Raw genomic sequence first — 144,179 nt, forward strand, 5'->3', positions numbered from 1 at the left:
GAAAGGTATACAAAAAATGTATGAGGACCAAGTACTCGTAAAGTACGATGCGTAAAAATACCATAGCAGGCCTAGAAAACTTAAATTTTTAGTTAACTAGAGCTCGCCCAGGATTTTGCAGTTAAATCACACAAAATTTATCAGAAATGAATAATTTTGGGCTTTTTGAGAAGAGCTTCGTCGGCTTCCAATCGGTAACAAGCGATACGACAAATTATTCATTTTTATCAATGCCGAATTATAATCGTATAGTTATCGGTTTGTTATCGATCGAGCTATCAGTTTGTTACAGATGTTTCATCGAATTTGACGTTTTGAAGATATATATATATATATATATATTTATTTAGTAAAATATTTAAAACTACAGAGTTATCACATATTTTCTTAAGAGATACAGTTTCAATGAACTTTACAACTATAACATAGCGATTACATATTTATAAATTTGGAAATGAATATATTCGTTATACAACAAACCAATGGGCCGTCGGTAGCAAGTTGAAATGAAGATATTCGTTATACAACAAACCAATGGGCCGTCGGTAGCAAGTTGATAAAAGATCGATAACGCAGCAATAACAAATTTGAAAAACTTCAATAAGATGTCAATAACTTTTCAATAACAAACTGGCAGCACCCCGATAACCGCCACCATCAAATCGGTCACTTTTTGATAACACAACGATTTCGGTAAATAATCGGTAACATTTTGATAATAAATCGATAACTTTTCAATAATTTTTCTATAACAAGCTAATAATCTTTCTATAACAAAACGATATTACACCGATAGCAAAATGGTTGCGATAAAAAAAACGATAACTATTCAATAATAAATCGAAATCTTTTGGATAACATTTTAATAACTATTTTATTACAAATCAATAGATATTTGTTCTATAAAAATCGATAACTGTTCGATAACAAATCAATAAATTAAATTTTTCGATAACACGACTTTTAAAAATTTGTAACTCTCCGATAACAAGTCGATGACGTTTGGATAGCTAATTGACTACTTTTTGATAACATATCGATAAATATCCGTCAGGTAATAAGTTTTCAATAATAAATCGGTGACTTTTCGATTGAAATCCAATAACTCGTTGATAAAAGATATATAGCAAATTTATAACACTTCCATCACAAATCAATTCCTCGTCTATACCTTGTCGATAGCAAACCCATAACTGCTCGATAAGAAATGTATAACACGCCCATAACCCGTCGATAAGAAACTTATAATTCGTCGATAACAAAACCGCCAGCATTGATAACAAATTGATAACTGGCCGTCTGCTTTGGGTTCCGGCTTCGGTTTTGTCTTCTGCTCTTTCCTTCAATGTTTTTTCTTTCCTTCCTTTATTTGCCCTTATTTGCTGCCTGGTTTTTCTCTCCCACATACATTGTTCCCACATTACTCTGCAGTGCAGTGACCACGCTTACATTTACATTCTTAAATTTCTCCACTTTAGCATAAAAAATAGCGCTTATGCTAACACCTAACTTACGCTTACATTTTTGATTCCCGCAAACCGCGAGCAGAGATGGTTACATAACAAAGTCATGAGAGTCCTTATAGTTAAAAGCACGGTTATGATTACACTTGCGGGGACATTTGCAGCCACTCTCGAGTTTCGGATACCATAATGCTCAGGGTTGCCGTTACAGTTACTCATGGCTAGGACTATGATTATGTGGCAACAGTTACGTTAATGGTTATGGCAACGGCTCCGGAAGTCTTATGACGAGCGTCATGGCAATGTTTACCGTGATGGTGTTGGGTTGGCTGACTGTAACAGTTATTTTTAGGGTAACTGGTATGGCTACGCTTAAGGGTATGATTGCAGTAACACCTATTATTTAGGTTTTAATTAGGCATGTGCTCTTTCCACGTTTAGGGCGATCTTTGTGGTGCTGGATACAATGAATATGATTATTTTTATAGTTACAGCTAATCTGGCTGTTGCAGTCACAGTAACGGCGACGCTTACTGATGTTATTTAATTTGTAGCTACGGTTTCGATCACAGTTACGGTTATGGTAATGGTTAAAGTCATGGTCAAGACGACGTTTATAATTAATACGGCTACCGTTATGATTTCAACTAGGGTTTAATGTAATGTAAAACCTACCGTTGCGGTTATGGTTACGGTTATCGCTAGGATCACAGGTGCGGTAGCGGTTGCGGTTATAGTTCAGGTTACGGCTTCTGTTACGATTTCGAACGCCATTACGTTAATGGTTACGATTATAGTAACGGTCATGATTGCGGTTATGGTCGCGGCTACGGATTAATTAAATACATAACGTAAAGAATAAGATGCAGACCAAGGTTGAAGGTGGGGAAAAGGAGAAGTAGATGAATATGTACGAGAAGAGGAATAGGAATAGGATACCATTCGTTTGCGATGTTTTTATTTTCCGTGGGCTAAAAGGATCTTTCTAATCAAGATAAGCATGCAACGTGGAAACGTGAAAACTTTTCTTTATAAAAGAAGTATCTGGACTTCGTGTTTAAACGTCGTCGCGTCAAGTTCGTTTCCCCACAGTTCAACCGCGTGCTATAAAGGGACGCGATTCATGCGGTTGACAACAAAATGGCGGACAGTGAGGGAAGCGAATGGACAAAAAATTGAACTTAAAACTAAAAAGTTAGCATACTTGGAGTAAACCATTAAATCAATATTTAGTACTTGGAGTAAACCATTAAATCGAGATATATAATAACATCACAAAATTAAACTGAAGAATTGGCGTTGGCGTTTTAGCTTTCGAGCTGGCCAAATAATTCGAATTTTATTCGATCTTCATCCGGTATTTTATATACACGCAATGAAGTAACTTAAATCACAAAAAAAAAAAAAAAAAGAAGTATCTATTAGATTTACATTATTGGCTCACTTTCTCTTAACTCTATTCCAGTTTACGCTCATTGCTTTTCCTTCTCTTTTCACCTTTTTTAAAGTTTCTCCTAAATTTTGAATACAACTCAGTTGTGATGATCCGCAACAAAACTTTGCGCATGCGCATTTATAATTAAGTACAGCAGTTAGCTAACAAATAACTTGTCGTTAACACAACAACTACGAAAAAAAAACTACCGAGAGTTGAGCTGCAGTTGATCAAATAAGCATATGAATTGAATAAATTTGTGAATAGGAAATGAAAAATTATTATACTCAGCTGAGCAGAGCTCACAGAGTATATTAACTTTGTTCGCAAAACGGTAACCCGTAACGGCATAAACTAATCGAGATTGATATAGATTTCTATATATCAAAATGATCTGGGCGAAAAAAGAAATTAATTTAGCCATGCCCGCCCGTCCGTCCGTCCGTCCGTAAACACGATAACTTGAGTAAATTTTGAGGTATCTTCATAAAATTTAGTATGTAGGTTCCTGGGCCCTCATCTCAGATCGCCATTTAAAATGAACGAAATCGGATCATAACCACTCCCACTTTTTCGATATCGAAAATTTCGAAAAACAGAAAAAGTGCGATAATTCATTACCAAAGACGGCTAAAGCAATGAAACTTGGTAGGTGGGTTGAACTTATGACGCAGAATAGAAAATTAGTAAAATTTTGGACAATGGGCGTGGCACCGCCCACTTTTAAAAGAAGGTAATTTCAAAGTTTTGCAAGCTGTAATTTGGCAGTCGTTGAAGATATCGTAATGAAATTTTGCAGGAATGTTACTCCTGTTACTATATATGTGCTATATAAAAATTAGCAAAAGCGGATGACGAACACGCCCACTTAAAAAAAAAATTTTAAGTCAAATTTTAACAAAAAACTTAATATCTTTACAATATATAAGTAAATTATGTCAAAATTCAACTCCAGTAATGACATGGTGCAACAAAATACAAAAATAAAAGACAATTTCAAAATGGGCGTGGCTCCGCCCTTTTTCATTTAATTCGTCTAGAATACTTTTAATTCCATAAGTGGAACAAAAATTTACCAATCCTTGTGAAATTTGGTAGGGGCATAGATTTTATGATGCTAACTGTTTTCTGTGAAAATGGGCGAAATCGGTTCAAGCCACGCCCAGTTTTTATACACAGTCGTCCGTCTGTCCTTCCGCTCGGCCTTTAACACGATAACTTGAGCAAAAATCGATATATCTTTACTAAACTTAGTTCACGTACTTATCTGAATTCACTTTATCTTGGTACAAAAAATGGCCGAAATCCACGCCCACTTTTTCGATTTCGAAAATTACGAAAAATGAAAAAAATGTCATAATTCTATACCAAATACGAAAAAAGGCATGAAACATAGTAATTGGATTGGTTTATTGGCGCAAGATATAACTTTAGAAAAAACTTTGTAAAATGGGTGTGACACCAACCATATTAAGTAGAAGAATATGAAAAAGTCCTGCAGGGCGAAATCAAACGCCCTTGGAATCTTTGCAGGAATACTGTTCGTGGTATTACATATATAAATAAATTAGCGGTTCCCGAAAGGTAATGTTCTGGGTCACCCTGGTTCACATTTTGATCGATATCTCGAAAAGGCGTCCACCTATAGAACTAAGGCCCACTCCCTTTTAAAATACTCATTAACACCTTTCATTTGATACCCATGCCGTACAAGCACATTCCAGTGTCACCTCTGGTCCACCTTTATGGCGATTTCTCGAAAAGGCGTCCACCTATAGAACTATGGCCCACTCCCTTTCAAAATACTCTTTAATACCTTCCATTTGATACCCATGTCATACAAATACATTCCAGGGTTACCCTAGGTTCATTTTCCTACATGGTGATTTTCCCTTATTTTGTCTCCAAAGCTCTCAGCTGAGTATGTAATGTACGATTACACCCGAACTTAGCCTTCCTTACTTGTTTCTGTATAGAAACTTGGAAGAAAAAATGTTGTGAGTGCTTAAGTAATTTGTTTAATGGTTTGTTTTGAAAACTAAACAAAAAACAATATTTTTGTAATGAGAATACATTGATCAACATGTCAGCCAACATCTTGTTGATTTTGGAAATTGTTGTCACGAAGGTTCCCAAGACGCAGCATATCGGATCTACAGTGGTACATATTCGTTTAAACGCAGCAACTTTATTTTAAAATATTTATTCGTTTATTAAATTTTTATCAATTAATTGGTCCTCTATTTTTACTAATGGCTTCATATATTCGATTGGGTATCGACTTGGCTAAATTTTGCAGGAGCATACTGCCTAAATCTTCCCAAGCTTCTTTAGTATCCAGCTTCAAATCTAATGGAGTCCTGTAGAGGTTTCCTTGAACCTTTTGTCCATAAATTTTGCTCTACAAAGTTCTCCTATCGGCTTCGAATCCGGATTGCATGCAGGCCACTTCATAGGTGGAATGTTGTGTTCTGCAAGCCATTTCAAAGACCCCTTAGAAACATGAATGGCAGCGTTAGCCTGTTGAAAAATGCTGTCTTCATCCATTTGGTCATCTGAAAATCAAACGAGAGCGTCGTCCAAATATTCCTTATAAACTTTAGAACTTATTTTGGGGGGTGCGAGGCAAATTTTTGCATGATGAAATTGCCGCCCACACCATAACGCTGTCACCGCCATAGTGTTTTATTAACAAACGGACGTAATTGTTACGCACAATGGTGGAATATGGGCTAGAATTTGTTGTTATGAATGCATAAACAAAAGAAAGCCAAAGTGGTAAAGTTAAAATTAAGAGTGCGTTTAAACGAATATGTACCACTGTATATCCGGAAATTACCATCAACAACGATAACATTGGCAAAACCTTTGGACAGTTTCTATATCGCTGCAGAGCATCAACAACAACACAATTCGCATGATTATGTGTTTTTTTAAATACATTTTTCCAACTTCTCATGCAACTGAAATTGATTTCAAAATTTATAAGTAGTATTGCTCTTTAGTTAAAGAATTATTAATTTCACAATCAGTTTTTTATTGATTTTGAGATAATGCAAAACAAGTTGCGCAACAACCGTATACAACAAAGTTTCAATTCTTCTTTACATGCAACCCTGCGTTTGTCCAGTTTACTTAAATATCTTTTTCTTAAATTTATTTAAATTTTGTTTTTTTCAGCTTTATCAACTAATTTTCTTAAAAATTTAATCGAAACTGAAATTGATTTCAAAATTGATCAATGTCAAGACGCCTTTAAGAAAAAATTTAAATTAAATTTCTTGAAAAGTTCAGCCAATATTGCTCTGCATGACGAGAATAAAGCAAATTTGCATTTACTTATATGTAAATATAAACATAAATATATTTGTATATGTAAACATTTTGTAAGTGTTTGAGTGTACACTCAAAACCGCTTCCAAGCTACTGAGTTCAAAGCCGAAAACATGTATTTAATGTGTTGAGAAGCTGAAGACTGCTCCTAGTCGTGGCTGGTCTGCGATCGCTGAGTGTGGGTTAGGATTTTAAAAGAAGTGAACAAAAATTTTAACAGAAAACAAAAATAAATAAAAAAGATAATAAAACAGGTATGGCAAAAAGCATATAAAAATTGTGAAAACATTTAAAATAAATAATTTAGATAATAAAAATTAAAAGCAAAACCAAATGTGTGACAAAAATTTTAATGATTAAATTTTAGTGTGGTATATATAAAAAGAAATGAACAAGTAATAATTACATAAAAAAAACATCTGCAAAATACAAAATTTGCCACACATGCAAAACCAAGTTTTTTTTCAATCATAATACCAAACACGTTATTATTTAGAATCAATTGTTCTGTGTTATATTTACGTGCTACAATAAATAAAAATTTTTAAAACAATTGTTAATGTTAATTTAAATTCTACATGTGTTCACAAGCCGAATGAAATGCTTGCAACAAATTGATATTTTACTTGATAAAAAACTTTATTTCAATTTAATTTGTGAAATTTATTTGACATATGTATAGCGATTATGACTTTTTTGTGATGTTTTGAGCAGGGCTGCATACTACCATAAATATCAGAAATAAAGAAAAATGTTTTTTTTGTTTCAATAGTTTTGCGTTTTTGTTTTTCAATAAAAATATTTTTTGCGAAAAATTTTTTTGTTTTCTCTGATTTTTGTTGAAAAAAATCTAAATTCCTTCAATTGCCAAAATCAAAAAAAATTCTTTTTAACTGTTTCTGGTAAAAATTAATTGTTTGCACAAAAGAAATGGTCATTAAATGAAAAAAAAAAAAAATACTTTTAAAATATGTTAAGAAAAGGATATAAAATTTCTTTAATAAAGATTAAAAAAAAAATGTGTAGCCTTTTTTCTGTAAAATAAATCTGCTTAACAAAAATTAAGTATTTTGAAATTAAAAAGTGTTTTTTATTATTTTCTGCTTTTTTTAACTTAACATTTTTTTAAATTCAAATATTTTTTGTTTTATGCTAACGTTGTTTTTATGAGTTTTCTATCAGAAAAGTTTTTTGTTCGATGAAAAACTAAATTGCTTCAATTGCCAAAGCTAAAAAAAAGAAATTTATTTAAAAAAGAAAAAAAATTTTAATTCTATTTCTATTGAAAAATTTATTTGTTTCCAAAAAAAGCTCTTTTGAAATGAAAAAAAGTTTATAAGTACTTTTTCTATAAAAAAATTGATTTGTTCAGCGAAAAGATACATGTTATGAAATAAAATTTTAAGTTAAACATTTGTTTAGTCTTTTTTCTGTAAAAAAATACTACGTTATACTTTTTGTCAAGTCCAACAATTGAAATAACATTTTATTTTTTTTTTTTTTTGTTAAAAGAAAAAAACAAATATTTTTTTTAAATAAACATTTTTAGTTGTTTTTCAACGAATTAAATGATTTATCCAACAACAACAAAAAAAAAATCCATCTGTCAAACGTAAAAAAAAATAAATCTTTGTGTTGAATAACAAAACAGAGAAAAAAATGTTCTCTTAAAAAAATAATTTTTGGCATTTTTATGCAAAAGGTGATTTTTCAACGAAAAAAAATTTTCTACTTACTATTCTAAAAACAAAATACAATTTTTCAAATTTAGAAAAATTAAAAAATAACAATAATTATCATTAGAAAAAATTATTGTTCTGGCCTTGAGCTCGAATCGAACCTTGATAAAAACCGATAAAAACAAAAACAATTGTTAATAAACCATGAGCACTTGGGAATGTCAAACAAAGTAATTGACAATAAACAAAAATCCAGCATTATCAGTGATTTCCACCAGATGGCGCAACACTGAATAAATATAGTTGGTAAAAGGAATAGAAGTAGCAAATTTTCCAGTCAAACAAACCACCGCTGTATAGCTAAATGGTTAGCGCAGCGTGCCTAAAGCGTACTGATGATGAAGGCTTAGCACCCTTCGAAATGGATCTATCTGCGCAGCTATGGCAGGTTGTCTGAAAAATTTCCTACTTACTATTCCAAAAACAAAATACAATTTTTCAAATTTAGATAAATAAAAAAAATTTATATAAAAAAATCTGAGGTACTTACAACTCTGAAGTTGGAAGGAAAATTGTCTGCCAAAAATAAATTGTTCTTTTCTATTTTTATGCAAAAGGTGATTTTTCAACGAAAATAAAAAAAAAAAAAAATTTTTATTAAAAAAGTGTTTAACTACTTACAACACTGAAATACACAACATACAATCCGTGTATGTTATTTGTGCTGATTGGTCAGTTCAGCTAGAATTCATTGAAAACGTATTTAAGGCAATTTTTATTTTCACTTATTTAATGCGTCTCGAGCATTAAAAAAAAAAGAATTAAGTAATATTACCTTTTCGAAATTATTATTTGTTCAAAAAAATATTATTTCTTTCAACAAAATAAATATTTAAACAATTTTATGGAAAAAATTATTTTTTCGTCGAAAACAATACCTTTAATGTCAAAAAGAAATTTTGTATAAAAACTTATTTTATATAAAACAAATATTTTTAATAATATTTTTTTATAAGGAAATTGAACTAAAAAAGCACACTGAAAAATCGAGCAACTGTGTGCAGCTTTAATTTATTTGGTTTAATTAACAAAAAACTATTTTGCTTTTCTTCAAAAAAAAAAAGATACTTGTTCAAAGAAAATAAATTTTTTGTCAGACAAATTTTGAAACTTTTCAATGAAAATAATAATTTGTGCCAAATACCACAAAAAAAAATATGTGTCAAGTACCAAAAAATAAAAATATTTAATAAAAAAAATTAAAGGAAAAATTTTTTTCTTTGGAAAAATAATAGTTTTACGAAAAAACTATAAAGTATGTAATTAAAACTGATTTAAATAAACACGTTTGTCAAATATCAATATTTGTTTATGATTACGACTTTTTCAGGGAAGAAATAATATTTGTCAAATTTTGCGATTTTCCGGTCAATTTATTTATAACATTTACTAATGCTTACTTAGGCTCTTTTGACCATTAGCGTTTGGTGCAAATAAAAACAAACTCATTTCACCATTCCAACCCGACGTTTCGCTAGTCTAACTAGCTTTTTCAAGGGCGATCTGTGTATTTTAAGAACAAAAAGCAATACATTAATATAAAAAGCAGAAAAGGCATAAGTGCGTAACTTTTCAATATTAGTAATCACAGTGTTACATACAAACAAATATCACAAAACAAGAGGCAAAAAACACTTTGAATAATATAACACGATTTACATATATAGAAAACTCACATAATTGAACAATTTAAACAAATTTGGTAGAACTAAAATTATTTTCGGTACCATTCCATAGTGGTATCATTGTCATACTAAAACGAATTAATGTTAGATTAGATTAATGTTTGCTGCTGCCTACACCCTCTGTCGCTAACATTAATTCGTTTTAGTATGACAATGATACCACTATGGAATGGTACCGAAAATAATTTTAGTTCTACCAAATTTGTTTAAATAGTTCAATTATGTAAGTTTTCTATATAAATCGTGTTATATGTGTGTTTTTTGCCTCTTTTTTTGTGATATTTGTTTGTATGTAATACTGTGATTACTAATATTGAAATGTTACGCACTTATGCCTTTTCTGTTTTTTATATTAATGTATTGCTTTTTGTTATTAAAATACACAGATCGCCCTTGAGAAAGCTAGAGAGACTTGCGAAACGTCGGGTTGGAATGGTGAAATAAGTTTGTTTTTATTTGCACCAAACGCTAATCGTCATAAGAGCCTAAGTAAGCTTTAGTAAATATTTGTCAAATTTCAAGAAAAAAGTCATAACAAATTGAATAACAATTGCTTACGGCTCATTAATTTTTAAAAATTTTGAACAAGTTTTTTTATTAAAAAATTATGATTTTTTCTGCAAAAATTTTAGAACTTGTTCGGAAAAATAATTGTTCTACGAAAAAATATTTGTCAAATATCAAAATAAAAGCCAAAATTTTGTATTAAAGAATTTTGTGAAATATCAATATCTTTTAAAACGAATAAAATTTTTTTTTTAATTTTTTTCGTTAAAAAACTTTTTTTTATAATTTTTTATATTTTTTTTTCGGTGAAATTAATTTTCTTTAATAATTTTTTTATTTGTAAAAATTATTTGCCAAATGGTACAAATACATTCCGTAGAATGCATAAATAAAAAAGTGACGGATTTTTTTATTAAACATTTTATTTTTCTACAGAAAAATTATTTGTTCCACGGCAAAATGCTTTTTTAAACCATCCAAAGGTCATAACATTTTTTAATTAGTAAACAAAAATTTATTATAGAAAACATCAAATTACAAAATAAAACTTTTAATAATTGGTTTTAGTTCAAACAAATTTTTTTATACACTTTTCTGTTTAAAACGTTGCATTATGCAGCCCTGATTTTAAATTATTTTAATAAGTGCAATTAATTTAAAAATAAAATTTGTTTTGTGTTTAATCAAATTCTGTTTTCCACATCTCACCTTGCAGCATAATTAAAATGGCGTTTTTAAAAGTTTGCGTGTTCGCCATTGTTGTCGGTAAGTGTAGACATCTACATACGTATGTACACATGTATGTTAATATTAGTGCGTATTTAAGTCAACTAACATTTGTATGCTTTTCATTTGCTATTTAAACCAATTAATTTTCTAATTACTGACCATAAATTGTGAAAATTAGTTTGATTTAGTTATTGACTACCGAAATGGCCAGAGGCTGAGAACAATTACATTTTACATCTGTCTGTATTTATGTGTTTTTATTGAGTGAGTCGTTTGTTTAGATGAGATGTTTGGCTCACTGATTTAAGAAATTTGCGCGGTGATTTTTATGACTATTGTGTTTTTTTAGTTAAAGCTACGATTGTCAAAGTATTAAAGTGAACAATCAAGTGTCATGCATTTTTTTTTTTTTTTGAGATCGATAGTGCTTTGGGCATATTAATGATTTTGGAAGTAATCCAATTGACAGTTTAGTGACACAATGCGAATAATGACTTTTTAATCACAGTGCATATTAGATATATTGCAACACATTTTGGTAGAAATTGTCATTACTGTAAGTAAGATGAATCAAACTGTCATACTGCCTTTTACTCGGAAAAGGAATCTCTCCATGTCAGAATCATTTCTGGGTGGCACCAAAATCAGATTTTCAATGGAAGCAAAAAAGGGGCTACACTGAAAAAATACCTCGTGTGCAATGCTGATATAGATGCTACCTTGAACAAAGCAAGAAGAGCTTTCTTTGCCTGCACTCGACTCTATTGCCAAAAATGGCCACACATGCTTCTTTAGTTTAGTGGCCAATAACCACGCAGAGAACAGTAGTAGCAAATTTAAGCAAACTGCATAGGCTAGTTTGCATTGGTATAACGCACTAATTGCCTTAGTGGGAAAACCTCCCTTCACTTTTCTAATATAGAAAGAACCAACACTTGCAGCACTAAAACTTCAAAATATTTCTGAGCTATAGAGCGGAGACATGACAGGGTATATGAAAATAATAAGAAAATTCATACGAAATCCCGTATTGCAACAACGTGATGCAATAGCCCCCAAGCTAATAATCTCACGTAATTTCGAGGTATCTTTTTGCGCACAGCAGTCTTTGGGAAACAAGAAATCATATACAGACTCTGGCTTAGAGATCTACGTTGGTTTACGGATGGATCGAAATCTGATGATAGAAGACGGAAGCCGAACTTCAAGAAATTGCTACCAATGGGATGCTATCCCACCATGCAATAGTAGTTTGCGCTAGAGAATGTCTACGAAAGAGGCTTATCCTCTAGGAGTATCCTTAGTATGACATGACAACAAGGCAGCCTTACTATGTGCCGTGCAGTCTTACACAATTACTTCTCAGCAACTGGATGAATGCATTGGAGTGCTAAATAATCTGGGAGCAAAAAAAAAAAGTCTTATTCAAATGGGTTTCCGGGCGTCAGGGACATGAAAGTAATGAATACGCAGTCTAACTAGTCAAGCAGGGTGCTTTAGCAGCATTCTATGGTACAGAGCCCTTCTGTTTACTAACAAATGCACACACTAGGGAAACCATTAGTAAATGGAAAACAAAGCAGATCAAACAACACCGCGTTGAATGCCCAGGGCAAAGAAAGGTAAACCAATTTATTCTCCCAGCAATGAAAGGAACAGCCATACTCATTAACCCAAGCAAAGATGACCTACGAACTCTCATTGGGTACTATGCGGTACACTGTAGTCTACGATACACAAATCTGTGGATTTTTTGAGCTGGAGGATCAAACGCCGGTTCATATTATCTACGAAAGCATTGCTCTGGCGAGGCAGAGACCTTGCCATCTAGTTGCAATGGCTCCTTAAACCCTTCGTGACATGAAGTAAAATACCTGAGGAGGTATTTAAATACATTAAAAGTCTCTAAATACAGTAATAGGTTAAAATGTCAAGCACAATAGATCAAAACAATAATAATAATTATATTATTATATTATTATTGTCGTCATTTATTTGGGCTACTTATACTATAATGTATCAAGATATAACTGTTTCCACTACAAACGGTTCTACGTGTCGCAATTACTTGGGTCATACCCAAGAGCAGGTTTTCTGTTTAAAAATGTTCCATACACCAGGTATGGTTTGCTGAACTGCGCCTCTGACACTATCAACGACTCATTACTGGCCGTCATTTTCACGACTTGAAGCGCTCAGATGGACTACCTATAAATAGTGATATCGTAGTCATCACGGTAGCAACTATGAGCCGCCCTTAAGTCTTTGTTTGGATTTGGCGTTCTAATTAGATCTGGATCATCTACATGGATTTGGGTTAATCTTCAGCAAGCCTTTTTAGGGAGCCTTCTAAGAAGTTTGTAGGCGATGTAATGAATAAAAAAAAAAATATTTTTATTTGTGAAATTGTCTCTATTATGCCAAACTCCTCCAACCCAATTTTAGTTTAATCTTCAAGTGAATACCAAATTAACAACATAAGCAAATTATAAAAAGTAAGGACAGAAATGTCTTCGGCTGTACCGAAGACTACATACCTTTCATAAATAGGGTTGAACAATAATCTTATCCCAATCGTAATATCTAAATAATCGGCTGTATAAGAAAGAAATATACATATTGTCAGGCCCGACGAGAGGGGAGGTGGAATGGGGGGATTCCCCTCGGGCCCGGGTTTTCTCAGGGGGCCTGCGATTTAGAGGTACTAAGATATTTTTTTTTAATTCAGGAGAGCCTTTAGTTGTTCCATGTTCAAATTTTAAGCCGAATATTGATCAACGAATATTGATCATGGTTTATTGCCTGGGCCTTGGAACAGTGAGGATACAATAAACACATCAAGCAAAGCTGTTTGTTTACATGAATCCGAAATCGTAAAGTTTTCGTGGTGACATTGATGAAGGTTCATCTTCAAAAAGTCTTCCAACAATACCAACAACTCTGTATCAAAGTCCAGATTATTTAAACGACTTCGATATCAGTACCGTGAATAATGAGTTTTTGCGATCTGAAGAAGTCAACGAAACAACTCGTCGAGGTCATCAAAAGTATCCTATTATTTTTCCACGTGATTTTCATCACGAGGCATTTCCTGCCTCATTGTTAAACAGAATCTTGCCAAATGGAGAGAAGGTGGAGCGTGACTGGTTAGTGTGGAGTGCCAGTAGCAATGCTTTTTATTGCCTACCATATCGTCTGTTAAGCACCAATACTTCAAATCGATCTAAAATTTGTAGTCCTTGCGGCTATTTGAAGTTCCAGTTATGGAAGAAGCTATACGATAAACTGCCATCACACGAAAATACTCAAGATCATATTAAATGTTATATTCAATGGCGATCTTTACAAAATCTAATTTAAACGGAGGCTACAATTGATATACTTATCAATAAACAGTTAACCACTGAAACTCAAAAGTGGAAAGAAATTTTATATAGAATTTTGGACACTATTTTATTTTTGGGTGAAAAAGGTCTAGCTTTCAAAGGCGAAAGTATATAAGTTAGGATTTTACTACATTAAATCCTTAAAAAAATATATTTTTTGTGGACACGAAGTCCGACTTTATTTGTTCACTTTCAAATTAGAACTAACTTTACAATTATTCTTAATTCTACTTTACGGCTAATTCTATATTTATATGTTTGTCAGGTCACGTTGCACTTGCATGTGCTGGGAATATTTGCCGGGTTTGTTGTAGCAGCGTCATCATATTTTGGTAGCGCGTGTGGTGTCGTTTGCCCATGGGAAACAATCAGGTTAAATGTTCGCATTGTCACTTGATATTGCTGTGATGCAATAATTTTGTTATTGCAACGTTTGTTGTGTTAACTTATATCTTGGTGAACGAAACAATGGACATTTTTTGGGCATCTAAGATCTCATAAGCCATTATGATCCGATACTTAGAGATAATTTGGAGAAAGTGAGCACAAATGTTTACAAGTTCAATATCTTTCCCCAGACATTCAGAACGAGTTTATAGGAATATGTGCAAAGCACGTGAGGGAAACTATATTAGATCAAAGCAAGAAAGCCAAGTATTTTGCTATTATCGTTGATGCTATGCCTGAAGCTAGTCACGTTGTCTACGTTCATTTTGCGCTAACTCCACTTCAATTCGAAAGCAACAAATTTTACAATTCAATAACGGGTTTTGGCTTTCGTGAATTGTAACCAAAAAACTGGTTGGAAATTCGCTGATCTAATTTGCCATACTCTAGGTAAACACGAAATCCCATTAAAAGATTGTCGTGCACAAGGGTACGATACCCGCACCAATATGAAAGAAGCTTACAACGGAGCACTACGTAACATTCTAGACAAAAACTCGAATGCTGATTACTCGCCTTGTGCAACCCACAGTCACAGTTTATGTGGTGTTGATGCTGCAGAATGTTATACGGCTGCAACTACTTTCTTCGGTGTTGTACAAAAATATTTTAATCCACAACGATGAGACATCCTCAAAAAAAAAAAAGTGTACCGAGCTCTCTTCATAGTCTTTCAGCCAAAAGCCAAAGTTGACTGCGAAAACATACGGCGATGTTATCGGCATTCTCAAGTACATCAACAAGTTCGAATGTATCTTGCTGTCCTCAATTTGTTTCAAAATACTGACTACCAGAAAGAACGTGGTCCTCCAAGCTAGAGCGAGTTTCAGGACTTGCCACGTTTTGTGTTGAATCCGTTTTGGTAAGACAGTTAAATTTTGATATTATTATAAAAAATTTTGCAGCGAAAAAGCAAAGCCACTCTTTCATATCCGAACTTTCAATATTGAAAAATTTTAATTTATAATCATCATTAAATTTATCAGAAATGCATTAAAATATTACCAAATAACTAGAAAAGATTATTTGAAACAATATGTGTGGTATGAAAGAGAATTTTATTTCTACGTTACAATAAAATAGTATAAATAGTAAATATTCTGTGTTGATTTTATTTTCAGATATTAGTCCAAAAATCATTTAGTTGATGTGGCAAAATTTTTTTTTGATGTAATCCATCAATAATGATTCATGAATGAGAGGTCATTAATTCAAATTAATCAAATGTATTAGTGGATTTTTATAGGGGGCCGTAAATTGTTTAGTCCCGGGCCCAAATTTTCTCTCTACGGCCCTGCATATAGTGAACAGATGTATGTACATACCTAAGCGATTTTTAAGATAAATATAAAATAAAAAATAGGAAGGTACTTTGTGTGAGGATGCAAAGTTTCACGTTTTTTGTGGTATGCATGAAAAAACTAAGACCATGAATCATTTATTTCAACAATATATAACGTAAGCGTAAGTATTTGATGAAATTTTAAGCTTCTAGCTGTTAAAATGGGGCAGAAATTACGAAAAGTTTCTTATCTGAACAATCGGTTATATGGTATATATACTATATGTATATACGACCGATTTCATAAATTTTTTAAAACAACAATATGCGCAATATACAAAAGCACATGGTGGAGTTTGAAGCTTCAATCTGATAAATCGAGGAAGATATGACAAAAATCCTCTTTTCTGAAAAATCGGTTGTATGGCGGATATATGCTATAGTGCTCCGATCTAGCCGATTTCGACAAGTATCTAATCGGACACCTACATATACACGCTCACAAAATTTTATTAATATATCTAAAAAATTGATGGACTAGTTTGCATACAAACAAACAGACGGACATGGCTAAATCAACTCAGCTCGTTATCGTGATCATTTCGGTATACTTATTGGTGGGTCTATCTCATTTCCTTTATGAATATAAAAATTAATATCTAAAAGACTTCTAAAGCATTTGCTAATACACATATGTCATACTTGTGCTACATTAGAAGAAGTTGATTAATGACATCTGACACTTCGCTGTCATTAACAGACAGCTTATCAAACCCTAAAGTGAAAGATGACAAACACTCAACAATTGTTTTTTCACTTCGAAAGTATTGCCATATTATTGTTGTCTCTTGCTGCTTATTAATGAAGCATTTTTTTTTGTTCAATGTACTCGACTATGGCTTCACTTAATGTCACACACAGCGTCTTTATCACAACAGTGACTTACATATGTGTGTAGCAACAACGCATTCCATACATGCAAAGATTAATTAGTTGATACAGAGGTGTCAAATTTAGATGCCTGAAAAGCTCTATCGGTTTAACCTTTCAGCTGCAAATAGTTTGTCAAAACTGAATACCGTTGCCTAGCAGTTAAGTGGTCGGCTGAGTTGTCTTAATTTAATGACAATAATAACTTGTCGCGTGCTGTTTAGCGGTTTGTCGCTTAGGCCTAGTTTTCATTATGGCATATATGTTGTCAAATGTTGTCAAAATAATGAAAACGGGCTGCCAAATAGTGTCAGTTGCGTTTGCAGTCAGGTTTGACAGCTCACTGTCAGACAAAATGGCAACAAAGTGAAAAATACCAATTAGATGCTTGAACCTGTATTTTGTTGTTTACTTTGGTATGTAATCAGATGCCGTAAGGCAACATCTCTGTGGTTGATCTGTTTGTTGAACATGAGATGACCTTAAAAGTGAAAGTATTTGTTTTTATACTCAGCGTGCTTTGCACACAGAGTATATTAACTTTGATTGGATAACGGTTGCCTGTACAGGTATAAAGGAATCGAGATAGATATAGACTTCCATATATCAAAATCATCAGTATCGAAAAAAAATTTGATTGACCCATGTCCGTCCGTCTGTCCGTTAACACGATAACTTAAGTAAATATTGAGATATCTGCACCAAATTTCGTACACGAGCTTATCTGCACCCAGAATAGATTGGTATTGAAAATCCGCGAAATCGGATGATAACCACGCCCACTTTTTATATATATAACATTTTGGAAAACACAAAAAACCTGATTATTTAGTAAATAATACACCTAGAATGCTGAAATTTGACATGTGGACTGATATTGAGGCTCTTGATAAAAATTTGAAAAAAAAAAAATTTTTTTTGAATGGGCGTGGCGCCGCCCACTTGTGATAAAATCAATTTTGCAAATATCATTAATCATAAATGAACGTAACAAAATTCGACAGAGAGGTTGCCTTTGCTATAAGGAATGCTTTGAAGTAAAATTAACGAAATCGGTTAAGGACCACGCAAACTTTTATATAAAATATTTTTAAAAGGGCCGTGGACGAATAAAATAACATATGTCTTTACATAAAAGAGCTTTATAACAATGGTATTTCATTTCTCAAGTGGATTTATAGCAACAAATAGAAAAAACCTTCACATTTTAAAAAATGGGAGTGGCACCGCCCCTTTTATGACTAAACAATTTTCTATGTTTCGGGAGCCATAACTCGAAGAAAAATTAACGGATCTTAATAAAATTGGGCGCACAAATTTTCCCTGTAGCAAGATATATTTCTAAAAAAAATGGACTAGATCGGTTAAAGACCACGCCCACTTTTATATAAAAGATTTTTAAAAGGGTCGTAGACGAAAATAATAAGCTATGTCTTAGCGAATTAGAGCTTTGTATCAATAGAATTTTACTTTCTAAATTGAATCATAACATTGAAAACACTTAAATTTGAAAAAATTGGTTTGCCACCGCCCCTTTTATGTCTAAGCAATTTCCAATGTTTCGAGAGCCATAACTGGAAGATAAATTTACATATATTAACAAAATTGGGTACACATATTTTCCTTATAGCAGAAAATATTTTTTGTTAAAACGGACGGGATCTGTTAAAGACCACGGCAACTTAGATATAAAACAACTTTAAAAGCTTTAAAAGGGTCGTAGACTAGAATAATAACCTATAACTTAGCTAAAAATAGTTTTGAATCGATGATATTTCACTTATCTAGTTTTATTGTAAGAGGAAATGGGGTGACATTTTTTTTTAACGGGCGGTGCCACGTGTTATGTAGAAAAGTAATTTATCTGAAATGAAATGTGCAATTGAAGCTCACGCTGAGTATATAATGTTCGGTTATACCCGAACTTAGACACCTTTACTTGTTGTTGTAAGCTTTAACCGCTTGAGCGGGTTTTCGTGTTAATGACTGTTTTACATATTTTGTTTACTCGACTTGTTCTAAGTCAATATTGATTAACTCACACTTTGACAGTAAATGTTTTAAGCATAACACTTTTATAAACAAGTAAGGAAGGTTAAGTTCGGGTGTAACCGAACATTACATACTCAGTTGAGAGCTATGGTGACAACATAAGGGAAAATAACCATGTAGGAAAATGAACCGAGGGAAACCCTGGAACGTGTTTGTATGACATGTGTATCAAATGAAAGGCATTAAAGAGTATTTTATGAGGGAGTGGGCCATAGTTCTATAGGTGGACGCCATTTAGGGATATAGCCATAAAGGTGGATCAGGGTTGACTCTAGAATGCGTTTGTACGATATGGGTATCAAATGAAAGGTATTAATGAGTATTTTAAAAGGGCGTGGACCTAAGTTCTATAGATGGACGCCTTTTCGAGATATCGCCGTAAAGATGGACCAGGGGTGACTCTAGAATGCGTTTGTACGATATGGGTATCAAATGAAAGGTGTTAATGAGCATTTTAAAAGGGAGTGCTCCTTAGTTCCATAGGTGGACGCCGTTTCGAGATATCGCCATAAAGGTGGACCTGGGGTGACCCTAGAATTTGTTTGCACAATATGGGCATCAAACGAAAGGTGTTAATGAGTATTTTAAAAGGGAGTGGGCCTTAGTTCTATAGGTGGACGCCGTTTCGAGATATCGCCATAAAGGTGGGCCAGGGGTGACTCTAGAATTCGTTTGTGCAATATGGGTATCAAACGAAAGGAGTTAATGAGTATTTTAAGAGGGAGTGGGCTTTAGTTCTATAGGTGGACGCATTTTCGAGGTATCGCAATAAAGGTGGACCAGGGGTGACTCAAGACTTTGTCTGTACGATATGGGTATCAAATGAAAGGTGTTAATGAGTATTTTTAAAAGGGAGTGGGCCTTCGTTTTATAGGTGTTCGCCTTTTCGAGATATCGCCATAAAGGTGGACCAGGGGTGACTTTAGAATTTGTTTGTATGATATGGGTATCAAATGAAAGGTGTTAATGATTATTTTAAAAGGGCGTGGGGCTTAGTTCTATAGGTGGACCCCTTTTCGAGATATCGCCATAAAGGTGGACCAGGGGTGACTCTAGAATTCGTTTGTGCAATATGGGTATCAAACGAAAGGAGTTAATGAGTATTTTAAGAGGGAGTGGGCCTTAGTTCTATAGGTGGACGCCTTTTCGAGATATCGCCATAAAGATGGACCAGGTGTGACTCTAGAATGCGTTTGTACGATATGGGTATCAAATGAAAGGTGTTAATGAGTATTTTAAAAGGGAGTAATCCTTAGTTCCATAGGTGGACGCCGTTTCGAGATATCGCCATAAAGGTGGATCAGGGGTGACCCTAGAATTTCTGGAGGGTGACTCTAGACTTTGTTTGTACGATATGGGTATCAAATGAAAGGTGTTAATGAGTATTTTTAAAAGGGAGTGGGCCTTCGTTCTATAGGTGTTCACCTTTTCGAGATATCGCCATAAAGGTGGACCAGGGGTGACTTTAGAATTTGTTTGTATGATATGGGTATCAAATGAAAGGTGTTAATGATTATTTTAAAAGGGCGTGGGGCTTAGTTCTATAGGTGGACCCCTTTTCGAGATATCGCCATAAAGGTGGACCAGGGGTGACTCTAGAATTCATTTGTGCAATATGGGTATCAAACGAAAGGAGTTAATGAGTATTTTAAGAGGGAGTGGGCCTTAGTTCTATAGGTGGACGCCTTTTCGAGATATCGCCATAAAGATGGACCAGGTGTGACTCTAGAATGCGTTTGTACGATATGGGTATCAAATGAAAGGTGTTAATGAGTATTTTAAAAGGGAGTAATCCTTAGTTCCATAGGTGGACGCCGTTTCGAGATATCGCCATAAAGGTGGATCAGGGGTGACCCTAGAATTTCTGGAGGGTGACTCTAGACTTTGTTTGTACGATATGGGTATCAAATGAAAGGTGTTAATGAGTATTTTTAAAAGGGAGTGGGCCTTCGTTCTATAGGTGTTCGCCTTTTCGAAATATCGCCATAAAGGTGGACCAGGGGTGACTCTAGAATGCGTTTGTACGATATGGGTATCAAATTAAAGGTATTAATGAGAGTTTTAAAAGGGAGTGGTGGTAGTTGTATATGTGAAGGCGTTTTCCAGATATCGACCAAAATGTGGACCAGGGTGACCCAGAACATCATCTGTTGGATACCGCTAATTTATTTATATATGTAATACCTGCCAAGATTTTAAGGGTTTTTTTTATTTCGCCCTGCAGAACTTTTTCATTTTCTTCTACTTAATATGGTAGGTGTCACAACCATTTTATAAAGTTTTTTCTAAAGTTATATTTCGCGTCAATAAAACAATCCAATTACCTTACCATATTTCATCCCTTTTTTCGTATTTGGTATAGAATTATGGCATTTTTTTCATTTTTCGTAATTTTCGATATGGAAAAAGTGGGCGTGGTCATAGTCGGATTTCGTTCATTTTTCATACCAAGATAAAGTGAGTTCAGATAAGTACGTGAACTGAGTTTAGTAAAGATATATCGATTTTTGCTCAAGTTATCGTGTTAACGGCCATGCGGAAGGACAGACGGACGACTGTGTATAAAAACTGGGCGTGGCATCAACCGATTTCGCCCATTTTCACAGAAAACAGTTAACGCCATAAAATCTATGCCCCTACCAAATTTCAAAAGGATTGGTTAATTTTTGTTCGACTTATGGCGTTAAAAGTATCCTAGACAAATTAAATGAAAAAGGGCGGAGCCACGCCCATTTTTAAATTTTCTTTTATTTTTGTATTTTGTTGCACCATATCATTACTGGAGTTGAATCTTGACATAATTTACTTATATACTGTAAAGATATTAAATTTTTTGTTAAAATTTTACTTTTAAAAAAATTTTTTTTTAAAAGTGGGCGTGGTTGTTCTCCGATTTTGCTAATTTTTATTAAGCGTATATATAGTAATAAGAGTAACGTTCCTGCCATATTTCATCATGATATCTTCAACGACTGCCAAATTACAGCTTGCAAAAGTTTTAAATTACCTTCTTTTAAAAGTGGGCGGTGCCACGCCCATTGTCCAAAATTTTACTAATTTTCTATTTTGCGTCATAAGTTCAACTTATCTACCAAGTTTCGTCGCTTTATCTGTCTTTTGTAATGAATTATCGCACTTTTTCGGTTTTTCGAAATTTTCGATATCGAAAAAGTGTGCGTGGTTATAGTCCGATATCGTTCATTTTAAATAGCGATCTGAGATGAGTGCTCAGGAACCTACATACCAAATTTCATCAAGATACCTCAAAATTTACTCAAGTTATCGTGTTAACGGACGGACGGACGGACGGACGGACATGGCTCAATCAAATTTTTTTTCGATCCTGATTATTTTGATATATGGAAGTCTATATCTATCTCGATTCCTTTATATATGTACAACCAACCGTTATCCAATCAAACCTAATATACTCTGTGAGCTCTGCTCAACTGAGTATAAAAATAAATGTAAGGCGCGATAACCTCCGAAGAGATCTAAGGCCGAGCTTCTCTTCCAATTTGCGTCGTGATCCTCTTGAGTTTCCCTACAAATTGGCCGGACGGCACCTACATGTTTTATGCCGACTCCGAACGGCATCTGCAAGGCAGACGAGTTTTCACTGAGAGCTTTTCATGGCAGAAATACACCCGGGGCTTTTGCATAACACTGCCGAGGGGCGACCCCGCTTAGAAAAATTTTGTTCTAATTGAAAAACCTTATTTCTAAAATTTTGATTTTGCTTGGCCCGGGATGTGAACCCAGGGTGTGGTAGGCGGAGCACGCTACCATCACACCACGGTGGCCGCCACTAAATACTTAAACAAAAAAAAATATAAATAGCTCCGACTTTATGCATTACACAGAATAAGGCCCTTAGTCTTTTTTTTTTGCAATGTAGAACTCATGCTTTTTGCATTTACCGGATGCCCAAGCCTCGGCGCTACACTCTGTAGAACCAACATAGAGGTTGTCCAGGCAAATCTGGCCCGAGCTGCACGAAAAGAGATCGCAATCGATCATACTTCTGAATCGTTTCTCTATTAATTAGCCCATTAGTGGGTATTATAACAGGTCACTGACTTATTAGCGCCCATGGAACTAATATTGGCCTGCAACAAATGCCACAACTGCAGAGACGAGGAAGAGATAGACAGCGTAAATCACTATCTATGCCATTATCCCGCCCTGTCGTAGACCAGGTACAGATGTCTCCACAGACACTTCGTTGGGTGCACTGCGGAATTAGAATCCGCAAATATAAACGAATTTCTGCGCTACATTAGGCAAACGCACTGGTTTTAGCTGCATGCGAGTATGAGTCACGTTATACAGAAGGAAAACAATGGCTCCTTCGTGGTATCACAGCGGCCCACAATGGCCTATTCGCTGAACGGTTGCACGTGGTGGTCTTCGTCAGCGGCCTCTGTTTAGTCGGGTGAGAAATATAGCGTGTATTATATATCGTAAGTTGTCTTCATCCATCGCTTCGTTCGGTGGACAAAGTCTCCCAAATATTATTTTGTACCGTTGTTCCCAAGAAGCATGATTCACTTCTTTGCAACGGTTTATTCCAGAAACTATGTTTGCTTTATGGCAGTACCAAACCCCTTTTTGTTCGTTTTTTTACGTTTCTGCCTGCTCTAGAGCGTCGGATCTACTAACTGCGCGGGTTGACAGCCTTCGCATTTTTAGGCAATTTTATTTTTTCACCAATACACTTGTTTTTTGTTACGCCCCAAGTCCCCTTGCGGTGTATTGAGTTTATCGGTATTAATGATGCCTTTTCGGATATAAATCCGGTACGTTCCGTGACAAGCACCATTAAGGTACAAGCCCTACTATCTCGGTAATGATATAATATGACCACATTCGACCTTCTAAGCTATCCCTCCGCCGCCCCCCCTAGTTCCATGGAACTTGCGGTCACCAGAGCCTTGGCTGCTAAAGAAACTGGACTCGTCACGGGTAGGCGAGGTTGACAATTGGACGCGAGAAGCTATGAATTGCGCTGGCAATCCCTTGAAAGGTTTGCGCTGCACAACTTCTTGCATAATTTGGGTATTTTGTTCGCCTCTTACAACAGGCATACCTGCCGCGGGTATATTCTTAGCCTCCTAACCCGCTGGGGTCGTTTCTATCCCATCACTGCGTTATTAAATTGGAAGATTGTGTAATAACTTCGCTCCGGAGTTAGCCTGGGGCATATCTCGCCCAGATAATGTGAAACTGGGGGTTTTCAAGAGTGTATATTTAAAAAGAAAAAAGTAAAAAAAAACCAAATGTCTGCTGGCCTATTTTATTAACTACTCGGATTCCCATAAGCTTACATCCATAGTGTATTTAAGGCAAACCGCCTCGAATTCTCAATTGGCCAGCTTTGAAATAATCTTTTCTAATTTTCTTGTCACATGTTTTTATTATTGGTACATATATATGTTTGATGTATTACGAATGCTTTGTAAATAGCTGTGAATCGAACCCAGCATAAGGCGCGGTGTTACTTTCATGCATGCCTACTAGAGGGTATCAAAAAGAAGGGACTTCGTACACGATCAAGGAAAACAAATACATTAACACTTCAATTTCGATTTAAAACTAAATTTTAATTTCTATGTCCATTTCAATTTCGACTTCGATTTTATTTTAAATTCAAATTTCTATTTCAATTCCAATCTCAACTTCAACTTTAACTTAGATACTCCTTGTTTCAAAACTTTCAAGCTACAACCTTTCTATTAGGATAGTCAAATATCTGAAGGAATTGCATTTGCGAAGTTTAATTTTTATATTATGGTCTAATGTCCAAATACGTGCTTGCACATTGATATATCTATACATTTCTTGGCCGCAACTTATGAGTGCGTGCATCGAATTTTGAGTGCGAAAACCGGCTGGACGATTGCGTGTGCGTCTTCTGTTTATTAAGAAAACTTGCTTGGTTCGACTACTTCAATTGGCCATTAAATATTTCTTGCATGTTTATGACGTCGTTGAAATGCCACTTATCCATGCTCACTGAGTATTTCTTTTGGCTCTGTTTTTCATTCTTTTTGACACTATCGTACGGTTTATTAATCAGTGTTTTTTGTAAGTCGAAGTTTTGTGGGAAGCATATAAAAGAATACGCTGTTAGTTCAACCAAGAAATTCCGTAGCCATATGATGGATAGGAAGTTTTTCTTGCTAAGTATGAATGTATGTTGACAGAAATTATTCTGATATTCGAACGTGTCAGTTAAAATGTAAATATTTGCTAGAAAACAGGCATATTTTCCCACTGTACTTCAGTTGCGAGATGGATTTTAATTTAGGTTAGGCTGTAGTGCTTGCCACAAACTAAGGCTGGATTAAGGTTATGCCCTTCCTCCTTCGAGTATGTAAAAAGTTGCAGCAAACTGTCTAAAGTAGCGCTGAAAGTTCTCTATTTTAGCAGAACTAAGATCTGCTAAACCATTCAATCAAATACTTGTTTCATGCGTGTCCGTGTCGGAGCAGGGCATCTGCAAAAGAAGTATTCAACTTCTTCTACCTCCTCTTAGTCACTACAACTCTATTATAAATCTTTGCGATACTCCCACCAGAGTACTACGTCATTATCACAGCTAACAGAGAAGCGATTAAGACTAACTAGCAACTTCATTCGATTCTAGTTTATGCAAGACCATATAGTTTTAGTTGTTACAGCTGCACAAACAATCGTCAAAGGCTTAACGAGGTGAGGCCCGTATGATCCGGTACTTGCGTTGTTTTTTTGTCGACTCGGACCATCGAATTTTATGTCACTAATATTCTAAGCCCCTTAAATCATAGGCTTGTTTAATTATGTTTGCTCAGAGACTTCCTAAGGTAGATCATGAGCAGCCAAGTTTCCAGGTACACCACTGCGACCTGAGACCCATACCAACGCAACGAAACTTCTCTTTATCTCGAGGAAGATGCCCAATGTGAAGTGCGTGAATTCAATGCATTTCTCAATATTTGCGGTGGTAGCGTGGATGACTGTCTCTGAAAACTTGTCTTTGGTATATGCATACATATGGAAAAATAGAAGGATGATGTATAGTTATGATTGCAAGATGAAGCTTAAAAATATTTGGAGTAAGATTGCGGGCCTCATTAATACCCAGTTCCCCCTGTTTCGTCTCATACAGCTCATCATAAATGTTTCACAAATCCTTACTCTTGAACACTTCAAGAAGCATCTTATCTTCTCTCGCCACTGTCCATGATTCCGAGCCATACATCCGGCAGTTATGATGACCCCCCCCCCCCCCCCCCTCCCCCCTCACAACAATTTTCTTCTAATTGAAAATACTTGTTTCTAAAATTTGATGTTGCTTTTCCCGGGACGTGAACCCGGGATCTTCGGCGTGGTTGGCGGAGCACATCACCATCACATCATGGTGGAAAGCAGAAGTTACGGAGCATTTATTAAGGCCAGTGTTACAGATCCGCTGCTACAATTATCTTCTCCAGCATTAAGTTATAAATGGCAGTAGCCTTGTCTGAACACTCGTTTGATTTCATGGCACTGAATTGAGCATTATCCGTGATGTTAAACAGACTGATTCGCCTTTCTTGTAGCTAGGATAGAGCATGCCTAAATTCCAGGCTAGAGGCATACGTTCGTCCGAAAATAGTTTTGCATAGTAATGCACTTTACCAACACATTTCCTTCGTGCTTGAACAGCTAGGTGTGTGGGCTAGTATTACCCAGCCCATTGTTATTCTTTAGGTATGGGATATTGGCATTCTCAAGTCGTCATAATCGGGTATCGAAACGTCGTGATTGGTGTATGAGGTTCTTTTTCTTCTGCGCTAGCTTGCTATAAGGGAAAGTGCTCATTAAGAACAGTTTGGACGTCAGTCACCAGGTCGCTATTATCCATACCTGCAGAAATCTGCCCTGATCTTGAAAGTTTCCATCATCACCTAGATTTTTCGATCAATTTTTCGAGCATTATTTCTATCGTCCAGCAGAAACTCTTCGCACTCACGCTTCATGTTTTTCCTTATAAATAGGCATATATCTTCCTTCTTCAATTCAATGTATCGAATGTTGCCACGCCCGTACCCAGAATGTCAATATAGGTCTCGTCATTTTTCCGAGGCAGATCGTTATTCCTCATCGTACCAATTGTTTTGCAGTCTCACTGTAAGTCTGTGGTACCAGTAGCGGCTGTACTTAATGAGAGGGAAATATGCTCCCGCTGTGCGTCATGTGGTGGATTGCTCTCGGTGATCAGGTGTAAAAGCTGAATAAAGTAATCATCAGTTGACTGTTACACCGAGGAGTCTATTTTTTTTAACTGTATCACCAAGACTAGGAGTGGACGTGGTAATTGAAGTTAAAGTGGGAGTTGGAGTGAGAGTGTGAAAGTAATTGGGATTGGAGTGCTAGTGGCAGAGTAGTATTGAGATAGGGCGCATGAGATGAAGATTGAGAGAAAGAGGGAGAAGGCTAGAGCAGTGGGAAGAAAAACAACTAGAATGCGAGGAAATGTTATAAGTTGAAAATATATTCGGACAGAACAAAGTCTATCGGGTGCGTACGTTACCAATTACACGCAAACATACCGTACCATCTACAAAGACGGGTACCGGTGACTAAACGTAACATTTATAAGCGTGTAAAAATAGACAAATTTCAACTGCGACCCTGAAATGGATAAACACAAAATTTTGGTTTGAATCCGAAATTATTTAGATGATTCCATTAAATTTTCGTTGAGCATTCGCATTACTTTAACAAACTAATTAAGTCATCATTGGCTGCATTCACTACAAACAAAAGAGATCAGGTAAATGTAATTTCCGAGAAATTGCACGCCATTGAAAGTTAAATATATCCGTATCTATAAATACAATAACAACCTCAACATAGTCAATATACGTAAGATTGTTCAAGGTAAGCTGGTGAGCTGGTAAGCCAGTAAGATGGTAAGAGTACGAATGTAGGAGAGCCTACGCATATACTTACATATTTATAAAGTTAAATACATCCGATTCAATTACTGCATATGGTCGATATTATTGGTGTCAATATCGAGAGCAAAATCAGGTTGTTTAGCTTTAATGGCAACGACTTAGCACATGTCGGTATACATACTAGTTGTTGTTTTTATACTCAGCTGAGCAGAGCTCACAGATAGTTATATTAATTTTGTTCGAATAACGGTACCCCGTAATGGCATAAACTAATCGAGATAGATATAGACTTATATATATTTAGTCATGCCCGTCCGTCCGTCCGTCTGTACGTAGACAAGACAACTTGAGTAAATTTTGAGGTATCTTTATGAAATTTGGTATATAAATTCCTGGGCACACATCTTAGATCGTTATTTAAAATGAACGAAATCGGACTATAACCACGCCCACTTTTTCTATATCGAAAATTTCAAAAAACCGAAAAAGTGCGATAACTCATTATCAAAGACGGATAAAGCGATGTAACTTGGTAGGTGGGTTGACCTTATAACGCAGAATAGAAAATTAGTAAAATTTTGGACAATGGGCGTGGCACCGCCCACTTTGGAGAGAAGGTAACTTAAAAGTTTTGCAAGCTGTAATTTGGCAGCTGAGTATGTAATGTTCGGTTACACCCAAACTTAGCCTTCCTTACTTGTTTGTTTATATGTAAATGTGGCTAGAGTGTAGTACTTGTTATTGGTTGCAGCTTTAAATTTTTATTGAACTGTTTCAATGACATGGTATTTTGTTGATGTGTGCACATTAGGGTGGCCCTTAATTTCCAAAGTATTCTGATTCTCGATCTCACCTTCGCCGAAATATTGAATTAGCCTTTAAATTTGTATGTGTAAAATTTTATGACAATCAATAAATATTTAAAGGTTGCGCAAGGTCCACGCTTATTCATTTATTGTGGGCGGAATACTAAAGTAGCATACTTTAATATTAAATTTAATACAAATTTGCCAACGAAAGTGCTCTGGAAAATTCTTCGCTCTTTTGGAGTCTGTTAAGAAGATAACATTGAATGCAGCCTTGCTCCAAATGTCATGAACTCTTATTTCTTGTGTGGTAATGCAAACAATATTGGAAAGAATAATGTCGATGCAAATAAGAATGATATCGATGACAGAGTCGCTGTAACCTGTGTAGACAAAAGACTGGATATAATTGTCTTTGATTTTACATTGGTCACCAAAAGCGATGTGCTGGATGTTATATTTGCTATTAAGTCGAATGCCGTGGGAATCGACGGTATAAGCATACGATTTATTAAACTTATTTTACCATATGCCACCGCTTCGGTAACAGATATCTTTAATTTCTCAAATATATCTAGTAGGTTTCGCAGTCAATGAAAAATTGCAAAAATTATTCCGTTTCCTAAAACGAGGTCTCCCTGTTCTTACAAAGCATTTAGACCCACTAGTCTGTTACCTGCCTTATATAAGGTCTATGAGAAGCAATGCAAATAACTAACCTTATATATAATAATAATTTGCTTCCCGGGGTCCGTGTTTGTGCAACATACATGCTCAAGATTATTGAAGATATATGTCCGACCTTTTACAATAATGAGCTAATCGTAATCGTACTTTTGGATTTCTCGACCGCTTTTAACATGGTTGATTTTGAAATATGTCCTATTCATAAATTCGACACTAGCTTTAAGTTCAGCCCATATGCCATAAAATTAATGCGAAGCTATCTCTGGAACCGGTTTCAACAGGTAAAATGTGCTGACAAAGTCTCAAATTTAAAATCCATAAGGATTTATCTTAGGCCCACTACTCTTTACGCCTTTTGTTAATGACATAGTGGCCAGTTGCGGCATAGCCTCCATTCATCTTTATGCCGATGATACCCAAATATACATGTCTCGTCCGATTGAGCTTTCCGTAGACCTGTTATTCAGGTTGAATGAAGACTTAACACGCAAATGAGAGTGGGTTAATTTAAATATCGCCAAACAAATTGCATTTTTAATAAAATCTACCTTACTTATTTAAAAAACTAAGTTTGTACCAGTCTACTCGGATAATGAATCTTTTAGTTTCGAATTTAAAGTAATCAGCATCATCCAGAATGTTCTTTGTCAGTTCAATCTGTCTATGGAACTCACTTCCATTTAAGACAAAAGCTATAAGAAAAGCAGGATGTTTCAAAAAAACATTAATAACTTTCCTCAGCTATTAACTTGTCTTAAACGATAGTTCGATCTTTGATTCTCAACCTATATCCCGAATATATTTATATTTTCAAGGGAGGTGCCAAGAGTTCAGTTGCGCGCAAATTTTTCACTTTCTATTATGAATTTTAAGAAATTTTGCGAGCACGCAGGTTTTTAGCTCCTTAAATTTGGCTTTAACGACGTGGCAGTCCCGAAACGATATCGAATTCTGTTTAATTTTGGGAATTTTTGTCGCGACGGCTGTTGGTGGTTTTCTTCTATACAATAAATCAAAAAAAAAAAAAAAAAAAAAAAAAAAAAAACAGTTTTCGTTTATATTACATTTTAGTCTGTAGTTGTGTTATGAAGTGAGCAATTTCTAAATCGTAGCCATTTTAAAAATGCAAGGAATGAAAGTCATAAAAATTCCGTTGAAAAAGAGTAAATTTCAAATTTGTAAAATTCGTTCCATTTCAGGATTTCAAGTTCCTTGCGTAGCCACAAAATCTTTAAAGATTGGCATAAACTTTGTACAAATTCGGGTTTGCTCTATGCCCATTTTTCTACGGGTTGAGATCCAGAATCCAAACACTTCTTTTTTTCTCCATACAATGAAATACCACCCTAGTGCACATATAAGCATTAGTAATTAGTACATGCCATTCATGCAAATATTTGTAGAAGCATACTTAAACGTATTTAAAGTTATAAATGCTGTCAATAACACCAATTGAGTAGAAGAAAATATAAAAAAACAGGGATATCGCCATAAAGGTGGACCAGGGGTGACTCTAGAATTTGTTTGTACGATATGGGCATCAAATGAAAGGTGTTAATGAGGCTTTTAAAAGGGAGTGGTGGTAGTTGTATATGTGAAGGCGTTTTCCAGATATCGACCAAAATGTGGACCAGGGTGACCCAGAACATCATCTGTTGGATACCGCTAATTTATTTATATACATAATACCACGAACAGTATTCCTGCCAAGATTTCAAGGGTTTTCTATTTCGCCCTGCAGAACTTTTTCATTTCATTCTACCTAATATGGTAGGTGTCACACCAATTTTACAAAGTTTTTTTCTAAAGTTATATTTTGCGTCAATAAACCAATCCAAATACCATGCTTCATCCCTTTTTTCGTATTTGGTATAGAATTATGGCATTTTTTTCGTTTTTACTAATTTTCGATATCGAAAAAGTGGGCGTGGTGATAGTCGTATTTCGGCCATTTTTTATACCAATACAAAGTGAGTTCAGATAAGTACGTGAACTGAGATATATCGATTTTTGCTCAAGTTATCGTGTTGAGGGACGAGCGGAAGGACAGACGGTCGACTGTATATAAAAACTGGGAGTGGCTTCAACCGATTTCGCCCTTTTTCACAGAAATAAGTTACTGTCCCAGAATCTAAGCCCCTACCAATTTTCACAGGGATTGGTAAATTTTTTTCGACTTATGGCATTAAAAGTATCCTAGACAAATTAAATTGAAAGGGGCGGAGCCACGCACTTTTTGAAATTTTCTTTTATTTTTGCATTTTGTTGCACCATATCATTACTGGAGTTGAATGTTGACATAATTTACTTATATACTGTAAAGATATTAAATTTTTTTTTAAAATTTGACTTTAAAAAAATTTGTTTAAAGAGGGCGTGGTCGTTCTCCGTTTTTGCTAATTTTTATTAAGCATACATACAGTAATAGGAGTAACGTTCCTGCCAAATTTCATCATGATATCTTCAACGACTGCCAAATTACAGCTTGCAAAATTTTTAAATTACCTTCTTTTAAAATTAGGCGGTGCCACGCCCATTGTCCAAAATTTTACTAATTTTCTATTCTGCGTCATCAGTTCAACTCACCTACCAAGTTTAATCGCTTTATCCGTCTTTGGTAATGAAGTATCGCACTTTTTTTGGTTTTTCGAAATTTTCGATATCGATAAAGTGGGCGTGGTTATAGTCCGATATTGTTTATTTTAAATACCGATCTGAGATGAGTGCTCAGGAACCTACATACCAAATTTCATCAAGATACCTCAAAATTTACTCAAGTTATCGTGTTAACGGACAGACGGACGGACGGACATGGCTCAATCAATTTTTTTTTCGATCCTGATGATTTTGATATATGGAAATCTATATCTATCTCGATTCCTTTATACCTGTACAACCAACCGTTATCCAATCAAAGTTAATATACTCTGTGAGCTCTGCTCTACTGAGTACAAAAACAAGTAAGGAAGTCTAAGTTTGAATAGAACCGAACATTATTTACTCAGCTGTACACTTGAAATGCTGTTGTTGTTTGCTTTGTATTCACTAGCTTAGCGGTATTAATTTTTGAATTATGTCATCTTTTCCATTTTTCAAAATCTTTGATATCGAAAAATATATGTATGGAAGTCTATATCTATGTATCTTGATTATTTTATATATGTACAACCAACCGTTTTCCTGTGTACAAGTACAACTGAGTAAAAAAGCAAGTAAGGAAGTCTAAATTCGGGTAAAACCGTAAGTTTTAAGCTGTGTGCTCGGACATATACATAGGTCATTTAAAGAAGGTGTCATGAACCTGACAGATGCTACTAAAAGAAATGCAAATATCGTTGCGATAAGAGGCTATAAAAAAAGTTGTATCTTAAAAACTATATTTTTACCGAATTTCGTTAGGGCTGCTCGACTTGTGTTAAATCTATTTGGATAACGGCTTTCAAACATTTACAATTTTTCTGTTAAATGTTGGCGGCGCATCGCTTTTTTGCAAAATTTCGATTTTGCGGCGTAAATATTGTTCACCCGCCAAGTTTTACTTTTTTTCAGTATCTGTTAAGGAGCTGCCTATATGCCGCTGTCTGAATTTGGTTTCCACGCAAAATTTATACGGCTGTGCAAAATGACGTTGAGCAACACCATCAGCTCAGTCAGAATTGGGAAGGACCTCTCCGAGCCGTTCGAAACTAAACGAGGTTTCAGATAGGGCGACCCCCTATCGTGCGATTTCTTTAATTTTATGTTAGAGGCAATTATACTAGCTGCAGAACTTAACAGCACTGGAACAATATTCTATAAAAGCGTGCAATTACTGGCATATGCTGATGACATTGATATCATCGGCCTAAACACCCGCGCCGCTAGTTCTGCTTACTTCAAACTGGAAAAAGAAGCGGTAAAGATGGGTTTGATGGTGAATGAGGACAAAACGACGTACCTGGTGTCATCGCGCAAAGAGTCAGCGCATACGCGACTTGGAAACCACGCTACGGTTGGCAGCCATAATTTCGAAATAGTAAAAGACTTCGTTTATTTGGGAACCATCATCAACACTAGCAACAACATTAGCACTGAAATCCAGCCAAGCATCAATCTTGCCAATAAATGGACTAGGTAGGCAATTGAAAAGTAAAGTCCTCTCTCGGCGAACGAAAATCATACTCTACAAGTCACTTATCGTACCCGTCCTGCTATATGGGGCAGAAGCATGGACCATGACAACAGCAGATGAAGCAGCTTTGGGAGTGTTCGAGAGAAAAGTTCTTCGAAAGATTTATGGACCTCTACGCGTTGACGATGGCGAGTACCGAAGAAGATTTAATGATGAGCTGTACGAGCTATACGCAGACATCAACATAGTCCAGCGAATTAAAACGCAGCGGCTGCGCTGGCTAGGCCATGTTATGCGAATGAAAGATGATGCTCCGGCCAAGAAAGTGTTTCTATCGGAACCGGCCTTTGGAAGCAGAGGTAGAGGGCGGCCCCCACTCCGTTGGAAGGACCAGGTGGAAAACGATTTAAACTCCCTTGGTGTGACCAATTGGCGCCGGTTGACGGAGCGAAGGAGCGACTGGCACACCTTGCTGGACGGCCATAACAGTTTAGACGGTTAAGCGCCAATTAAGTAAGTAAAGTTAATGCATTGCGCCAGTTTTTCCATTTTCGAAATTTTCGATTTCGCAAAAGTGGGCGTGGTTATTACATAATTTCGATAATTTTTAAAGCCAATACATTTCCAGTTTAGATAACCTTGTGTACTAAATATGGTGGAGGTATCTCAGTTTTCACTCCAGTTGTCGTGCAAACGGTAGGATGGAAAGAAATACGGATGTAAAAAGTAAGCGTGGTTAATTTTATTATAGAAAAGTTACTTAAAAAAGCGGCGGTGAGGGCACGTCCCCTTTTCTAAAATTGTTTTTTACTCTCTTTTAGTTTACTCCACCATATCACTTCTGTGGTAATATATCCGTAGATTTCAGTTATCGGCCGTAAATATATTCAATTTAAAGTCAACACGTGACCTAAAACAATTTTTTTTGTGGGCTTGGTCATCAACAAATTTTACTAATTTTACCTTAGTATATATACATATTATGACGAATATTAGCATCACTATGCTGTTAGTAAATAATCACAACACAAAAACATTAAAGCACACCATACTTGTGTACATGAACACATCAATCATCATTTACACATATACGTGGAAGGCGACGAGAAGTACATGCACACACATAACCAGCAGCTCGAAGTGAAGAGATATCTCAGACACACACATGTATACATCAGCCGAAGTTCTTACTCACACATATAGATACAATACCAAGCAGGAGATACAATAGTTCTAGAAGGTGTAGAAATATGCGTACGAGGCAACAGAGAGTATAAAAGCAGCGCAAGTTACTTAGTTTCTTTCAAACTCAAACGAATCAGTTTGATTTAAGCACGCCATTAGCTGTGAAGTGAAGTATAATTTTGAAGTACTCCCAAAGTAATATAAATAAAAACCAGTTTGCAATACTGAATATTGGAGTCATTTTTTCGACAATTCAGCAATTCGAACGTTAGCATGTCTTTTATTGATGGCGACTTACGGCTTGAAAAACTTTTTAAGCTTCTTCTACTTAATGTAGGCGGTGTCATGCCCATTTTACAAAATTTCTATTTCTTTTCATAAAATCAACCTTCATTACTTTATTGAATAGGTTTGTGTGGTTATCATTTAACTTCTCCCATTTCCAATAGCCATCTATTCTAGGTCAGGTTAGCCAGTTTCGTCGATATATCTAAAATTTTACTCAAATTATCGTGTTAACGGTGGGAAAGACGGACATGGCTCAATCGAAAACTTTGTCGATGCGGATAATTTTGATATAAGGAAATCTATATCTACTTCTATTTAAGCAAATTTATAATACCCTCTGGGTATAAAACCTGTAATAAGTAATGTAAGAACGAAATATGACACTGAAGATGGCACAGCGCCGAAACTGGTTTCTCTCCAAACCAAAATTGGTGGCGGCCACCGTTGTGTGATGGTAGCGTGCTCCGCCTATCACACCGTATGCCCTGGGTTCAACTCCCGGGCAAAGCAACATCAAAATTTTAGAAATAAGATTTTTCAATTAGAAGAAAATTTTTCTAAGCGGGGTCGCCCCTCGGCAGTGTCTGGCAAGCGCTCCGATTGTATTTCTGCCATGAAAAGCTCTCAGTGAAAACTCATCTGCCTTGCAGATGCCGTTCGGAGTCGGCATAAAACATGTAGGTCCCGTCCGGCCAATTTGTAGGGAAAAATCAAGAGGAGCACGACCCAAATTGGAAGAGAAGCTCGGCCTTAGATCTCTTCGGAGGTTATCGCGCCTTACATTTATTTTTTTTTTTAAATTGGCAAGGTATGACGGGAAATCGTTTCAATTTACATTAATTTAATGAAGCCCAAGTTGGGTTTGAGCCATGCTTACTCTCCTGTCGGTTTTAATAAAGGCTCCCATTTGGTAGTAATTCATCTGGCGGTTTTAATCATGATTCATACTCATTGGTTTCCAATTAACCCGTATACCAAATTTAATGGCGATACCTAATAAGGTATGTAAGGAAGAACGAAAAATGGCACTGAAGATGGTACAGTGCCGAAGCCGGTTCGTCTCCTAACCAAATTTGACAAATCGTTCCAATATACATTAATGTAATGAAGCCTAAGTTGGGTTGGAACCATTCTTATATACTCTACTTTCGGTTTAAATAAAACTCACATTCAGGAACAATTCGTCTGGCGGTTTTAATAATTATTCGTGCTCTTTGCATGCCAACTAACTTGTAAACAAAGCTTCATGGCGATACTTCATTTCTAGCTTAAGTTTTCACCTATTTGCCATATTTCGATCAATCAAATTATTTATCGATGTTCATTTTATGATTTACTTAAGTTTGTTCTAATATAAACATACATATATAAATTTAAAATATTTTATAATTGTGCTATAATGCAACTGGGTATAAACACTGAAACTATAATGAGCAATGTCAACTTCATTATCTAAAAAGTATGCTTTCAGCAAGCCAGTTCAAGAAATTCGAACCAAGCCTTTTTCTAAGGCATCAATTCTAAAAATAACCGTATGAAAGGCAGAAAGAAATAAGGCCATATTATTAAAAAAGTTACTGTTATAAAAATAATAAACAAAAGTGAATGATAATAGTTGCCATAGAAATTAATGTAGAAATATGAGATCATGGGTGGCAAACAAGTGCAAAGCAGCTGTCAGTGGCATGCTATTTAAGTTGAAAACAACTGCTAATGATTTGCACAGTGTGGCATTCTCAAAAACAACTGCATAAAAAAAAGCTTAGAAAGATGTAACACCAAAATGCTGACACGATAGCATAACACAAGGAAGAAGTCTCTCCCAGAAGTGCTCAAGTTACTTATCACATGGGATTATAAACTTTCGGCAGAAAAATACTAAGGGAAATCACAAAGTCTCATAACGCGTGCTATTGTCATAATGTCGTACATAGTCTCCTTCATAAAATCTGTCTAGTAGTGCCTTTGGTAGTTAACCAAATATTTAAATATTTATTTTTTAAAAATATTATGTTATTTATTTTTGAGATTAAATATTTTCCAACTAATTAGAGTTTTCTTTTTTTGAAGCTATTCAAAAATTTTAAGTTAACACGAAAAATTAATAAAAATTATTTTAAAAATTAAAGTAAAGAATACAAAGTAGTTAACACTATAGTGCCAATATGAAATATTTTGTATTTACTTAGCAAAGGAACTTGGAAGGTGTCATGCCTCGTCATATTTCTATAATATAATGTATTTTATAAAGATAAAGATTTATGATAATATGACATGTTCTGGCACTTTGTGAGAACCATAATTAAGTGATAGATTGTTTTTATGATATTTGAACCAAAAAAGCTGTTAAACGCCTCTCTAAGGGAAACAAAGATACTTTTATACTAAATAAGTTGGGCTGCTGGGAGCTGCATCCACTAGTCATATGGTTCAATGATATTTGTCGACTGTGTCGCTAAATTAAAGGTACTGAGGAGTACACCCTACATACCTTGAATACGTGAAGGTGTCATTTCAAACGAATATAAGCCTCAACTTAATCTGTTTGTCATTTCTAGCAAATGCGAGGAGCTTCAGATGCTGGCTAATAGCAACAATGACCGCGGGTGACTGTAGGTTTCAGGACAGGTTATCATTACCGTAGGAATGATAATGATGCACTGAAAACAGAAGGCGCTTAGTGTGCTTGAATTGTGGAGGGAGCACTTCTGTGTGGTGCAAGATAGCGAAGGAAAACACGACCAAAGAATAGCGAGTCGCCGGGTAGCGAGGACAGTTAACACTTGTATTAACCTGTATTATTTATAACATTGAAAACCTATAGATTTTGTTTAGCAAAACCCCCCATCTTCTGGGCATTTCATCACGCATAAACAATTAAACAATAAATGAACCAAAGCAATAAATACACAAAAAAGGCCAAATGACTAAAGTTGCTAACTCCTACCTGCCTCAGCTAACCACACAAATTGGTCGTAAGAAACCAAACCCGTTTCTGAACGAACACACATACACAAACATTAATTTTGACAATACCTTCACAAGTACATACGTAAAACTGCAATTTGTTTGGCAGTTAGCCTATAGAACTCGAGACAGTATGTCCATAATAGTATCCGCAGAAGGATTCCGGGTATGCCTCCGTCATCAGATTATCACACGCCCTCACTAAGTTTTGACAGGTGTCATAAGAATAAATTAGCTCCAAGAGAGGACTGAAGGACGAGGGGGTGTAAAGGAAGGACGCAGTTTCACTCTACACCGAAGATTCCAAAATGGATTGTAGTATGGGAGCGGGTGCCTTCTGTGAACATCTTAAAGAGTCGCTGTCGGTCTATCTACCCAATTTTTCTGTATTCTTCCAAGCGGAAGTTCTGGGTATCAAAAGAGCGTGTACGCTTCGGTCGGAGGTCTTGGTGGGGTAGGCGCGATATGTACCGACTAGCCATACTAAAATAGTAGCAGTTGGTTACAAAAGAAATATGCATAAAAATAGCGCTCCGTGCGCTACTTGGGCGCGGATCCTTGGTGTTCGGGCGGCACTGCAACGCAACCTTCCAACCAACATGCGTTCTTCTAATTAAGATTTCTTAACTGCGACTGCCTACAGGAACTCAGGGAATGAGGCGCATGTAATTGAGTTGTAACTAAATTCCATTTAAGCATTGCAAAAAAAATTAAGTACATTTAAATAAGTACGTAAATATTTACAAACTTGATAATACCAACACCAGCAAACCATAAACTTTGTTAAATAACTGAAATTATTCATTATATAATTGCAATTAAAGCTAAGTGTTACTTAACTCTAAAATATAACCAAAAAATTAGGCAAAACTGTTAGTTGGAATTAGGTTTGAAATTGTTAAAATTGTGGCAAAGACTACCACAACAAAGTACCGTATGAAAACAATTTTTTAGTGATAACAATAAAATATTTCGGTTTGTTTGGGATTTGTAGAGAAATGTTTACGAAATATTTGTTTCAGATTAAACTTAGAATGTGTTAAACACATCGACAAATTTATCATAGAACATTTGGTTATTTTTGGCTCTTTACATTTATATCAATTGAAATAGTATATGCCAAATAGGATGGCCCTTTTAAATCAAATATAAGATTTTTTCCAGTCTCACCCTTTCAGATGGTAAAACCTAAGTCAAAAATATTACGTGTAAGTTTTTGGTCTATATTAGAGGTGTTAAAGTTTGGAGATATCCATAGAGACTGAAGTAACTAATATTGATTGTTGGGTGTCGCACCGTGATTGAAGTTCAGATTTTAATATATTGAGTCTTTATTGGGCCTAATCTGTTTCCAATCAGAACCAAAATTTATATGTACCATGAGTACCAGGAAGACTTTGTTCTGTCTGAAAATTAGTTTGCCTTGAATTTGAAACGCGTGCCTTGCTTTTGCTGCTCACTCTTTATTCGCTTATTTTCTACTTCATCTTCCATTTTTTTACTATTCTTGCCTCACTCCTAAAACCATGCCACTTCTGCTCCCAGTCCAGCTACCACTCCTGCCCCAACTCCGCCTCCAACTCCCCCTCTCACTCTCATTGCCTTACCCAATCTCAAACCCACTCCCACTCTCATTCCAACTCCCATTAAAATTCTCACTTCCACCACAACACCCACTACCGCTCTCTCTCACACTCCCAGTTCTATTAATACTCCCACTTTCACTTCCACTCCACAATATTCCTCCCTGCGAGGTATCTACTCTCCCAGTGAAGCGATGTTTTTATCATATTGGAGCTTCTGAAAAAAAAAAAAAAACTATTGGTGTATCTTCTTGCCTCTCCCTCCTGTTCTCAATGCGTGATCCCTTCAACTTTTCTGTATTTTTCGACTTTCGTTTTACCAATTTTTTCTTGAACTCCCACGTTCCTTCCTCTCCATCAACATCTTTTTATTTATTTTTTAATCTCCGTCCATTCCCTGGCTTCCTCTGCTTCATATAATACCCTCGCACTTTCTCAAGTTGTATCTTCGTTTCCTTTCGCACTCTATTTCCTCTGTCCTACCCTCCCTAAATTTATCTTCCCCTTCTTCTTCTCTTTATCCTGAACGAGATTTATTGCAATGATATATCATCGTCCTAAACACTCCAAACTGGAAAAAGGAAGCCGTAAAGATGGGGATGGTGGTGAATGAGGACACATAGTTTTTCATGTTTCTGATTTTAGTGCATTTGCTGCTCTTTTATTTCTTCTTATTGTAGCCATTAGAATATTCTTCGAGGAGTTTTTGGGTGTTTGCCGATGTTGATGGTCCTTTGCTTACGTTTCGGTAAATAGCACCATTAAGGTAACCGCCCGACCATCTAGACAAGGCTTGATTTGACCACGTTGAACATTCTAGGTCTTCCAAACATCTTCTTACCTGGGGAATTAGGGATGGACAAAGCCATACCTGATGAGGTTGACCATTGGTTTGGAGAAGATATAAATGGTGCTGGTAGTCCTATGATTCACAACCCCTTGAATCTCTCTTCGTTGCTCCTCTCTCCAATGTCAATGTAAAATTCATTGCTGTTCACGCTGAAACACCAAAGAAGCCCGGTGTTGTAATAGGGCACTGTAAAACTTCTGACTGCAAACCAGTCATATGGGCAGCGTGTCGCTTAGTCCCCTATGTAAGCATTTGGCAGCTCCTCGCCCTCTTGAAATTGCTTGGTTACACTTTCAGTAACATGAAAAGACTATAAGATAAAAAATGTCAGGATGAGCATGACGCATGCAACTCAGAAACATGAAGCTTAATATATATCTCTTAAACGCTGGATTGATGTCTGTTATTCTTTTTTATAAGTTATATGATTGTTTTATGGTATCTTACGGTAGTATGCATGTATGTATGAGATTTATTGAAACCATTTCTTTCGCTTTTAAATCCGCTTGACTATCTGAGTAGATGTTCAACTCGCTAACATTTACGACGACTGATATGATCCCATCTACCGCATCCCTTTATAACTGCGAGTCCCGCATGGAATACGCAACAGTGATCGGGCAGCCTAAATTTCCGGCTAACACCGAGGTCATGGGAGAATACTTCATTAACAACCCCCCCCCAGTCTGTAGCTTGTGGGTGGCGTTCAGGGTAATATAGCGACGCTCTGCGGTATGCCAGTTTTTGTTGTTGCTGTCGTTGGTGCCGATATAACCTCTCTTTTTATTTGTTGTTGTAGGAAATACTATACATTCTAGAAAAGTCCCCGCTCAGGACCGCTATCTGGGTCCGAATGAATAGTCGTCCATTAATGGTCCTGTGGTTATCTATGCAAGTAGGAAGACCACACGAATGTTTACATATGCCGCGAAAGTGGATCATTGGCCATCAGCTCAGGTGTCAATTTTATCCAAAGGTCGTCAAATCATTTTCAAACAATCAGCTAGTCCGTCATCGTTGTTTGCCGATTTTGACATTTGAAGCAGTGTGGAATCCAAGAGCTCTGCACATTTGTTCAGCGCTGCGAGTTTTATCGCATTACCTTCTCTATATCCACCATTATCAGTAAAAGTAGGGGCTCCTCTTGCATGATGTGACATCTCATTACTATGATTGGTCTGAGGCTATTATTAGCCTTGACCCTCTTGCTTGGCCAAAAATAAGACACATGGCTGTGAGTGTTTTCCGTTTCGATATCCGATGCTGCTTACAATAGGGTTATAAACAGGTTAGGTCGTTCACGGGTTCAAATCTGTAGCTGACAACTGCGACTTTACTGCCAAACTGCAAATATCTTATTTTATTACGTTTAATCTAAATACTCGCATTAAAGGCTTATCGTAACCTACATTTTGTTTAAATTATCTCTACTATTAATTACAAATTTTCGCGACTGTCATTAGTGACACAAATTTGATACTCTCGCGTACACACACATTCATATAGCGACGCTATGCGATTTGTCTCAACTCAACTGTCAGTGATTGCACTTAACAGTTTACTAAATTACCCATATGAGAATTGTAAGTTATTTAGTAGATACTATTGTAATTCCATTACTCATATATTAGAATACCCTTTGGGGGATATCATTGACATATTATGTATATCTTAATCTATATAACAAGTCATTTATATAACCGTTTGTGCATGTGTGGGAATAACAAATACAAATATGCCAAGTAACTTAAATTGTAATAGCTTTATTGCTCTTGTGACACAGTTATTTTCACACGCACAGACACACTTACTATGCACAAATACTTTAATCTTACATGCATTACAAACATTAATTCCCAAGCATTGCAACCCTGCACAAGCCATTTATGCATCGAACATTTTATATGTACATAACGTCAAACTCAAGTCGAGGGCGACAAGTGCATGCATATTTTGGCGTTTGACATTTTCAAGTTGCACTTAATTAATCCCAAAACGCTAATTTTAACCATAGCAACACGTCGCGCTTGTAAAATACATTACCTTGCATTCTTTAGAAGTTTGTAAGTATGTGTGTTGGTATGTATGTGGGCACGCTACTACTGACAACATCGCCCGCACTCAACAATCCCAATAATGTCTTCTTTTGACGTTGGCTGACAAGTTATTTTTGGCACGCTTAGCAGACGTTTGTTCAACGATACATACAGGGTTTCATTTACTGTAAACTACACCCTTTTGCTTATGACATTATTAACTCTAAACCAATTTCAATGCAGTGTGAAGAGTTAACATTTACTTAGAATAACACTCACGATTTTGATACCATGAGACCCTTTTAATTTCCACCTTCACTTGTGATGTTTAGCTTGAAGTTGTGTATACCAATAACTACTGGTTTGTGTAACGGTGCTATGCTAATACAGAGCATAAGTTTTACTACTGCTAATTATTGCCGAAAGCATGCTAATTTGCATATTTCATTTGGAGGAAGCCAATCGAGTTATGTAGTGTGAAATTCACACCAAGTAACTATTATACTTCAACTTCAACCAAATTAAACTGAAACAGCGAGTGTTTAATATGATAATCGGTTAATTAGTTGAAAAAAGGAGTGAGTACTAATCAGTGCACTTGGGGCAAAGATAAAGAAACGCTCACAAACATTTATAAATAAATTGACCGGCCACTTGTATGCTACGCCTGCCTCAATATGGACCGAACCAAAAGGAAACACACTGGAAGAAACTGCAGACCTGTCAAAACAACGCGCTCAAAACTGTCAAGGGATGTTCTTGTGTCTCCAGAACATCATTTACACAATGAGTCGAAATGGAAAGAAGAGGAATGAAAGGCTAAACAAACAGTTTCTGCTGAATACTCAGAAATCCAACTGACATCTTATTGAAGAGTCCTCGCCTCTCAGGAACTTAAAAAGTTATCTTCATACACGTTACGAAGAAATCCAGCACTTGGGAATACCGCCTTATAAAAAAAGAGAATGCCAAAGCCCTCATAGATATTGACAAAAAGGCGTCGGACTACTATGACAGAGATTACCTGGTGATCCCCCTTCTTTTAAAGGCAAATACCCTAAACTTGCAGTTAAGGCAACTTCTATCCGATTAGATACTGTGTAGGCTAAACTCTTTCCTTTCCCGAATCAACACCGATATTTCCCAATGTACATATCTCCCGCTCGTTATGTGTCCCCGCATAACACCAACCTATTTTAAATTGCAATATTCAACCAACGCCTCAACACCCCTATGTTTTATAGTCCATCCCTGTTTAAAGTGCAAATTACCGCGGACTACCGTTAGAAGTATTGATGACAATTAGTGAGTGGGCGCATCAATTGCTTGGGGCGAAGCACTGCTACAACAGCAACAAAACGTGAGTACCAAGTACTCGTGAAGTTTGTAAATAACAGGGAAACATGAGCTTCATCGCCTTCTTATCGAAAACAACCGATACTTTTATTTTTGGTTTATTATCGAAAGCGAAATTATCGTGAAGTAATCGATTTGTTGTTGGTTTGTCATCGCGTAGTCATCAGCTAACCGATAACTATACAATAATAAATCGATGGAAAATCGATAAACTTTTGATAACACGCCGATAACAAATTGGTACCACTCCGACTACAAATCGACCATGTTTCGATGGTTAATAGTTTACTTTTCGATAGCAAATCGATACCGTTTTGATAAAATATCGGCAACTTTTTGATAACAAACCGATGACACACCGATAAGCAAAGTGGCCTGAAAACAGCTCTGCGGAACGTGAAAATAGAAATGGAAAAATAATGAAGAGCCTTCTGAGGGTAAAGCCGGCAACAAAATACTATGGGGGAGGGCAGTCTCACCGACAGCATTGTTTTCAGAGCGGATCCCTGCCCATGGTTCGGTACTATGACATGATTACTGGAAGTAACTTACAACAGTTTTCTTCGCTTGGATATGCCAGAAATAATCTCTAATACCGACCTTTACATGGCAACAGAAAAAACCGAAATCACCACACTCACGAGCGGTAGAGAAGCACAAAAAAGAAATACGCAGCTCTAAGAAATATTCGGGTATATGGCTAGAGAGGGGGACTAAAGTTGTATGTGATCCAAAGTTATCTGACAATAAACTCTTCGCATCAGCTTTGGATTCTTACAGGGTGCGAAAATTTCTGCTGATGCAAAAGTACCGAACAGGTCGCACCTCTGCCCAAAGTAGAGGCGCGCTGCGAATACATTCAGCATATTCTTCGGATTGTGTAGAATCTGTCCCAGTCGTTGCGGAAACCATATGTATATATCTTTTCGCTAAGAAAATAAAAGGAATATATGACGCCCGCGCAGGCCCGATTACTTCCGTAAGTACGGACACAAAATAGAATATGTGTGAAATCAGAGCGGCTTACATTGCTTAAATACAGATGGCGTACGCTATCTCTTCTTCGAATTCGAACAGTTATTATCATATCCCCGGACAGTTTCATAAATAAGATGGCCTGCGGGAGTAACTGATGGGATACCTCTACAGAGTACGTATAGAGCTCACACAGCGTGCTGCCATGGAAGGTTGTGTTTAAGTTGGCAGCGCTTCAAAAGAGGAAGGTAGTCCTACCTCCGGACGACCTTACTATGTGGCTAACAAATCCTGGTCAGAGTATTAAGAAATCGTACTTTCAGATTTGTCATACATTTCAAAACTTGGAATCATGTTCTTATTGATAGAATTACAAGCAACGTAAGATCGCGTGCTTTGTTACTGGTACTATAGTTACGCCAAGAACTCTACCTAAAAAGTTTCCGACGTGCTGTCAAAGAAAAATATCACGCATTTAAGTTTGACATGAAATCAAAGTTGTATGAAATGAAAAAGTAGGTGGGATAATCTTCCTGTCGGCTGGAGTATACCTTCTTAAGCGTATCATTTCCTGATTCCACTTACTTACAGCGCCTCGCAATTGCTACGTATAACAATCTTAGGTTTTTATATTTATGCCCCACGTTGGGCGCTATCTTATGCGTGCCATGTGCTCAGATGAGACATGGTCTATATTTGCAGAAGGCTGAACCTTGACGTCGCTGGTGTCTCTGGGTCAAAGATAAGTTCATGGTTGGCCAACTACTGCCTAGAAATAAAGAGAAGGGCGGTTATCACGAAACGAAAGCGTCTAGACTAAACACGGGTTTATGAAGGTGCTACTAATAGATCGTACCAGATTCATATTCGAAAAGGAACTGCTATATCCGTAACACTCTACTTAACCTTTGTGTCATATTTTAGCGCTTACAATAACAACAACAATGCACTTAACTTCCAAATATGTATAAAGACGTTTTCTAAAATTAGTAGAGTAAATATTGTTGCAGGAATAATAATATTTATGTATTTACCTTGAAGTTAATTCGTATCTAAAAGCAGATAAGCAGGTAATTTGGTGAATATGTGGGAGTAAACTGCAAAATAGCGAATTGCAAGTACAAACGTAAAAATGACAGCTGCACGTAAACGTACGGCTTGACAGATATCTAAATATGAAATATTGCGAGTAAATACAAAAATTGAGATAAAATACACACAAAAGAGAAAAGTGGCATGTGGGATGTTAAAGAATGCATACTAACAAAACAACATAAAAATATGATAAAGTAGTAAAAATGTAGACTTGAAAATGTGGCAGATTAAATGACAGCTTCCTAAGTGCAAGACTGTTTCAAAAGCATGTTTGGCTATCATATTATGCAAAAGGTTCGCATTTGTCCATATTTTCGATGCCGTTGAGGGTTGATTTCAGATTTGAGACGGAGATATTTGAAAAGTTATGTTGCATGCAACATTGACAATGGCTTTGACAATGAGTGGATAACTTATAGAGATCTCACAAGTTCAAATTTATCCTCCAATCTTGACGAACTTTTCACAGTAGGTACTAGTGGTGTGACAGAGTTGCCCTGGTGTTACCTTTCTGGATAATCTACGCCAGATCGTGGAGAACGACATTACCGACATTAAGGACTCCTTTACAGGATCCTCGAAATAGTTCGAAGAGGAGATATAATGATGTCTTTTTATGATACCACGTCATTTCCTGCTGCAAATATCACAAACATAAAAATTGGACGGGTATATCATCATTAATTAACCGCTTAACCGCCTAAGCTATTTTTATCGTTTCGTAACAGATCACGCCAGCTATCCCTGTTTCGCGGCAACTGATGCCAATTGGGAGAACCAAGGGAGGTCAAGCCTTCCACCTACTACCTCTCCCAAACCAGTAGAGGTCTCCCTTTTCCAATGTTTCCAAACTGCGGTGTCGACATAAATACTTTTTCGGCTTGAACATCTTAGTCCATTTGCACAACATGATCTAGCCGGCTGGCTTTTATTCGCTGCACTGCCATCATATCTGCGTAAAGCTCATCATCATTATACCTCTTCCGATACTCGCTTGTCGGCATCACGGATAGAACCATGAAGTTTCCGAAATTGTCTCTCAAACACTCCAAGAATCATCTCATCTTGTATCAATAGCGTCCATGATTCCAAGGCACACATCAGGTGAGGTATGATGAGTGACTTTTGGAGCGTGATTTTTTTTCGTCGAAAGAGGACTTTACGTTTCAATTGCTTACTCATTTCAAAGCAGCACTTGTTGGCAAGAGTCATTCTCCATTTGATTTCTAAGCTGACATTGTTTGCGCTGTAAATGATAGTTCTCCAAATTACATCCGTCAACAGTGAAGTGGCTGAAAAGGCACAAACGCGCTGACTCTTTCTTGGATGATAGGTAGAGGGATAGCGAAAATTTGAGTGAAATAATTATTTAAGTGGGAGTGAGTTTGGGAATGGGAGTGGGATTTAGATTGTAAATATTGTAACGAATTTACTTGAAAATCCTCTTATTTGCCCTTTTACTAAGTTCGTATCGCTAAACTGTTGAATAAATAACTCCAATATTTAATAATGCAAAATGGCCTTTATTAAAGTACTTCACAATAACACTTAAACTTTGCAACGAATAGCTTGCTTAATAACCAAACTGATTGATAGCTCAAATGAAACTCTACTATCAAAATAATACTCCTATTGCTCGCTAGATAGCGTCTGAATCGAAACTCAAATCAAACTGAATTACTTTTTTGTTGTTGTAGCAATGCTCGCCCCACCTAATAGCCGCGACCGATCACAAATTGTCATCAATATCCTCTAACGGGAGTCCAAGGAAACTTGCCGTTTCAACAGGGGTGGACCATAAGGAAAGGGGTGTTAGAGGCGTTGGTTCCACATTACAATTGAAGAGATGGTTGGTGTCATGTGGGGACACATTGCAAGAGGGGCATACATTTTGTATGTCGGGGTTGATTCTGGATAGGTAAGAGTTTAACCTGTTACAGTATCCAGAACGAAGTTGAGCAAGAGTGACATGCGTTTCCCTGGGGAGTATGCGTTCCTCTTCCGCGAGTTTTGGATAATTTTCGTTAAGTACTGGATTCACCGGGCAATTCCCGGCATAAAGGTCCGACGCCTGTTTATGGAGTTCACCAAGGACCTGCTTGTGTTTTTCCACTTCATACGGCTGGGTTCTCAGGTGCCGTATTTCCTCAAAATGCTTACGGGATGACTGCTTAAGCCCCTAGGCGGTGCTGGTTCATCAATCAGATGTCTGTTGGGATGCCCAGGTTTCTGGTTATTCAACAGGAACTGTTTGGTCAGCATCTCATTTCTCTCCCTGATGGGGAGTATTCTCGCCTCATTATGCAGATGGTGTTCTGGGGGCATAAGAAGACAGCCCGTGGCGATTCTGAGAGCAGTATTTTGGCAGGCCTGTAGTTTCTTCCAGTGGGTGATTTTTAGGCTTGGGGACCATATGGGTGACGCGTAGCACGTAATCGGCTGGCTAATTGCTTTGTATGTAGTCATGAGCGTTTCTTTATCTTTTCCCCAAGTACTGCCAGCGAAGGATTTGAGGATTTTTTTACGGCTCTGAATTCTCGGAACAATTGCGGCTGCGTGGTCACCAAAATGTAGATCCTGATCAAACGTCACACCCAAGATTTTGGGGTGTAGGGCAGTCGGTAGCGTAGTGCCATCGACGTGGATGTTCAAAATGGTCGACATTTGGGACGTCCATGTTGTAAATAAGGTCGCGGAAGATTTAGTCGGTGATAATGCCAGGTTTCGCGAGGCGAAAAAACTGGAGAGATCAAGGAGGTAGCCGTTTATTTTATTGCATAGCGCATCGGGGGCCTGGGCCTGTGGCCATTATTGTGAAGTCATCGGCGTAGGAAACGACTGTGACTCCTTCCGGTGGTGAAGGTGGCTTAGATATGTAGAAATTAAACAGAAGTGGGGATAGGACACCACCCTATGGCACCCCTTGTTTAATTCTCCTTGGTTTTGATGTTTCGTTTCTAAATTTCACCGATGCCTGACGACCACCCAGATAATTTGCGGTCCACCTTTTTAGACATGGGGGAAGGGTAAACCCTTCCAGGTCCTGCAGTAACGAGCCATGGTTGACCGTATCAAAAGCTTTTGATAGGTCTAGCGCTACGAGTAATATTCTATGGTGGGGGTATTAATTTAAACCGCAATTTATCTGGGTGCTAATGGCATTTAGCGCGGTGGTAGTGCTATGGAGTTTTCTGAAGCCATGCTGATGAGAGGCTAGCTGCAAATTTGCTTGGAAATAAGGAAGCAAAATGGCTTCAAGCGTCTTTGCCACTGGCGATAGGAGAGATGTAGGACGATACGACTCACCTATGTTCGCTGGTTTCCCAGGCTTTAGTAGCGGGACCACTTTGGCCATTTTCCATTTCTCAGGTATGACAAAGGTGGAAAGAGACAGGTTGAAGACATGCGCTAAATATTTGAAACCCTCTTTCCCTAGGCTTTTAAGCATCGGCATGGCTATTCCGTCTGGGCCCACTGCTTTGGACGGTTTAGCACGACCAATGGCGTCCTCAACCTCTTTAGCGGTGATGGTGATTGGTGACGCGCTGAATTTGTGTTTATGTGCGTGTCTATTGGCTCTCCGTCTATCTTTGTCGACCGTAGGATGCATTATATATTGTCGGCAGAGAGCGCTCGTGCATTTTTTCGCGTCCGACAGCACTTTGTCGCCAAAGGCGATGGAAACTTTGTCTTTGTGCTTAGTCGGATTCGATAGGGACCTTACGGTGGACCAAAGTTTACCAACACCGGTAGAGAGGTTACAACCTCTTAGGTGCTTCTCCCATTTCAGCCGCTTGTGTTCATCCACAAGCAATCTGATGCGTTGGTTTATATCCCTTATTTGGGGGTCGCCTGGATCAAGCTGTCTTATAAGGTCACGTTATCTCGCTAAGTTTGCGGCCTCCGCCGGGAAGTGGGGCCGGATTTCGGGAATTCTTCCGGCGGGAATGAAATGTGCCGAGGCGGATTTAATGACCTTACGGAAGGCACGCTCCCTTGGCGGGCATCAGTCGGGATAGAGAGGGCAGCAAAGCGGCTGTCTGTAAAGGATTTATATTCTTCCCAACTTTCCTTTTTTGAAGTTTATGAAAGTGCGTTTTTCAGTGACGATGAAGTCGGCGGTACGCTCAAGCGAAATAAGTATGGGCAGGTGGTCGGATGCCAATGTTACCATCGGCTGCCAGTTGACGCAGTTTACGAGTTCTGTGCTCACGATTGAGATATCTGGCGAGCTGTGACAGATTCGTCTCAGTTTATTGTGCAGAACGTCGTTTCTTCTATTTGATCCGCCAACATCTCACCCCTACTGTCCGCCCGCAAGTTTGAATGCCATAGATCATGATGGGCATTGAAATCACCTAAGATAATGCGATTGTTGCCAGTGAGTAAGGCCCTGATATTAGGGCGGTATCCACTGGGTCAACAGGTGGCAGGAGGGATGTAGATGTTGATGATTTCTTGGTTTGCATAGCCTGACCGGACAGATAGGCCTTGACGTTCTAAGACATTGTCCCTGCGGTCGATGCCAGGATCAAATATATAATATTGCACAGAGTGGTGTATAATAAACGGGAGGCCGCCTCCATTTCCGCTCTCGCGGTCTTTCCTCTGGACATTATACCCAGAGCAGGTCTGCAATGCAGATCTTGCTGTGAGTTTAGTCTCTTGAATCGCAGCAATGCGGATGTTGTGCCGCTTCATGAAATCGACTATCTCCGTAATCTTCCCAGTTAGTCCATTACAGTTTAACTGCAGAATTCTAAAGTGCGTAGGGGGAGACGTCGCCACTCTGGGGGTAAGTGACGGGTGACTGCGCCTGGGTTGAGGAAGGCTAGGGCGCAATTGCTGTTGTGGCCCTGGGACTGGGCGTCCTTGGGCAAGCATTGGGGTACCCGGATGATTTGGGTTTGCGACCTGGCAACATGGCGCGATGAAACCCGTCGGGGGGTTGCCGTCGCGGAGACCAGAACATCTAGGAAAGTGGCACCACCCAAGGCAGGAGCTGCATTGGGCGGATGTCGCAAACCTATATATTCTGTGCTGGCAGACGGTGCAAACGGAGGTAGGGACTAAGAGTCTGTTTCCCTGATCTGCACGATTGCTGCCGGAAAAGAGGGGGGGAGAAGACGGGGGCAGGGGCTGATGCTCAGCATTGCAACCAACTCTACTACGAAGGTAGTAGTTATGAGTGGTATCAGCTCTTTGAGTTGTTGGCGCCGTGGGGCGCGAGCAGTAGCGGGTACTTGTTGTGACTTGCTGAGCAGCAGGGCTGCTGGAAGGTAGTGGGGGGGGGGGCGCTTAGGCGTAGACTACGGGACGCCCTTGGGCGTGAACAGCAAGGAGCCACAAAAGATTTATAAAAGTTACGTGGACGTAGGGTTTTGGGATCAAGCCCAGAACAACCTGTCCGATGCAACCATCTCTTGCACGAGACACACTGAACAGAGTATGACCGTCCTAAAAAGATTCTTTTCCGGCAGATGCAGCAAAACTATTTCTCAGGACCGGGGTCAGGAGACGGACCCGGATTGGATTCGATGCCTTCCCGGAGTAAGAGAATATGGAGCAGTCCTGCTGCAAGGAGCTGCTGGGAGGATGACAATTTGTAGGAAGGGACGAAACAGATTAGATGGGGTCACACCGAAATGACAGTCCTTGGTCGGGAAAAGTCCCGAGTCGCTCCGGTACATAGAACCGACTGCCTTGGGAAGCGAACTGAATTACTTCTTACTCTTCTTACAATTAAGTAACTGAATTACTTCTTACTCGCTTGCGCCGCTTTTGTAGTTTACGCTGCATACATCTAGGGTTTTCTATTTCCAGAACTTACCAACTATATTAGTGTGTTTATAGTTCTCATATAGTTTCTACTTGTTTACAATTGCCTACTTTTTAGCGTCTCTCAGATGTATGTGAGTTTGTAGTTTACAGTCTCTCGCACACACATAGGCGTATAAGTAAATGCATCTGTGTTTGACATCTCTCGGCTGCCTTATATATGTGTATACATGATTTGATTATTGACGTAAATACCGCTTAGCATGGCCTTAGCATCGCCTTAGTGATGGTATAGCTTAGTGATGCTAATATCCGTGACATTGCCCTCCACCTAAGTCTGATCGTCCCGATCAGACAAATCTCTCGATCTAACCGCTACTAGCCTCTCCAAATGAACCACCTTTCTATTTCGTGGTTTCCCAATTGTTTGTATGCGGTAGATCGCTTCACTGATCCTTTTTAAAACTTTGTACGGGCCTTCCCAACTGCATCAAAATTTGGAAGGAACACTTTTCCGCCGGTGAGGGTTGTACAACAGTACCAAATCTCCCTCCAAGAAACCTTCCGAATTATTGTTGTCGTCGTACCTGTATTCCATCTTACTCATCAACCTGGTTCGTTGCCTCGCACTTTGTTGCATTGTCACTGAGCTACTTCGAAGAGTTTGCGCTTGCCGGATTGGCTTTGCATAATGAAAATCGCGCTCTTGCTTGAAACTACCCTTCCATTCTTCCTCGGAAATTCTTTCCTTTATTTCCTTGCGTCCATCAGGGTTTGTCCATGCAAGTGTTTTTCTCGCAGGTACCTTCGGTTTTAATTTGTTTGGCCCATGCGTTCCACATGTCTTTGCCCGATCTCTTGCCTTTGACTTTGATGGTCTTTGTCGAATCGCCTCCACCAGCACTCACTTACTGCTGAACCCTTTCTCCAAACTGAAATTGAGTGGTACATCCTGTTTCTTATAGCGCATATTCCTTCTTTGCATGTCGATCCTGACGTCATGGTCAATTAAGAAGTCCACTCCCAATATGACTTCATCAAAGATCTCCGCCACAACGAACTTGTGTAGAACCATGACCTTTCCAATTACTTCTCCCTGGACTTGGTTATACTCGCCAGTGACCGTACGCAACCTTGCTCCAGGTAACCGCTTTACTCTCCTGTTGACCAAATCTGATAGGATTAAGGAATAAGATGCGCCCGTATCTACAGTTAGTACACTCTCATTGCCATCCACATTTCCTGTGATGGTGACACTGCTCGATTTCCTTCCGATTTGTGATACAGATATCACGGGACATTCAATATGTGGAGCAAGTTTCCGATCTTTACATCTGGCTCGCTCTTGCTCATCTCCTCCAGCTTTGCGTTTAAGATCACCCACGCTATCGAAACCACTAGGAACAACATCGCAATGACGTGCAATGTGACCTTACTTCGCACACTTGAAGCAAAGCATTTGATAACCCTTTCGCTCCGCTGTTTCCATCCTTTCAGTGTCTCTAATATTGTGTTCACCCAGTCTGGCCTTTCTACTTCCACACGATGAGCTTTGTATGCGGGCTTGCTCAAAAGTGACGCTGCTTCTTGAGCCAGTGCATGGGATACTGTTTCAGCAAATGTTGGCTTTGGATTCGCATATGCAGCCCGCTTCGTTTCGACGTCCCGTATGCCATTTATGAAGCTCTGGATTTTTACCCTCTCGGTGTATTCCAAGGGCGCGTCCGCATTTGCCTTTTAACATCCGAAGCAAACTCTTGCAAAGTTTCATTAGCTTTTTGGTAGCGATTTTGCAACTTTGTTTGGTATATCTGCTTTCTGTGTTCGCTTCCATACCGTCGTTCTACAGCAGCCATCAATGCATCATAACTGTTCCGCTCTCCTTCGGGAATCGTCTGTAGGATTTCCGCTGCTGGCCCCTTCAGTGCCACGAATAGTGCGGCAACTTTATCTTCCGCATTCCAGTTGTTCACTGCTGCGGTCTTCTCAAACTGTAGCTTGAAGACCTGGAAAGGAACAGAACCGTCAAAAGATGAAGTTTTTACCTTCGTATTACTTGCTGAAGCAGCCGGCCGATTAAGTTGCAATTCCTGTATACGACCTCTCAAAGCATCCACCTCTGCCTCGAATTTTTCTTTAAACTGCGTTATTTTCTCGTCCATACGCGCTTCGAGTTTTGACGATATACGCGCCTCTTGCTTTTTCAGTTGTGTTTTCATCTTTGATGTAATCCGTGTCGACATTTCTGAAATACGTGTCTCATGTAATTCCAGCTGAGATGCCATATATGTCTTCTGCTCTTCCAGTTGAGATGACATTTGCGATGACATTTCTGAAATACGTGCCTCCTGTGTTTCCATCTTAGATGTTATGCGTGTCTCTTGCGATTCCAGTTGGGATGCCATATTTGTGGATATTTGTGATGACATTTCTGTTATGCGTTTTTCCTGGGTTTCCATTTTTGCCAATATCTGTGATAACAAAGCCAATATCGCATTATTCTCGCTGCTTGCGACTGGACTCGGACTTCCGTTCTTCTCTTCAATTTTTGTTGTTGTCTCGTCCCCATCAGGATAAAAGACATATTCGTCCACATCAATTCCTTGCGACTCCATTACCCTTATTGCCGGTTGTATTCAATCCACGGCTCTCCAAGTCCTTCTTCAGTTGCTGGATCCTCAACTCACTCAATTTTGCCATGTCCAAGTTGTCCTCTGGAATTTATTCAACAATTCCTCTTCTGACACCAATTGTAACGAATTTACTTGCAAATCCTCTTATTTGCCCTTTTGCTAAGTTTTTATCGCTAAACTGTTGAATAAATAACTCCAATATTTAATAATGCAAAATGGCCTTTATTAAAGTACTTCACAATAACACTTAAACTTTGCAACGAATAGCTTGCTTAATAACCCAACTGATTGATAGCTCAAATGAAACTCTACTATCAAAATAATACTGCTATTGCTCGCTAGATATCGTCCGAATCGAAACTCAAATCAAACTGAATTACTTACTCGCTTGCGGCCCTTTTATAGTTTACGCTGCATACATCTATGCTCTTGTATTTCCAGAACTTACCAACTATATTCGTGTGTTTATAGTTCTCATATAGTTTCTACTTGTTTACAATTGCCTACTTTTCAGCGTCTCTCAGATGTATGTGAGTTTGTAGTTTACAGTCTCTCGCACACACATAGGCGTATAAGTAAATGCATCTGTCTGTGAAATCTCTCGGCTGTCTTATATATGTGTATAGATGATTTGATTATTGACGTAAATACCGCTTAACATGGCCTTAGCATCGCCTTAGCGATGGTATAGCTTAGTGATGCTAATATCCGTGACAATATGTTTGGACGAGGGAATGGGAGGGAGAATAATAAAAAGTTTATGGAGATAAAGGGAACAAGGGAAGAGAAGTAATAACAAAGAGAAATAGAAGATAGTACAGATGAGAATGAAATATAAAGTGAAAGCAAAAAGGGAGGACCACATTTTTAAATGTAGGCAAGCCAATTTTAGGGTGTGAAAACTTCCGCCGAGTTTGCTAATGTATTATAAAATTATTCAACCTACCCAATTTTTGTTTAAAAATAAGTTTAATTGTCATCCCAAATATTGAACTACTTTTCCTTTTTCTTCTAGGCACTACCTATGCTCAACGTAGCAACTTCCGCGCTGGCGTCGGTCATCCAACTTCGCAGCGTCATAAGCCAGTACGTGCCACAGATCCACCTCCATCCGAAGAGGGTTATGTGACAACTGATGAATGTCCCGAAGCGAACGGATTCTATCCTGATCTACATCAGTGTGATAAATATTATTCATGCTAGTAAGTTTTGTTAGATAAACTAAAAAAATTCAAGCGCTTCAGACTTGGTCCGAATAATGAACTCCTGCGTACTTAATATCAATCGACTTTTCGTTTCCTTTAAAATTGTTGGATCGCCTGATTAATCTGTACATACCGGTAGGATTTCATCGTGGAACGTCTATTATAAAGACCACTTCTTCCACTCGATTCGAAAAGAAATAGAGGAATTCCAAGAATTTTTAAGAAATTGGTCTAGACATCTAACCGTATCAGAAGGGTCGTTTTATTAAAAGTATACGAATCATATTGAAGAAGCAGATTGCGGAGAAGAGTGTGCAAAAGCAAACCACAAGGGGGTCATCAATGTATCTATTCTTGTTTGTGGTTGGTAACACGGCGAGTTTCTAGTAGACCTCGAAAAGAGTGAATGCAGAGTGGCTGCCTATTCATGCGGCCGGGAAATTCTGGTACGGGAAAAACTTCTCGGCAATCTGTGCACAGTTTTGAAGGTTTCTTTCATCACGATGATTGGATCTAGCAAAACAGAACTCGTTGTTTCATCTGAGTAGACGTAATATCCATGCTTCAAAACTATGCTAGGATCGCTTTCAGATATTTTGTAGTATCATTCAAGTCAGGAAATGTAAAATTTTATCGACCAGCTAAGCAGCAATTAGTACCCTGAGCTCAAAATGGTGCTATCGAGTGTAATATATAATGTCTTAGATCCTCTTTTGATGGTCTGGAACTACCATTTGAGTCCTGGGGTTGACAACAGCAAATCTCTTATCAGTACAGAAACCTGTGCACAGGCCGTGAAAGGCGGTATTTTTCCGAGCCATCTGCCGAAAATATGGGATGGTTCTATCTCTTACAGCGAAATGGTTCAGGCCGAAGGTGGATGAATACGATTTTTCGAACTCATTTTGTTCCCTAAGGTTCATTTTGCTTTGGTAGTTAGTGATATGGAGGAACACCATACCGAGATACTGCAAAGCCTTTTCTGCTGTAGCTGCGTTTAGGATTAAGTAGTCGGTACATCGAACCAGTTCGTGCTGGGTTGTTCAACTTTTGAAAGAACTAGGAAAAACTATATCAGTTACAGCTTATTCGTTGCAGTTGTCGGTACCAATTGTTTTTATATAAATTAGTCACTAGGTATAGCTTTTCACAGGAACCTGTCTTTTGTCTGCCTAAACTTTGAAATCTGTCACCACTTTCTTTTTTTTCTCCCCTACTCTCCTCGCTTCTCTTAAACTCCTCCCCTCGGAATTACAGTTTTAACCTTTTAACCAACTTTTTAAATGTATATTCTGAACTCTTTCGCAGCGGTTCTGAACTCACAGTGTTTCTTGAACTAATTTATTTCCAGTATATTTAAATATACAAGCCTCACATACAGTTACCACAACACAATTGTTACTTCACCACCCAGACATGAAATATTTTCAATTCACAAAACTTAAAACATTAAAATAATTTTTACACAATCCAGTTAATCCCTAAAATAATACACCAAATACATTAAGCACAGCTCATTAAGTAATACTATTTTTAATAAAATACAGCACCGAACATGAAAATAGCAGTGGCAATTTTCATAAAAAATTTTCAATTGAATTCTTTTTTTTTTCAAATTTCCGATTATTCGAAAACGTTTTTCAAAAATTTTAAACCTATCTTTTCAATTTTCCTGACATTTTTTGTATATGCAAAAACGTTTCAGAAAAAATCCGAAAATTCAAGAAAGTTTCAAAGAAGAACTTCTTACATAGCTTTCGGATGTTTTTTGATTATGCAGTTTTATAGCCCAATACGCTTTTTTTTTAGAATTTTTTAAATTTTTTTAAGTAAAAAACTCCACAAATCATCTTATTTAAAATTTTTTTGATTTTTTTTAATATGCTAAAAAGTTTTCGAAAAAATACGAAAATTCCATAAAGTTTTACTAAAATTTCCAACTCCTTATATAGTTTTCGGATTTTTTTTTTAGTATAAGTTTTGTAGCCCAATGAATTCTAATCTAACAAAGTATAAGTTATGGGTCTCACAAAGTTATACCTTCGAAGGCTTTTACAGATTTTCTTCCAGATAAAAAATAAAGCAAAGATATGGAAGAAAATATAAAGCAGTCTGAGGAGAAACAATTTTTTTAAAATCAATGTGAAGTTTGAGAGACTTATAATTTGTATTATGTGAGGCTTTATTCATACTGTAAAATATTTAGAAACCTCTAAATAAAATTAGCAAAACTTTTGGGTTTTTTTTTCAAAAACCTTTTTGAGATTGGTTAGCATACCTTCAGTAACAAAGTTTAAGGTTTTCGTAAAATAATTTGCATAGTTTCAGTTGCAAAAGTTCGAAATTTTCATAAATTTTTCTCAACATTTCGAATTTTTCGTAAAAATCTTTGAGACTGATTTGCACAGTTTCAGTTACAAAAGTTCGAAATTGTCATACAATTTTCGAAAATGTTTTTGAAATTTGTTTGCATACTTCGGTTATACCCTCACTAGGGTAGGCACCTTGTCGTTGGTGTGAGGGCTTAGCCGAACTCCATAGCGCCCGACTATGAGGCGGAGCTGTTTAGGACTGACATCTACGCCGTTTCGCCTCATAGGAGGGCGGCGGGATGTCGATGACCAAGAACTGCCAACCCCCTAATCCAGGGTGTTATGCGGACCGTGCCTATTGGACGATTTGCAGCCAGGGGATAAATTCGGCTGTATTCGAACGGAGCCTTCCCGATACCGGGCCATCTCGGGAAGTATTTATGGCCTTACCGCAGTAAGGGGCGCTGCTGTGGCGGACGGTTCTTTCCTCGTATATAATACTGGACCGCTGAGCCCGCCTTGTCGGGCAGGTGGTCGTACGACCAAGATGAACAACTCATTACCTGAATGTAATAAGGAGGATGTAAAGAGGAGGACTGAGTCGCAATCCAAGGACGACAAATACGAGTTAAGCGATGCGTCGGACTCGGGGAGCGAGAGTAGTGCTGATTCAATGAACTCCGTGTTGGAGAAGCACACAAATGAAAACGGAGTAGAAGAGTGGAGAAGGGTACGGAGCAGAGGAAGTAAAAGAGCTCTCTCGCAGTACCGTGCAGCACTAAGAATTGTACAACGCTTGGGAGCAGTGGTCGACCCAACAGAAGTGGAGATCGAGCGCTTGGAATGGGCCCATGAAGCGGTAGAAGTAGGTCGAAGGCAGTTCAAAAGGTTTGCTGCGAGAAACCCTCGGTTCTGCAACCGGTACGAGGAGGAAGAAGCGTCGAATGGCAGAATGAAGAGGCAACGTTCGGCAGAAGGCGACAAGCCTGCTTTCAAGAGGCAGAAAGGACCCAGTCCTAGAGGTGCGAGGCAGGGCAGTCGCATAGACAAGACAAGTAGGCCCAAAGCTGTAAGACAGATGGGTTCCAATAGCGAGGTAGCAACTACCTCGAAAGCTGCCAGTCAGAGGGAAGTTCCAACTACGGAAGTAGGAGATAAGCCAAAGGGAGATAACGCTAAGACTCCGGCTTTCTCGGAGGCGCTAAAGGGAGTTAACGCGAAGACTCCGGTGTTCTCGGAGGTTCCAAAGGGAGATAACACTAAGACTCCTGCTTTTCCCGAGAAGATGAGTGATGTGGCAAAGCAGTCACTGACTGTGGCGCTGGTTGATCGTAGCAGTCCGTTCGGACAAATGACTACTGAAAGGTGGAGATCTGTGGAAAGGGAGCTTATTAGCATAATGCTTAAGATGATGCGGGAACAACCAAGTAAGCCCCTTCCAACCTTGGATTTGGGGGGATGGTATAATGGTGTGAAGATGATAGCGTGCGACAACATCGCGAGCTTGCGGTGGCTGGAGGAAGTCGTTCCAAACCTCCAAAGGCAAGGCACGAACGCGCGGTTTGAGGTGGTGGATAAAGCGCAAATCCCCACGGTACCAAAAGTTAAGGTATGGATACCATGCGTGATGAAGTCAGAGGATACACTGCGACTTCTGCAGAATCAGAATCCGAACATACCGACACAGGATTGGAAGGTACTTACTGTATCTCGGCCTACCGAGGATGGTCAGTTCTACATCTTCCAAATAAACAAGCAGGCGGAGGATATTTTGTACACGCAGCTTGGCAAAATGTCCTTTGGCACTGGCAAAATTTACATGCGACTCAGGAAAAGAAGTACCGAGGATAAAAATCCTAACACGCTGGAAGTGGGCGATGTCGAAAAGGACCTCAGAAGCCTAAGGGAAAAAATACAGGTGGAGGTCTCCGACGTCACCACGAACGTGCTAGAAGAGGGCCAACCGCTAAATGGTGCTGTGACTCGCACAGAGGAACACACGGCACAACATTCACGAGGGGCTGAAGGGGGCCTCGAATACTCTAAACCAAAAGGGCAAGAGGAGGACGACGACGTCAAGACGAAGGTGCTGGAGGGGGACAAACAGCCCAATGGTGCTGCGAGTCCTACAGATAAACCTCCAACACAGTAAAGTGGCGTCGAGCGAACTCCTCCTAACCCTTGAGGAGGGTTCGTTTGACGTGGCGCTGATCCAGGAGCCGTGGCTCTCATCGGGAGGAAAGGTTTCTGGACTTAGCGCGCGCGGGTTTGGCGTTTACTACGCACAAACGGAAGGACGGGTGCGAGCTGTAGTAATGGTAAGGAAACAGCTGCATTCATATATGCTGCCTAATTACACCACCGAGGATCTCGTAGCGGTGGCCGTTGAGCAAAATAATAAGCAGGCATTTATCCTGGCGTCCTACTGCATGGCCCATGCTGCGGAGGTTCCACCGATGGAGTGCAAAAGGCTAGTACAGGAGGAAGGGCGCAAAGGGCGGTTGGTCATAGGCGCAGATGCAAATGCGCACCACAATGCGTGGGGAGGAGCAGATAAGAACGAGAGAGGCGAATCTCTATTTTGTTACATCCTGCAAACCAATTTGCAGATAGCCAACAGGGGAAATGTTCCTACATACATTGGTCCAACATCCAGCAATGTTCTGGATATTACATTGAGCTCCGAGCGTGATATATCAAGGTATGATTGGATGGTTCTCGATAGACCATCCTTCTCCGACCATGCGTATATAAGCTTCAGCATCCCACTAAAGAGGGTAGAGAAGGGAGGAACCTTTAGAAACCCTAGGGCAACGAATTGGACTAAATTCCAGAAACATGTAGAAACGAAACTGGGACAACCCAAAGAGGTTGCTAATGTAGAGGAACTGGAGGAGTCGAATGAATTCCTAACAAGGACGCTTATGACTGCGTATAACAAAGCTTGCCCTCTAAGAAGATTCAGAGGAAAAGCAAAGCCGCCATGGTGGAGCAATGAGCTGAGTCTTCTAAGAAGACAGGTAAAAGAAATGTTTAAGCTCGCAAAGACCGCGGAAAGCGAAGCGTGTCGGGACGAGTACAGGGATCTACTGTGGATCTACAAGCGTGAAATTACCAGGGCGAAGAGAAACTCATGGAAAAGTTTCTGTACGGACATAGAGTGCTCCAGCGAAACAGCACGGTTGAAAAAAGTCCTAGCAAAGGGAAACATAGTCCAGGGACTAATAAAGAAAGAGAAAGGGGAATGGTCACGTGATAGTGAGGAATCCCTTGAGGTGCTTCTCGATACACATTTCCCATCGGGAGACGGTTTAGAAGAACCAGCAGACATCACTTACACTTCGATCACGGAGCTAGTGGTGCCGGGCTTGGCGACCGATACCAAGATCGAGTGGGCAGTGAAGACGTTTTCTAAGTTTAAATCGCCGGGCCCAGATGGTATATTCCCGGCCATGCTACAAGTCTCAAGTAGGGCGGTCGTGGAATGGCTTAAAATAATATTCGATGGGTGCATGTACCGCACTCTTGGAGAACTGCTCGTGTAGCTTTTCTACCAAAGGCGGGGAAGATCGGTCACGTGTATCCCAAAGACTATAGACCCATTAGCTTAACATCATTTTTGCTCAAAACCTTTGAGAGGCTGATAGATGTGTACATAAAGTCCAACGTGGATGAAAAGCTGCTCTCCACAACACAGCATGCGTACACCAAAGGCAAGTCGGTAGACACCGCATTGCATAGGGTGGTAATAAGCATAGAGAAATCCCTGGAATATAAGGAGTATGCTCTAGGAGTCTTCTTGGACATTGCCGGGGCTTTCAATAATGTTGCAAAATGGGCGATTATGGATGGTCTTAATTACATTAAAGTACATCCTGCCTTAAGCAGATGGATCGGCTGCATGTTAAATTGCAGAAAGATTACATCACAATGGGGATTGTACGAGGCCACGAAATCAGTGGACAGGGGCACGCCGCAGGGAGGGGTGCTATCACCTCTGCTGTGGACACTGGTCATCAACCAACTGCTCAGGCAACTCGATGAGGGACCCGTAAAACTTACGGCTTACGCAGATGACGTTGCAATTGTCATAAGTGGAAAATGCCTTCCAAACGATTAGTTCTTTGATGGATCGGGCGCTTCGGGATATTCATACCTGGGCATCTAATGTCGGGCTGAAAGTCAATGCGGAGAAGACGGATATGGTCTTGCTTACAAAGAGGTACAAGGTCCCAAATTGGACCAGGCCTAAGTTAGGAGCGGTGACCTTACAGGAGAAACCTTGCACAAAATATCTAGGAATCATCCTAGACAGTAAGCTGTCATGGAAGCTCAACGTGGAGGAGAGGGTCAAGAAAGCCTCAACGGCACTCTATGCATGTAAAAGAATGCTGGGGTGTACGTGGGGCCTATCGCCCTCTCTTTCTCATTGGGTTTTTACAGCGATTGTAAGCCCTATTCTATACTATGGAGCTCTTGTTTGGTGGAAAGCCACACAAAAAACACAACATACCTCAAAAAATTAGAGGGGGTATGCAGACTATCGATGCTTTGCATTACGGGAGCCCTGAAAACAACCCCAACGGCTGCACTGTATGCCATTCTGCACATTCCACCTGTAGACCTGGTAGCAATGAACAAAATGTTAACGACCGCAACCAGGCTCGATGCTTCGGGGCAGCTTGAACGCCGACCATATGGCCATAGTAGTATAGCGTCCTCAGTCGCAAGACGAACAGACTACATGATTCCCTACCTGCACTTTGAGGGAGATCTTAAGGCCACAATAGAGGTGGACGGTTGGCGCAAGGGTGCGCAAATGGCGGACGAGGCGATACATGTGTACACCGATGGTTCCAAAATAGTGGAAGGAGTAGGGTCTGCGGTATACTGCGCTGATCTGGAATTAAGCAGATCCTACAGGCTGCCGGATTACTGTAGCGTTTTCCAAGCGGAAATATTAGCCGTAACCAAAGCAGTAGAAACCCTGGAAGAGAATAGCTTAAGCTGCAACCGTGTTAACTTTTATATTGACAGTCAAGCAGCAATTAAGGCAATAATCTCGCATAGCACAGCATCTAAATGCGTGTTAGAGTGTAAGCAGTCTCTGGAGAGAATCGGGACAGGGAGAAGCATACATCTATATTGGGTCCCAGGGCATATGGGAATGAAAAAGCGGACGAATTAGCTAAAAAGGGCGCATCCCTTGAAGCTTGCTCCGTAGACGTCCCAATTAGATTGGGCGAGATTAAGCGAAGGCGAGAGGTGCACATGATCGACCAAGCAGAAAAGGCGTGGGTTCAAGCGCGGGGCTGTAAAGTGTCGAAGATTATGTGTAGGTCTTACAACCTTAGACTAACACAGTTGCTTCTATCATTAAAAAGAGAGGACTGTAGACTCATGACGGGTATTCTGACTGGACTCTGCCTTCTGGCGTCACATGCCTTTAAATTAGGCTTGGTCAGTGATAGCAGGTGTAGGAAGTGCGGGTTGGAGGAGGAAACGATCGAGCACGTTCTGTGCTCGTGCCCTGCACTTGCGAGGCTAAGACTCCAGCTATTAGGAGTGATACAGCTGTCAGATCTAGAAGCAGCAAGTGGCTTAAGTCCTAGGAAGCTTCTAGTATTTGCCAAGAGGACGGAGTTATTTTATAACATAGGTCCTGGTTTTTGATAGGGTTTTTCAGTTTGGTCGTTAAAACAAACTTCTGCTAACACTACGGACTCAATCAGTCTATGTGAGGTCCTCATGGACCGACCAGTTCAACCTACCTACCTACTTCGGTTATAAAAGTTAGAAATTTGCGTAAAATAGTTTGCATAGTTTCAGTGGGAAAATTTTGAAATTTTCTCGAAACGGTGTGTGTAGTTTCAGTTGAAAAGGATCGAAATTTTCTCAAGATTTCGAGTTTGTTCGTAAATTTTTTGGAAATTGATTTGCAGAGCTTCAGTTGTGAAATTAGTAGAAGTTTGATTGAAAGTTACCACTGCTATTGTGGTGCTCGCTGCTGTATATATTTATATTTGAGCAAACATCTACGTCACATCCCTTTCCACTTTAATATTTGTGTTAACCGTGTTAAATTTCCAACACTTTCACATTTGCAACTTTCTCGTCCATAACATAAAAGTACACATATACATACATATCCATATAAATCATTTTTTGCCTCGTGGCAATATTTGCAATCAATATTTCCTATCTAAAAAAAATACTAAATCAAGAACAGATACAAACATACATAAATACATAGAGAATATTTTTTTTTTACTCCAATCATTCTTTGGTTACTCCTTCCTTTAATTATGCATATCTTCTTTGTTCAATATAAATATTTTTATGTTAATTACAGTGAGGGTACACCGACGGAGCGTCTATGTGCCGATGGTATGGTCTTCAATGATTACAGTCCCCGTGAGGAGAAATGCGACCTGCCATATAATATTGATTGTAGCAAACGTTCCAAATTACGTGAGTAGATTATTTATTTTTAAGTATTTCAGTATTTACTTAATAGGCAGATATGCGTATGTATATATTCTAAGCATATATCACTTAGGGAATTTATTGAAGTCTATATTAGGGTTGTATTTGGTGCGAGATATGTATGAAGTATGACTTAAAAGTTAGTTGGTTGGAAGGCATACAAATATGGCGCTTTAGAAGTTGTTACGCTTCTTTATTCTCTTTAGCAAAACTTATTGTTTCAGGTGGGGGTATTTGCGTGAATGAATTAATTATTATGTCGCATGAAATGAGATCTAAGCTTCCTGTGTAATTTGAGTTATAAGCTCAGTGGCTTGGAAAGTTATGCCACGTTTGGTGACGAGTTATTTATGTTGTCAAGGAAGAAGTAGTTCTAAAATTATGTTGTTATGACCGTTTTTCACCTTATGCTTGTTACGTTGATTTTAACTCTACATATAATGTCCAGTGAACTTTGTTTTTCATTGGTTACGTGTCCAATGGTGCGGTTTGATGGTTGGTCTTTACTTTAGTTGAACTAAGAGTTAAGGTCAAATAATTTAACAAAATTTACTTAACTTGGAATGGGAAAGAATTCCACTAGTTAGCATGACTATCTTTTGATTTTAAGAAAAAAGTTCTTTAATGGTTAGGGTATGTGACGTCACTTCACATGAGCAAACATTTTTCTAAACTTGATCAGGAGTAGATACCCATTTTGAGGCTCACTAGTTGCGGATATATCCGGAAACTCTTAAGATACACTAACGTTTTTATTACCTTCGCACAAAGAGCAATGCATCGGCTGAAGGTCGCTCCTTATCAGGTGTTGTCTCAGCAATAGAAAAAATAGCCTCCCTGTAATATCAAATCTTTCAATAAATTGTATGCATTTGTAGCGACCATAACGCAATAAAACCAGGTGAAGTCAGTAGTACAGCAACAAAAATTTTACAGCCCTCATAATCCGCTCGTAGTATGAAGGAGCATTTTTTGGTACTATTTTGCTTTAATGCAATGTGTGGAAAACGCCAAATCCTATATATCATCACATTGGAAACGGGAACATGAAAGAAAAGAGAAGAGAAAACAGAAGAAATGGGAAGATAAAGTAGAGGAAGTTGGAGGTAACTCGGAAAAGTAAAAAGAACAAGAGGAAGATGGAAAGTGGGAGTGAAAGTAATAATAAGGGTTATGGTTTGAAACAAAATAGAAAAAAATAAAGACGTTATTAGGAAGATTAAGGACAAAGTTGAGAGCAATAATAAGAATTAGACTTGCATAAGAGTAAGAGCGGGAAGAGAAGAATGAAAGGGATAGGGATATTGAATGAGCTGATTAAAATAAACTAGAAAATGCAGAGGGGATACTACACAAGAGATGAAGAGAGTTAGACAGCAGAGAGGCTGTTGTAAAACCTCTGCCGCCACATATACATTTACACTAGCTATCTCTCTCTGCTCAATGAGCCTACCACAACGCTTGGTTTACATAAGTCAAGTTTGGGTCTTGCGACCGCATACCGTCAATGCCGAATTTTCGCACTACAAGCCTCCCAAGACTCGAAACTATTTAAGAAGTACCCGCCAAAAGTTTTAAGTCATACCTCAAATTCCAATCCCTGATTTCGTTAGAATCTTGCGCTAAAGCATACAAATAGCGCAGGTAGTGCTTATAGGATTTTTTGTAGTCCTTCTCATTGCGAGTCCTTGTAACTGAATAGCATCTCTAGGGTGCTGGTAAGCAAGTGTCTGAAAATCTGGCAGTAATTTTGAAGATTTCTTTCCTTCAGGAGTACCAGTTACAAATTGAGGGCGAGTGAGTCATCTTTATCTCAATAGTGACCGACAATGCCTATGGCGTCGCAAGTTCGCATATCTTCTCGTTGCTCTTAACGCTTCTGATACCAGAAACCAACCATCTACTGAACGAGGTCATAAGCACTATCGCTCCCTGTCACTATGTTTGATGATAAGAACCCAATGTTTGTTTTTTTATATCCGGCAGTTACGGAAGAAAAATACTGGCGAGTCAAATAAGCATACTGAAAACGAAACATTCAATATTACAGAAAAAGCTTGGTCCGTCTACAACTATGCCGACTCTGAACGGCTTCTGTAAGACAGATGAGTTTTCACTGAGAAGCTTTTCATGTGGTAACCTAACCTAGTATGGATGTAATGACACCCGTCTTAGGTAACTTCAGGAGCTTGGATTTTATGCAACAATTTCGGACGCCTACTTTCTACATGACAAGTCAGCTATGTTGACTTTTTATGCTCTCCTCCAATGTTAACGTTTTCCAGCTTAACTTAATGTTTATCTCGACTCCGAAGTATTTATCTCTCATAGACGGCCGTGAGAGGGAGGTTAGGTTAGGTTGAACTGGCCGGTACAGAAAAACCCTATCAAAAACTAGGACCTATGTTATAAAATAACTCCGTCCTTTTGGCAAATACTAGAAGCTTCCTAGGACTCAAGCCACTTGCTGCTTCTAGATCTGACAGCTGTATCACTCCTAATAGCTGGAGTCTTAGCCTGGCAAGCGCAGGGCACGAGTACAGAACGTGCTCGATCCTTTCCTCCTCCAGCCCGCACTTCACACATCTGCTATCACTGACGCTAGACGCCAGAAGACAGTGTTCAGTTAGAATACGCGCCATGAGTCTACAGCCCTCTCTTTTTAATGATAGAAACAACTTTGTTAATCTAAGGTTGTAAGACCTACACATAATCTTCGACACTTTACAGCCCCGCGCTTGAACCCACGCGTTTCCTTGGTCGATCATGCGCACCTCTCGCCTTCGCTTAATCTCGCCCAGTCCAATTGGGATGTCTTCGGAGCAATCTTCTAGGCATGTGCCCTTTTTAGCCAGTTCATCCACTTTTCCCCCTATTCCCATATGCCATGGGACCCAATCCCTGTCCTGATTCTCTCTAGGGACTGCTTACTCTCCAACACGCATTTAGATGCTGTGCTATGCGAGATTATTGCCTTAAGTGCTGCTTGACTGTCAATATAAAAGCTAACACAATTGCAGCTTGGTCTATTTTCTTCCAGGGTTTTTACTGCTTTGGTTGCGGCTACTATTTCCGCTTGGAAAACGCTACAATAATCCTGCAGCCTGTAGGATCTGTTTATTTTCGGATCAGCACAGTATACCGCAGACCCTACTCCCTCCACTTCTTTGGTACCATCTGTGTACACATGTATCGCCTCGTCCGCCATTTGAGCACCCTTGCGCCAACCTTCCACCTCTATTGTGCCCTTAAGATTGACCTCGAAGCGCAGATAGGGAATTAGGTGTTCTGTTCGGCTTGTGATTGATGACGCTATACTACTATGGCCATATGGTCGGCGCTCAAGCTGCACCGAGGCACCTAGCCTGGTTGCAGTTGTTAATGCTATGTTCTGTGCTACCAGGTCTACAGGTGGAATGTGCAGAATGGCATACAGTGCAGCCATCGGGGTTGTTTTCAGGGCTTCCATAATGCTTAGCATCGATAGTCTGCATATCGCCTCTAATTTGAGGTATTTTGTTTTTTGTGCGGCTTTCCACTAAACAAGAACTCCATAGTATTGGATAGGGCTTACAATTTCTGTAAAACCCCAATGAGAAGGAGAGGCCGATAAGCCCCACGTTCACCCCAGCATTCTTGTACATGCATAGAGTGCCGTTGGGGCCTTCTTCACCCTCTCCTCCACGTTGAGCTTCCATGACAGCTTACTGTCTAGGATGATTTCTAGATATTTTGTGCAAGATTTCTGCTGTAGGTTCACCCCTCCTAAATTAGGCCTGGTCCAATTTGGGACCTTGTACCTCTTTGTAAACAAGACCATATCCGTCTCCTCCGCGTTGGCTTTCAACCGACATTAAATGCCCAGGTATGAAGCGTCCGATCCATCCTTCCACTTATGACAATTGCAACGTCATCTGCATAAGCCGTAAGTTTTATGGGTCCCTCATCGAATCGCCTGAGCATTTGTTTGATGACCAGCGTCCACAGCAGAGGTGATAGCACCCTTCCCTGCGGCGTGCCCCTGTCTAGTGATTTCGTGGCCTCGTACAATCCCCATTGTGATGTAATCTTCCTGCAATTTAACATGAAGCCGATCCATCTGGTTAAGGCTGGATGTACTTTAATGTAATTAAGACCATCCACAATCGCCCATTTAGAAACATTATTGAAAGCCCCGACAATGTCCAAGAAGACTCCTAGAGAATATTCCTTATATTCCAGTGATTTCTCTATGCTTATTACCACCCTATGCAATGCGGTATCTACCGACTTGCCTTTGGTGTACGCATGTTGTGTTGTGGAGAGCAGCTTTTCATCCACGTTGGACTTTATGTACACATCTATCAGCCTCTCTAAGTTTTTGAGTAGAAATGATGTTAATCTAATGGGTCTATAGTCTTTGGGATACACGTGACTGATCTTTCCCGCCTTTGGTAGGAAAGCTACACGAGCAGTTAGTTCTCCAAGAGTGCGGTACATGATTCATTCTTATGCTCCCATCGAATATTATTTTAAGCCATTCCACGACCGCCCTACTTGAAACTTGTAGCATGGCCGGTAATATGCCATCTGGGCCCGGCGATTTAAACTTAGAAAACGTCTTCACTGCCCATTCGATCTTGATATCGGTCACCAAGCCCGGCACTACCCGCTTCGTGATCGAAGTGAGAGTGCTGTCTGCTGGCTCTTCTCTTCTTCTTCCAATGGGAAATGTGCATCGAGAAGTACCTCAAGGGATTCCTTACTATTACGTGACCATTCCCCGTTCTCTTCCTTTATTAGTCCCTGGACTATGTTTCCTCTTGCTAGGACTTTTCTCAACCGTGCTGTTTCGCTGGAGTACGCTATGTCCGTACAAAAACTTTTCCATGAAATTCCCTTCGCCATGTAAATTTCACGCTTGTAGATCCTCAGTAGATCCCTGTACTCGTCCCTTCACGGTTCGCTTTCCGCGGTCTTTGCTAGCTTAAACATTTCTTTTACCTGTCTTCTTAGAAGGCTCAGCTGATTGCTACACCATGGCGGCTTTGATTTTCCTCTTGTGACCAATCAGTTCTCCTTTACTGTCACTATTTTTAATGTTATTTCGTAATTTTATATTTTATAAGATCCACTGTGTAAAATTTTTCCGGGCATATCATCGCATTAAATTCAATTACTTCGCCGTATTACATTTGGCTTGGATTAAGGCGCGGTCAACCGCCGACCAATAGTCAATAGTCTTGCACAAACAACAAAGAAGAAAAAAAGAAATTATCATTATGTAGTTACATAGTTTTACAGTCATATTTAAGTAGTACTTAGCGAGGAGGCAAAAGCTGACACGATAGGGAAAAAGTCGTGCTTAAGTGTAACTAATGATAATTGCTATTGACACAAGTTTGCACAAGAAACTTACAAAATCGCTTAAGTGGCTGATTCGCTATTTCCGCCCTTATTCATTATTTGAAACTGCAGAAAAATTCAAAGGTTAAGCTTAAACTTTTATTTTTGTAACTGCAATTGTACCAAGTTTAAGTAACTCGTGTGAATCTATGTATGTATGAACTTCTAAAAGCATTCTTTGCAGACGCGCTATAATATTCTGTATTATGAACCAATTTCGAACAGCTGTAAAATCACTTATCACATTTACTTACACTTGTAGATATAATGGGGCTATACTTATACTTATATACTTATGTACATGAGTTTGTACGACTTCCAATGCAGCAAACGTACTGTTGAACTCCTATTAAAGATTATCTGTTAATATTCTTGATAATAACGGTGCGCTGATTATTGATATTACAACAACAACAACAACAAAAAATGGAGTACTCAGGTGTATTATGTGTTTGCACTTAAATATTAATATAAAAACTCAAGCGCGTTTTCTCATTTTAAACATTTAAATTTTTTATTGCAAAATCGTATACCAGAATCGTACCTTAGAAGAAGCGATTATGATTGACTGCGACCCAGTCTGCACGACGAAAATACAACATAAAATTATTGCGATATAGACCTGCTATAAATGTGGAGCCCAATACCCGTTAAATATTTTTTTCGAGCGATTTAAATGGTTTACAACACCTTCAGCTGTAAATGAGAAAGCGTCATATGGAAATGAGAATAACGAAGTGTAAATACGAAAGCGCACTTCGATATGTGAATATGCACTTGTAAATAAGAAAGCATCAAATGAAATTTCGAAAACGTCTACTGCAATTGAGAATAGTCAGTTGTAAATGAGAATAGTCAATTTTAAATGCGAAATCGTCATATGAAAATGAGATTAGTCAATTGTTAATAAGAAATCGTCATATGGAAATGAGAATAGTCACTTGTAAAGGAAAAAGGGAGATATTCAAGCCATCCAGTTTTAAGTAAGCAAAACTGCCTTTGAGGGAAATATCGCACGGCTCGCTATAAAGGGATTATAGATCTTATAAAAGTTACTCAAGAATTTTGAGAGGTGATCTACAGATTCAAAACATTGTATACCCAAAAGCCGTATGCATAAACTTTGTAATACGATAGAATCAGTTCCCACTTTGTGGTATGCTTAGCTATTTTCAGACCAAGGCCAAAATTTTCGAGTTCACTATGACCAGAACATACTCATATTAATACCATTAAATGAAAGGTTACGATAATCTTCCTAAAAACTTTCGGCTGCGTGGAGGTGTTGTGTCCGATATGATGATGCAAACGATCTGCGGTTGTTTATACTCGTTCCAAGTATAACTCAGAAATTATCGGATTTTTCACGCAATAGAAACAAAGACTCAGTACTTAAAGTATCGATAGCAATTTCAAAAGCTTTTAGCTACTACCAAACTAGTCAGGCTCCCATCGCATATAGAAGGTGAATACGAAGCCGTTCTCGGCCTAAAATAGGTCATACCGATTGATTTTGTAAAAGGTTGTGACCGGTCATACCCCTCTTGGCCAGTTTGTGAGCTCTACTGTTGAGTTATACTAAATTGTCAGTTGATAGATCTGTGTTATTCACTGACTGATTTCCTGTCATATAGTCCAAGACCCTTAGGGCTGCATGGCTTTTAAGGCACCGTGGATGGGATACAATTACACTTGGTTGACGGTGCAATGCTCGAAAAGGCATGGTGAGGCCTTTAGTCACAGGTCCCGTAAAAATTTATCTCCTTTCAACTATTCCATTGAGCTTAAAGCCATCACTAAAAATATTGATGGCTCTCTTAATAGTGTGTTGCATTTTGGCGTATTCATACATGTGGAACCCGTAAAATATTGCAATCAATGCTGCATTACATAACGTTTTAATTGTTTTTGATTGCAATCTGTTTGCAATCATGTTCTCCATACAATCGCCGATTGCAAACCATTGATTATATACAAATCACAGTCGACAATCATTTGTATGTATGTGATTGCAATCACGCTTCTATTGATTGCAACCATGTCCCGGTTACAATCGTTTATTGCAAGTAAGGTAACACTCATTGACTGTACAAAAATTGTTCTTACAATCACTCGATTTTCATTTTCGTTTCTTGGAAAATTTTATTTCAATGACACCGTACGGAAAAAAGCAATCACATTTGATTGTAATTTTTGCAATCACAAAAATCATTGTAAATTGATTGTTTTTTGTAAATGTTAAAATCAGAAAAAACACTCAATTTTGGTTTGCCCTATTTCATTGTAAATTGATTGTTGATTGTAAATTTTACAATCTTAAAAAAGTAATGAAATTTGATCACAATCCAATAAGCAGGGCAATCTTTGATTTTAAATCAAATGATTGTAAATATTTACAGCTCAGATAAAAATTATACAAAGACAATTTTGTTTCCATCAAACTCAGTTCGCTACAAGTAAACGAGTTACCCTCTCATTGAACCTACAGCTAAACAAATAGTAACAAACAAAAACTTTTTTTTTTAATAAAATTTTTTAATTACTTTCAATTTGTACCCAAATAACAAAACTTAGGCCTAATTGCCATATGCACGTACGACAGTGAATAGTTCAAACCAATAGTAGTCTTATTATCCCATACGATGCCAATATGTTTTGGTATTTCCCATTTTGTAGGCGCATAGATGCCATTTAGTTTACTATGAAGAAGAAGAGGAGGAATATCCAAACGCATATCAATTAAAGACAAAAAGTGAAATCGAATCCATTTACCTTATCGCACAACCCTCCTTCCACCAACCGCCATACTTTTCCTTGCCAATACAATAACCGGTACGATCTTTTGTACGAAATTTATATCCCCTTAATTGTGATAGCTCATCAACAGCATTACCGCTAAATTGACCTAATACATTCAACGAATACTGCATGCTCTCATCGCCAATAGCAAAATGATCATAATGAGCAATCTCTTCCGCACTATCCTCCTTTAAACGCATAACAATTTGCAACTCATGCGGTGAATCGCTTGTTAGCCAATACAAAGCTTCCATGCCTAAGAAATAACTATTATGGGGATCACCGAATCCCGATTTATAATTAGCCCAATTCAAATTGAAATCGGTATCTTTATCTTGACGCCTTTGCACAACCGTCCATGGACAACCACCAGCCGTGTCAGATAAACAATAAACATTGATCGGCATATAACCGGAAATGTGTAAGCTATAGACACCATCACGATCACGTACGTTGGGTGGTAGAATGTCAGCGCAACTTTTGGGAAAACGTTGTAGTAGACGTGTGGTGAAGGAGTCGCTTAGGGAGCGTACACTGGTTAGAGATTTGAATGAATTATTTAAATTTAATTGGCGAAATCAAAAAAATTACTTTTCACTTACGTCTTCTCCATTAAGTCGGTTAACTGTTGCACTGTTATAGGCTGCTCTTGCTGATCGCACACTGATGCACTGAAAAAATTGTGTTTTCAAAATAGAGAATTTTTTTTCAGCTTTTGAAAAAAACATTTTTTTTTAATTATAAAAAAGAAATTTTTTTTTTGCTTTTTTTTTTTTTTTTTTGAGAAAAATAAATTTTCAATTTTAAATTTTTTTCTATTCTCTTTACCTATTATTTTCTTCATAAGTTATACTTTGGTTGCATTGCTTTAATAAATTACGCATTGTTTCATCCACAATTATTGTCAAATATTCTGCATCACTCACACTTTTTCTCTCTCGATATTCAGAGCTAATCGTTTTTATTAATAAAATTGCAAACATCAATCGAAATAAGATTAGCTTCCGGAATTGTAGCATCTTAGACATTTATGATTAGACTGAGTGCATTGCATATGCAAATATTCTATATGCATGTCAAATTATGAGATTAACATAATTTCAAAATCTTATCAGCTTTACTTATATTATGTCATACATTTTTTTGTTGTTATATTTTCAATGTTAGTGTTAAATTTCATAAATTTTTTCATTGATATAGCAGTGACGTGAGAGCTAAATCTTTGGTATTTCAAATGCACTCATTAGCGATGTGCGGCTTCGGTTATTTGAGAAACCGGTTTAGTAGAGATCTCGAATCGAACTAAGTCGGGTATTTAGATCGGCTCGACTCTAGCAAATAAATTAGCCTTAGAGGTGTTTTAACACTATCTATTAAAAGCACCTTCACTCAGGTGATAGCTTACTCCATGGTTGATCAAATTAACACCTTCGTTTCCAAGAAGACAGAAACCAGAACAGAAAATGGAACAGATATCGGAACAAAAACCAGAATGAAAACCATGAAAACACTGAAACCGTAGCCAAAACACAACCGAAGCCAACCCTACAACAAAGATTACAACCGTGTGGAAAACGGGACCATTACCGAAATCGAAGTTCGAAAACGAAACCTAATTTGAAACCCAAAAGAGAAAAGGAACGGAACTTGGGCCGCAACGTGAAAATGAAATGAGAACAACTGTCGAAATGGAAAATGAAACACGGTTCAAATCAGAGACTGAAACTGGAAAGTTAAACAGGAACCGAATCTGGAATCGAAACTGCAAAATAAAACAGGAACTAAGTAGGAAACAATAGTTAAAAAAGAAGCCGAAACCGAATATAGAACCAAAGCTGGAAAATGAAACCGGAATCGGATCTGGAACTGAGACTTGAAAATGAAACCGGAACTGAATCTGGGACTGAAACTAGAAATTGAAACAGGAACCGAATATAGTATCGAAACTGGAAAATGAAACCGGAATCCATACTGGAAGAAAAACTGGAAAGACCGGAACCAAACCCAGAAATGAAAAAAATAACCCGAAAACTGGACTAGAAACTAATCTGAAATTAAACTGCAAGAAAAACCAGCTCGAAATCAGAAACCGAATCTGAAATCGAAACCGCAACAAAAACCAGGTTGAAACCAAAATTGAAACTGGAAAATTAATTCAACACCAAACCAGGAACTAAAAAAAAGAAGGGGGGAACTAAACCAGAAACTAATATTAAACCGACACCGCAACAAATTTGAATTCGAAACTGGAACAAAAACCAGAAAGGAATTCAAAGCTCAAGCCTAATCTTAAACCCCGGCCTGTAAGAGGAATCCAAACAAGGCCGTAGCCGTACTGAAACGGAAAACGATACTGCAACCGCAAGCAATCGAGGGTTCGAAATCTAAGCCCCATAGGAAACGGTACAAACACATGAAACCTGCACCGACACCAGAACAGAAATAAGAGCAAAGCCAAAATCAGGGGCCCTGTCTGCATTTCAATTTGGAATAAAATGCGATTCGGAATCTGTCAAACTGGAGATATTTCTTCTAAAATTCTAAAGAAACCCGAACCGAATCTGAAACCTGGACCGTACCCGACGCTGAAACAATAACAACCCCGGAAATGAAGGCAGAACCGAGCTTAAGCCTGGCCCGCATCTTGAATAGGGACAGTGAAACTGAAACAATTCCGTATCGATCGAACCAACGCTAGAACCAAAAAAAAAATTAGCAGCCGCAACAGAACCCATAACAGGAGTCGAGCCCAAAGCTGAAGCAAAACCAGTTACTGGATCTAGAACCAAATAAGAACCCCACAATTAGAATCATATCTGTAAACGAAAACAAGCACGTATCTAAAACTAGAAACTAAAAAAGGAACCCAAACTAGAGACTAGAACCGAAATTATGAAATAAGAGGTGACATATTGTAACGAATTTCGGGAAATCCCGCTTATTCCAAATCTTCTGCTAACGTTCGAGTCACTAAACTGTTGAATAAATAACTCCAATATTCAGTAATGCAAAAATGGTCTTTATTAGACTACTTGAAAGTACTTCACAACCAATAGCGTGATTAAATCAAACTGAATTCTGATTGCCCAGCTTGCGTTCTTTTATACTCTTCGCATTCCTCTTTCGCATACTTCTAGGCGTTTCTTCTTCTAGAATTTACTACTTAGTTACCAGCTATGAAATTACCAGCTATAAACTACAGATGCACGTTTATAGCTTCTCGCATAGCAATATGTGCGTGTTTATGTGAGTAATGATTGCATACTTTTGTGAGTTATGTCAGATATATGCATGTGTTTGTGCATATCTCTCCGCTTCTTGTATGTACACATGTGTAGACATAATGATTGATTTGTTTATGTAGATACAAGTGACTGCTTAGTGTCGGCTTAGATATGATAGTATGCCTTAGTGTTGCTAATATTCCTCACAATATTAACAGAAGGAAGAAAATAACCCATAACCAAAAGCAGGAGGAAAACTACCAGATCCGTAATGGGAGCCGCAGCCGGAACCGAAACCAAAACCAAGCCTGACGCCATAATTTCCCCTTGAAAGGAGTTTGGCAAACTATAAAAATGTATTTTTGCATTACAATCAGCGGATGCAGATGTCGTTCGAAGTCGGTCAAAACATATAGGATGTGTTGGCATACTTCTTCATATTAGGATGTAGTTATGCTCTGGGTTTGAGTTCTGAATCTTGGAGGGTCCCCGATATATTGTGAAAGGTAGACCATAAAATACCGTCCCCTTGCTGGTACAACAAATTTTCCACAAAGATCCCAGAGAGGAGCTAGCAAATTCCTTGGAACCGGGAAGTCAAGATGAACAACAGAGTTGGGAGTGGAATATTCTCAAAGAAGCTCAAAATAAATAAGAGACTATGCTTACCTGACGAACGCCAAAAAAGATTTAATGATGAGTACAAGCTATACGCAGATAGCAACATAGAGCAGCGAAAGAAAACGCACCGGCTACGTTTTTTTTTTTGTTTATGGAAACAGAGGAACCGGGTGGCCCCAACTCTGCTGTAAAGACCAGGTGAACAACGATTTTAACTCGCTTGGTGTGACTAATTGGCGCCAGTTGGCGGAGCGAAAAACTTACTGATAAGCTTTTTGGACGGCCATAACCATTTAAACGGTTAAGCGCAGTTAAGTAAGTATACAAGAGTATAAAAACCTTGACAGATGCTTGCGACTTTCAACTGTAGTGGAACGTTCGCCGCTAAGGTGAGCTTAGTGTCTATCTTTTCACATGTAGCTGTTGGTCCCCTACCGTGATATTAATGCTAGTGGAGATCGCCATCTCGTGAGTATTAGTCATCCAAGAACTGTAGTGCTCTGTTGGGTTTAGAAACTAAGAACTTTTCAGAGAACGGGGCTTAACATGGAACTCTGGTATATATAGAAGAAGGTGCAAAATAATACACAAACTTGGTTTTTCAAATTTAAGTGATCAGCTTAAGAGTTCAAGCCCACCTAATTTATCAGCAGAAAGATCGTAACGTAAAAGCTTTATTAAGAAGTGCGTATATCAGTTATTCTGCTAAAATTAACGAAATCAGTGATAAAGTCATATCTCAAATGTTGCTATGTGAAGCAATTCATTTTATATAAAGCTGAGGAACACAAATTTGAAAACGACAAGAAAACGCTTACACAGTTAACACAAACATACATCCATAAGCAAGAACCTTCATATAGACCTTCTACTAAGTACTCAATTAAAATTGCATGCAACAATTCTATGAGCATTGACAGGTTGTAAGTGGACGAACTTACTCGTATGTGCAATGGTGTCTCAAATAGCATACGTATTTACATACAAACAAACATAAATATTTGCACTTCGAGATACAAGTTTATGTGTGTGAATGTTTGGAACTATAATGACTTTGTTTGCACAAAACTTTATTAATGTACACACACACATACATACATACATATGCGCCTATATTATGCACCTACACTTGTACTTTTGAAGCGTCAGATGCATGCACGCATACATACATATTTACATGTACATCCTTGTGCATCTTAATCATCTGTTTATATTGAGTCATTTTCAGTTCGTTTTATATGCAGCAGCAGCAGTCGCTCCTCAATGTATAAATGTTCCGTATGTCAAATTGTGGTCACTTGCAGTTTTTTGTTCTTCACAACCAATGACAGTAAAATAGCAGGCAAACAAATAAACAAAAACAGCACTGACAACAATTTTTCTCAGGCGAAAATTTCTGACGATGTGATATAACCTCATGTGGAAATTCAAATTGTATTTTGTAATAATATTTATTCTAGGATATTTAGAAATTTTTGCATTTGTTAAAAATCTACATAAAATAGTCTTAATGTTGATACATACATACTCATCATCATGTATTGGCGCTTAATAGCCTAGTCCTAGATAGTTACGTTAGTCGTTCCTGCTTTCCGCGCACGGACGCCAATTCGGGTCACCAATGGAGATCTAATCTTACTCCACTTGCTTCAATTAACTTAGTTGTGGTCTTCTCTTCTGCTGACAAGCTCAAAGTTACTCTCTCTTTGAAAAGTGCGGCGCTGAATACTTCTAGGACCATTTCGCCTTCGTTGAACACGTTTAATGAAGCCGATCTATACATTAGGATAGGTATGATGAGGGGCTTATGGATAGTAATTTTTGTTTTAAACTGGGTGCCGCCATGGTGTTTTTGTTGCTGTTGTTTTCATTGTTGTAGCAGTGCTTCGCCACATCCAATAGGCGCGACAGATCACAAACTATGTATTATCAATATTCTCTAACGGGAGTTCAAAGAAATTGGCAGTTTCAACAGTGGTTGACACCTCGTTAGGGGCGTTGCTTCCACATTGCAAATAAAGAGATGGCTGGTGTCTTGTGGCGCGTGTTTCCCTCTGCGAGTTCTGGGTATTTTTTTTTAAGAACTGGGTTTGCTGTACAATTCCTGGTATAGAGGTCCGACGATTTTTTGTGGATATCACTGAATTTGCATAAAACATGTATGCCTAGTCCTGTCAATTTGTCAATTAAAAAGGAGCACGACGAATATTGGAAGAGTAGTTTTTTTGTCAAAGCGCAATAGATAAAATTTAGGGTAGCACTGCATCATTGGTCTAGTAATAATATTTTACCTAAGTGCTTGAATAGATCGGCCGGCATTCGGTTTCCAGTATTGTGCTTTATTTTATACGAGATATTGTTATTCTAGAATCTTCCAACCAGCAAAAACATGAAGCTCTCTATAATCCTTTTTCACAAATAATGCTCAAGTTCGCCGCGGGCAGCACAGCATATGAAACGTACTGCTACTTCTCGGTGACATCGTCAGGTTTAATATTGCTAAGTAAGTAAGCAGTTGTGAGAGTCTAGTGGAGAATTCATTAGATATATGATTCATTCAGGGTTCATTGGTAGCAAACTTTCATCATATCACAGCAAACTTTGCTGCAGGGAGGCATCTGCATATCTTGGCTTTCAAAAAATCAAAGAGCCGCATTCATATTTGGACTTCCTATAGTACACACTGCGAACGCCCTAGACACTGGTGATATGCTTGTCATCGACCACGATTGGAAGAGATTATATCGTAGAAGCTGGATTTTGCGACTGTAGGAACACAGACCCTTTTCATGCCCCCTATGGAGTTAAAGTCGTCAGTTTTAACTTGAAGTCTTAACTGTTTCCGATACAAAGAGCCGTTATCTAAGTCGATGGCATCACCTATTGGCTCGTAAGTGTAGGATAGTGCAATATTAGCCGTGTTTATTTCACATGATAATGTTTAGGATACCCATCTAGCGACAATTATTAAAGACTCGCGGCATTGGTAAATAATAAGCTACAAAACGGGTTGCTCTGAATAGCGGAGACATACACCTCTCTTGGTCGGCTCAGTCAGTTGGGGTGAATAGTGGACTCACACCATTTTCGGCTACGGAAATGGAGAATAGTGTCGAGAAAATTGGAAAGACCCATCCAGTTTCAAATGAGTATAATGCATACTGAAATTTGGCAGTACTAGTGTCCTGCGCAATAATTTCATAAGTGTAGATAAAGTTACATACTTAGCAGTCCATATAAAGTTTAAGTGCATATGTATATACATGTAAAAAAACACCACCTATTGTTAAAGCCTCTTTTTGCTCCCGACTGCGGTGAGACGCTCGTTCACAGCCGTGAACTACACTACTTGGCGTTTTAATCACCTTCCCACTACGAAATCAATTCAATGGCTACGTTATGTTGCAAGGACCTATTGTCCTCCTGGTTTTCTTTGTCCATCGGACTGTACAGCGGTGACGTCCGAATTTGCCTTTACTCGAATATCTATTAATCGGGCTGTATTATTGTGCACGAGTCCGGTTATTCCAGGTACATGCGCTCAAATTTTTCCATGCTCGTGAGGTTGACAGTTGCGCTGCGGAAGCTATGAATTGCGCTTATCAACCCTTTGACTGCAATCATCGGAGGCTTCTCGCAATTAAAGTTGTTTTAAGGGGTGGCCAAAAGTCGAGCCAAGTCAAAGTACAGGTACAGTAAATTGGGCTCGTAAATAGTTGCACATTTTTATAGTGGTGCAGCATATCCAGGCCTGGACCCTGCCATGTACCAGCCATGTAGTAAAATATTGCATACTTTTAGGCGCTGAAGACCTTTTCTACGACTACAGTCCACTCATCGAAAACCATGTTGCGAAAATAAGCAGATGATCGGTGTTAAAGTAGTTTCATACATTTTTGGTATCTTCCTTAAACACGATAAACTAAAAATTCCGCCATCTTCAATATTTTTTTAATTGCTAGAGCCAAACCTTTCTTGCTCACAAATATAATAATGCATAATATTAGACAAATAAAAGTTTTGAAAATAAAATAAGCCAATAGAGGACATAAATGTCCGAAAATTGCTGCTGCGGCAGAAGACAATAAGGTCAATTGTAATTTAGGCGTTGACATATGGACAGCCATTTTTAGCGAACGGAAGATAAGGCACTAAACTTTCCCTCTGTGTATGCAACACTTCATCCGGGGTCAATATACATAAACAATTTTGAAGGAAACTAAAAAAAAAACAACTCAAGCTTACTAAACCATCAAGCAGTACATTTAATTTGGCCACGTTTTTCAAACTATACGTTTTAGTTATGCAAACTAACAAGTGGTTGTGGAAAGCAATAAAGCACTGCATACTTCTAGGCGCATAATGGAATTATAGGGTATGCTTAGCGCTACACATGCATAAATTATGATATACGAGTATATATATATGATCCTATATATATGTATTGTAACGAATTTACTGCAAATCCTCTTATTTGCCCTTTTGCTAAGTTCGTAGCACTAAACTGTTGAATAAATAACTCCAATATTGAATAATGGAAAAATGGCCTTTATTAAAGTACTTCACAATAACACTTATACTTTGCAACTAGCTTGCTTAACAACCAAACTGATTGATAGTTCAAATGAAACTCTACTATTGCCTGCCAGATTGCGTGCTTAATCAATAACTGCTTGATAGCTCAACTCAAACTGAACTCCAGCGCCTCTACATTTACTGCGTTATATACTCTCTGATTTCAACGTTCGCATCTTCTAGGTGCTTCCAGAATCTACTAGTTGCCATCAGCTCTCAAACTTCTCAGCTGTAACTACAATTGCAGGATTTTATAGCTTTTCTTATTGCATACTTTCAGGAGTATCTCAGATATATGCATGCGTTTGTGCATTGATTCTCCGCTGCTCGTATACGTACATGGTACATATGTGTAGACGCAATTATTGTTTCGTTTATGTAGATACATAATGATTGAATTATTGATGTGAATTCACGTCACTGCTTAGCATCGGCTTAGAGATAGCAGCACCCCTTAGTTTTGATAATATTCGTAACAGTATTTATGCATTTTTTAATAAGCGCATGGCCGAATAAATTAGCCTAAACAAAAAATTACAACAAAAAAGCACTAGGAGTATATACGAAAGCAGTGCGCATCGACCATATTCGAACACTTGGTCAAAGCAAAAAAGAGAAGGCAACAAATTAACAATAACCAGTTTCGCGGCCACCGTGGTGTGATGGTAGCGTGCTCCGCCTATCACACCGTACGCCCTGTGTTCAACTCCCGGGCAAGGCAACATCAAAATTTTAGAAATAAGGTTTTTCAATTAGAAGAAATTTTTCCAAGCGGGGTCGCCCCTCGGCAGTGACTGGCAAGCGCTCCGAGTATATTTCTGCCATGAAAAGCTCTCAGTGAAAACTCATCTGCCTTGCAGATGCCGTTCGGAGTCGGCATAAAACATGTAGGTCCCGTCCGGCCAATTTGTATGGAAAATCAAGAGGAGCACGACGCAAATTGGAAGAGAAGCTCGGCCTTAGATCTCTTCGGAGGTTATAGCGCCTTACATTTATTTATTTTTTTAGTTTCGTTCCAAAATGTCATTTGAAAAACCTATCCAGTATAGAAATCAGCGTCATAAAGCATACAAGTTAAAAAAAAAACAACAAAAATATTGTTTCGCTGTAACGTTTATATGGCCACCCATTGATGCAGCATTTTTGGCCATTCAAATTATGCGCTACTCATATAGGATATTGCAGTTAAAAAAGATATAAGCGAATAAAGATACTGTAATATAGTATTCAACAGTAGGTTAGCGGAGTTTATGTCATCGGTAATAAAAGTTTTGCGAAATATATGCCAAAAGGTTAATAGAATATACTTTTAGCCGCATTTTTCAACATATAATCTTGTTGTTGTTGTTGTCGCTATAAAGACGCTCCATGACAGCTTTGGAGAGTCTGATTCATGTTGATGGTCCTTTGCTGAGATCCTTTACGTGGCGGTAACAAGCACCATTAGGTACAAGACCATCTCAGAAAGGATTTGATATGACCACATGGAACTTTATAGGTCATACCGCCTTGTTGTTGTTGTGCTTCGCCTCAACCAATAGGTGCGAACGAGCACAAATTGTCATCAAAGTCCTCTAACGGGAGTCCATGGAAACTTGCTGTTTCAACAGGGGCGGACCATATTGGGAGGGGTGTTAGAGGCGTTGTTTCCACATTATAATTTAAGAGATTTTTGGTGTCATGTGGGAACACATTGCAAGCAGGACATACATTTTGTATGTCGGGGTTGATTCTGGATAGGTAAGAGTTTAACCTGTTACAGTACGTAGATCGAAGTTGAGCTAGAGTGACGCGCGTTTCTCTAGGCAGAGTGCGTTCCTCTCCTGCTAGTTCCGGTTATATTTCTTTAAGTACTGGATTCGCCGGGCAATTCATAGCATAGAGGTTCGACGCCTGTTTTTGGATATCACTGAGGATCTGGTTGTGTTGTTTTGCTTCATACGGCTGTGTTCTCAGGTGCCGTTTTCCTCATAATGCTCATCAATCAGGTGTTTGTTGGGATGCCCAGGTTTCTGGGTATTCAACAGAAGCTGTTTGTTCAGCATTTTAGTTCTCTCCCTAATGGGGAGTACTCTCGCCTCATAGTGTAGGTGGTGTTCTGGGGACATAAGAAGAAAGCCCGTAGCGGTTCTGATGGCAGTATTTTGGCAGGCCTGTATTTTCTTCCAGTGAGTAACGTTTACGCTTGGCGACCATATCAGGGACGCGTAGCAAGCAATTGGCCGCCCAATTACTTTGTAAGTAGTAATGATCGTTTCTTTGTATTTACCCCAAGTGCTGCCGGCAAGAGGTTTGGGGATTTTATTAGGGCTCTGGATTTTAGCAACAGTTACGGCTGCGGTTGTTCATACCACCTCCTCTCACCACCTAGTTACATGAAGATCTTGGTGTCGCTAGAACCTCGCCTGCTAAAGAAACAGGATTGGTTACATGTGGGTTAGGTTCACAATTGGGTTGAAGGTCGGGGAATCTATCAATGGCGCTGACAACCCCTTGAAAGGTTTGCACTACACAACTACTTGAATAATTTCGCTATTTTGGTCGCCTCTTATAACAGACGTACTTGCCGCGGGTATATTCCAAGCTTCTTTAGCCGCTGTGGCTCTACATATAATCCTAACTCTAGATATTATTTTAGACTTACGATTTTATGGATCAATCAAAATAAAACATTTCAAATCATTACTTCAAACTAAACTTGCTCTTTTTTTATAACCCACAGAAACCCCTCAACCTTCGCTGCATTGCCCGCGCAAAAATGGCTACTTCGGTCACGAAGCTGAAGGTATCTGCGATAAATTTTACTACTGTGTTGATGGACAATTCAATATGATCACTTGCCCAGCGGGTTTGGTGTTCAATCCCAAAACTGGAATTTGCACATGGCCCGATGAAGTGGGTGTGAAAGGTTGCAAATCGCAGGATATCTTCGAATTCCAATGTCCCAAAGTAAATGAGTCAGTTGCTGTGACACATCCGCGCTATGCCGATCCAGATGATTGTCAATTTTTCTATGTATGCGTAAATGGCGAGATACCACGACGTAATGGTTGCAAGCTGGGACAAGTATTTGATGATGATAAGAAACATTGCGATTGGTCAAGAAATGTGCCAGAGTGGTAAGAAAATTGTGTTTGAGCGAGGCTATGATATGACAGAAAAATAACATCAATTTTTTTGCTTATAGCGCCGATTGGTATAAAGATCGTTTGACTGATGCTGAGTTAGAGGAATTGGAAAATCCCAAACCAAAAAGCAAGAAACCTCAACGCGTGCGTGGTTCAAATCGTAAAAAGCCAGCTAAGGCACCTGTTGAAGAAGAGGAAGAGTAGAAGGCACTTTTGGTTGCTACGTAGTTAGCTTTGATTAAGTGATTTTTTTCGTGTTTTTTTTCTCAAATAAATTGTGAAAGAATTAGATTTTTTATTTAAACTGAAATGCGGTTTTTTTATCCTGCAGAAATTTTCTGAGATAGGCTAACAAGGCGAGACTTTCGCACTACAAATTTAATGACAAACTTCGAATTGCTGCTTATTGGATGCCGGGTGGTGTAGTTAGCGACTACATCAGAACCGCCTAAGACTGAACCAGTGAAAAACGTATTCAAAAGTAATGAAAAGTGAGCAATGGCCATTTCTTAGGGCTCCACAGTTTTAGTTAGTGTTAGTTGAAAGTACTGCGATCTTGAGCTAGTACCGTTTGCTGATGTGATAGTTCTGCGCTATTTCGGTACTTGTGCGATTCGCTAAAGCTTTGTAGTGTATATCGGTGAAGTGCCTTGCGGCCGATCGCCAATTTAACGTTATTGAATGAACGTTGAAGAAAAGTCTGCCAGGGCATTCTCTTTGTTCTTCACAGATGCTGCAAGTTAATAGGTGCTTTAAGAACACAACTTAAACAAAAATTTATCCAGGCTTTGGATATAAAGCCATATTGTAGGCATCTTTAAATCTCCTAAATCTCTAGGCATCCTAATCCTTATTGTAACTGAAGCCAACGATAGGAGATTGTGATATGTGAGCTGTCCACAAACGAGGAAGATATCAATGTTTAGAAACTTCGACTTGTTGACCGCTAAAAGCATGTACAACTGCTACGCGGCTAAGACCTACTTAAAAAACGGCAAGTTAACTGTTTAGCCCAGAGTCAACCTGAGAGTAGGGTTAAACACATACATTTTAACAAATTTTTTAAATTACCTTTGAGCTAAAAAAATAACTTGCCGTTCAACAAGTGGACCTGAAATAATAAATTGAATTTTTCAAAAAAGGCAGTTTCTGCGTTTGTTCACTATCAATCATGTGATCAAACATGCTTTCAGCGAGAGCATTCCAGCACATATGCATACGACAGTGTTCATACATTATGAAGTACTTGGGACACAATGGTTCAAGGGAACGATCTATGCGAAAGCGTACTACTTGTGGTGCATTTTTTTTTGTAATTCAACACGTTAATATTTTTCATCCCTTTTTTAGGAAGCGGATTGCTAGAAATTTGGATATAGAAAACGAGAGAAAGGAAAGTGTGTAGAGGAGAGAAACAGGCTCCGAGGCTGTGCCGAAGACTTCATACCTTTCATGAATGGGGCTGAACAATAATCTTGTCCCGTTCGTAATCTCCGAATAATCGGATGTATAAGATAAGAAATATATAGTGAACAGATCTACATACCTTAACGATTTTTAAGATAAATATAAAATAAAAAACAGGTAGGTACTTTGTGTGAGGATGCAAAGTTTCAGGTTTTTTGTGGTCTGCGTGTAAAAACTATGACTACGAATCACGTATTTCAACAATATATGACGTAAGCGTAACTATTTGATGAAATTTGATGAATTTTGAAGCTTCTAGCCGTAAAAAAGGGGTCAAAATGTCAGTTTATATGAAGTATATAATATATATACCGCCGATCTCTATGATTTTTTCAGACAACAATATATGCTATATACGTAAGCACTCGTTGAAATTTGAAGCCTCTAGCTCTTAAAATAGGGCAGTAATTACGAAAAGTTCCTTATCTGAACAATATGTGCAACATACGAAAGTATATGGTGAAGTTTGAAGCTTCAATCTGTTAAATTGGGTAAGATATTACAAAAATCCTCTTTTTCTGAAAAATCGGTTGTATGGAGGATATATGCTATAGTGGTCCGATCCGGTCGGTTCCGACAAATGTCTAATCGGACACCCAAATACACCCGCTCACCAAATTTTATCAAGATATCTCAAAAATTGAGGGACTAGTTTGCATACAAACAGACAGACGGACAGACGGACATGGCTAAATCAACTCAGCTCTTCAACCTGATTATTTCGGTATACTTAATGGTGGGTCTATCTATTTTCCTTTAAGGACTTACAATTTTCGGTTTCGTGACGAAATTAATATACCATTTCATTTTCATGAAAGGTATAAAAAGAGGGAGCAGGAAAGGAAAAAGGGGTGGGAGCTCGAGAGAAAATCGGATGCAGATAGAGAAAAAGGTTAGGAGAGAAAATACGGAGAGTTAGAGGGAGACGGAGAGCGAGCGAGGGAGAGGGAGGAACGAATAAAATGAAAGGGAAAAGGGAATGCCAGCAAGCAATAGAAAATGTACTAAATGGAATTGGACGTTCGTTAAGCAAGCTAAAGGATAAGCGTCCGGAAACAGAACGCTTCTCAGCCTTTTCCTCAGTCTTTTCCTCAGAGCATATTCGCGATACGGCATCCTTCTATTCAAACTTCGAAACTGTGCTTTGTTATTGCGATAAGCAAAACCTTATGAAAATAAGCCAAGGCAAGGCAAGGAAAGAGCAGGGGAGGAAAACAGAGAAGTAGGGGAGAGTGAAGCTAAGATTATAAGTCTAAACCAAAGCCGCAACTGAAACCGGACAGTGTGTTTTTACAGTTTCTTATCGAAGTATAAACGGTTTGTTGTCGATGAGTTATCGGATTGTTATATGTATGTGTTTTATCGGTATGGGGATGGGTTTTGGATTTCTTATCAAAATGTAGTAAAATTGCTATCAATAAAAGCTCATCAATGAGTTATTGAAGTTGTCGTTATGTTACGAAAAAGTTATCGACACGTTTTCGAACAGTTATTAAAAAGTTATCGACATGTTAGTGAAAATTTATCGATTTCTTATCGAAAAGTTATCGTTTATTTCCCAACAGTTATCAAAAAGTTATTTGTATTTATTATAAATTTGATATCGACCACTTATCGATTTTTTATCGTGGTGTAATCAATTTCTTATCGATGACTCACTCAATAAGAAGCGGATGGGTAGCCGTTAAATAACCGATAGCAAACCGATGAGGCGGCAATAATATTTCGCTGTCGATATGAAGCCAATATTAAAATAATAACTTGTTGGTATCGATTGTTACCGATAACAAGCCGACAAAGCTTTTCTGAAGTAGCACGAAATTATTTGCTGTTCTAAAGTTGTCTCTTTTGTAGTTGAATTTCAACCCCTGTGCGAGATCTACATAGTGGACTGACACGATATTTGAGGTATACGTTTACGCATTGAACTTAAGTGCTACCTTTACTCACTAGGGATCCAAGGGGTTGATTAGCGCTACAAAAAGCTTTATAGCTTTAAAAATTTCGCAACCCAATTGTCAACCTCACCTATGCGAGGCGAATCCTGTAACAAATATGAATGTATTGTAACGAATTCTGGGAATTTCTGATAATTATGCAATTTCTGCTAACGTTCGAATCGCTGAACTGTCGAATAAATAACTCCAATATTCAGTATTGCAAAATCGTATTTATTTAGACTACTTTGGGAGTAGTACAATTATACTTCAATATCACGTATTTTACAAAAGCGTGTTTAAAATAAACTGATTATTTATTCAGCAGCTTGCGCTGCTTTTATGCACTCAGTTGCCTCGTTCGCATATTTCTCCCAAAGTCTAGACCTTTCACGAACATGGAACAGTTGTGTCGCATTCTTGGTTATTTAGCTATGTGCGTGTGTATGTATGAGTAACAACTTCTGCTCTTAGCGTGTGTGTGTATGTGAGATATCCCTTCACTTCGAGCTGCTGGTTATGTATGTGGAATATTCTTCGTCGCCTTGTGCATAAGTGTGGCTGTATGCTTTAGTGTGTACATGTACATACGTGTGGCTGGTTGCTGTTTTTGTTGTTGTGATTATTTACTAACAGCATAGTGATGCCAACATTCGCCACAGTGTCATACACATATTCAGCAGGCGAGGTCATGGCGAATACAAGTTTCTAATGGAACTAGGGGTGGGGCGGTATGTCCTCAAAGGTTTAATGAGGTCATGTTAAAAGTTTCCGAAATGGATGGGCTAGTAACTTAATATTGCTTTGCTACCGAAACGTACGGGATCTATGTCCGGCAAAGGACCATCAACATCGATGACACTCCCCAAAACCTTCGGGAAGTGCCTTTTTCGTTAATACAACATCACAGCTTTCTTTGTAATTTTAACGCATTGGATTTTTTCGATCACCCTGTAATCCTCGTAGACTTGTTGAACGAGCGCCAAATGAAAGCTTTCAAATGAACAATGTAAAAATGACACAATTTGTAAGAAATTTTCGTAAAAGTATGTCGATAGCGTTTTCGTTTGTAATATAATTGAAAAAATTTTAAATACTGAAGTTTAAAAAATCTAAAAAACCTGAAAAATGTTTGATGAAGGCGTGGGCGATTATTTTAGTACAAATTACGATTGCAGACCGCCGTTATACGATCATTGGGGTTGTCGTTATGGATACACACAACCATGGCATTGTCATCATCGCCCATACAATAATTGGATGTGGAATTACGGTTATAATAATTACGACTTTGAACGGGAGGCAGGTTGTTTTACCTACCCCAGTAACAACGCAAGCACTGAAACTGAGCAAAAGAATCATTATAGAACCTACGAACGTAATTTGGGAGGCAGCAATTCACCGCACAATGTTAGCGAGCGATCTTCGGCAGGTGATGCGCTATGGAAAACAATAAAAATCGATTGTTTCTCTGCGCATATGGATATGAGTCGTACACATTCTGAGTTGACAAATACGAGTTCTGCAACAACAATTGGTAGAGTGAGAGCAACATTGCCACGTAGAAATCGTAAACATAAATTAAGTAGGGAAACACGTAGTTTTACAAATATGAGACAACAGCTGAACAAACTGGACAAAAAAGTTGCGCTCAATGAAAGCATCTTGGCATTTGTGCTATTAAAATTGAATTCGAAAAAGGATGATGAACAAAGATGCGCAGGTGGCGGTGCAGATACGCCTTACGCCTACTATTCAAGCGAAAAGATGCAAAATTTGGAAAATGAAATATTGGAAAAATTGAAACATCAAGTTGAAAGTAGTGAGTCTGGCACAGCAGCGCTTTCAGTGGATAAGAAATTCATAAAAGATTGGCATAAATTGTATAATGATTTGGGTGGCGGTTTGAGATACGACACGCAACCCAAATGCACCCGTAAGCCATTAGTTGAAGATATACAAAAAGAATTTGCCCATAAGAAATCTAAAGGAAATGTTGAAAAGCAGGAGAAGCATGCAAAACATACGAATTTGAAAAACAATAACAACAACAAACCAGTTGTAGCAAAAGTAACAAAAACTAAAGCAAAAGTCCCTAGCAAAGCAAAAGAAGCGAAAGTAGACGAACCTGCAAAGAAGACAAAAGAATTGGGTAAAGAAAATAAAAATAAAAGCAACCAAAATTCAAAACCCACAAACACTGTGAAGGTAAAAGCACCAAGTGCACCATTGCACAAAATACCACTGTTTTCAAATATCGCCAACAAATCGTCGAAGAAATTTTTGCCGCAAGAGGTAGCGAGATCCAGTATAAAGAGAACTAAAAATTTTATGCCGTCGTCACACAGAAAATATAAAATTTATTTAGATAAATGTGTATATAGTGTGGATCCGAAGCGCCTATAAGTATGCCCTTTCAAATTTACGATATTTATGCAAATTTTTTCGTGAATATTTCATCATAGATTTTGTGATTTTGAAATGATTATTGGATTTAAAATTAGAAGTAAAATTCAATAATCATTTTTAGGTTTGTAAAAGTTATGCTGTAATTAATTATTGCTTCACACGAGTAAGGATATACAAAGTCAAGCTTTTGCAACGCTTAAACTCCATCGCTTGAAATCTCTAAAATATTATCAAGTGCACACAAAAGTATGCAACATTTAGTACTAAATGGTCACTAGCAATACCAGTCTAACTCCTACACTGTTACATAGGACTTAGGCGGTTATTGCTTGTGACCGCATGCATGTTACTAAATTACTTGTTACTTGATATTTTTACAGGGATTTTAGGCGATGAAGTTTTAGCGTAGCGGAAGCTGGAATTTGGGGGCAGTTGCCATCAGAAAATCGACTCGTGTAAAGTAGTCTTATGCCTTATATAAATCGATTGTGAACTTTTCTTGGCGTAATATGTAGCTATAAAGCTAAAATAAAATAAAATTAATAAAAATATATACTTTTAGATAAAGACTCTACTTTTAAGCGAGTAAAGCTAAATTTAAAATCCATTGAAGGCATACAAATTAAATCTTGTGTAGGAAATCCACTGACAGTTAACCTACGCCCAAAATTAAACTATAACAAAGCAGCTTGAGAAACAGGACAGACGGGCATCGCCTTTGGCGATAAAACTCTGTGGGACTCGAAGAAATGCATGGGCACTGAAGTTCTTTTTCCTGAGCAGTGGAAAATAGCAAGGATAATTTCACTACTAAAGCCTGGAACGTATCGATCGATATCATTATTTGCCGATGCTCCCTCATTTCACTGCTTTTTAGCCACCCATCAGTTTGGCTCCCACATTATTGTGCTCGTGGCACATAGAAGGTTAAACTGGTCATATTAACTGGTTCTCGAGATGGTAGGGCTTGTACCTCAATGATGCTTTCTACCAGAAATATGGATGGTCGGCAAGCGTCGCTTAAATTTAGGAAGGAAACCTCAAAACCTAGGAGCATTAAACAGAGTGTGCCACAGGGTGGGGTCCTATCCCCACTATTGTTTAATTTCTAAGTTTCAAAGCTGTCTTCCCACCAGCAGGAGTTGCTCTCGTTTCCTACGCAAACGACTGAACCTCCAATAGACGAATTAGTTTCTACAATAAACAGTCATCCCCCAGTCTTGCTGGTTTCTTCAGCTCATGCGACCTGGTACTATGCTCGACCAAATCAACGACCACTCTGCTTACGACGTGGAAGGAATAGTCTACGCAAACATTGGAAGTTCACGTCGATGGAGTTACGCCACCTACATAAGTCACCCAAAGATCTTAGGGGTATCGTTCGAAACTCCTCTCACCTTCAGGGTGCATGCCTCCGAAATTGTATCCAAAGTGGAAAGTCGCAACAAAGTCCTTGAGTAGCTTGCCGGCAGCACTTGGTAAAATATAAAGAAACGCTACTAACCACTTAAAAAGCAATTCAGCGGCCATTCTTATGCTACGCGTCGCCAGTCTGGGTGCCTGGTATTAACAACATACACTGGAAAAGGCTGCACAACGAACTGCCACGATTTGTCTTCTTACGACACCGGAACATCATCTACATAGTGAGGCCAAAGCGACAAACATTAAAGAGCATAACGACATGCTGAACAGACAGCGCTGATAGCGATTTACTCTTCTCCGGCTTTCGACTCCATCGCCTTTTCGTTCTCATCCAATTTATTATCGTTGAAGTTTTTGGGTTTATCCTTCCAAACAAGGCAAGCTCAACGGTGTTATATTAAATGTGGAAATAAAAACCTTCCACCACAGTAGTGCACGTTACTATGGTAAGACCATCATTACTCCCAGAGATGGCCGGGTGTTGGTAGGGCTCCCTTCAAATACAGCCGAATTTAACTGGCTGCAAATCGCTTAATAGGCACGGTCCGCATAGCACTAGGGTATTGGCAGTTCTTGGTTCACCGACATTCTGCCGCTTTCCTATGTAGCGCAACGGCGTAAATTCAGGCCCCCAAACCCATAGTACAGGTTTACAAGTATGATATGTATGAGAAGGAAACAATTCCTTTCTCTTTCTAACACACTGCACTTTGACACTTCGGTCAGTGTCAAACTATTGTGGAACTCAGTGGAACCTGCGTGGAACTTGCGTTTGACACTGAACGAAGTGTCAAAATTACCGGGGTTGCTGTCGTGGAAAGCGACACAGGGAAACAAAAAATGGAGGGGAATAGCACATATATATTACAATATAACAATAAAAATTTTAAGCAGTTTTCGATAGCAGCTACTAAACTTTTTTTGGTCCTAAGAAGTACAATAGTGCCAAATAGCATCCACAAAAAAAACGAACAAGAACAAGCATTTTATCAGGTGAGCGTGGCTGTATATGTGCGTGCTGCTACATATCCTACTTGTAGACCTGTACTATGTCCAAACTGCTCAGCTCTATCGCTATGGAGTTCTGCTAAGCCCTGACACCAACGACAAGGTGCCTGCTATATTGCTTTAGAACATTTTCCTACAAGTAATATATGTATATATTTTTTTTTTTCATTTTACATTTACATTGACATTTTAACAGAAAATTTTGGTAAAAACATGGTTCAAAATAAAAATTAAAATTTAATTGGAATTATCAAAATTTTCTTTCTGGCTATGGTTTGTAAATAAAAATTCGCGAATTTTTGGCAAAACTTCAAAAATAAATTTTTTGGCTACACAACAATATACAGTACAATAAAAAAAAATTACAAAAATGCAAAAAATGTGTCCCAGCGCTTGTTTTTATTCATGGAACAATCAGTGCAGCCTCTACAACAGTTGTTGTTGCAACCAGCGAAGGCTGCCACGCAGTTGCACTAGCTGCATAATAGCCAGCCTGCGAAAAGACGACGAATGGAAATTGTACAATCGCTGCTTGACAGGATTTTATACAAAAAATGTGCAAAGTCAATTTACGACGCCACTTTGGTGTAGAGCAGAACGCCAACGTGCGAAAGCGGCTTCCACGACAGATCTCGCATACCATAACAAGAGTGCGAAAAAAGGTTGTAAGCGAATTGCGAGACCAGCCGAAATTGTAATTGAGAGGAATGCGGAGAAAGCTTTTGTTGGCGATCTCTTAAATCCGTCAGCCAGCAAACCCACATACATCGATCAATGTTTGGCACAATTGCTAATGCAACGTAAGCTATACGAGAAATCCAATTGCGATCCATATGAATCGGTGCCCGATGTGCCACTAGCTTTCTATCCGAAATTGGCAAGCACCACAGATACGTATGTTCAAGCACCGAATCAATTGTGGAATAATGCAACTTGGAATGGGGGTAGACGTTGTTCGAAGTGCAATGAGGGCATAAGTAAGGCGTTTCTCAAAAGCATAAATAAATTGTATGCAAATGTAGGTGGTGGTGGCAGTGATGGGCAATCAGTACACAAAATTTATAATCATCGTAAACGTAGACGTTCTGAGATGGAAAAAGAATTTAAAGGATTTTTCGCTGAACCGGCGAATACAAGTAAAACTGACAAAGATTCTTTGCGCTCTTATAAAAGCACGATGATGGGTGTGGATAATTTCAATGCATATGCTTATGAATTTGCTATGGATAATCTTTTAAAAAAGAGTCGTAGCGCATTCCAAGTACGCAAATCAGAGAAATTCAATCCTTACAGAAAAAAATTTATCTATCCAACCAGCATACCCGAAGAGAAAAGAGGTCAGATGAGTTTTGATGCAAAAGCAGTTAAAAAATATTTAAATAAACAAATTAAAAGTAGCCATTCTATGAAACAAATTTCTTTCAAACAATTACTTTAGTAGTTCAAAACTACACTGTGCCCCAAACGCTGGATTACCATTTTATATGCGCATTTGTATTTTTGTTATTTTTTGCATTGTATAGTATTTTGATGTTTTTAAATAGATATTTTAAATTGCAAGAATTGCTTAAATGAGTCTTTGCATTTTCTGCTGCGCTGCAGAGTAGCAGTAGCAACGAAAATTATGCTGTGCTACTGCTCCGGCTCCGAACATGAGCAGAGCATAGAGCAGAGCCGTAGCATGAAGAATAGAGCTGGATTGGATTCGATGTAATCGATTAAACAGATTGCTACTACCATTTAATAAAACTCGCCAGTATCGTACTAGATTCGTTAGCTGAGACTATTTGGCAGCATCAACGGGTGCCATATAGTGCTTCACTTGGTTCTTCCATTAGAGTGAGATTATTAGGGTATTCGATACTGAAATATGATGCTTATGAATATAAAACAACAATTTTCATATTCGTTTATATTAGAGGAACCGATCTCGGTTACCAAGGAGCATATAGAGTTTTTTTTTTTTTGAGATATTTTAGTTTTGTGGGCAGAAAAAAAAAGAAAAGCTCTGCCTTCGTCAATGTTAGCTTAGAAATTAAAACTACTACAACTTACTATTATCAATAACCCTCTATAACTCTCTTTAACTCTCTCATCATAGCTGCTCTGATGTATGGGTCGGAAGGATGGACCGTGTCAATATTCGTTGGGATGGCCCTTTGGAGTGTTCGAGAGAAAAGTTCTGCCAACGATTTATGGTTCTCACAGTGCTATATCATGTTACGAGAATGCATGAAGACGTTCCAGCACAGAAAGTATTTCTATCGGCACCCGTGTTTAGAAAAAGACGAAGAAATATATATATTTTCTGCCTCTTCTAAACAAAAATCAATTCTTCATTCCTCAAAAAAGGAACTGTTGCATTCTATTCGATATAAAATGACATTTAAAAAATTTTTCAGTTGAAAAAATTGTTTAAAAGGCATTATTGGCTCGAATAGGGCATAGCAGTTTTGAGTGCTCTGGAAAATATTTGTAAATATAGTGTACAGGATATTTCGAATTCAAAACATTTTTTAAATACAATAAGGTATTTTGTAAATTGTTGTCTACTATCGTTAGGCCAGTTCGTTTACAGCTTATTGCTACTAAACTTTCGAAATAATATTTTCTGATTTTTTAACAAACAATTCGCTGTATGTATTTGTTAGAAAACATCGGTGCAAAAGTTTCGAATAGCCACTTCCCAAAATAATCATAACGACAGTTTCAATGTTGCTGGGAATCCCATTATTAATTGTGGAGCTCTGTTTGAAGGTTTCTGGAAAAAAACGGAAGGTAAGCACCAAGCTTTTAGTCAAATTTGGCTTAGTGAAAAGGAGACTCGAAGCAGTCTGCCTTGATTTTGAACAGGTTAAATATCAACACCATAATTTTTGAAAAAAAGTATATTCGATTACAAGAAGTTATATAAATATATAAATATATATACATATATAGTTTAAATGGCACGGGAAAATGGTTTTGGTTCTCTTCTCTTTTATAGGAAACTAGAAGACCCGGCAGACGTTGTCCTGCCCTAAATTTGGCCTATCTGCATACATTTTAATAAGCTTTTTCCGTCTGACTCTGCACACCCCCCCTCTTCACTTTTTCCTAATTCCTTTTATTCACTCCTTCCTCCGTCTTTTTCGCTTCATCTATCTCCATCTTCGTCTCATTCTATCTCTTTCTCCTTCTCTCTTTTCTCTTCTCTCAATTTCTTCTCATTCTTCTGCATCCCTTATTACCTGTCCAAGAGGGTGGTATGTATTGTGATGTGCTATACTTGATATCATTCGCTATGATATTTTTTATTGATAAGCAGGTTGTTTAATTAAACACCAAGCAATTACGCGGAAGTATATCCGCACCACCTGAAAATATGAGTGCCACTGCGTATACGTAACATTTTATTATTACGTATAAACAAATAAAAAAAATTGCAATAAAATAATATTGCGACTATAAACTGAGATATAACCTATACTATCTCTCAAGTTAGATCAAACTACACACGGGGTGCAAAACAAAATCAACATCTGTTCAGTAGTTTAGGAGTCCATCGCGGCCGAAAATGTGACACGTTTTTTTATATATTAAGATTTACTTGGTTACAAGTTAAATGAAATAATTGTTGCCACGTTTAGAAAGCAGAGGGAAATGGTGACAGTGGTTTTTAAAATAATTGGTTTCGTAAAGAAAGCGATTAAGCTTTATTTTTTTTTAGACTTTCTTGACTGAAAGTCAAAAGGTATAAAAACTCAAGACATTTTTTTCGGACGCATAGTTTTGAGTGCACTGGAACACTTGTCAGTAGGAACAGGTAATTTTAAATTGGCAGTGAGTTTGCTAGCAATTTTTGACAAATCTGCAAACTCTCTCTTACGTTTTGAACGAACTCTGATAGCTCGTCCTCTTGGAACTGTTGAGCAACAACAGCGAAACTAGGCGAAGTGTCCGCAAGGTACCTTCATAGGACGAAGAAATCTCTGCTGTTGTGTTAACAGTGCTTCGCCACATTCAATAGGTACGACCACTAACAAATCGTCATCTCAGTCCAAGGAAACTAGCGGTTTCAACAGGTGTGGACCATAGGGAATTTGGTGTTGAAGGCATAAATATTACATTACCATTGAATAAATGTTTGGTGTCATTTGGGGACATGTCGCATGTCGGGGCTGAATCTGGATAGGTACGAGTTTAACCTGCTACAGTATACAGAACGAAGTTGAGTCAGGATGACTCGTTTCTCCCTTGGTAGTTTACTTCCTTCTTCTGCAAGGGTTGGATAGTGTATATTGATAACGTGGTTCACTGGGCGCGATTTAGCAAAGGTGTTTACCAATACTTTGTGGATAAGACTTAGGGCCTCCTTGCGCTTATCTGGATCAAGCGGTTGCGTTGGTGGGTACCATATTTCATCATAGTGTTTATCCCTCTTAGGGGCGGACCTAGAGCACGCAATTGTTTGTTCGGGTGTCCCAGTTTGTGACAATTTACCAAAAACTGTCTGTTCAGCATTTCGTTATGCTATTTTATGTTTAGGTATTTTTCCCACTGTTTAAATGATGTTCAGGGGTTATAAGAAGGTAAACCCAATGCAGTTCTGAGTGAAGAATTTTGACAGGCCTGCAGTCTTTTGCAGTGTGCGTTTTTAGACCAGTCGACGAGACTGATGACGCGTAGCTGCCGGCAAGCAATTTGATAATTTCGTTGCTGCTTTGTACTTTGGATATAATTTCGGAGGCATACGCCTTGAAAGTGGTAGTGCTATCCAACGATAGTCCTGGCATCTTTGTGAGACTGACAGTCGGATGTGTATCACCATCAACGTGAACGTCCAATATTTGCAATATCTGTTTTTTCACGTAGTGAATAGAGTGGCCTTGGATTTTGTCGGTGATAGTATAAGGTTTTTCGAGGTGAAGAAACCAGAAATACTGAGGAGAAAGCTGTTCAATCTAGAAACTAATGCGTCTATTGGAGGACCAGGGCCTGTTGACATGATAGTGCAGTCGTTGATGTAGGAAATGATAGCAACTCCTTCTGGTGAGGAAGGCAGCTTTGATATTTAGAAACTAAGCAGCAGTGGGAATAGAACACCACTCTGTGGCATTTCCTGTTAAATTCTATTTGGTTTTGAGTTTTTGTTTCTAAATTAAACCGACGCTAGCCAACCATTCAGAAAATGAACGGTCCATCTTTCTACATACAAGTGCAAACGGGTGAACATTCGTTGTCTTGGAGTAGTCTACCCTGGTTGACTGTGTCAAAAGCTTTTGACAGTTCGTTTAGCGTGTTGGTCGTGCTATGCAATTTGCGGAAGCCATGTTAATGGGTGGCTAAGCGGAGATTCGCTGCATAATGAGGGAACAGGACGGTCTCCAATATCTTCTCTACATGCGAGATCAGTTATATTGGGCTATATGACGAATCCCTTCAAGTAGTTCAAGGAATATTTTTATTAAGCAGATTGTTTGGTAGGACGCTAGCCATGTTATTTATTTAGAGCTCTAGTCGTGATATGCGTACAGATTAGTTTGAACTATATGTGCCGCTGGCCGCTATCTTTCTTGATAAGGCTGCGACGCGATGTGTGTGATCTTCGCCATATTCACCAAGTTTTACTCTGGGAACAAGGCGAATCCATACCAGGTGGTGGCAAAGCGAATTCCACCAATTCGCCGTGCAGAAGAATGTAAAGAAAAAAGAAAATTCTAATTGCTTTCGGTTAACTGACATACTAAAGTACAAGGCTATGTATGGAAAATATTCAAGAAGAAGCAATCAGCTGTTGGGATAACAACACCTGGTACTGAATTCGCCTTGAATTCAACAAAATTAACTATTTCGATAATTTTATTTCCTAAATTGTTATCGACAACGAAAATTTACAGAAATGTGTAAAGGCTTTTTAAACAACTGTCACTGTTGTTCGAATTCCCGAAATTAAAGTACTAACAAATTTTCTTTCCAACAAAATTAACATTTTTAAAATGTGTGACCACTGCCACCGGAGTTGCTGTTGCTGTAAACCATCTTATCCGCGACGTTGCGTAAGTTGCATAGCTTATTGCCGATGCGAGCCATGCAGCTCAAGCAACGCTTGCTGTCATTGTTGTTGGACAACACGCCCATGCTATTGTAGACGCACATGCCGCAGCCATTCCGTGGGTGGAGTACCATTTAAGAAAAACTCTGACGATAATGAAATATGTGTAAGACAATTATCTGGATATTATTTAAATATGCAAGATACAAGTTTAGCGGATCTATACACAAAAACTACACAAACGCCAAGATCAAGCCGCAGTCGTGCAAGGAGGGAGCAAAACAGCGAAGAGGAGCATAATCGAAATCGATGTAAGAGCATAAATCCGTGCATGACAGAGTTGGTGCAAGCATTACAAGCATGCGCAGCAGATGAGGCCTGCGATAACTATGAAGATTTCGAAGGTGTGCCGTTTACTTATTATCCTCAACATATTCTGTACGGCTATCAAGAGTTCACATACAAGAAATCGTGTCATGACAAATATATGGATGCATTAAAACGACGCCTTTTGAGTCGCAAAAGTGTTGAGGGATATGCGCGACGTGATTTATTAAATCAACATCTGCTGAAAGATTTGAACAAGTTGTATGCAACAGTTGGAGGTGGCATGGAGCAAACGCCAATAGGTACTCTAAAGTCAGTACAATCATTAAATCAATCACATACAATGCCACATCATGCCAGCGCTGAATATCGTTCCTTTTTTGGTGGACGTCGAAGCTCACGTAGCCATCGCAGATCATCTACACCGCGTAGATTAAGTGCATATCGCAGAAGACCTAGAACATACCGAAAGACAGTGGAGAGTCCTATGAAACTTCCAGCTTTTATACCAAAGAAACCGCTGCAATATGATTATGCTGAACTCACTGGCTTTATGCCTCAATATCCTTATGATGAGGATAAGTCTTCGCATGCTAAATCCAAATTGGTAATAAACTATCCAACACATTTAAATCTCAAAGAAAGGGCTCGTCTTAGTATGAGCTGGGCAGATCGCGCCAAATTATTTGGTTCACGTCTTTCGAAACAAATTGATACTGATCATTTACATTGGTTTGAAAAGCGTCATACTATCGATTTGGGTCGCACGTCCAATTTGAGATCGTCGAAAGCATGATTATGAAATTTATTCATCTATTGGAGTTCAGACAAATCTTTCTACCTCCTCTTTAAGCTCTGGCAATTTTTTAATACAAAAAATTTTAGAAACTGCTTTAGTTCGTTTGAATGAAACAAATATGTGTAAGAGACCACACAACACCAACAACTGGCCATACTCTCTCCATCATAGCGAATTATTTTAGTGCGCTCTATATAAGAAACCTTTTTTTTTTGCTCAGATAGAAGTTTTTGAACTTACAGCCGAGCTAGTGTGATCTTCCGCTCAGCTTATGCTATGTATTGACCGAATTTTTATAGCCATCAGACCATCAGTCTTACTTATGGAACTCTCTCAGAAATGCTGACTAAACAATTAAGTCCATAAAATGAGCAAAATGTGCTCGAAAGCTCAACGTAATAAGAAGTTGGCTGCTATGATGAACGAGGCAGGTATTCTTTATCCAATGGTTTGAGATCAGGAGAGCTCTAAGGACAACGCCCACCTTAGCCTGGAAGGTTTAATTGAACATACGAGTGATGGATATTACGAGCAAGATGGTAACCCAGCGCAATATATAGATTCTCCAACCTTCTCCAACTTCTTGTCAACCTCACCTACACGTGGTCAATCCTGCTTCTTCAAAAGCCGAAGCTCTGCCGACCCCAAGTTCCTTGTAGAGGGTGGGAGGGCGGTATGGCCTAGAAGGTTTGTTACCGGATCGTACCAGATCTGCATCCGGCAAAGGACCATCAACATCGGAAACACTGCCCAAGGCCTTCGGGAAGTGTCCTTATTGCTACAACAACAACAGCGAGCAAGATGATTGCGGCCTGATAAGTCTTCGTGATATGGATATGGGCTCTCTGACCTCGTTCACTTTAGTTTCTTACCAACTACCAATTTATCGTTGCCAGGATAATTTTGTGCTCAATAGTGTCCCTGTGACCGTTTCAGCGCTCTCATTACCTGCAGAGAAAAATGGAGAGAAAAAATTAGCTAACTGAGGCAGTGGATTAATGAAATAGTCCACGGATGTTGCGAAGTTGGAAGACATGATTGGTGAGGAGTTTTCTGCCTTTGAGTTTGGTTTAAGCCGCAAGTTCTCGCTACCTTATCACTGTAGTATCTTGCAATGCTGACAGTGCTATATTGTCTGAGAATTCAGCATCAACTGTGCTAAATTTGATTTAGAATAATTTCAGAACTTAACTGCGTAGCGATGGCGAAGGTGAGTGGGTGGGAACATAATGCCGCTTCATGGTTGACTGTCCGGATTATGCCAGAACTGGCAGAAGTTTATGTAAGGCTTAGATTTACTTATTCGAAGCTATATTACCGCCAGGTAGCAGCTCACTTAGTAACCACAGCTTTTCACCATTGAAAAACTAAACAAAATACAATTAACAGCCTGCGCATGGATAACAGGAGCCCTTACGTTGTGCCCAGCAGACGGGTTAAGTGCTTAATCAGGTGCCACTGAAATTCAGAAATTATTTTAAGGAAGTGTGGTATCTGGAATGGGAATCACAGTGGTGTCCTAAGAAGGCTTCTCATTGTGGATACGAGAATAGACTGGCTCTCACGGGTTGAATATGGAAGGCAGTACAGGCGCAGGAGTCATCCGAACAGTTAGAAGTCGCTCTATCCATCGGTCTGCCAAACTTAGCTAGTACCTTCCGGCCAGAGCTGCTAGGAATACAAAGGGTCTGATGTTTCCTGTTGGAGAATCCTGTAAGTGATCGAAAGGTATGAATAAACTTAGACAGCCTCATGGTCTTGGATTCACAATTCATGTACTCCAAGGTCGTTGAAAAAGGTAGAAAGGAAGTGCGACACAGCAAACTTAACCCTTATTACACTAACATAGATAACTGGTCACAAACATATGGACGGAATTGATAAAGCGGATGAAGAAGTAAAGGCATATTCATCGCTAGACATCACTGAGGCAGTCACGTACTGTTGTTGGGCCACCAAACAAATCGTGGCTGATTACGACCAGAAAAGAACATAGCATAAATTAAAAGGTCTAGAAAAGAAATACATGCGGAAATAATAAGAATCGTCTTCAATGACAAGAATAGGAGCTGGAGTTAGGAAGGTTGCAATGGGTAACCAACCATTTCCTCTGCAAGTGACTAGTCCTAGCGAATATCAAAATTTAATCAGTTTTATGCTGTCCGATCTAAGATCGGTATCAAAATGCTCCAAGGAAGCTCAAGGTACTACAATCTTAACAAATAATTGGTTTTAAGAGAAAGTGCTACTTGGGCTCGGTCTTACTAGCTGGGCAGCACAAGAACCAACCATACCTTTTACTAACCTTATTTTATGTGGTATCAATGAACTTTTGTAGAGTAAATCGACTTCTTCTAACTCAATCTAACTAGGCATATTTTTCAAGTAACTGATATTCTCGACGGAGCTACGTTCGAAATGAGCGGCCGATGAATTTCCTTGTATAATTTTCTAGCAAGTTTTTCTCAAATTTAAGGCGAGTGTTAGTTCTATTTTATTCTAAATTTGGTTATGCAATAGAGAACGTTTTTGAATTGCATGTCTACTGCTGAGTGGAATATCAGCCTATCTCGACTGCAGTTTCAAATATGCCATAACTCAGTAAACGTATGAATAATGCTCTTTTCCAGAATTTGTTTTAAAAATGACCTCTCTCAAAATTGGATTACAGAGCGCCCTATTTCAAAAGTTGTTCAAGAAAGTCTAATCTGAGCTCGAATTTAATACATTTTGAAAATAGCTGGAGCGTTTACGAAAACAAATGTTGAGATAGGGCGCTTTTGAAACTGCAGCCGAGATAGGGTGATATTATACTTAGCATTCGATATACAGTTTGTCTTAAATCTTAATCTAATAAAGGCCCGGTTTTTCAGTAGTTGGTTAAGCTAAGCTTAAATTAAGTTTGCTTAAAATCTAGTCAAATTCAAACATCAGTTAAACTACTAGGCAGTTTTTCAGTCACAGGTTAAGACCGCCTTTGGGGTACGCTTTCTTGTACGGCAACATTGCTTTTTTATTATCAGCTGTTTGTTGTGAGAAATAAACACCTAGTTGATAGTAGTAATGAAGCGTAATTAATCAAGAGAAATTATATATTTTTTATTTATTTTTTTGAAAATACTGCAATATGAAATCTTTCATATGAGTAAAGTTAGAGAACCACAAGTTGGGAAATAAATTTTTTCAACTTAAGTAATAGCATGTTTGGCTTTACAAATAATTCCCTCTTTTATAGAGTACGCTGTGATTCTCCAGTTGAGCCACTGTTTCGAAAGAACTCTTGAGATTTTAGAAGTATGCCTAGTTATGAACATGACAGTGTAACGATAAACTAACCTTCACATCCGTTAAAATAATATAAGCTATGTGCATGCAGCTACGGCTCACGTCACTGACAGAAAATGAATACACATAATAAATTTTCACTTAACCCGGACGGACGTGTGCAAAGAAAAAGTTTTTGTTTAATTGTTTTTGGGAGTCGGAACTTTTTATCGTGATCGCCGTGTGACCACGTTTCTATTGAGAATTCTCATTTCGATACCTTTGAGGACGTAATTGTTGAAACAACCGAAAAATTGGCTGAGTGGTATAACACAGCGACGATTTGGAGGCGGCGCCCTCCCAGGTGGATATTTTGGGTAAGCAGCAAGGAGATAACCTATTGGGTTATCTCACGTGGCGACCGTGAAACTGGAGCCCGGTCTTTCTTTTTTCATTTTGGCATCGGGCTGAACCGGACGTTTTTTCTTGGCAGAGTGGTGAGTGGAAACATTTTTTACTGGTGTGTGAAGTAAAGTGCGTGGTGTTCTACATGAAATATAATAAAATCAATAAAATAAACAAATTTAAAAAAAAATTCCTAAATCTACGATTCTTAAAACAAATTTAATAATTTTCTAAATAAAATTCAATAAAAGTACAATTTTCTAAATAAATTTCTACTAAACTACGATATAATTTCCTACATTAAAATTTAACAAACTTACAACACAACTTTCTAATTAAAATTTAACAAATTAACATATTTTCTTAAATAAAAATTCAACAAAATTACTCAAAATTTAACAAATTCCGCAAAACCAACGGGCCTGTACATAACGGCACTCGCACCACGCCACGCATAACGGCACCAAACATATACATACACACACGTAATTTTCCACCACCACCAACTTTAACACGTAAAGCAACAACATCGGCAGCAGTAATATTGATGACATCAACGCCAACCATCTTATAGCAGCAGTAACCATAAGAAGAAAAAAAAAAAATAATAAGTATACATATATGTATTTAAGATGTTGCCTACGGGTATTTTTCTTACGCTTTATGCATGTATATTAAAACATTTATAAAACTTTTTAAAATTCTGTGCTTTCGCATTTAAATCAAAAATTTTAAATTTCAAAAATTAAAGGAAAAATTAAGTTCGCATTTCGTACAAATTTTGGATTTTGATATTACGGTGGTTTTCGAAAAAACCAATTAATCTTTTTTATGCGGTGGTTTCGTTAAAAACCAAGCAATTTTTTTTTTTTTGACAATATGCGGTGGTTCCGTGAAAAACCAAAGTGAGATTTTTTTGAATAAAGCGGTGCGTCCGTGAATATATTTTGAGAATTTTACCAATTAATACACATACTTTTGAGCCATTTTAAAATCAATTACTTTTATAGATTTCTCATACAAGTTTACTGCAGTTTTAATTAATTCTTCCGATACATGGTTAAATACCCCCTTAGTGACTATTCACCTGCAAATCATTTCTCTTATACAAAATTTCCTTTTTACTTTTCTCAACAATTCAACTTCAAATATAAATTAAGACATTCAAATAAGTACTTCATTAATTTCACAGTTTGAACTGAATTATCTGTGCTATTCTGATAACTACATATGTACCTTAGAAGTGGTAAGCAAGTGCAAAAAACTTCAGATTCAGAATCCGATTCCGATAAATCAGCCTCAAGCTACGAAAGTTTAAATTCATCTTCGACCGAAAAACCAAAAAATAGATTACCTTTGTCAACAGATTTCACAGTCTTCGAAGATTCTTCTAGCAAAAATTTAACTTCTAATTTAGATTCAAATCTTAACGATTCAAATAACGCAAAACTAATTTTAACTTCTTTTACTTCAAAATCAGATCTTCACGATCCAAATAGTACAAACGTGGCCTCCCCTTCTGCTAATTCAGCTCCAGATTTTAACTATCAAATCATGGCAACACTTGAGGAAAAGAAAATTTTCATTAACACATGTGCTAATTCTATTAGAGAAAACTACAGTGGTGAACCTCTAGCACTTGATTCTTTTATAAACAAAATTGCATTATTGGAACAATTCGCTACTGCAGATTTAAATGATAATTTTATAGCGTTCTTAAAATCAAAATTAGAGGGTAAAGCCCGTGAAGCAATACCAAGACAAGTAACTTCAGTCAAGGATATTAAAACAGCTCTACGTAATAGGATCAAACCAGACAACTCGAAATTTGTAGCAGGGAAAATTGCAGCGTTGCACGTTAACAATAACAATTATACAGATTTTGCCAAAAAAGTTGAAGATTTAGCTGACTCACTTGAGCGGTCTCTTATTATTGAAGGGATCACTTAAGCGAAAGCTCATGAAGTGGCAGTCGAACAAACTGTTAACGTGTGTCGTTTAAATGCAAAATCAAATTTAGTAAAAACCGTTTTAGCCTCAACAGCATTTACTGATCCGAAAGACGTAGTAGCAAAATTAATTGTAGAACAAAACAACGAAGTAACTGAACGTCAGGTTCTAGCTTTTCGGTCACGTGGTAACAGTACATTCAGAAATCCACGTGGTAGTTATCGAGGTTTTTACCCAAACCGCGGCTATACTGGTTATAGAAACAATAATTCATTTGCATACAACAGCAACTATAACGGAAATAATAATCAAAGATATAGGAATTATAACGGAAATAGATACCAGAATAACAACAGTAATAATACGCGTCCAAATACAAATTCAAATTCAAATACAAATAATAGTAACAATAGAAGCAACAATTCAAGATCTTCAAACGGTAGAGGTCGAAACGCAAACGTTCGCGCTTTAACCGCCAGCGCCCCTCAGGAGCGAATACTGAGGAAGGACGAATTAAGCGAGTAAGCGAACTTCCCTCACCAATAGCCATCTATTGTTTAAATTTAAATTACTCAGATTTCATAGAATTACAACTTAACGAGTCACAAAAATTTTGTTCTTTCCTAGTAGATACACAAGCGGACATTTCTTTAATAAAGATATCATGTGTAGACAGAAATATTTCCTTAAATACGAACGAAATTATTAACATTACCGGTGTCACTTCAAATTCAGTTTCGACTTTAGGTAAAATTACCGTAAATTTAAATTTTTCAAACTTTTCTATTAAACATATTTTACATGTAATAAATGAAGATTTTAATATTCCATCCGATGGCATACTGGGTAAAGATTTTCTGAAAATTAACAAATGCATTATTAACTATGAAAGAAATAGTATTTCCTTTTGGGTAGGTAATGAAATATTTGCGATACCAATCCTGCACGGAACAGAAAGCGACAGTTGTATCATTCCATCAAGATGTGAAATATTCAGACTTTTTGATTTAGGAGATTCACCCGAACCACTTTTCGTGGACTCGCAGGAAATTGAAAAAGGTGTTTTCACAGCTAGGTGCATTGTTAATTCCAGTAACCCAATAATTAAAGTCATAAATACTACGGATGATATAAATTATGTGAAAAGAAAAAGTATTCGGACAGAAAAACTTTCAAATTATAATGTTTATACAATTAACAAGACAGAAACAGAAGACAAACGTACGAAAAAACTAACTTCGATTTTAAAAAATCAAATACCTCAACATGCTCCAAGTAAATTACTTGACCTTTGCATAGATTGTTCCGACATTTTCGCTCTTGACATGGACAAAATGACTTTAAATAACTTCTACGAACAAAAATTAAGATTGACAGACAACGAACCGGTATATGTTAAAAACTATAGATTGCCATACTCTCAACGCGAAGAAATAAATCGCCAAGTAAATAAATTATTAGACAATGATTTGATTGAACCCAGTTATTCCAATTACAATAGTCCTTTGATTGTAGTCCCAAAGAAAGATACTAATGGTCAAAAAGCTTATCGTATGTGCGTAGATTTTCGCGCAGTAAACAAAAAACTCATTGCTGATAAATTCCCACTAGCTAGAGTTGACGATATCTTAGAAAATCTCGGTAGAGCAAAGTATTTTTCCACTTTAGATCTTTTTTCAGGATTTCATCAAATCCCCTTGCATCCTGACTCACGTGACATTACGTTTTTCAGCACTGACCGTGGCGCATTTAGATGGAAAGTGCTTCCATTCGGTTTAAATATAGCACCAAATTCATTCTCACGAATGATGACAATAGCTTTTTCGGGTATACCACCCAATGTCGCATTTTTATACGTCGAAGATATTATCGTCATAGATTGTAGCGAAGCACACCATATTAAAAATCTTTCAAAAGTTTTCGATACTTGTAGGTCTTTTAATCTCAAACTTAACCCAAATAAATGCAACTTTTTACGACCAGAAGTTACATTTTTAGGTCACAAATGTTCAGCCAAAGGTTTGTTGCCAGACGACTCTAAAATAAATAAAGTTAAAAAGTAAATACAGTTAAGACGCGGTACGACGAGTCGTCGCGTTTGCAAACTATTACAGACGGTTCATACCTAATTTTGCGTCTCTGGAAGCGCCTCTAAATCGATTAAGCAGAAAGGGAGTTGAATTTGTATGGGATGTAGAGTGCGAAAAAGCATTTTTATCTTTGAAAGTAGCGTTACTTTCACCAAAATTACTTCAATATCCAGATTTTACTAAACAATTCATTAATACAGTTGATGCTTCCACAACTGGATGTGGCGCTATTTTAAGTCAAGAACAGCAAAGTAGTGATTTACCAATTTGTTTCGCTTCTAAAGCATTTAATAAAGCCGAACAGAAAAAACCCATTATAGAATTAGAGCTTTTAGCTATTTACTTTGCAATAAAGCAATTTCGACCATACGTTTATGGCACCCATTTCATTGTAAAATCAGACCATGGACCTCTAGTATACTTATTCAACATGAAAGACCCATCTTCAAAACTTTCAAGAATAAGACTGGAACTATCTGAATATAACTTTACCATTGTATATATAAAGGGTAAATCAAACGTTTGTGCTGATGCACTATCGCGTATCACAATGGATGAGATTAAAGAAGCTAACAAACAAATTTTAGCAGTACAGACAAGATCAATGACAAAAGGGCAAAACGACAATAAACTTCCCAGGAAAACAGACAAAAACGACGGAAAACAAATTACTTTACATGTCTACGACAAATTTTCATTTAATTTTTCGAAAAAAGTTCCAAGAATAAGATCTGCAATTACGTACGATAAAAATAATAAAACAACAAATTTAAGAATTTTTGCGCATATTAAACATAATTAACTCGAGTTACTTAGTTTTGAGCTTGTTAACGAAATAATGACTTTAGAGAAATTACTTTCGAGGCTTGAATCAGAAGCCGGCAAACGCAAAATTAAGAAGATTGAATGGCCTAAAAACGATATTACGTTCGAACATTATACTATTACAAATTTCAAAAATATTGGAAATAAAATTTTAAAATCATTAGAAATTATACTAACAGATCCAGTGGAGACAGTAACAGATGAAAATACAAAATTAAAGTTAATGAAAATTTACCATAATGATCCCATTTCTGGTGGACATTGCGGAATGAAAAGACTTTACGCAAAACTACGAACAAAGTTTTATTGGAAAGATATGACTCCTGATATATCGAAATATAGCAAAAATTGTAAAGATTTTCTTTTAAACAAGGTTAAACCTAAAACAAAAGAAAAACTTGTTTTAATACCAACTCCATGTAAACCATTCGATATACTAGTAATTGACACAATAGGGCCCTTACCTAATGAATATGGTAACAAGTTCGCACTTACCATAATTTGCGACGTGACTCAGTACATGGTAACAGTCGCTGTGCCAGACAAATCGGCAAAAACAATCGCTTCAGCTATTTTTGAAGGATTCATTTGAACTTACGGCACAATGAATGCCATAAAATCAGATTTAGGTACTGAATTTAAAAATTAACAAAGCTTTTAAATATTCAACATAATTTTTCAACTGCATACCCTCATGAAACTGTTGGCACGATTGAACGTAATCATAGAGTTTTAAATGAATACTTACGTGCATATTTAAAAGATACTTTTTCTGATTGGGATGTTTATTTAAAATACTTTACTTTCCTACATAATACTACGAGTAACACAGTTTTCGACAATCAAATTTCACCTTACGAGTTAGTCTTTGGGAAAAACGCAACTTTGCCTAATGAATTAACCTTCATGTGCCCGGTAGCCTACATTTGTAGCAATTTGGGGAAAAAAGTCAAACAAAACAAAAAGTTCCGAAACTACAATGGCCGATGTTTTCAGTAGCTTCCTAATTATCAATTCTGAGTCGATTAAGAGCATAATATCACTGGAACTATTATTTGCCTGACCCCCAGGCCCTATTTGAAAAAAACATCATCTTGCAGCCGGTAGTCTACATTTGTAGTCACTATATAAAATGTATGCAAAATATTATATGAATCGTTCTATCCACTCAAAAGTAAGATATATATGGGAAAGAACTCAAATACTAATCGAGCAACCAACGTAGGAGAAGGTGTTGTGCAAAGGTTTGTATGCCATTGGGAGAACACAGGAAGGACTATAATTTGTGACAATTTTTTCTTATCGCTAAACTTGGACAAGTATTCAATGTCCATAGGCCTTGTTCTTCTTTGTACTGTTCGCCAAAATAAGAATTTTGTACCAAATGAAATGAAGGCTGACCGCAATCGAGCAGAAGAGCCTAACATGTTCGGGTTTCTCGATGGAAAGTTTTCCTTGGTATCTTACGTCCCAAAAAAAGGCAGAGCATCCATAATATTTTCCAATACACCTTTGACAGATTCAATTGTAGTTGAAAAGAAAAACAAGCCCACAATATATCCTTGATTACAATACAAACAAAGGAGGCGTCGACGGAATGGATAAAATGCTTTCTGCATATTCAACGAAATGCGAAACTTTGCATTGCCCTTGGCCATGTTTTATAACATGCTAGATATGTATAAGTCAACTTGCACCATTCATCATTTACTCGGAAAATAATCCATATGACCATCGTACAGACGCGCGATGAAAGTTCTTGCGGAGCTCGGCCAAGCAGCTTTTTATGCCAGTAATGGAACAACTCTCTAAAGTTCCGCGGGTGGTGGGACACATCCAAACACGTAAAGCTATCGAAATGGCACTAGATGGTCCTTTGCTGCCACTTCTGAAGGTGATTTATCCATTTTGTCTGATATTTCCAACGATAAACAACCAGCATATCCCTGTTTTCAACACTGTGAAATCGTAAAAGTACACGCAAAATCTGTAGTTGGTATAAAAAGTAGTGTGCGATGGTCATGCCGAAACATATACTTTGCGAAAATGCTGTTCAGTTCCTGAAAACTAATACATTTTTTGGCATGAAACTATTACCTGAATTCAATGTTTTTATATAAAATCGTTGGTGCACACGTACACGTCAAATAATCACCATACAAGTATTTTTATCTAAACATTATCGTGGTTTTACATGCAGTTACATACTTGCTACAAATGTAGACTTCCGACCGTGTACGTAAGTTTTATATCCCGGGCACATGAAGGTTAAGTAAAGAAAAAATTGGCCCGATCTATAATGTCGAAAACTATGCCAAAGAAGTTAAGTTTAGGATGCAGAAAACGCACAAAATGGCACAAAATCTAATAAATAAAAATAAGTTTCAAAGTAAAAATTTGTACGATAAAACGGCACCACCTTTAATTGGAAAAACCGGAGATAAAGTACTTCTACAGAAAGAACCGCATCATAAGCAAGAAAATATTTATCAAGGTCCGTTTATTATAACGAAAATTAACGAACCTGACGTAACTATTTTCGATGAAGTTACAAAAAAAGAAAAAGAAGTACACAAAAATCTACTTATAAAAGTAGAGTAACATTTTATACCAACGTAGAAAAATCCAAAATTTTCTAATATTTTTATTGCTAACATAAATAGCGAGAATTTTTAAATAGCCAAGAAGGCATAAAAACTATTAAAAAAAAAAAAACAACAAGCACTAATGCAATGTAACGTTAATGACAATAAATGTATAGAATAATGTCTATGCATTCCAGTAAATTGATTTATGTACAAAAGAAAAAAAGAAACATGCATACAGCCAATAATAAGGCAGAACAAAAATCTATATTTAAAACCATTTTTTACCATGTACTTTATTTTTTCAATATAAATTTAAGAAAATGAAAATTCATAAACAAACTGTATTATATATAAAGAAAACAGACAAAAAACAAAAAAATGTAATGTTAGATACTAAAAGAAAGTTTATTTAGCCATAAAATTGGTCAGAACTAACGAATTACAAAAACGAAGGTGCACCCTAATATTCGTTCGTTCGAAACAATTGATATCATAAAAAGATGAATGTGACAAATGAAATATGATCGATCCATTTGCCAAATTCACTCTTTTTTTTAAGGTAGGATGGTGTAAGGATAAACTAACTTTCACATCTGTTAAAATAATATAAGCTATGTGCATGCAGCTTTAGTTGCATTTGACAGGCGCAGGCAGTTGGCAACGCGAATGTCAAATGCAGCTAACGCTCACGTCACTGAGATAAAAAATTATATTCATTCCAATATTCGCATACTTTAACTTCGGTTGTGTTTTTGCTAATCGTTAAGATTGTGGTAATAAAGAAAATTAAAACAAGTTGTGTCTTCCGAATTTAATTTATACGTCGACGAAAACGTCCGACACGTTAACCCTGTTTAGAGCAACCAAGTTGGCGAAGATTTGGAGGCGGCGCCCTCCAAGACGCTCAATGCTATAGAGGATTTAACAGGTGGGAAAAACTGGACATAACCTACTAGCATTGAGTTTATAAGAGTACTCAAGTTCAAATGCTTGTTGGGTATATTCGACGCCATTTCGAACGAACGGAAATCACCAATAGGTTAACTAGAGTTTAACCCTGCCAGATCGGCCGCTTAAGCTCAGCTTAAACTTCAGTTAAAGTAGACTGAAAAACAGCAGAATAAACTTGAGCGTAGTTTAACTGACAAATTGATTTGAGCTTGTACTGAAAATCGGACCTTAGTGAGTAAGGAAGGCTAACAATAAAAAATAAAAAGATGATAAAAAAATTTTAAGGACTACCTTCATATAAATGGGCCAAAAAATAGAAGGTAATTTTTCCTTTAATACAGACATAGTCTTGTTGAATTTTGACTAAAAAACTTTAACAATAGCTCTTGTAAAAGAATTTTGGGATTTAAAGCGGCTTTGGGAGTGTTCGAGAGAAAAGTTCTTTGAAAGATTTATGGACCTCTACGCGTTGGCGATGGCGAGTACCGAAGAAGATTTAGTAATGAGCTGTACGAGCTATACGCAGACATCAACATAGTCCAGCGAATTAAAACACAGCGGCTGCGCTGGCTAGGCCATGTTATGCGAATGAATGATGATGCTCCGGCCAAGAAAGTGTTTCTATCGGAACCCGCCTATGGAAGCAGAGGTAGAGGGCGGCCCCCACTCCGTTGGAAGGACCAGGTGGAAAGCGATTTAAACTCCCTTGGTGTGACCAATTGGCGCCGGTTGGCGGAGCGAAGGAGCGACTGGCGCGCCTTGTTGGACGGCCATAACCGTTTAAACGATTAAGCGCCAATTAAGTAAGTAAGTAATATCTCGATCCATGCGCCAGTTAGCGAATTTTTTTTGATCAAATATTGCACTGTCAGCGGGTTCTGACTCACGGCCCAAGTTGCAAGTCTCTAGCTCACCGGAAAGTTATTAAAAAATCGATCGCAAGATTTCCTGCGTTTTTTCAGGGATCTTAAGGGATTTTCGTTTATCTAGATTCGTCTGCCACCTGGCGGCATTTTGTTTTCCACGAATTGTAGTGCCACTGACTCGCAAACTATATGCTAAATTTCAAGTCTATGGATTACCGAGAAATTAGTTAACAGTCGATCGCAACATTTCCATTTTCAAATTAATTTTCTGTATATCTCGATCCGTGCGCCACCTAGCGGACTTTTTCACTTGCATTGTAACGTCTTCAGATCTGAACTATGTTCTAAGTATCAAGGGTCTAGCTCAACGGGAAGTTACCGAAAAAAACTTTTCCGTGGGTCAAAAATTCGTATGGAAATGAGGGGACAAACAGGAAATTGTGACTCCGATTGAAAACACTAAGTCAAGCACTCAACTTTAGATTTGATGTTTGCTGCGCTAGATTCCGAACACGAAACTGGTCATGTATGGGATATAAGAAATTTTTTGATTAGCCACTAAGAACCATCCAAGTTCTTTGGATTGAAAATGTCAGTTTGTTGACTCCTTGGACCTCTTGTCTTTACTAGTTTCAAACTGATCTACTGGTAGTCGACAAGACTGAAGTTTTGCTCTGCAAGCTACTGACATGCGAGTACATCGGTGCACACTTGGTAAAACATTTTTATGTATGTTTTTGTTATGTACTTACGCATTATTTGATTAAGTCCTTTTTGCCTTATTCTCATATAAAAAAATAAATGTAAGGCGCGATAACCTCCGAAGAGATCTAAGGCCGAGCTTCTCTTCCAATTTGCGTCGTGCTCCTCTTGATTTTCCCTACAAATTGGCCGGAGGGGACCTACATGTTTTATGCCGACTCCGAACGGCATCTGCAAGGCAGATGAGTTTTCACTGAGAGCTTTTCATGGCAGAAATACACCCGGAGCGCTTGCCAAACACTGCCGAGGGGCGACCCCGCTTAGAAAAATTTTCTTCTAATGGAAAAACCTTATTTCTAAAATTTTGATGTTGCTTTGCCCGGGAGTTGAACCCAGGGCATACGGTGTGATAGGCGGAGCACGCTACCATCACACCACGGTGGCCTTATTCTCATATACAGCTATCTAAATTTGTATGTACATAAAGTATGTACTTGCTTCATGTGCCAAATGTATTCACTCGCTCTATGCCAATTCAATTAGCTGACATCAGTACCATTTTTCTCATTTATGCCAATGCAAGCAAAAATTTCTATAAATGCATAAATGTGCTTAGTTAATACATGTACGTACATGTATGCATGTACATACATATGTGTGCACTCTGGTTTTTGTAAACATTTTGCCCCCTTCATTCGTTTTACAGACAAAGCCATCAGCAATAGTTTAAGAGTAATTGAAGCGTGTGTAGTTTTCAAAATCAGGACAGAAAATGTATGTAAAGCTATGAATATATGCAAATTAGTTGTGAATCATATGCAACTCATACATACACATACACAAGTGTACATACACACACATAAAAGTGTATATGTATGAGCTGAAAGAGAGCAAAGGTCCTTCAAAGTGATAATGATTGAATGTTTGAGAGAATATTTTCTACTTTCTTTGTAACTCAATTTGATATGTAAAGTTTAAGTGATTATATTAAAGGGTAGTCTCAACTTAAGTTTTATGAATAAAAGAGGATGTAATGTGAAAATATTTGAATTTATTTTTTTAGTTAACATTGTTGTGATAAGCATTTAATGACTAAATTTTAGCTGGTTAACTTAGTTTAGGAATGTTAGCTGATTGAAACCCTTAAAGCTGTTGCATTGATAAATTCATCTATCGACGTAAGCGAAAATACAACGTAGAGAAGAGGGGATACCTTTTGAACTATATTTAGCATGTCTACTTTAAAGGAAGACTAATATGAAATGTGGGCAAAGTGGGCGGTGCCACGCCTCTTTCGAGAAAAGCGTAAATCATTATATCTCCTGCAATACTTTTAAGTCGAAGTCAAGTATTGGATTTTCCTATATTGATCCTAATATGACAAATATAAGTGTAAAGGATTGGGCGAAATGGAGACGGAATGGAAAAGATGAGATAGCGAGGTAAGGCGAGAAGAAAGTAAAGACAAATATGGAAAAAGAAAGGTAAATAAATAGAAAAAAGCAGCAGGGAAGATAGCGGAGAGCTCGATAGTGGAGAGATAGTGACGTACGGCAAAGTGGAGACCAAGAAAAGGAAGAGATAGAGAAGTGGAAACGGAATGGGTTAGGAACGAAAAGTACGGCTGAAAAGAAAAGCGATGTAAGACTAAAAGGATACAAAGAAGGATGTCAGCGGCTTAGGGGTCTTAGAATATACCCGTGGTAGGTAAGTCTGTCGTAAGTGGCGACTTAAATATCAAATTGATTCAAGGGGTTGTGTAGCGCAGTCCTTTAAAGTGGTTGCCAGCGCAATATATAGTTCCCCAACCCGATTGTCAACCTCACCTACCCGTGGCGAATCCTGTTTCCTTAACAATCGAGGCTCTCGCGAACCTGAGTTCCTCATGGATCTAGGGATGGCCTTAAAGGTTTCATATACCGGAATGTACCGGATCTGCATCCGGCAAAGGACTATTAACCTCGACAACACTCCCCAAGGCCGCCGGGGAGTGTCCTTTTCGTTACAACAACAAGGACGGGATGAAATACGGAAAGGGAATAGGCTGAGGACAACGAAGGGGAGAGAGAGAAAGAGGTCAAGTAAGACTATAATTAAGATAAAGGGCGGCAGAAGGGGGAAAGAATAAGATGTGAGTTTGGAAAAGTGAGTAGTCGCATCGTCTGCTTCCACCGAACACCTTTCTCTTCTTTAACAGTGTTTAAAAATCTCAATAAAATATTGTAACGAATTTACTTCAATTCCCATTATTTGCAATTTTCTGCCAACGTTCGTATCGCTAAACTGTTGAATAAATAACTCCAATATTTAATAATGGAAAAATGGACTTTATTAAAGTACTTCACAATAACACTTATACTTTGCAACGAATAGCTTGCTTAATAACCTCTCTGATTTCAACGTTCGCATCTTCTAGGCGCTTCCATTTGCAGAATCTACTAGTTGCCATCAGCTCTCAAACTTCTCAGCTGTAACTACAATTGCACGATTTTATAGCTTCCCTCATTGCATACTTTCAGGAGTATCTCAGATATATGCATGTGGTTGTGCATTGATTCTCCGCTGCTCATATACGTACATGGTACATATGTGTAGACGCAATTATTGTTTCGTTTATGTAGATACATAATGATTGAATTATTGATGTGAATTCACGTCACTGCTTAGCTTCAACTTAGAGATAGCAGCACCCCTTAGTTTTGCTAATATTCGTAACAATATAATATTTGGTGGTAAGAAATCGAGGTCAAAGAAATTTTGTAAAATCAGCCAGAGATACCCCCCCCCCCCCTTCTCCTTCTCGGGAAAAGTATTTTAAACTGTTCTCCCGCTGCCTGTGTTTGTCCTATACCAATAATATTTGGTATCTGGGTCATTTGAGTAGAGTTCTACGCAATGGGGAGCTGAAAACAATATCCAAAGGCTAGATTTTTCTGTAGTATTCTCCTAGAGTATGTAGGTTTTAGAGACTTGCGTTCCACATTACAGTTAAAAACATGGTTGGTCATGTAAGGACACATCATATTACATTTCTCGCGTGCGTCGGAGATAATTCTAGATAGTCTAGAGTTTGTCCTATTACAGTATCTAGATCAAAGTTGTGCCAGAGTGACGCGCGTCTTCGTGGGAAGTCGACTTTTCTGTACTGAGAGTTTCAGGTATAAAACTCTGAGAGCGGTAATCGCCAGGCATTTATCAGCATAAGACTCCTTCTAGATGAGGCTGATGGCTTCTGCATTCTCATCTGTTTTAAAGGACTGAATTCTTGTGCATCGGTGCTTATATCTTTGGGACACGTGGCCTCAACAACCAGCGGTTTGTGAGACAGAACACTATGGACACATTCAGTCTTATTGACTGGTCAGTTTGTAAGTATTTAGTAGGAAATGTTTGTCCATCATTTCGTTCCTCTCCTTTATGGGGAGAATTCCCGCCATATTGTGTACGAGATGTGCTGCTCTCAAAATAAGACATCGCGTGGTTTTTCTGAGCCCGCACCTTTCTCCAATCTGTTTTTTTTACGCTCGGCGACCATTTCGGAGACTCCTTGCACTAATTGCTTTACATGCAGCTATAAGCGTTTCTTTGTCTTTTCCTCAACTGCTGCCATCGAGGGACCTGAATATTTCATTACGGCTCCGAACTTTAGCTGCAATTTCCATTGAATGCTTGCCGAAAAATAGTTCATTACCGAACGTCACTCCCAGTATTTTTTTTTTTTTTGCAGGACAGTCGGCAGCGTAATGCAATCTATGTGGTTGTGCCGGAATTTGCCACGTCATAAACAACTTAGCCAACGACTTGGTTACAAGGAAGGGAGGTGAAAAAACAAAAAATACTGGGGAGATAATTTTCAATTTCCCAGTATAGCTCTTCTATGGCAGGGCGGGGAAGGAAATCTGGTATCTTTTTAATTCTTCTTGGCGATGTTGCATTTCTAAACTGGAGCGACGCCCAGAGACCGTTTAAATAGTGTTCCGTCGCCCTTTTTAGACTAGCTAAAAGAGATGGAAGCATGGAAATCAAATGACAAAGATTACTGCCTACGTCAAAGAGTGATTTTACCTCTAATTTTAACAGTTATATAATACTAACACACATATGTATGTATGTAAGTATGTATTACATAACTTTATATTAAAGAAAATTGTATGCTTTTACTTATTGCGTTGCAATTGAATGCGGCTCGCACGTAAAAATTTAATTTCCAACAAATTGAATGTCACTCATACGCCATGTGTGGCTACAGCTGCCATGGTCGCTGTGACAAAGTTTTGATGGCGCTATTGGTTGTGGATTTCCAATCAACGCCATTAAAAACACATGTACACTTGCCTTAAACTTTAACAAAGCTGAACGCACATGCATATACATACATACATACTTATGTATTTGAATATGCACAGATGTATGTATGTGTTTTCAGTAACGCATTCGTTTACTTTCATTTTTGCAGATTTACAACGTAATAATAAAGTTAATAATATATTACATAATTCATATGTTGCTAGCGCGAAATAAAAATTTTGCAATTTTTTAAAAATTGAATTTATTTATATAACAATTGTGTGAAGTTAACAAAAAAAAAAAAACGAAAAAAAGTTGTACTATGAGCAAAAATTTAAGTTATTTGTGTTTGCATATTTACCGGCGCTATAAATGATTTATTAAGTGCGCATATGGTAAAAAAATATAATGAATATTACGTAAGCACACACACATACATAGCCACATGGGGCGTTGCATCTGTCATATATGTATGTGTGTATTAGAGATATACGCCACCGATAAACGCCGCCGCCGATTTTAGTCGTTTTTCGCACGCCGCCGCCGCATGTCAAAAATATCGGCGCGGCGGCGGCGACGACGGCGGCGGCGTCAGGCGCGTTAATATATTTTCTACTCGTTTAAGACTGTTTAGGCCAGCGATGGGCAAAACGGCTCGTGTGAGCCTTTTGCTCATACGGGCACGCTTTGCACATTTAATAGCGTTTTCTTTTCTGAAATAAATTGTTGCCTAAGTAAATGGTAAAGCCTTAATAGTGTTACTACAACCCCAGAAAATTGTCAACATTTATAGTGCAGACAAAGAACATTTCATCTCACCATATTCACTCATATCACAAATCACACAAGAAGATTGCGCATTGCGCATGTAAACATTAGAGCATCTCTTTTTTATGTGCAATTTTTACGTAATTTTCCTTCAGCTCTTTTTTTTTCGCTCTTTCTTTCATTCGCTCAAAGAGTCAACTGTGACGTTGATATGCAGAACGAAGCCATTTTGAACTCGTGAATGCGCAATCTGGGTAGGTGATTTGTGCACTCATATTAACAGAGTATATGTGGAACTCAAGAGCGAATTGAGAGTTTCACAGAGTTGCATTGCCACACCGCCATTTTATACAGGGTAAAAGTATAACGCTTTTGCGTTGCGAGCAGGCAACAATTTTCACAAAAGAACGACATACCCCGTAAAGGCGTTGCCTGTTTTTTAGAATAGAACAACAACCCTTGCGCGGCGTACAAAAAGCGTAACACTTTAGCCAGAAAAGAAAACGCTATAAGTGATTGGTGAGGGACGATCAAGCGCAGGTATGTGGAGCGAAGAAGACAGGAAGAGAATAATCATATATATAATACTTCTATATCAATACCTTCCTATCTTCCTAATGTGCAAATTTTCTGTCAATCATTATTTGCTGAAACTGTGCAAATGTATGTTCTGCGCATGCGCGGGCTTTGTTAGTGTTAGTAAATTGTAGTAGCGTGTGTAAAAAAAGGATTAAAGGGGTACCAATGGCTCACTATCCCCTTTACCCAACTTTTGCATACTAATTGTTATAAAATCTCAGTTTAGTCGATTAAACAATGAAAAAGCCAACAAATACAATATGTTTAAGCCGCCTCCTTAATAATTTATACGGCGGCGAAATCCTTATGCGCAGCCGTGCGCGGCGAATGGAAAGGCGCCAACGCGCATACACTACCATCGTCAACAATTATATATGGCATTCGTCAGTCAAGCATTATTAGCCGGCAATCGCGGACGCGCTCCCTCTATATACATTTTTTTCTAATCCTTTGAATTTTTGAATATTTAAATCCGAAGCTGAAGTTGTTAACGCGTTAAGTGCTTAATTATTAAATTATAAATAAAAACAAAGAATTTATAACGTTTTTAAAGTAAAACGATAAACCCTTTTAATTGGAAGTGTTAAGTGTAGCGAAGAAAGACCAAAGTTGTTCATGGTCCTTCGCAGCCATCTTTGGCCCAACCCCTAAAATTATAATTAAAACAAGAATTAAATTAAAATCGAATTTTCGTTCGTTTGAAAAATAAATAAAAATTTTTTAAAACAAAACATACAAAAGTGGAGACACAGTGAATAAAACTGAAGAATTGAACATATTCAAAAAAAATTGCGAAAAAAAAAAAAAAAAAATTTTAAGATCTTTAAAACACAAAAAAAAAGTTTTTGATAATTGTGGGTGCAATCATCAGACAAACATATATTAATCAAACACTTAAATACACAGAAAAATTGTTTTTTAAAAGAGAAAAGAAATTTTTGAAACTGAAAACATAAAAAAAAAAAAAAAAAAAAAATTTAAATCATCTTTACCCAGGAGCTGAGCAGCAGCATCATCAAGAAGCAGACCAACAACAACAATATAAGCAGCATAAGAATACAGGAATCGGTGAGTAGGCAGTTTTTTATTTTTCATAAAAAATATATTAAAAATAATAAAACCTTTTTTCCACAAAAGTTATATTATTTTGTGTAAACTGCAAAAACATATATATATATCCACATATATACTTGAATATTGCGGAAATTTTCTTACCGTTGGTTTTACTGCAACTTTTTTGCAACCAAAAATTGGTAGAAAATATTCCGCTATACCGATAGGCAAAATCCGCCAATTATATATATATATATATGTATACATATTTCTAGTGGTATTTAACCAACAAAAAATTGCAGTTTACTTGCCTACTCAAATCCACTGTGCAAGAACAACATCGGCAAAATCTTCTTCTACAGCTGAGTTTACCCCGTTGTTCACACAGAGCGTTGAACTTGTCGATACAGTTCAACTTCTTCCAAGTGATTTTTTCTTGCTTGCCAGCATATACAAAAATCGTAATATTCATACGTACATACTTACATACATGTACAAATAATTTCAAGTTGCTTTTCCAGCAATCATACTTCTCCACTCAGAGAACATCATACGTGTTTACTCACACGTTCAAGTCGCTCTTCCAGCGACATTTTCCCAGCACATAGAGCTACATTAGCAACGAGAGCTGTGTACTGCTGATCAAATTTCTCAACCTCTCTCATATTTGCAATTTTTTCATCTTTCTTTGCTGCACTCTCCCAACAGTGCAATCAAGCGCACTCAGCTTCACAAAGAAACGCGACATTAAAGCGACGAAGAAGCGAATCAAAACAAACTCTTCTGTTTGTAAACATAAACAGAGAAGCTCATCTGATTCACGTGCATACGTTCGCACAAACAAATATATATACATACGTTTGTATATTGCGCGTGTACATTTGTACTTATTCTGGCGTACAAAACTAAGTTTGAGATATTTTCGTCCCTATAGGAACTTTCAAAAAATATCCATACAAACTTCAAGTACATATTATTATTTTCTAATATATACATACCTATATATACCAGTAATTTACAAATACACGTTTATTTCCACACGTATATTTACACGTATATATAAGTGAAAAGTGTTTGTGATTTTTTTTTAAATTTTATACCTTTTGTTTTTACAAAACAATATAAATCCTATTAAATTCCGAATTTCGCGGATTTAAATCATTTAAGGAACGTCCCGTTGTCCGTGCTTGACTCTATTGTTCAAAAAAAAAAAACACAAACACCGCCACCAATTAAAAATTCCCCTTTTTAAATTTCTGTGGCACGAAGAGTTTTCCATCTTCAAATTTTGCGAACGTTCTCTGAGCGGACACATACTTTATTCGGTTTTTTTGGTGAAAACCCAAAAGCTTGCATAAAATGCCTCGCAGTCCCCCAAAAACGTCCGAAACCGGGACAAAACCAAAAGGTGGCCCGAAGGAAGAAACGGCCAAGGAGAGGTCAACATCCCCCCAGAAATCCAAATCAGTTGACCCATCCGCGCAAAAGTTCATCGCGGAAAGTGACAATCTGATGAGATATTGTGCAAAATTCAACGAAGCACCGATTCAGGATCACACTGAATCGTATCTCATGATAAAGGACAAATCACTAGATGATTATTGGGCACGACTTCAATCGGTTTACGATCTGGTTTTTTCGAAACCAGACGAAAGTTTCCCTGAAGACTTCAAGAGTTCAGTGCAAGGCAAACAATGCGCCTGCCTTGATACGTATGAAGTGACTAAAGCAAAAATTGCCGATCAACTTTCATTGATCAAAATGATGGCAACGCCGAGTCCACCACCCCGCGTGGAACAACCCCCGGCTGAGGCAAATATTTACCTCAAAGTCCCAGCATGCGACACGGAGACCTTTTATGGTGGCTATGAAGAATGGCCCGCTTTTCGTGACATGTTCACAGCGGTGTACATTAACCACCCAAGGCTCTCCCGTGCTCAGAAATTGTACCATCTCCGGTACAAAACGCAAGGCAAAGCCGGCTCCATCGTCAAACAATATGCGTTGAGCGATGATAACTTTGACCTTGCCTGGGAAGCTTTACGGTCACGATACGAAAACAAGCGTATCTTGGTTGACAACCAGATAAAATCCTTACTGACTCTTGCCACTATTCCATCCGAAAATAGTGAGCAACTTCAGAAATTGCAAAATACAATAAACAACTGCCTATCCGTCCTTCACTCCCAAGGAGTTACGACAGACAGTTGGGATCCGATTCTGGTGTACATTTGTTCATCAAAGCTCCCAGAAACAACCCTGTCACTTTGGGAACAGTCTCTCTCTTCTCGAAGAGATCTACCCTCATGGTCACAAATGAACGACTTTCTCACCTCGAGATATGAAGTCGTTGAAAGGGTCAATAGGCTTCAACCAAGCAAACAAAAACCAGTCGCTCATCAAAATCCTACGCAAAACAGGTCCTTCAACAGGACGCAAACCCTTGTGGCAGAATCTAAAAAGGAAACTTGCCAATGTTGCAACTCCCCACACCTTATTAGATTCTGTCCACGATTCAAACGAATGTCTGTGCAAAACCGGACACAATTCATAAAACAAGCTAAGCTGTGTACAAACTGCCTTAGCAGCACTCATATCATCAATGAGTGCACGAGCAAGTGGTCATGTTCGACATGTCATCAACGGCATCACACGCTGTTGCATGCGAGCCCACAAGCTCAACGTTCCACCCCGCGAACGAATGCACCAAACGTGCAGCACACAACTGCTGAGTCAACATCTCCCGTTCGACAAACGCAGAATAGCTCCGATTCTGGCGAGCTACCGTGTTGTTCAAAACACGCACCGGTTCAATCATTGCATGCAGCCAATGATAACCAAATTCTCCTTCCTACTGCTATGGTCGCAGTCGAACACGAAGGGGAATTATTTCAACTGAGAGCCCTTATTGATCAAGGCTCGGAAAGAACTTTCATTTCCTCGAAAGTGCAAAAACGGTTGAAACTTCCATTCGAACATTCAAAGTTCGAAATCTCTGGCATGGGTGGACAAGTCGTACAAAAGTCCTCCAAGCTTTGTCCTTTGACACTGGTTGCATCCAAGGCCATGAAAAGGATAAAGGCTCATGCCATTGTGTTGCCGCAGCTAACAACAAATCTACCAACATCCACCATTAGTCGCAAAATCTGGCAGCAGTTCAAACTCCTTGAGCTCGCTGATCCCAGTTGCCACATACCAGGTCAGACTGACATGGTCATTGGCAGCGACATACTTCCACAAATTCTGCTGGAAGGTATAAAAAAGGTGTGCGGTAGCATACTTGCGCAACAAACCATTTTTGGTTGGATTCTCAGTGGTCCAATAACTGAAAATGTTGTGTCATTCTCGACGCAAGTCCAAGCGTCAAACGAGACACTCAGTTCTCAACTGAGAAAATTTTGGGAAGAGGAGGAAATTCCACAACCTCCACAGATATCCCCCGAGGATCAAGCGTGTGAGCAGATATATGCAACAACCACGACACGTGCACCAAACGGTCGATACATTGTGCGACTTCCATTCAAGGAAGAGTTTCCTGAAAAACTCTCCCTCGGCAAATCCCGCCCGGCTGCTCTGCAGCAGTTTTTCAGCATGGAGCGATCGCTTCAGAAAAAGGGGGAGTTAGGTACAATGTACAACAATGTGTTGCAAGAATATCTCGACCTTGATCACATGGAATCTGCCGACCCATGCGAAATAACTTCGAATGGCAAGGTCTTCTCATTTTACTTGCCACATCATGCGGTAGTCAAACCAGATAAGGTCACCACCAAAGTTCGTGTGGTTTTCAACGCCTCTAAAAAATCTGGGTCAGGAAAATCCCTGAATGACGTGCTATACACTGGTCCAACTCTGCAACCAGATCTCATGCTACTAATTCTACAGTGGCGCATGCATAAGTATGTGTTCAATGGAGATATTGAAAAAATGTACCGTCAGATCCTTATACACGAGGACGACAAAGATTTTCAGCGAATCCTATTTAGCAAATCGGCCAACTCCAATGTTAGCGATTTCAATCTAAAAACGGTTACATTCGGCGTCAATTGTGCACCATATCTCGCTATTCGTACCTTGCATCAACTATCCGATGACACGAAAGCGACATTCCCGTTGGCTGCAACAATTCTCAAGACGCAAACTTATGTCGACGACATCCTATCCGGAAGTCATACCATCGATAACGCCACTGAATCACTCGTTCAAGTGATAAACGCCCTAAAATCAGCTGGTTTCATACTAAAGAAACTAACGGCTAATCACCCGGCCATATTAGAACAGTTTCCGAAGGAGGATCTTCTAGACTCCAACTTCTTAAAATTTGAGAGCACTTCCAATACCAAAACTCTTGGCATTCGATGGAACGCGCTCACGGACAAATTTTCATACACCATTCTGCCGGAACACACCCAAAATGCGGTCACAAAGCGACAAATTTTATCTTCTGTTGCAAAACTTTTTGACCCGGCAGGATGGCTGTCGCCAGTTATGATCCAGGCCAAGATGCTTCTCCAAGAAATCTGGCTGGATGGCAGCGATTGGGATGAAAGCGCCAAACCCGCAACATTATCAAAATGGCAACATTTCGCAGAAAATCTGCCAGCCATTTGCCACATCGAAATCCCTCGATGGGTTAATGTCGTTCCAGGGCAAGACACCCAAATCCACGGGTTCTGTGATGCCTCGGAAAAAGCATATTGCGCAGCGATTTACATCCGCACACATGTGGGCAACCAAATAAAATCTTCTCTTTTGGTTGCGAAAGGCAAAGTTGCCCCCATAAAAACTGTAAGCTTACCCCGCTTAGAGCTATGTGGTGCAGTCCTACTCGCAAAACTGGCTTCAACTGTTCGAAAACAGCTCGACTTACAAGCATGCAACATATTCTTATGGTCAGATTCTGAGATTGTATTAGCCTGGCTAGAAAAATCTCCATCGACCTGGAAGACTTATGTGGCCAACCGTACCTCTCAAATTCGAGAATATCTTCCCAGCGGCACCTGGCGCCATGTATCTAGCCAAGACAACCCTGCTGATCTTGGCACACGTGGTTGCAAGCCGCATGATTTGATAGGTTCATCACTTTGGTGGCACGGACCACAATGGCTTTCTTGCCACATTTCGGCATGGCCAAAGCCGAAAGCAGGTAGCGCTTCTCCACCCGAGAAACGCAAGGTGGAAGCATATCACGCACTCGAGGAAGAGGACGACATTCTTCAACGTTTCTCCTCATACCCTCGAGCTCTCCGTGTGATTGCATACGTGTTCCGCTTTGCGAACAATGCCTGCAACCAATCTAAATCGGTGGCAACAACACATAATCCCCATCTGACGTACAAAGAGTTGCAACATGTGAAAAAGCGGCTTGTGGCAATGGCACAATCTCGCCATTTCGGGGCGGAAAAGAGCGCCTTACAAAACAATATGCCAATAAGCAAAAAGAGTTCCCTTCTGGCCCTTGACCCATTTCTGGATGGATACGGGCTCCTACGTATCGGTGGAAGATTGGAACATTCTACAATGCAGTACAACGAGAAGCATCCAGTAATCCTTCCTCCGGGTTCAAGGCTCTGCCAGTTGTATCTGGAGTTTTTACACCGCCTGCTTCTTCATGCAGAAATGCGGTTAATGCTCCAAATGGTGAGGCAAGAGTACTACGTACCAAAACTAAAGCCTCTTATAAAGAAATGCATTTTTCAGTGCAAGTCTTGCACGCTTTTCAAACAGAAAACGCGCACGCAAATAATGGCAGCTCTACCACCTGAGCGCTGCAATTTCTCACTCCCCTTTTCCACAACAGGAGTAGACTTTGCAGGTCCATTCCAAATAAAAGCATCGGTTCTGAGGTCGACCACTATCATAAAAGGGTACGTGGCTGTATTCGTCTGTTTTTCCACAAAGGCAGTACACCTCGAGCTATGCTCGGACCTTACTACTGAAGCCTTTCGAGCAGCATTCGCCCGATTCGTTGGCAGACGAGGTTATCCCTCAAGAATGATGAGCGACAATGGTAAAACGTTCATTGGCGCTCAGCGCGCATTCGAACGCGACTTCGTTAAATTTCTTAACGAATGCTCTGCGGACATTGTACAGAAATATGCCCCTCAGGGAATAAACTGGCAGTATATTCCACCCAGCGCCCCTCATATGGGCGGCTTGTGGGAATCCGCAGTAAAAAGTTTTAAAACCCACCTCAAAAAAACCGCTGCATCCCACAAGTTTACTTTCGAAGAATTCACGACGCTGTTGGTGCGCATTGAAGCAGTTCTCAATTCGAGGCCTCTCACCTCACTATCCCAGGACCCAGCTGACTTCACAGCGCTCACTCCGGGTCACTTCCTTCGAGGTGCACCGCTATTAGCCATTCCTGAGCCAAACGCGGAAGACCTCTCCTGGATAAATCGATGGGAAAAGCTCAAATCGCTTCATCACCAATTCAGTCGACGCTGGAAAGAGGATTATTTGAAGGACCTTCAGAAACGCTATAAATGGCAAACGCCACAGCGAAATCCTCAACCAGGCGACCTCGTCGTAATTAAAGAAGATTCACTCCCACCCACCGAGTGCCGTCTGGGACGAATCGAGAACGTTCGCCACGGACCTGACAACCATGTTCGGGTTGTAGAGGTTCGCACCCAAAATGGGCTTGTCATGCGCCCCTTAGTTAAACTGTGCTTTCTTCCAATGGAGCACTCTTCGAGCACAGCGCTCTAACTTATATACGTTTCCCCTGTATAATTAAATTTCCGTATCATCCGCTGTATCCAACTACTTCTCGTTTCTCTCTCTGCTCTTATGCTTTCAGGACGACACCATCATGGCATCTCGACCAGCATGTCCACTGGCGCCCACAGCAGAGACCGATAACTGCCTCCAGTGTCGGCTCTGCCACCGCTACCACGCTCTGCGGACCTGCCCGGCTTTTAAGGCGATGCGGCCACCGCAGCGTGCTACCGTGGCCAGGGCACAGGGCTATTGCTATAATTGCTTAGCCCTCACGCATACAACGGGTGAATGCGACTCCCGAGGGTCGTGCAAAATGTGCGGTCTGGCGCATCACACCCTCCTGCACAATGGACCGAAAAGTCAACGTGGTCAAGGAAAGGTCCCAACACAGCAAGCATCCCGGAAGCCGAAACCCAGGCCGAAAAAGAAAAAAGAGAGGACACCGACCTGCGCCTGTAGCGCCCAAAAGGCGCATCCTGCATGTAAAACAGCGGCAACCCCCAAACTCGCAAAGACGGCCAAGCGCACGATCGCGTGCACCCCTCAAGGCCTGCAAACGGCGCAATGCCAACGGCGCAATACGAATCGCGCCTTAGATACTACCATCTGCGCCCTGCAGGAACTGCAGAAGGTGCTTACTGGCACCTCCCTGCAGGGCGGGCAGGATGTTTAAGCCGCCTCCTTAATAATTTATACGGCGGCGAAATCCTTATGCGCAGCCGTGCGCGGCGAATGGAAAGGCGCCAACGCGCATACACTACCATCGTCAACAATTATATATGGCATTCGTCAGTCAAGCATTATTAGCCGGCAATCGCGGACGCGCTCCCTCTATATACATTTTTTTCTAATCCTTTGAATTTTTGAATATTTAAATCCGAAGCTGAAGTTGTTAACGCGTTAAGTGCTTAATTATTAAATTATAAATAAAAACAAAGAATTTATAACGTTTTTAAAGTAAAACGATAAACCCTTTTAATTGGAAGTGTTAAGTGTAGCGAAGAAAGACCAAAGTTGTTCACAATACAAGGCTTGATGTCTTTATTATTTAAGCATGGGCTGCAGCCATACAAAGTACATTACTTACATAAATAGTACAAAAAAAACAAAATAAGGCGAAGAATTCATATTTTTGAAATGAAAAAAATTCAAATATACATGTATGAAAATACACATATACATACATCCCAACAAGCATTTCTTTAAACGTTTTAAAAAATAATTTAAAATGAATTTGCTTAAACATACGATATATAAAGGTTTTAAAAATTTTACTTATTTTGATTTTTATAATGAAATAAATTTTTGATGAAGTAAACAAAATATGAGTACTGGGCTGGCTGCTATTGGTGTTGAAATAATATCAATTTGTAAATTTTACTTATACCAGCTGAAAATCTTACGACCGCTAACTAGATTTGTTTTCAATTTATGCCATTTGTTGCGCCTACGCATATTTTGTAACTGTTAATTCTGTGAATGAGAAATTCGTAGTTGTCAGTTGGCATTATTTGCTTTTTTTATCGCTTTTTGGTCACTAAGGGCTCATTTACATACGTATATCTGCGCACTCAGCACAAAACGGTAATGCTAATCTGCGGAGCTCTTAAAACAATCGAAAATTTTATAATATTAATGGAAAACAAAAGCTTACTTTTTCATTTGGAGAACGAAATAGCCGAATGTAAAATATTGATAGAAGCAAGACAGCTTGTTGAAATATACATATATTTAAGCCCCCTTTTTAAAAAAATTTAACGACAGCCTTGAGATTTTGTCTCCTTCTCTCGTTGTATATCTGTACTGTAATGTTTGACAGGCTACACAGTTCAGTAGTAGTAATATAGAAGTATTACATATATGAGAATAATATACAAACACACAAAATATTGATAAAGAGAGAGTATTTGGCCTTATACATATGTTGAAAATAGAGCTGCCACCGCTCTTATTATGTTCAAATTATTAAGCGTTTTAGGGAAAACTAGCCTTTACTGGCGGCTTCGCTCGCACACAAATATATAATGTCGCTTTTGTGATTCACAACTCGTACTGAATTTTCAGTTGTAATTTTAAAAGTTCCTTTATGACTCAAATCATAAACAAAGCAAGTTTTATAATTAGAAAAATGGTCGCCGTAAATTAAACACACATGCAACACATGCTCCAACAATTTTTGCAGTATGGATTTAACGATATATATATGTGAGCTGAAGAAATTTGAAATTTCCTCCATAATTTTAAATTTATAAATGAAAGCAGTTATTGTTATAATAAAACTGGTAAAATTAGTCGTTGTTTATGCGATTGGTATCTTTTTTATTTGTGAACTGTTACATTTCTTTCTAGGCTCACGGCAACACTGCCAACAAGTCTGAAAAGGGTTTCGTTTTCCCACGATTGTATACGAAATGTGCATTAGTACGTTTTTCTACTACTACTTCCTCTAATGCTACTACTTAAAAAAAAACTTTTTTAAATACTTTTATGTATATATTGCAAAATGAATCAGCTTGCATATAATTAAATGTATGTGAAGGCGAAATGAATGTCAATAATGCGCTGCTTAACATAAAGTCGACTTCAGTTTATGGTTATTCCGTTTTTCGTATTTCTTGCCAAAAAATGTATGTTTTTTTTTCGTTCTATTGCAACACAGTTTGGGAATTGGTTTTCGAGGTTGAGACAGAATATTTTCATTTCAGTTTTTTAGTGTTTCCGCACCCTTCTTGCGATGAATATCGTTTGAGACAAAGCGTACGATATTTCCAATGTATTTTTATACTCCCCTAACACCCCAAAACACACAAACGTCTCGCTGGCACTGAAACTGATTTAGGAGCGGAAAATAGGTCCATGGCCATAGGCCCTGGTTTAGGCCGTTTATTGTTCATGTCGAAAATTTGTCGGATATGGTCAACGGATGCGCATCACTGCCAGTTATAAGAAAGTAATTGCGAAATTTAACTCTTTCTAACTGTTCAAAAGTTATTTAAAAAAACTGGCGCTTACGATGTCAGCTTAACACGGACTTTTCATCACCCAATTCACCAAGTTAAAAAAAGAAATACTAAAAGAAAAGTTTTATAATAAATTTATATGCTCACTTTGCATATATTTTTTTTTTTTTTAAATTAATAATTAACAATGAATTCAAATAAAATGACCCAAAGCGAACATGTTTTCAAATTGTCCTCAAGTTGTTGAAAAAAGCAAATTACCTAAAAAAGATGCCGATTTTTTTAAAAACTTTATATTGCGATTGGCTGAAAGAATAAGCGAAATCAGTGATGCAAAATCCTTTAGTAGGTTCAAGGGGCATAAAGACTCCTTTTAAATAATTCTTACCTCATACTTAAGTTGGAGATATATGTACGTATGAGGAGGGTTTGAAAAAACCCCTTGGGCTTATATTTAAACATCTGTTGTTTATTTGCGAAACTGTACAATAGCGTCTGAAATGTTAATTTTGATTTTCACACTTCATCCTTCAACACCAAAATTTCCCGGTTTGACATTTCCTAAAGTTGGCGGCCCTATCCAAAACTAGTCACTTGGAGTGAATAACATTGTTTATAGCCTACCAACCAAGTTTAAATATAACCTACGCGTTACGGATCATTTCAGAAATGTGAATACGTGGGCACATATATTTACCAGGTGAGGCTTTGTCCTTCTCAAGAACACTAAAAATGGTGAAGCAAAAGCTTTCCCAAGACAGGCGAACTAATGTGTGCTACTACCCTAACGTAGTGGACAGTCGAAATAGTCTGAAAACTGAAGTTACGCGGTCATCCATTCTAAAATATCGTTTTGATTTAACGAAGACTATTGAAATCATTGTTGTGAACACAAACGTCTGCAAACTTTGGTCTACATTTTAAAAATTGTATCCAGGATCCTTGTACAATTTTAATTATGTAAATGCGCCGAGGATTGTACGATTTTTACCCATGAGATACGCAATGACATCCTCTTAGATTGCGAGGGCGGCATACTTGGCCAAATAGTCACTCCCTAACATTTCAAGGTGTTTCCCTGGTGTTGCTCGGCAGCATAGCGCGACAAAAACATCCATTAGAAATTCTTAGGAGCTACACATAGAGCTTCTAGCAAAGTGACGTCGACGAAGTTATGAGGTCGAAGTCGCAGTCCTATAGCTTCTATGCTGGCATATGATTTGAGAGACAGGAGGCGTGGTAGCGACTGGTGGTCGGTATTGCTACTGTTCGCATGTATGGAATTGTAGCTCGAAAAAACTGGAGGCGCCATGTGCCACGAGAGTTATGAGTATTAATAGATCATTAATAGCAACCACCAAGGAGCCACAAATGATTTACAGAAATTATGTTCGCGACGATTATTTGGAGTTAACCCCAGGTGAAACTACGCTTTGCACGACATATACAGACAAAAGTGTGACCATTTTATGTATCGCTATTTCTTTTCAGCAGACGCAGCAGTACCAATTCCAAAGACCGGAGTTAGGTTCGAAGCCTCCCTAGAGTAAGTGAACGAGGGACAATCCCTCCGCAAGGAGCTACTCCTGAAAATTTTTGAACGATCTGCGAGTTTTTGAGGCAAAAACCCAGGATCCTTCCGAAATAGCCTAAGCCATACAAATAAAACCTTTCCTAAATATTATTTTTTTTAAACAGAAAAATCAAGCTGTTTAAAGTAAGAACACCGGCGTACGCCGATGCCGCGCCCACGCCGCCGCCCCCGGTATATAATAGAGCCTACGCCGCCGCCGAGAAGGTGACCGGCGTAAACTTCTAATACATAGCCACATGGATCGTTGCATCTGTCATATATGTATGTGTGTATGTATGTATCATGTGCACATGTGTATGACAAACTGCACTGCGGGCATGACTGTTGATTTGCGATATTTTCGCTTTACAATTTGATTGTAAAACAAGCAAAACTGCAACCAATAAAGTAGTAAGCCCTACACACATGCTAAGCAGAAAAAAGAAAAATAACAGCGGTAATTTTTTATGTTTAAATTTTATGAACTAAAACTACAGCAGCGAAAAGAAAAATGGCGGTGGTAATTTTTTACTTTATTTTTTTTTTGAAATTTTATCAACTAAAACTACAGCAGCGAAAAGAAAAAGAGCAGTGATAATTATTATTATTTGGTTTTATTCTACCAACTTAAACTACAGCAGCGAACAGAAAAATGGCAGGGTAATTTTTTATTTTCAAATTTCATGAACTAAAATTACAGCAGCGAAAAGAAAAATAGCAGTGGTAGTTTTTTATTTCTTTTTATACTCAGTTGAGCAGAGCTCACAGAGTATATTAACCTTGATTGGATAACGGTTGGTTGTACAGGTATAAATGAATCGAGATAGATATAGACTTCCATATATCAAAATCATCAGTATCGAAAAAAAATTTTATTGAACCATGTCCGTCCGCCCGTCCGTCCGCTAACACGATAACTTGAGCACAAATCGATATATCTTTACTAAACTCAGTTCACATAATTATCTGAACACACTTTGTATTGGTATAAAAAATGGTCGAAATCCGACTATGACCACGCCCACTTTTTCGATTTCGAAAATTACGAAAAATGAAAAAAATGCCATAATTCTATACCAAATATGAAAAAAGGGATTAAACATGGTAATTGCATTGGTTTATTGACGCAAAATATAACTTTAGAAAAAAAATTGGTAAAATGGGTGTGACACCTACCATATTAAGTAGAAGAAAATGAAAAAGTTTTGCAGGGCGAAATCAAAAGCCCTTGTAATCATGGCAGGAATACTGTTCGTGGTATTACATATATAAATAAATTAGCGGTACCCTACAGATGATGTTCTGGGTCACCCTGGTCCACATTTATGGCGATATATCGAAAAGGCGTCCACCTATAGAACTAAGGCCCACTCCCTTTTAAAATACTCATTATCACCTTTCGTTTGATACTCATAATGTACAAACGCATTCTAGAGTCGACCCTGGTCCACCTTTATAACGATATCCCGAAAAGGCGTCCACCTATAGAACTAAGGCCCACTCCCTTTTAAAATACTCATTAACACCTTTCATTTGATACCCATATCGTAAACAAATTCAAAAGTCACCCCTGGTCCACCTTTATGGCGATATCTCGAAAAGGCGTCCACCCATAGAACTAAGGCCAACTCCCTTTTAAAACACTCATTAACACCTTTCGTTTGATACCCATATTGTACAAACGCATTCAAGAGTCACCCCTGGTCCACCTTTTTAACTATATCCCGAAAAGGCGTCCACCTATAGAGCTAAGGCTCACTCCCTTTTAAAATACTCATTAACACCTTTCATTTGATACCCATGTCGTACAAACAAATTCTAGAGTCACCCCTGGTCCACCTTTATGGCGATATCTCTAAATGCGTCCACCTATAGAACTAAGGCCCACTCCCTATTAAAATACTCATTAACACCTTTCATTTGATACCCATATCGTACAAACAAATTCTAGTGTGACCCCTGATCCACCTTTATGGAGATATCCCGAAAAGGCGTCCACCTATAGAACTAAGGCCCACTCCCTTTTAAAATACTCATTAACACCTTTCATTTGATACCCATATCGTACAAACAAATTCTAGAGTCACCCCTGGTCCACCTTTATGGCGATATCTCGAAAAGGCGTCCACCCATAGAACTAAGGCCCACTCCCTTTTAAAACACTCATTAACACCTTTCGTTTGACACCCATATTGTACAAACGCATTCTAGAGTCACCCCTGGTCCACCTTTTTAACGATATCCCGAAAAGGCGTCCACCTATAGAGCTAAGGCTCACTCCCTTTTAAAATACTCATTAACACCTTTCATTTGATACCCATGTCGTACAAACAAATTCTAGAGTCACCCCTGGTCCACCTTTATGGCGATATCTCTAAATGCGTCCACCTATAGAACTAAGGCCCACTCCCTATTAAAATACTCATTAACACCTTTCGTTTGATACCCATATCGTACAAACAAATTCTAGAGCCACCCCTGGTCCACCTTTATGTCGATATCTCGAAAAGGCGTCCACCTATAGAACTAAAGCCCACGCCCTTTTAAAATATTCATTAGCACCTTTCATTTGATACCCATATCGTACAAACAGTACATTCCAGGGTTACCCTAGGTTCATTTTCCTACATGGTGATTTTCCCTTATTTTGTCTCCATAGCTCTCAACTGAGTATGTAATGTTCGGTTACACCCGAACTTAGCCTTCCTTACTTGTTTTTTTTTTTGATTTTACCAACTAAAACTACAGTAGCGAACAGAAAAATGGCAGTGCTCACTTTTCCCTTTTTGTTTTTCATTTTATCAACTAAAAATAAAGCTGCGAACAGAAAAATGGCAGTTGTAATTTTTAAAAAATTTTTTTCTTTTGAAATTTTATGAACTAAAACTACAGCAGCGAAAAGAGAAATAGCAGTGGTATTTTAAAATTTTATTTTTTTTTTTAATTTTACCAACTAAAACTACAGCCGCGAACAGAAAAATGGCAGTGGTAATTTCTTCTTTTTTTTCTAATTTTATCAACTAAATATGCAGCAGAAAATTTTACCAACTAAGTTCTGGCATTAAAAATGGGGCATTGTTCACTTCAGCGCAACAGGCTTACACCAAAGGCAAGTCAGTGGATACTGCATAGCATAGGGTGGTCAGGAGTATAAAAAAGCGCTGTAACACCAGGAATATACCCTAGTCCCTTTTTCTAAACATAGCCAGAGCTTGCAATAATGTCTCGAAACGAGCAATCATGCACAGTCTCAACTCGATTCAGATACATCCGACCAATTGTATTGGTTCCATATTAAGCTGCAGAACGTTCACGCGCCAAGTTGGGTCTATGCGAGGCCAAAAAACCCATAAACTGAGGAACGCCGCAGGGTATGGTATTATCACCAATGCTATGGACGCTGTTCATCAAATAATTGCTTATACGGTTCGGCAGAGAACCAGTCGAGCTTGCGGCGTTTGCAGATGACATTTCAGAAACGATTAAGAATGGCCACATGCAAACTTCTAGGTCTTACCGCCCTCCCACCCGCTAGATATATGATGAACTTGTTGCCGCCAGAGCCTCGACTGCTAAAAAAAAAAACAGAATTTGCCACGGGTAGGTTGGGTTGACAATTGGGTTGGAGAAGCTATAAATTGGGCTCGAAACCCATACACCCATGCACGTGGGCCCTATAGCCCAAACATTCTCACATGGCCTACCACAATGGCCTACATGGTCCCGTGCCTGAGCTTCGAAATACATCTTAGGACCAAAATGTATAGGAGTGTTGACCCAAGGCTGCGGAAATGGCAGAGCTTACTAGAAACGTGTATACCGATGGTTCCGAATTAACGGAGGGGGTCGAGTCTGCTGCTTACTGTGTCAAATAAGAAATGAGTAGGTTCTACAACCTTCCAGATTACTTCAGTGTCTTCCAGCGGAAATGGTAGCCGTGAGGAAAGTAGTAGACATTATGGAGGAAGCGTGCTTAAGCTGCAATCGCGTCAATATATGTATAAATTGGTAGTCAGCCGGCAATAAAGGAAATAATCTCATTGTGCAACACCGTACTTCATCAGGAAGTACCTTGGAATGGCAAGAACTATTGAAGAGACTTCGCTCGGCCGGACTCGGTTGATTAGCATAAAGGAATAGAAGGTAACGAAACGGTCAATGAGTTGCAGAATGAGAGTGCGGCACTCGATGAATCGACGGTAGAAATCTCAATTCGTTTGACAGAAATTAAAATGACACAAGATATGCGTATGATCCATCAGAACCATCATATGCGAACCCTACGACGTTACAGTCACAAAGTTGCTTATATCCCAAAAGAGAGTATACTTAACGCCCACGATGGGAATACTAACTGAACTCTTTCGTCTGGCGTCACACGCTTATAAGTAAGATGTGGTCAGTAATCCAGATCTCGAGGCAGCAATTAAGCTAGATCCCAGAAAACTTCTTATATTTGGCAAGAGGGCAAGGTTATTCTGTCACATAAGTCGTGGAAACTAATTGGGGTTTTTCCGTTTGGTTGTAGAACAAATTCTGGGTGCACTATGGGTGGGCACATTCAGTCTATATGAGGTCTTTATTGACTGGTCAGTTGAGCCTAATCTTGTCGGACTATACCTAATTGTGCTACAAGCTTACTCAACAAATTTTTCAAATAAAAGGCTCGAAATTTTCGAATTTTTTCGCAACTTTTTCCCATATTGGCAATATGGAAAATGTGAAAAAGAAGAATTTATTTGAACGAATTTCTTAAAAATATGCATTGCTATTTTTCTGTTCGTTGCTGTATACATGTAAAAAAAAATTTTTTTTTTCAAAAAAACTTGGTAAGCCTATAAATAACTATCATGCCCTAAAGTATGCAATGCAAAAAATTGCTAATGAATTGCAAGCCATAAAAACGAAATGAAATGAATTCATATGAAAGTTGTTTTAAGTTCATTGAACCATAAATTGCCGCAATTTATCAACCAACTTGGTGATTTTAATTTTTATGTTTTAACTTTTTCGCGGTTTGTCGCCACTGACAGCAGTTGGTTCAAATTTTCGGAAATGTCTAGACAATTTTTGGTAAATGATTCAGGCGATGCATGTCAAAAAATCCCGTTGTGTTGCCAATTTTACCGGCAAAAAAATCAAATGGTGAGCAAACATTCAGTTTTTGTTTTTTTAATACAAATGAGTTATGTATATATGTATGTATGCCTGAAAATGGGGTGTTGCATAAAGGAACTTTGCATTGACAAGTTTTTATAGCTTTGAGAAAGTTTCGAAAGTTAGAGTCTGAAACTAGAAACCAAAACTACACTTCTGTAGCTCATTCAATTATTTCATTACCAAAACAAAGTGAAGGTCACTTAAAAATCGCATTAAAAATCGCGTGAAATTCTTATGATATTATTTCGAAAGCATCTCCTATCTTCTCTTATTAAAACAGAAAACAGAACAGAGTTTTTCGGCACCAAACCGATGACACTCCGGTAACAAACCGATAACTTGCATGTTAACTGCCATTAGTAAATTAATAACACTCCGACAACAAGTTCACAGCTTTTCGTTTACAAATGCATATTTACGGTTAACAAATCTATAAATTTTTGGTAGCAAAGTGTTACACTTTCGATAAGAATTCGACAGTTCCTAGATAAGAATCGATAACTATTCATAAGAAACCGATAACTCGTCGATAATGTTTTCCATCGTTAACAAATATCTCACACCTTGATAAAAAATCGATAATCTTTAACTTTGTCGATCACACGCCGAAAATGAGCCAAAAATAATATATAAAAATCACTCAATACAACTATTATAATTTTGCGCCCATAATGAGGGCTTTAACTGAGTGTACTAAAATCTTTAATAGTCTTGATTTAGACTTTGCGATGTCTAGATCCTTATTTTATCAAAGCTTCTATCTCATTAATATTAGTTTGTATGTATTTTAAGATAGTAAGTCCTTAGTACTATGTCAATATTGTTAACTAGTTGTTGTTGTTGTTGTAGCGATTAGGTTACTCCCCGAAGGCTTTGGGGAGTGTTATCGATGTGATGGTCCTTTGTCGGATACAGATCCGATACGCTCCGGTAACACAGCACCATTAAAGTGCTGGCCCGACCATCTCGGGAACGATTTATATGGCCACATTGAACCTTCAGGCCATCCCTCCCTCCCCACCCTCAAGTTCCATGAGGAGCTTGGGGTCGCCAGAGCCTCGTCTGTTAATGAAACGGGATTCGCCGCTCGAAGGTGAGGTTGACAACTGGGTTGGAGAAGCTATATATTGCGCTACACAACCCCTTGAATCCCATTGTTAACTAGTCTGTAGGGTCGTTGCAACCATATACACGGTGGGTTTTAAAAAATTTAAATTTTTCTGCCGACCACACGGGAAATTTTTCTGTGGGCTTATTCTAGGAGGTGTCGAGTGTCAAAAAAAGCCATTCGCGAAATCGCTTATACGGCGCTTTTTTTCTGGAGTCATTTGAACTTTTTAATTTTTTAAATTTTGCAATTAAAGCGTTTTTGATAGGGAAATCTATTTTAACGCAATAATAATCATGTTCCTTTGCAAAAAATAATGTAAGCATTTATATTTTGCAAGTTTGTATACAATGCAAACAGTTATTTTAAACAAAATTTACAAAATAATGCATATTTTTTTTTTGAAACCACAAAAGTTCGTTAATCAGCTTCTCCAATTTATTTGAATCACAAATGGCAACTATTGTATTCGCTCTGCTCTCAATAAACGACTAGAGTATTTTAGATGAGATATTTCAACACTGTCTTTTTTAAATCTGCAGATAGGGTTGATTCCACCTCCGGAACTTCATCTCTTACTTGGCGTTATAAAGAAACTTTATGAAAGCACGTTAAAAGAATTTGAAATAGAAAGCAATGAATGGGGTAAAGAATGCCATGCAGGTCGTGAAGTTTATTTCGGACAGTCTTCTTTTAACGTCAACTCCTGCAAAAAATTGCTTAGAAAATGTAGATATTTTGAGAAGAATTTCAGAAAAACATGGCGGTAAGTGTATGAAATATGATCAGTGTTTTCAAGATTTTGGTCTGGTAGTTAACTCTTGCTTTTCGCATAATCTAGACCAGCAATTCAAAGTGCATATTAATAAATTTAAAACAAGTTATGTGGACTTGGAAATTAGTATTACACCTAAAGTTCATGCTGTAATTGAACACGTGCCTTACTTTTGTTCAAACCATGGAAAAGGACTCGCTTTTTGAAGAGAGCCAGATTTTGAATCTATGCATGCAGATTTTAAAAAGGCGTGGGTTAAGTCCAGTGGTAAAATATTTCATCCAGAATACTCTAGTCGTTTATTGAGAGCAGTTTGCGAAAACAATAGTTGCCAGTTGTGATTCAAATAAATTGCAGAAGCTGATTAACGAACTTTTGTGGTTTCAAAAAAAAAATATGCATTATTTTGTAAATTTTGTTTAAAATAACTGTTTGCATTGTATACAAACTTGCAAAATATAAATGCTTACATTATTTTTTGCAAAGGAACATGATTATTATTGCGTTAAAATAGATTTCCCTATCAAAAACGCTTTAATTGCAAAACTTAAAAAATTAAAAAGTTCAAATGACTCCAGAAAAAAAGCGCCGAATATGCGATTTCGCGGTTGGCTTTTTTGACACTAGGTACCTCCTAGAATAAGCCCACAGAAAAATTTCCCGGGTGATCGGCAGAAAAATTTAAATTTTTTAAAACCCACCGTATATACTCAAATAAATAAATGAAATAAAATGAAAAATAAGGGGACTGATAATCTATCGATAACCGTCCGATAACTCGTTGCGAACGGTTTTATGGATAACAAACCGTTAGAAAATCGGTAACACGCCGTCTGGTTTCGGTTTTGTTTTCTCATCTTTCCTTTCCTCTCCCCTCTTTTTCTTCTTTACTTGCCTTTTCTGTCCTCTTGCCATTCTGGCACATCACGTCTACACTAACCTTTAAATACTAACGTACCATATTATACCATACAGTATACCAATCGTATATATTTCAACATACAGCATACAATTTTCAAACATTACGCTCATAATTACACGTACATTAACATTGACCTAGATATAGTTAGAAAAATTGTTTAGGATTGTGATGTGGATATTGGGGTATTGCGCTCTCATCTTCCTCACAGCACCACATCCAAGCAGACTTCCTTGGTGAAGCCTAGTAGTTCCCCTGGCTTGAGGGTTTGAATGCGGGAATACTTTGGCCATAGCGATCCCAAAAATTTGGCACTACATCTTGAGATTGCTTTTCATAAAAAGAGGATATGTTCCGCCGTCTCTGCTGACTGATCACATAATCGGCAGGTGTCATTTAATTGTATGTCTAATTTTTGCATGTGGCTATCGATATTGCAATGTCCTGTAAAAACAATTGTTGGTATTCCTAGGTTATTTTTCAACAGGCATATGACTGCCCTAAACCGATTTTTTATATAGCCTCCTAACAGTAACTTAGATTGTCAAAAACCTGGTTCATTGCGCCGGTGCTTTTTTGTCTCCTAATTTTGTGTAGGCCATTTTGCAAAAGCAACTCAGGACCAATGGGTTGTGCAGTCACTGCTTTTGACAAGTTGACCGTCTTCTCATGACCGTCCACACGCCTGTGGCCTTGGACCCAGGCGATGCGTATTAGGTGGTATATTCATTATTAGTTTAGCTTTTCGACGCATTCTAAAACTAGTGCTGACTTTATCTCAAATGCTGAAATTGATATGACTTCGGCTCGACTGTCGCTGAGTATGGTGATGGTTTCGGTTGAGTATCCGCGTTGAAGGTTCAGCTCAGCATACTGACTTATGGCGTATACTTTCGCTTGAAATATGCTAGGGTGTATTCTTAGAGGCACTGTTTGAGGCACTCCAGCTCCAATCTTCCTCTCTGATGCTTTCGAGTCATCTGTATACGATCTTCTGTGGATGTTGTGTGCTTTCTAGTCTGGCTGCATTCCATGTAATCTTGTATCCCAATTCCACTTTATATTTTTTCTGAAAGGCTAGCTGCCTGAAGATATTATCTTCCAGAAATTGAGAAATTGGGTCAGTCTCTCTTAGATACTTCTACTTTGAGATGAGATAAACTTTTCTTTTCCCACCACTCCTTTGCAAGATTCAGGAGGGTTCGTTTGGCTGGCTGCTATATCGCTATGTGAAGCGGATTTTGGTTGTGATGTATGTGCACGCCAGTCAGAACTTTTTCAGTGATTGCCTTGGTGTCAATTGGGTCGTTCTCATACCGTGAGTAACAATGCTCACAAATTGTAAAGGGGGGAAAACGAAATTATAATGAAAAAAAACTAAGTATATGCAAGTGGCTTATCGTCCGGGAATTATTTGGGTTCCACAATACAATTGAAAAGAGGTTGGTGTCATGTGGGGACACATCGCATGCAGGACATACATTACATACATATATCGGGGTTGATGCTAGACAAGCAAGAGTTTAACCTGTTACTGTATACAGAACGAAGTTGGGCCAAGGTGACTCGTGTCTCCCTTGATAGTCTGCTTTCTGCTTCTGTAAGAGTAAGATGTTGTGTTGATAACGGGGTTCACCGCGCGAGTTTCAGCAAAAACGTTTACCGATTCTGTGTGGATTTCTCAGGCTCGTTTGGATCAAACTGCTGTGCTGGCAGGTGCCGGATTTCAGCATAGTGCTTATGGTGATGTTCCCTTAAACCTCTTGGAGGCGTGGCTAAATCCAGCAAGCGTTTGCTAGGGAGTTCTGCTTTGCTGGAGTTTCTTATGCGAGATATTAATTTTTCATCCTCCTCGACATCGTAGAAATCGCTTTCACCAGAATAACGGGTTACAGACCTAACTTTATAAATACATAACATTTTTTGATGTCATGTGGGTAAACTTTTATTGATCAACCTTCTTTAATAATACATATTAGCCGTGTTTTTATTACATATATATACAACTGTATTCGCGGGCATAAAAATTATTATCATCATTTAGATAATGTGTAGGAGACCCATCAAGTGGAAATTATTGGAGACTGGCGGCAGTGGTAAATAACTTGTTCCAAAACGGGTTGATCTGAATAGCGGAGACACACAAATCTGTCGGTCAAAGTTGTGTAACCCATATCTAAATCGGTTGCAATGAATAGTGGACTCACACAATTTTCGGTCATAGAAGTGGAGCACAGTGTAGATAAAAATTGGAGAGACACATTTCAGTTGCAACTGAGTATAATGCATATTGAAATTTAGGAGTACTCATTTTCTGTGCAACAATTTCATAAGTGTAGATAAAGTTGTGCACTTAGCAGTCCATATAAAGTTTAAGTGCATATTTATATACATGTAAGATAAAACACAGCTATTTACTAAGATTATTTCGCTCAGAGAAAATTAGTCTTTTGCCATATCTCATTGACTTTATTCACTATCACATATGTGTATGCTCGTTATGTTATCCGTGTTTTTTTACACGTATATACGTCTACGTTTGAACGTAAAAAAACTTATATAATGCTTGGAAGACCCATCTAGCGGCAACTATCTACAGAACATGTTGTACCGAAAAGCGGAGACACAAACCACTGGTGGTCACAGTGTATAACATATAGCTCAATCGGTTGCGATGAATAGTGGACACACACCATTTTTGAGGTGATACATAGAAATAGTGTAGGGGTGAAACATGGACACATATTTCAGTTGCATCTGAGTATAATGGGTATTGAAATTCGGTAGTACTAATTTCATGCGCAGCAATTTCAGAAGAGTGGATAATATTTGACGCTTAGCAGTCCATATAAAGTTTATGCGTAGATATAAACAAAAAGATGATAAAAAAATTTTAAGGAATACCTTTATATAAATGGACTAAAAAATAGAAGGCAATTTTTCCTTTAATACAAACATAATCTTGTTGAATTTTAACTAAAAAACTTTAACAATAGCTCTTGTAAAAGAATTTTGGGATCTAAAACTATAAAGGTGGAGCGCAATCTTTCAATTTAAGCCAAACCATGTACTTGGAATTAACTAATTGATTATTTAAAATTTAAGCACGCGCTCTACTTTTATAATTTTAAATCCCAAAATTCTTTTACAAGAGCTATTGTTAAAGTTTTTTAATCAAAATTCAACAAGATTATGTCTGTATTAAAGGAAAAATTGCCTTCTATATTTTAGTCCATTTATATAAAGTACTTTTTTAGTGCTGCCAACAAAATAGCATTTGGAATTTTGGGTTCTGACTCACGGCCCAAGTTTCAAGTCTCTAGCTCACCGGGAAGTTACTTAAAATTCGATTGCAAGATTTCCTGCGTTTTTTCAGGGATTTTCAGGAATTTTCGTTTATCTCGATTCGTCTGCCACCTGGCGGCATTTTGTTTTCCACAAATTGTAGTGCCATCGACTCGCAAACTATGTGCTAAGTTTCAAGTCTCTGGATAACTGAGAAGTTAGTTAAAAGTCGATCGCAAAATTTCCATTTTAAAATTAATTTTCTAAGTATCTCGATCCGCGCGCCACCTAGCGGATTTTTTTTCACTTGCATTATAATGTCTCCCAGATCTGAACTATGCTCTAAGTATCAAGTGTCTAGCTCAACGGAAAGTTATCGAAAAAGACTTTTCCGGGGGTCAAAAATTCGTATGGAAATGAGGGGACAAACATGAAAGCGACTTAAGATAAAGGTACAATAATAATAAAATATAAAAAAGCACAGCTATTATCAAAATGTGCGTATATATAAGCCATATTTATTCAATTATATAATCGTATCAGCTGTATAAATATTTGGGTTGGGTCATTCTAATGAAAATCGCTTAATCTAATTTTCGCCAATTTAAAACAAACTAAACTGATTTGATGCTTTCACAACTTAAATAAATAAAATTCGTGTGTATGTTTGTAGCTAACTATGAAGAAAAACAAATCTCGTCTGTATAAGTTTCCCTATAATACTTATAATGCGCTTTCGACTCCTAGCAACGCCGGAGCAGATTGTTTACTTTATTTTAAATTCACTTGTTATTGCTTAGCTCTAAAGAAAAAGAATTATATATTAGGGTTGTAATGAAAGTGATTTTACCGAAACAAAGTTTCTTTATCGCAATCGGTATTTGAACCGAAATCGGAAGTGTAAGCAGATACACATATCTAGTTTGAAAAGAATGATGCATAAAATAGTACACAAAAAATATAAATGAGGTATGATTCACTTATTTTGCATTGAAGTCTGTGCGGAAATTAGTGGAAAAACGGAGCTAAAAATAAACTAAAATATGTAAAGAAATATGCTTAGTAAATATATCAATAACAACGAAAACAATTCCAGTTTAGAAAGCAAACGGAGCATAACTCTTGCCAAAATGTACTACTTTAGACCAGTGATCAGCAAAATTGAAACTGTGACTGTGTTGCTAAGAGTAGTAGTTGATTAACGAGCAACGTGGCAAAGCATACGCACGCATATTTGTTAACTCTCAATGCAAATAAACAACCGACTCATCCAATGTTGCTACGATGCTTTCTCAGCGACTAGCAAATGCAGGTGAAAACTAATATGAGTGAAGTGAGCGCGTATAAATATACTAATAGACGACGACTTCTGCCTTATTTCGATGATCCAAAAAATGCTCTTCAAGTTGCTTATCATACATGTTCTGATATTGTTGTTGATGCGATTAAGACACTTGCCGGAGGTATTGGAGTGTGTTTTCGATGTTGATAGTCCTTTTTCAGATACAAATCCGGTACATTCCGGTTACAAGCATCATTAAGGTATTACTTCAAATATAACTTGACCCCTATTAGTGCTCCTAATTGGCTTCAGTTATCGCGAAAGGAGAATAGCTGGTGCAATATGTTATAAATAAAATAAATGTAAGGCGCGATAACCTCCGAAGAGATCTAAGGCCGAGCTTCTCTTCCAATTTGCGTCGTGCTCCTCTTGATTTTTCCCTACAAATTGGGCGGACGGGACCTACATGTTTTATGCCGACTCCGAACGGCATCTGCAAGGCAGATGAGTTTTCACTGAGAGCTTTTCATGGCAGAAATACAATCGGAGCGCTTGCCAGACACTGCCGAGGGGCGACCACGCTTAGAAAAATTTTCTTCTAATTGAAAAATCTTATTTCTAAAATTTTGATGTTGCTTTGCCCGGGAGTTGAACCCA

General features: G+C 38.3%; 3 protein-coding genes across 3 annotated transcripts; 2 read left to right on the top strand and 1 right to left on the bottom strand.

Moving 5' to 3' along the window:
* Positions 1–6,365: 6,365 nt before the first annotated feature.
* Positions 6,366–84,310, top strand: obst-B (obstructor-B). Its single transcript, XM_067769458.1, has 6 exons — positions 6,366–6,485; positions 10,878–10,927; positions 55,281–55,467; positions 64,135–64,253; positions 83,595–83,991; positions 84,060–84,310. The coding sequence occupies exons 2-6, from the start codon at positions 10,888–10,890 to the stop codon at positions 84,202–84,204; spliced, it is 888 nt and encodes a 295-aa protein (XP_067625559.1). The 5' UTR covers positions 6,366–6,485; positions 10,878–10,887; the 3' UTR covers positions 84,205–84,310.
* On the bottom strand, positions 71,770–73,472 carry LOC137242085 (angiopoietin-4-like). The gene is made up of 4 exons (XM_067769457.1): positions 73,281–73,472; positions 73,055–73,123; positions 72,426–72,986; positions 71,770–72,352 (listed from the first exon to the last, which is right to left on the bottom strand). The coding sequence occupies exons 1-4, from the start codon at positions 73,469–73,471 to the stop codon at positions 72,199–72,201; spliced, it is 975 nt and encodes a 324-aa protein (XP_067625558.1). The 5' UTR covers position 73,472; the 3' UTR covers positions 71,770–72,198.
* An 8,212-nt stretch (positions 84,311–92,522) lies between the features above and the next one.
* Positions 92,523–93,710, top strand: LOC137242087 (uncharacterized). The gene has a single exon (XM_067769459.1). The coding sequence runs from the start codon at positions 92,617–92,619 to the stop codon at positions 93,682–93,684; it is 1,068 nt and encodes a 355-aa protein (XP_067625560.1). The 5' UTR covers positions 92,523–92,616; the 3' UTR covers positions 93,685–93,710.
* Positions 93,711–144,179: the final 50,469 nt, after the last annotated feature.

Source organism: Eurosta solidaginis, chromosome 2, assembly GCF_040869045.1.
Source record: "Eurosta solidaginis isolate ZX-2024a chromosome 2, ASM4086904v1, whole genome shotgun sequence".
Lineage (NCBI taxonomy): Eukaryota > Metazoa > Arthropoda > Insecta > Diptera > Tephritidae > Eurosta > Eurosta solidaginis.

What these genes read in the sequence shown, in the direction of transcription:
- LOC137242085 (XM_067769457.1), bottom strand. Translation starts at nt 73,471, where the DNA reads ATGCTACAATTCCGGAAGCTAATCTTATTTCGATTGATGTTTGCAATT. An exon ending in ACCGACTTAATGGAGAAGAC is followed by an intron (nt 72,987 to 73,054) that starts GTAAGTGAAAAG and finishes ATCTCTAACCAG; the next exon opens with TGTACGCTCCCTAAGCGACT. An exon ending in AAGGAGGGTTGTGCGATAAG is followed by an intron (nt 72,353 to 72,425) that starts GTAAATGGATTC and finishes TCTTCTTCATAG; the next exon opens with TAAACTAAATGGCATCTATG.
- obst-B (XM_067769458.1), top strand. Translation starts at nt 10,888, where the DNA reads ATGGCGTTTTTAAAAGTTTGCGTGTTCGCCATTGTTGTCG. An exon ending in TAGCAAACGTTCCAAATTAC is followed by an intron (nt 64,254 to 83,594) that starts GTGAGTAGATTA and finishes TATAACCCACAG; the next exon opens with AAACCCCTCAACCTTCGCTG. An exon ending in TCAAGAAATGTGCCAGAGTG is followed by an intron (nt 83,992 to 84,059) that starts GTAAGAAAATTG and finishes TTTTGCTTATAG; the next exon opens with CGCCGATTGGTATAAAGATC.
- LOC137242087 (XM_067769459.1), top strand. Translation starts at nt 92,617, where the DNA reads ATGCAAAAAATGTGTCCCAGCGCTTGTTTTTATTCATGGAACAATCAG.